The 144179-nt window shown below is 32.4% G+C and overlaps 8 protein-coding genes across 10 annotated transcripts; 2 read left to right on the forward strand and 6 right to left on the reverse strand.

Annotated features, from left to right (window-relative positions):
• Window positions 1–218: 218 nt before the first annotated feature.
• Window positions 219–29695, forward strand: LOC146535260 (photoreceptor-specific nuclear receptor-like). The gene is made up of 11 exons (XM_085191346.1): window positions 219–579; window positions 5884–6012; window positions 6613–6727; window positions 11181–11284; window positions 21271–21385; window positions 26165–26307; window positions 26527–26611; window positions 27107–27215; window positions 27659–27773; window positions 28188–28307; window positions 28587–29695. The coding sequence occupies exons 1-11, from the start codon at window positions 519–521 to the stop codon at window positions 28823–28825; spliced, it is 1335 nt and encodes a 444-aa protein (XP_085047472.1). The 5' UTR covers window positions 219–518; the 3' UTR covers window positions 28826–29695.
• Window positions 29696–32063: 2368 nt separating this feature from the next.
• LOC146535261 (serine protease inhibitor 77Ba-like) lies at window positions 32064–34005 on the reverse strand. The gene has a single exon (XM_085190585.1). It carries the CDS (start codon window positions 33822–33824, stop codon window positions 32589–32591), a length of 1236 nt encoding a protein of 411 aa, XP_085046711.1. The 5' UTR covers window positions 33825–34005; the 3' UTR covers window positions 32064–32588.
• A 1474-nt stretch (window positions 34006–35479) lies between these two features.
• LOC146535262 (ATP-dependent RNA helicase DHX30-like) lies at window positions 35480–57920 on the reverse strand. 3 transcript variants are annotated; one of them, XM_085190584.1, is made up of 23 exons: window positions 57842–57920; window positions 57478–57607; window positions 56900–57052; window positions 56038–56236; window positions 55479–55702; window positions 54761–54853; window positions 54210–54266; window positions 53787–53928; window positions 47933–48128; window positions 47200–47317; window positions 46586–46742; window positions 46260–46416; window positions 45583–45737; window positions 44807–44970; window positions 44138–44218; window positions 43761–43833; window positions 43085–43221; window positions 42508–42696; window positions 41266–41427; window positions 38111–38312; window positions 37269–37476; window positions 36115–36182; window positions 35480–35718 (listed from the first exon to the last, which is right to left on the reverse strand). In XM_085190584.1, the coding sequence occupies exons 2-23, from the start codon at window positions 57575–57577 to the stop codon at window positions 35511–35513; spliced, it is 3243 nt and encodes a 1080-aa protein (XP_085046710.1). In that variant the 5' UTR covers window positions 57578–57607; window positions 57842–57920; the 3' UTR covers window positions 35480–35510. The 3 variants fall into 3 exon arrangements, with proteins under 3 accessions (XP_085046710.1, XP_085046708.1, XP_085046709.1); XM_085190582.1 differs by having other exon boundaries at window positions 57713–57850; XM_085190583.1 differs by lacking the exon at window positions 57842–57920 and having other exon boundaries at window positions 57478–57703.
• Window positions 57921–59263: 1343 nt separating this feature from the next.
• LOC146535263 (serine protease inhibitor 77Ba-like) lies at window positions 59264–60669 on the reverse strand. The gene has a single exon (XM_085190587.1). It carries the CDS (start codon window positions 60558–60560, stop codon window positions 59397–59399), a length of 1164 nt encoding a protein of 387 aa, XP_085046713.1. The 5' UTR covers window positions 60561–60669; the 3' UTR covers window positions 59264–59396.
• An 873-nt stretch (window positions 60670–61542) lies between these two features.
• LOC146535264 (serine protease inhibitor 77Ba-like) lies at window positions 61543–62922 on the reverse strand. The gene has a single exon (XM_085190586.1). The coding sequence runs from the start codon at window positions 62868–62870 to the stop codon at window positions 61686–61688; it is 1185 nt and encodes a 394-aa protein (XP_085046712.1). The 5' UTR covers window positions 62871–62922; the 3' UTR covers window positions 61543–61685.
• A 3726-nt stretch (window positions 62923–66648) lies between these two features.
• LOC146535265 (serine protease inhibitor 77Ba-like) lies at window positions 66649–68194 on the reverse strand. The gene has a single exon (XM_085191465.1). It carries the CDS (start codon window positions 68144–68146, stop codon window positions 66962–66964), a length of 1185 nt encoding a protein of 394 aa, XP_085047591.1. The 5' UTR covers window positions 68147–68194; the 3' UTR covers window positions 66649–66961.
• Window positions 68195–83805: 15611 nt separating this feature from the next.
• On the reverse strand, window positions 83806–85169 carry LOC146535266 (serine protease inhibitor 77Ba-like). The gene has a single exon (XM_085191646.1). The coding sequence runs from the start codon at window positions 85034–85036 to the stop codon at window positions 83843–83845; it is 1194 nt and encodes a 397-aa protein (XP_085047772.1). The 5' UTR covers window positions 85037–85169; the 3' UTR covers window positions 83806–83842.
• Window positions 85170–110379: 25210 nt separating this feature from the next.
• Window positions 110380–119386, forward strand: LOC146535267 (juvenile hormone epoxide hydrolase-like). Its single transcript, XM_085191611.1, has 7 exons — window positions 110380–110610; window positions 111165–111338; window positions 112181–112429; window positions 114056–114202; window positions 118081–118426; window positions 118751–118982; window positions 119151–119386. Exons 1-7 carry the CDS (start codon window positions 110515–110517, stop codon window positions 119353–119355), a joined length of 1449 nt encoding a protein of 482 aa, XP_085047737.1. The 5' UTR covers window positions 110380–110514; the 3' UTR covers window positions 119356–119386.
• The last annotated feature ends 24793 nt before the right edge of the window (window positions 119387–144179 follow it).

The following is a 144179-nucleotide window of genomic DNA, read 5'->3' on the forward strand; positions in this document are numbered from 1 at the left end:
AAGGAACAGTATAACCATTTAATTTTGTGCGCAGCGTCATTATTCTAAATGGCTGGCTGACGCAGCGCCGTAATGCCACAAATTAAAGCTTAAAACGGACGCTTAACAGCTGACCCAAAATCGAAGTGTCCCCCTAAAGGGGGAAATCAAAAGCAATGGGGCGGGGTCTCGCCCCGCCTTCGATGCCACGCCGGGATCGAGTCAAAAGTGCTCCGGCCGCAGCCACACTAGCAACGCGCTCACTGCGAATCGAAAAAAATAAACGTCAAAAGTGACAGATAGAAATATTTTGCCGCGTTCCCGCCATTTTTGTGTGTTAGAGTTAAATTTAATATATCTTTTCTAATTAACTAACGTTGATATTGCGTTGGATACGTTGAATCATTTTAAAAATAAATACGTATAAGTATATGCAATATTTTTTCATAATGATTCTGTATTAATTAGTATGAAAAATAAAAAGTACTTTACAATTAAGTGATCCAGTGTTAAAGTTCATTTATAGACTGTAAAGCGAAATGGAAGTAGCGCAGACACCTTTGCAATTAACACAGGAACACCAAGAAGGAAGAATGACAGGTTAGTAGTGAAAAATGTCATACCTACCTATGTGTAATACCCACATATAGTTTCCGGAGTCTATTTAAATTTGGTCGTAACATTAATAGGTATTTACCTAATATTTTAATTTAAAACAAAAGCTGCAACTGCAGCACATCCACCTATAAGTATTTTGTATTTGAGATGAAAAGACAGGTGACATGGTGATCATTATTATACTTATCAGATATTATACCTACTTAGAAAAACCTAAAAAGAAAACTAAAATATTAGTTAAATCTGATTATTTAATAAATAAATAATTATTTCCGACCATTAGTTAAAGAGTCTCCCGGCGCTTAAGTCCAAAACTGTAGTTCCCATGTTTTACGGCCAGTGGCGGTCGAGGATGGGCACCGTGAATACCACATTCAGACGGACTACATAATATACCAGTTCCATATAGCCTATTCGATTAAGTACGTTTCAGATTTCTTTAATACAAGCTTATACCTGCGGATTTGCCCGGGTGGTTAAATGGAAATATTTAAGAGTTGGGTATGATATTTTGATTGCCCTAGTTTGGGGCTAACCAAAAGTACAATTAGTCACAATTTACCTTTAAACAGTTATCGTAATATAGTCTATAACTTCCCCAAGACAATTATAACAAAAAACTATTCGATTTTTTTTGAATTTGTAGAGCAGTTCCTCAGATAGGTACGGCGTTCGAGCAAACAAAAACTTTAAAAGTTTTATACGAATAATATTAGTAGGTATAGATCTCATTTCCTTACCACCTACACGGTTCTTTCTTTTATGCATCTTTTGAAATAGATAGCTATAAATGTATGTATTTTTGTAGAAAAATATCTAATTACTTTTTGTATTACGAAATTTCTTTTGAAGTTAATAAAAAAATCAACTTCCAACACCAACCCCGAGTTCTCACTCGGGAATCGAACTCCAATGCGCCACAACGGCCAGAAATAAACATTCTACCAACATACCTACTCGTAAATAAATTAAAATTCAAATTTGAACACAACCAAATAAAATTACTGATGATCAGACATTATAATACATTGTCAGCTATTATAATTCAGTACACGCGCGTCGGCATCTCGGGGTCTATTTGACTGATTTTCAGCCGCTCCATGATTTGCCACTTTACCCGGTCAGCGCGGGATTTGAATACAAAATAGGTGGGATTTCAATTTCATTTACAAATAATGGAAATTCGTTTTGTATAGCGTTACCTTGTATTGAGTTCTTGGGTGTGCTAGTCTGTTTTAGATATTTGTATTAGTATTAATTTATTATTTAGAGAAAAGCAAAGATTAGTATAAAAATAGAATAGGTATGGTAAATTAAATAAATACCTCTATAAATGTTCTTATGATATATTTATTATATTTTTTTATAATTACAGTGTTTACTTAGAATGAACAAAATTGTAAAATACTATTTATTTTATTATCTACAAACAATGCCTTCCACCTGTACTCGCAAGGAATTACTTATTTTAAGAAATATCTTTTTCGACTAGTTACCTATTTACCTACTATTTATTATATAAATGTCTAGATATTTACAGTTATACAAACACCTAAGGGATTAAAAATTTAAATTTATCATTTGATTTAAATTAAAAAAGAAGTAAGTATTTTAAATGTTGCCGCGAGGTTCTAAAAGAATTCTCCGAATGTTAGAGAAGGGAGGAAGCGAATTAATCAGGGCGGCTCAAGAGATTCGCGTCAAAAGAAAACCGAATAAAACGGCAAGCGACAAAGTTTCCGCCTTCGCTTTGGTAAAAATGTATCATGGAGTAGATTGTTACTATATTTTTTTATTGTTTGAAAGATTTTTTTTATATATAAAAATATATATTGTGGACACATTCTATATACCTATCTATTTATAGATTCGTATATAATACGAAAAGTTTAAAGAAATTCTCTACACATTATCTCAATATGTACAATAATAATAATTAGGTTATATTTTTTTCTATTCTCTCGATAATATTTATTTGTCTCCTATTTATTTACATTGCTTATTAATCATACCACTTATTTCCTCACAAAACTTATTGTCAATGAACTGACTGATAACGCACAGCCGGGAGTACGCGGCGTAGAACCCTGAAATTTGACGTGATTGTAAAGGAGCACTAAGGGAGAAATCTTGAAATTCCTACGAAAACAAAAAATTCCATATTACATCTTCAAATCATCGCAACCAAATTATTGACTAACGACTATTTAAACAACCATCTTTTAAAACATCATATAAAATAATATAAAATTTATCGAGAAACTCCACTCCACCCACCCCAGTTCAGTAAGTGCCATACTCTGAACAAACATTGATTTATCTTGATACCGGGGATTCACTTCGCCCGCGACTTCCAATTTCCCAAACTGCTCTTTTTATGTGTCTCATACAATTTTCTTTTATGTCCCCCCTCGTTTATATAGCCTTCTTTATGGATAGAGCCGTTCTGTCACAATTTTGTGATATATATGTGATGTAGGTACTATGTGTGTATTTTATTGATATGTGCGTCTCTAGTGGACACGAGCAGCTTCGCCCGCTTATTTGCACCCTTAGGGAGTGAATTCTAAAAAAACCACGAAACACATGATCAATGAAATATTTTTAAAGTCTGAATTTCAAATTTTAAAAAATCGGTGCCAATTTAAAAGAAAAATCCATACAAACTTTCAACCCCTATTTCACCCCTTTAGGGTTAAAATTTTTCAAAATGATTGATGAATGATTAGATGACACTTAAATATATTCTTAATTATTTATATCAATTAGTAGGTTCAGGTAGGTAGCGGGTTCAATTTATTTATAATCAAGTGGTAGGTTCTCCTTTCTTAGTTAGTCTTAAGTAATTGTTAAATTATTAGAAATGTTTTATTAATTTAAAATAATTCAGTATTTGCTTATAAACAATGATTTCTGATACAATCTCGTATCAGGGAGCATTCACCGCAACCTCGATACACCTGAGCTCGGCAAGCGGTTTGTAATTTGTATTGATTTATTGTGTACATTCATTTTATTAGTTACTCTTGTTTGTTTTATTATTGCAATCAAACTTTTGAAAAATTGCAGGATTTTGGATATAACTATAAGAAAAAAATAACTTTACTAAATAAATAAATCCGGCGTAGAATTCCGCCACTCAACGCGCAAAGCCTCCAATTATTATTTGGCGGAAAGGGGGGAACGGAAGTGTCTTAACGAGAACGAAGTGTCTTAACACTACGTTTCCAGGTTCCCTGCTATGTGCATGATAGGTACAGCAATAAGTAAATGAAATTACTAACTTTTAACCGCCGCCGCTTTTTCACGTTAACGTTTCTTAATTGAATTATATTCAGTCAGTCTTCATTGACAAATTTTCGTATTCAAACACTAACACTTTTTTCGACCTTAGTACCTTCCACTCGTTTTCCAGACTTTGCTTTCTAGCTGGCCGAGCTTTATCTTATCCTTTCAAATTTAGTTGTTAACTATATCGAGAAAATAAATATTTTTAAAATACCCACGTATAGTATACTGATTTCATAGTAGCCCTTTGATATTAAATCGAGTTATTCCGTCGGCAGTTAAGCATAATTGCCTTTCGTCAATCAGAGTGAGTTTATTGTGTTGGTTTATTTACCCATAAGGGGTGCGATAATAGAGTCACATTTTTGTAGACTTGCAAAGTACCTATATTAACTTTGACAAAAAAAAAGAATTATTATCTATGAAATAATATGAATATTATATTTCTTTAACATTGTTTAATAAATTTTTGACGCAAATTTTGAGTCAAATAAATGTACCAACACAAATAATGATACAGATAATTACCTATTAGGTTAAAATATTTGAATTAAATGCTAATTTTTCGACTCTTTTTTTTTTGTATTAATAAGTATCATTATGAAAGATATTTTTTTATATAATATATTAAATAGGTATAAAAAATGTTCTTAATTATTAGCAAACACATTAAATCAATATGTTAAATGAAAATCTCATAAAAATACGGAATAAGAGGTAGTAACTAAGTAAAAATAAAAAAAAAGATGGTACTTCTGTTACACATCAAGCCCACGATGGTATAATTCAATAAGTAGAGTAACATCAGCCTCACATTTGTATTAGGGACGTTATTGTTCCCCAATTATTATTAGATATACCTATTGATCGTATTCTATTTTGACATTTTATTGTAAGTACAACAAACATTTTAAAATATAGTGAGATTATGAATCCATTTTTAAACAAAAATAAAAATAAACTTATTTAAAAATCGTACCCGATCATTAGGTATGGGTTCAAATTCCATTCTGTTTGTTCTGTCCATATAGTGGAAACATCAAACATTGGGGAAACCCTTTCTGATAAGACAATCGTTATACTTATATAAGAAAATGTAAGAAAATTGGTGAAACTATGATAATTATAATTTTATACGAAATCTCTAGTTTCTAGCCCCATCTCATATAAATAATTCATTCAAAAATTCACTAAATCAAACATAAAGCCAGTGCAAATCGCCTTACACGTCCTATACGGTAGCAATCTCCTAATTGATTCTCATACCATCCTAACTTGACCCCTACTTGTACTTTAATACACTTGTAAAATTCTACAGTAATATGTCTATATATAGTGGTTATGGCCCCCTATTTTGGTAGTAAAAACGCTATTATAGCGAAAGGGTTCCGCAGTTATTCTATTACCATTATTGATATTAAATGTTTATTGATATTGCTCTAGGGACACTTGAGTGGTGCAAAAATATTTGTTTGATTTACTTAATTTTTTGTATCTGCATATTGGTTGATGGGAAGTTGGCAAATATCTAATGGACAGGTAGTTAGGAGTTGTAAGTCAAAATTGAAAACTTTTTAAAATAATAACAACAGTACAAGGAAATATCTACAGTTGTAGTTAAATTTCTTTGTTATCAATTAAAGAATGAAATTTCTACTGAAAAATATATACTTATATAAACAAATAGACATGTTTTTTTATATCTATTAACGTTAATTTTACACAATTGCTAGGTCGGCTACATTTTGTTTTTACTTAAATATTATTTTCTATATTGTATAAAAAAAATAAATATTATCTTCCTACGTCTTGGACGTTTTCCAAGAGACGCGGGTTCAAATCCCACATTCCCTTTTCCCGTTCAATTTTTTATATGTTTTCCAAAAAAAAGTTTATTCTATTAAGAATAAATTCTATTAAAAATAAGGTTCACATTAGTGAATTAACACTTAAATATTTTTAAAAATATCTTATAACTTTTTCCTTACATTTCTATAGGAGAAGACAACACATCCCCCCTACGTTGGTCGCCACCTACTTCAGCAGCGCTAGTTGCAGCTGCGCTCGCACCTCCTGCTTTACGACCATGGCTGCCTGATCCTCCCGTTAAGAAGACGAATCATCTGGGTAAGGGAGGTTGGATCTGTTAATCTTAAAGACGGTTTTATGTATAATAAATAAATTCTATTGTGGCCGTCGTGGTCCAGTGGCACAAGGATTTTACTGGACACGACGATTGTGTGTTCGATTCCCCTTTGAGCTAGTAAAATATTTAATATTTTATTAACGAGGCAAAGCGCAGAGTTCCACTGAAATCTAGGGTTAAGACACTCCTTTCGCCATTAAGATACTTCCGTTCCCCACTTGCCGAATTCTTGAGGCATTGCCTCTCCTTTTGCTTTGTCTGGTTACCAGAACGAAGAAAAAAATATTAAATATTTTATTCCCTCGAGTGGGAATCCAATACCGTTGCGTTTCTAATCACACGTTTGGGTCCCTACCACTTTAAGGCCTTGCTAGGTTCACATGTCTTAGGCGTAATGCAATTTCAAAACTAAATATAATTATTTTATATTTCATTCAATCATTTTAATATACCTATCTAAAGACTCTATTAAATAGAATGATAAGAAAAACTCTATAATATAGAGCATATACGTCTGCTTTATAATATAGAGGAATTTATGTAAATCATAAAATATTAATCAATAATATTACTCTCTCAAGGACTCGTCTGTGTCGTATGCGGGGACACCAGTTCGGGGAAGCACTATGGCATCCTCGCCTGTAACGGATGCAGTGGTTTCTTCAAACGATCCGTTAGAAGAAAACTTATATACAGGTATGTATTGAGGAAAATATATTATTTTGCAAAGAGCACAATGCGTCAAAAAAATTCAGGCCTAATTTCGATAGAGTCATTTTCACAATAATTCATTCAAACTCAGAAAACAAACTTTAATTGCCAAATAAGAGAAAGTCATCAATGATCTAGGTCACACTTGTGACATATTTGGCGGTCTACGACCAGCCTGTACATACATGCACATCATTATCAATACATATATAATAAAAACGTTGGAGTCACTGTCTGTACATTTTTAATGAAATAGAATCCAAAACAATGATTTTAAATTTTTTTGCTTGTGCGTTTGTGCACGCTAATCTCAAAACCTGCTTAACAGATTTAAATACAGTTTTCACTATTGTAACCTTCTATTAATATTTATTGTTTGTTTTACTTCAATCAGTCAAACTTACATCAATATAAAGTGTTTTATTCTACTAAATTGCTGAAAGTAACTGTTATATTGACCTGGCTGAAACTTATTCTTCAATGTAGAGCTATTGTCTTTATAATAATAATGTTAATATATTTGTACAGTTCAAGCAGGCGAAGCCGCAAGCGGATCGCTAGTTCGTACGTTGTAATACGAGATATAGGCACTATTGACACCTGTACTAACAACCAAAAAGTAATATTTGGCGATACGAGTATTATGATAATATAACATGGTTCTTGAAATTAGGCTACTGATTCATTGCCTTTTGTTTCAATGTGTGTCATGATTGCTCAATTTTTGTTCTTAGAAAAGTGTATATTCTGTGTGTGTGACATCTTATTAAAAAAATAGGTTATTTTCAGTATATCTAATGGTATGCTTTAGACTATTTTTAATTAAATTAAGATAAGGAATTAATAATAATTTATAGTCTTGCGAGAATCTAATATTATTTAAACCATATTAACCATTTTAAAGGGTGATATTTTTTAGAAAAGAAATAAATCATTAATTAAGCTTTTTTTTGCCGCGCCGGCAATTTCACTAGAAATTATTTTTGCTCACAAAAGCCGACGAGGACCTACTCTACTCTAGAAAATTAATCATAGGTAACTGTTATAATATTCTTACTAATATGCTCGCTTTGTTTACTTTCTATACAGAACATTAAAATAGTTTATTGTTTTTATATATATTTTCATTTTGGTTATTGAAAGTCAAGATTATTTAAACAAAATACAATCTTACAAAGATGTGAAAGGATGGAATTTAAAATAAAGTTACTTCTTTGTCAGTATTTCTCGCGTTTTGGTAGAAATATTTGCATAAGTAAGTAAGTACCTAGACAAAGAAACAAAATAACCAAACAAATAAAAAAGAACACAACAAAAAAAACAAAACAAATATCATCATATCACCCTAAAATTAATTTACAATCATAGAAAATCTCTTGATCCCCATCAAAAACCTGCCACCAAGTCACATCTGTAAGCTCGAGCTCGAGCTGTATGACAATGGGGGGCCGTGATGAGATGGAATCCACTTAATCCTTGCATATTTCAAATTTTTCTTGCATCTGGGTTTACTGTTTAAATTTAAGTATAGTACAATTGACGAGACGTTGCAGCTTAAGTTAGTAGTTTTGAAATTTAGCACATTGTGCACTCGGGAGGGAAATAAGCAAAATTATGAAAAATTCCTAAAGTCAAATCTGCGCAGACATCTATATCTAACTTTTGGGCGGCCAAGACTCGTCGACCATACTGTATCTTACCTAGAGTAGGTAAGTATACGCCGTCATCTGCCTAATCGTACCTATAAGGGTACCTATAAGGGTTGGTTTAAACACCAAGGGAAGGTAGACAATATTTGTTATTAAATGATAAAAATGTATATTTTATAAATTTTAAGTAACATTTTAAACATCATTACAGAAAGTAAATTTACTTAATTAATTTGCTTCAATATACAAATTATGTAAATGTTTTGTTTATCTTAATAAAGTTAATGCATTATGAATATATGTATATTGTAACTAGTGGACCCGAACGCGGCTACGCCCGCTTGAACTATACGAATATTTATTACTAATATATTGGTATATATCGAAAATATTAGAAATATGAGAAAAAAAAGTATCCTATGTTCATCCTGAGACCCTCAAGTGTCTCTATATGAATATTTTATCACAATTAAATTGGCGGTTTGACCCTGATTGCGTAAAAGATAGGTATGATTAAAAGATAGATAGGTATATATTATAGGTATGGATTACTTATATGTAAATTATGTTTATTTTCGTGCTCTGTCAAGTGGGGTGTCGTGTTCCATCACTTTACACGCAACGTCTCCTAAATTGGACTTAAAGTAGGGAATGGAGAGTCAGTCTTAAGTCTTAAATTGCATTTTTTACACTCAGAGTTAAGACACTACATATAATTTTTAAATTTAAGCGATAAAAGCAAAAATACAAAATGTCGTTAACGAGATACTTCTTATTCTAAGTCGAGAACATTTTAAATATTGTATACTAACGCAAGACCATTACGTACAGACTGACATCACTTACATATTAACATATTATAATATATTACTATGGAACATAGAGATAGATATTTCATACGAACAAATACCAACAAATTGAGGGTAGATGGGTAGATAATATTAAAAACAGTTTAACATTTGGCCCTCTCGGAGCCCCTTTCAATTAATGTAGCACCCGCTCTAATGTTATTAATATAGCGCCCTTATGGTCAAGTGTGACATGTGGTTCTTTATCTGAGTCAAATTGATTTTTGCAATCTTTTTTTTTATAGGAATAAATAGACACTTCATGTTTTAGATTTAGAAATCATCGGAGTTGTAATCTGTATCATTATAATTTAATCATTGTTCGCAACAATAAGTAAGGAATGGTAAAATAAATGAGAAAATGTCTATGAATGTGAATTTAATGTAATTTGATTATATTTTTTCTTTGCTCTCCTACATTTAATATGTCATCAAGCTAGAGTAAGGAGAATTAGACGATACGTTTTTTTACTTAAATACCTACTCAAAATTTTAGAAAGAAAATTTTGTTTAGTTGAACATGAACTACTGGTTCAAATACAGTTTTTTTATGCTGTATACTCAACTTTTCGATTTATGCAGATTATAGCTTAAATATATAATTTAAATTCAAACCCATAACGATCATTAACTTTACTTTATTATATTTATTTATTTACTAGTGGACCTGAACGCCGCTACGCCCGCTTGAACTATACAAATATTTATGAAATTATTTTCAGAATTCAATAGAGAGACGCGTTAAGCAAGCTCATTTTGGGTGACGTTTTCTAACATCAAACTTCGCAAATCGTTGCTTAGCAACGGTCGCATAGCGACGGTTGTTATTAACTTGGCGGAATAAATTGCATGTCAAATTAATAAGTATTTTAATATATCGGTATAAATCGAAAATCTTACAAACATGAGAAAAAAAGTATCCTATGTTCATCCCGAGACCCTCAAGTATCTCTATATGAGTATTTTATCACAATTAAATTAGCGGTTTGGCCCTGATTGCGTAAAAGACAGACAGACAGACAGACAGAGTTACTTTCGAATTTATAATAATAGCATCAGTTAGATACTTTAATAACATTAAGTAATTCTATTCTCAAATGTATCAAAATTTAAATACAGTTGTAGAAAAGTCGCCCTAACAACGAAACGATATTTCAATTGGTGTACCATAAGGCAGCTTTCCGGTCCACCGTTCTTCAATGTTCTTCATACGTTCCCCACAAAATACCAATTGCAACAAATGTCAACCAACCTAAGCCTATTATATGACGGATTACTTATAATGAAATACCTTTAATCTTTATTAGACTTGGTCCGCAAATTCATTTCATTTAGTAGTTTTTCCTCTTAAAGTCTTGGTTGCTTTGATTGCTTTTCTTAATACTTTCAGTGATTTCTTATATACTTAAATATGTATGTTTATATTGTTTAAATGTCTTGTAGAAATTAATGGATAGGTATTACTTTTCATGTTAGTCACCTGTGAAGTTATCCTACCTTTTTAAAGTTACTGTTATTTTCGAAGATCTAGTATTATATACCTAATATAAGGAGAAAGAGAAGTAGAAAGTTTGAAATTAAACATTATTTAACATTATTTTAGAGGAAGATAGTATGGAAACTTCAAATTTAATTTAATTTTAAATTTTATCTGCTCTTAAATATTGTTAATATTCTAGATATATAAAAGAATATCATGCAAACAAAGTACCTATGTGTATATTGAACAATTTTACTTTTTTTTTCAAATTGGTTAACAACCAATGGTACTCTAAAAACGCACAATATGCGGCGTTAAGTTTCGTCACTCTATACGGAATGTTTCAACTTCGTATAGATAGCGGGGAACGGAGTGAACGGTTTTTTTCTATATACCATGTTGTATAAAGCGTGAAAGTTTCCTTCTATACACAACAGATTAATAAAATTCTTTCCTTATAGATGTCAAGCTGGCACGGGAAGATGTGTCGTCGACAAAGCACACAGGAACCAATGTCAAGCGTGTCGCCTCAAAAAATGTCTCGGTATGGGAATGAACAAAGATGGTAAGTGTTTATTATTTATACTTATACCTAGAACACATAAGTAGGTACTTAATAGAAACTGACGTCAAGACTTAAGCTATAGTCGTTTGGATATAGAATGATAACATACAATGTTCCTGGCACGTCTAAAAGCCATAAAAATAAATAAACATTCAAAACAAATTAATAAACATACAAATAATTTATTTTGTGTAGATAATAACTAATAATTTGCTGTTATTTCATCTTGTCATATCTATCTATATATATAAAATCGAAAGGTCACTCACTCATCACGAAATCTCAGAAACTACATGTGCACTAGGAATCTCAAATTTTGCATAGGAGTTACATAATTATAGGACGTAGGTGCTCGCTAAGACGGGAATTTGCAATATTCGACTTCTAAGGGGTTGTTTTTGGGGTCGAAAGTTTGTATGAAACTTCGTTACTACAAATGTTAGGAGTCTCAAATTTTGCATAGACGTCACTAGCACGTAGTCATGGAGACAGAAATTAATAATAACATTTCACGCGGGTGAAACCGCGAGCGGGCCGCTAGTCACTTATATTATGAAGTTATAATTATTTTTAAATATTATTTTTTTGATTGAGGCCGTCGTGGCACAGCGGCACTAGGGAGGTGTTGTGTGTTCAATCCCCACTCGAGGAAGTTAAATGTTTATTTACGTTTATATTTCCATTTCTTCGCACTGGTGTCGAGGCAAAACGCGGCGTTGAGTTCTGCCATTCAACGCGCAATGCCTCCAGAATTCGATAGAAAGTGGGAAACGGAGGAACACAAGATCCATCTCAGCGTGAAGCTGATATTATTATTTTTTTAAATATTACCTAAGTTTATCTGTTTACCTTCTATAAATAAATAATAACCAGCTAAATTAACACTAAACTAATTAAAAATAAGACAACCATACATTTTCATACAATTCACACAATACAAAAGAAACATCATTCCCACGCTACCATCACGTCATAACCTATCAAAACACTTTAATGTACAAATCTGCGTTCAACACCCCATCTCACGCAAAATCAATTAGGCAAGAGATATTGCTATGGACAAGCGGACAACCCCTGGCGATGTTTGTGATATAATTGATTCAATATGAGAGACATTGTGTTTTTTGTATATTTTTTGGATATTTTTTAAATTCTAGCAGAAGTTCATCAGATTAGAATGTAAAAAATAAAAATTAAAAAAAAAACAGTTTGACCCTGTATATGCTGTGTGTGGGACACAGCAGATTAGGCAGAGGGAACCTAGTGTTAAGACACTCTGTATGCATATAATAAATTACTAAATGTGGAAGCTTATTAAAACAAGGCAGCATTACTTTGTGAATTTGTAGTATCTTCTTATATACGAAATAATACACAAAATTCAAAAATACAGGACCCCATCACTGAACGTCTAAAATAAAGATATAATGACTAAGATTTATCTACATAGGTATATTTCAAAGCACCGACGGCAAGCATATGAGGTTATTCTTTTGTTAGTGACGTGTAAAATATTTTTCTAAGAGCTTCCTCAAAAAAAAAACTTAAAAAAAAGGAACCTCTTTGCACCCTTCTTCCCAGTCACAACCTAACAACTTTATAAACATGCCCATTTAAATTATTACACCAAACCCATTCAGACGTACTAAACTAACAATCGTATGCGCGACTTAGCCCGATATTTAAAACATTTACTTCCCTAAGCCCTAATTTGTATACACGCGGTGGAGGCACGTGGCGACGCGTGCTCAAATATGTATTTTTTATGCTCGCACTGCTTTTTAAAATGAAATACCCCGATATTTGCTTAATTGTATTCTTCTTTTAACTTTAATGTTTGTTTTAATGTCATTTCAATAGTGGTCTCATTGAATCTGTGAATATCAAAAGTTTTTATTAGTTGTTGGAAAATATAGAACAAATAATGTACAGCAGTACATATATCTATCGTATTCTGGGTTTTCCGTCCTTAAAGATTGGCAGCTTCCAGCTCTCATTACTGAACTTCCTTAGTGGAAGCGTAGCGCTACATTTGTTTAACCAAGCCGAGGAAACCCAAAAGTCTCATCAATCCATCAATTTTTTCTTTCGATACTATTATTTGAAACTCATAAGTCATAATCGTGTTAAGTTGCGTATTAACTATGGCATGATGACTATACTTCATATCTCATAGCTAAGATGCCTGTTAACGCGATGATAGTGCGTTCGATCCCCATAATGTTTCAAATTTGGGCGGAAAGCAAAGAACGGAGTGTCTTGCCACTAGGTTATCTCTACTTATCGCGCTACTATCTACATACAGCATTACAAAACAACGAAAGTTTTATTATTTGGAATTCGAACGCTGACTTAGCTCGAACTTCATAGTATAATAGTTAGGCGGTAAATGCGTGACGACGACAACCAATATTAACATATTATTATTAATAATAATTAACAATTAAAACAATCATTAATATATAACAAATTATAAAACAAAATACATAATTATATTAATTAACATTAATTAATTGTACAGGAGGACCTAGATGCGGTTCAAAACCAACGAATATCCAAATGATTATAACAGGCGTGTGGTCAAACGTTCCCTCCACCAGGGGTCCAGGGGGTGCCCATTTGAATATAACGCTTGAGGCGTCACTTTGTAGTTTTTTCCTTAATTATCTATGCGAAATGCGAATTCTGCCATCATTATAAATATAGGCGTGACTTATTAAACATAGCTTACGGCGACTCAGTTCTGTTTCTTCAGTCTTAAATAAATCATGCGGTGATAATTGGATGTGGTATTTTTGAAGGGTTTGTGGTTAATGTATGGGAAATGCGTGAATAATATTGTGGTGCAGTGGTAATGTTTGCAATGTTGCAGGTTCAAATTCAAAAGCGTTTGGCGCGCCATTGTAGAGTTTATTAAATATCTACATATATAAAGACATTGAATATCATTAAATATATTATTTCTGAAAATTACATTAACGGCATGAATTTAATGATGAATTTTAACAAATATATAATTGTGTAATTAAAAACTTTTATAAACATAACATCTGCTAATATAACAATTTATTTGGAGATAATATTATAATCTTAATAAATTCTTAATTAAACAAAGTCTTTATTAAGCAAATGAAAACAAAATAATGGAAGTATCTATAAATTTTTTTTAAAAAAATCCATTCAAAATCAAGACACAAAATGACAATTAAACATAAAACCATGAAAATCAAAACGAAAGGTAAAAGTAAAAAACTTAGGTAACAGACCACCGTAGAGGTAAACCGTAAGGGTAACTTGGTAACTTGTTAGGTAAATTAAAACCAGTGTTAATGAATACGAGGCGTTTGACAAGCGCCGGGGCCCGCCTAATGAGATTGTCGCAGCATCTCAAAGTAACCGAATTACACTTTGCACAGACACTGTGAGGAGAGCAAAATAATGCAAAGCTTAAAGCAATAAAGTCCTCTCTGTTTAGAAACGTCAATAAAGTCCTCTCTCTTGTGTAGTGTTATGGAATGTTTAGATGCGGCTTTTATATTTTTGCTGTTAAATAAATTATATATTTAGGTACTATTTATTTTGAATAATGTAGGTAGGTACTTATGTATTTATATTATTATTCATAGATTTATTTTATTAAATTAAAATTAAAAATATACTTAAATACAATTTACCTTATTCTTAGTGTTTGATTTCATTTTAAATGTTGGGTATATATATGCAATTGTACATTTAAATTGAAATATTTTTTTCTTTTTAAATGATTAAACAAACGTACAGATGCACACATAAATGCATAAATAATTGTAATGTACGTAGGTGATTTATTCTGACACAAAATATCATGACTATTATATTTTAATTTGAACAAATAATAAAAAATGCTATATAAAGATATTTTCAAATTATTATAAGTACTTATCTAAATACATTATCAGGCTGGGTGGGTTTACCAGTCTATACTCAAACTTTAATTATTTTTTATCGGTATTTTCCTAATTATCGCTAGATTTTCGCATTTTCCTCAATTATTTCAGCCGGGTACCCAAATATTTTTTAAAAATACATAAAAATATATTTAAGCATTATTTTTAGCTTTCGCCACTTCTATACATTCTCACCCTCCAGGGTCGCTATGGGGTGTCCTCCAGTTTCATTATACTGAATCTTTTTGTCAGTTTCTTTCACGTTAAATTGGATCAATGTTGCATTGTTCGAGTTATGGTAATCGAATGGAGTTTGATTGGGAATGTTGGCTTACTCTGTACTGTACTGTATTGTTCTTTATTGTATTATGTGTTGTTATAAAGAAAATTCTTTGAAAATAAATTTAGGACTTGAGTATGAGATATTATGTTATTTTGTGGCTTACTAAATACGATTTAATTAAGTTAATTCATGTTTATATAGTTTACGTAGTAAAACGAAAAACACAATTTAAAGATTTTTCTTGTTAATGTCAATCCAATCAAATCCACAATTTTTTTTAATGAAATATGTGTAGTTGGAGTATGTGATGAATTAAGCATTCTAGATAAATAGGTACCTACTATACCTATACGAAAACTCTGATATTTAGCTGTAAATGACACCTCAAAGATTTACTTGTAACTTGTAAGACAGAACTTAACAACGCACCTACTCTCACGGAAATGAAAATAATTTCTTTCGTATGCGAATCGAACTGACAATCATTCGCAGGCCATTCCACTGTGCCACGATAGGCTCAGCGAAATTATTTTTACAAGGAAACCAATAGTAAGTATATATAATAGATATAAGTGAGGCAGTATAGTATAAGGTATATTAATTAAATATTGATTTAAAAGCTTACTCACTATTAATGTCTCTTAGACATTTTGTTTTTTCGACACTTGATACAAACATCAAAGAAACAGTTTATTTACGATTCCTCACTCGTTCAAACGAGACTTAACGTAAAATCACTTTAAGAAGTAAATATCTCAGAATTCATTTATAAAATGAAATGCTAATGGAATGACTTTATATTTTAATCCGGATCGTTTTGTAAATGTACCCACCGATTCCAAAGACGGGAACGTCGGGAACGTAAATGTTAGGAGCTGTTCTTAAATATGGAATAAATTGTATGAAGTTGTAAGAAAAAACTAGAAATTTACCTAGTATTAATTACTTTTTAATGTATTAATATACATTAGTCAATAATATAATAATTATATTGAGGTCATCGTTGCGTATCATCTGACTGTGGGTTCAATTCTTATTCGGGGCTATCAATTATTTTTGCTACCCCATCGTAATAGAAGAAAACACGGTGTTGAGTTATGCTACTTAATACACTGAGGTCCTTATTTATACATCGAATAGATAGATCTATGAATGAAAACATCTCAAGATCGCTTTTAAGATCTATCTCAGAGTTTAGAGCGATTTAAAATTAAATACTAAGAAGATAAGTATTCTTTGTAATAAATAATACAAGAACAACCTTTCATCAATCCTCCTTTGCAAATATCAGTATCACTACCTCCTAAGCTTTACGTATCTATATGTAATTTAAATTGAAATTTTATATTTGCCTGATAAAAAATAATAACCCCCCACTATCAAATGCCCAAAGTTTCGTTACAAATGACCACTAACAAATAGTTAAATACTATACAGGTAATAGATTATGTAGATAAGCGTACAGAATCCAACATCGTACCCTAACACTTAACTGTTTATACCAGAGTTAAAGCTATAGACACTGATTAATGCGATTTTAATCCAGGCTTAAACCCTCAATCCTACCATTAATCGCCTCCGTGCTGGCCGGTGACGTCACACCATTGTGAACTCTACCACATTAGGAATTAAGTGGCAACTCCCATTACTGTTATTAATGAAAGCATTTCTAACTTTTAAGCTGAACGAGTATGGATTCAAATTCAAAAGGCTTAGGGTCGTGTTTTCTACTGTCTACGTTATAAACGTTCATTCCAAATTTCAACTCTATTCACTTAAAATAAAGCTCGAAATCGTATGAAATATTGTCAAAGAATCAATAACCACTAAACTTGGATCAGATCAGAGAGGGATAAACTGGCTAGTTTTGTATGTGAATGAAAGAGATGGATATATGTACGTGGGGGTAGCTTTAAACGGATTTAGGGATGCGAAACAGATGAGACGCGCACCTGATCCAGTTGATTTTATTTTTCAATTATGACGCGAAAAGGGTAATTTTATTTTTGTATTGTCTGTGCTTATTTTATTAATAGATAGATATATATAGATCCACCTAGCATTTTCATCGCATGTAAGTTATTTTTGGGTTTTACGTAGGTCTTTTATTATAGACGGATACTATTTAAATAACTATCTTTTTTTACCCGATTGACTGTAAAAGATACTACGTCAAAGGGGTGTCGTTGGGTAGTTATCCAACAATTGTTTGTTCATTTTTAGTTACAAAGTTTAAGATAAATGTAATAATAACAATTATAATTATAGGATTAATATTTTTGAAAAATATGGTAAGATAAGTTCAAATTTTTGAAGTCATCGCGCAGCGTCTGTATATAAACGCGACGTTTGTGGGTTTACTTTCCTATTAAGGGGAAAGAAATATTTTTATTATTTCGTTCTGATAACAAAATATAATATATAAAAACGCCCTCAAAACATAACCATTTTTACAATCAACAATACCTAAAACATTCTGAAAGAAAATGAGCTTTTCAATAGATATTATAGCCCCATAACTCCCTTACTGTAAAAATTAGGGACAATAATTAAATATCATCTAGTGAGTATAAATGGTAAAAATTATATAATATTAGAATATCGCACAGTTTCCTTATGCTTATCTTGCTAGATAAACTCTTTAAATTAGTTTGAGAATAGAATCGTCCTGTAAAGTATTAAAATCACAACGCAAATAATCTTAGTCATAACAAAGAAATATACAAAAATTTATCTAATTTCAAATATCTTTTATGTCTATAGGTATCTTAAAACCATATATATAAAGCTTTATTTACACATATTTTTAAGCTTTTCGCTGTGTCCTGAATTTTCAAAGAAGCGTTTTGGGTGGCGGAGTTTATCTATGGATACGAGGAAATGAAAATGACTTTTCTCCAAGTAAGAATCAAATGCACAACTATTAAGTTTACAGTCAAACGCTGAACCACTACGCCATGATGGTCTCATAACCGTCTCATTTCCATTTTGAAATACCTATCAAAAGCTCTAACTTAAAATCACATAGAACTTTATTTAATCATCTATTAAAAGCTTATTAAATAATTTTAAGCTCCTATACAAAATATCACCTGTCTCTTTCCGGAAGCTCAAAGATGGCGGTCTAGCGGATATGGGAGGGGCGTTTGATTTATAGTGGGGATAGTGCATGTGTGTATGTTAAATAATTTTTATTTTTATTTTGTTTTCTCGAATTACATACAGTTGATTAATGTTTAAGATTTTTTTATGACGTGGTACAGGTTATTTAATATTCTATTAGTAGAGTATAGTTTTTATTAGGTAGTAGGTAAAATTAAATATTACATATTTTAAATGCTTTCTAAAGACTTTTTATTTCTTGAATGTATTAATTATGCAAACTGAGCATAATTCTTATGAGCAAATTTCATCCCTCCCCTCAGATTAAAATTTCTCTTCGAAAATCTAATTGGAATGTATTCATTAGAAATGAAAGTTTTTTTTTTAGTTTTATTTTTTTTACATTATGAACAAAAGCCAACTAAAAAAATATTCCTATAACGACTGCTTTAACAATATAAATAAGAAATTTTCATTTATTTCGTGAATTTACACAATTTACTCAATTTCTTTTACCGTTGTATCAGATTACAGTATAAACGTTTAAAATATTGTATAATAATAAATAATTTGAATTCCTTACTCTATACTCTATATAAAATGTGTAGGTACATAAATACCTAAATATATATTTGTAAAGCTATATGATCAATCGAAGTTCACCGGAGGCAGCCGTCTGGCACAGCAATAAAATCAAATAAAACCCACCCCTGGCGACCTCGGGGGTGGAATATATACAAGTATATCCATCCAATATTGCCTTGTAAAATAAAATGGACATTGCTTAAATGTTTTTAAATGTGCAAAATTCTTTACAAATTGGTACTACTTAGTTGTTATTTACAAATAAAACAAATTATAGTAGAATGATTTTTTGTATTTTTAGGCATATTGTATGGTAGGCAGAGAGAATCTTGTGATAAGTCTCTACGTTCTCCGTTTTTAACTTGAAACGCCACATTGGGCGTACCAGAGTGGGGAAAATTAAATTGAAATGAATGATTAATCCAAATTAGGTACCTATCTGTAGGTACTATATTCAAAATTAAATTATATTTTACTTAAATATTAACTTCTAGCATTGTATTATTAATCTTAAAAAACACTACAAACTTATATGTAGAGGTAAGTAGACTTTCTATCGAAGTTCACTGAAGGCGAGGTGAGGCAATAAAATCACGTGAAAGCCTCCCCAGTCCCTACAGGCGGGGCGGGGGCACTGTAACGGAAAACACTGTATTTGACATCACTGTTTTACGTTGGTTCCTTTGTATTTATTTTTTATTATTATATTATATACTATTGAATGTGTATGTATCTGGGCGATGGTCTTGGGTACGATTCTCTTTCGGGGGAAACAATTATTTTCATTTTCAGTCTGCTAGACCAAGCGCGGCGTTGAGCTCTGCCTCTCTAGAAGTAATGTATCTAAGCTTGCATGTATTTAAGTATTTTTCATTATTTATTATTGTATTAAAATATTTAACATTTTAATCTTATTCAGTGTAATTTTATATGAAAAAAAATGTTTTCTACATAAAAATGTAACTACAAATTTAAATAATTTTCCTTTACCTTTCAAAATCGAACCCCATTTGCGTACAAATCTTTTATCATGAACATGAACTCAAACGGCGTCTTCGGGTGAAAGAGTAGCTCCTACGTTATATCGCTACGTGACTGTAATACCGAGTTCCAATACGAACGACTGGTATATAATACAATAATGTTACTTGTATTGTAAGCACGAACAATGCTTTTTTGAAATATTACTTTTATTGTATTTGGTTATAATTAGATATATCTTACGCTTTTTCATATTTTTGTAGGATTGAAAGAGAATTTTGTCATGTTTTCGTTTCTAATATTTTTTTATGTTTAAAGACATTATTATGAGTGAGAGAGATTGTGTACCTAAAAAATCGTGGCGCAGTGGAACAGCGTCAGACTGGAACTTGACAGTAACGAGTTCGATCTCCACTCGTGGCAACGTTTTTTCATTTCTCCGCTCTGGTAATCAAAATGTTTCTCGAAAATCGGTAAGGTAGGGAACGGAATGCCTTAACACTACCTATAGGATAGATAAAGAATTTTATTTGAGAATTATATTTATAGTGGAGGAACTTGACTATATTATAAACTAGCGGCCTGCTCGCGGTTACACCCGCGTGAACTATGTTGTTATTAATTTCTGTCTCCATGACTACGTCCTAGTGACGTCTATGCAAAATTTAAGACTTCTAGCATTTGTAGTAACGAAGTTTCATACAAACTTTCGACCCCAAAAACAGCCCCTTAGAAGTCGAATATTGCAAATTCCCGTCTTAGCGAGCACCTACGTTCTATAAGTAACTCCTATGCAAAATTTCAGATTCCTAGCACATGTAGTTTCTGAGATTTCGTGATGAGTGAGTGACCTTTCGATTTTATATATATAGATATTGGTTTTGACGTATAGCGTAAAATTTTCTTAGTAGAGTTAAATATAAATCAATAACCACGTTCATTGAAGCAACTTCTACAATGACAACTGCCCAATGGTAAAGAATAAGTTATCCATATTTTTCTAAATTGAATATAACTAACTAATAACTATAATCAAAGCAGTGGTGCTATGAAGCACAAAATAAAACAGAAATTTTAATCAATTTTATCCTAATGCTCTTCCTCTACAGCGGTCCAAAACGAACGTCAGCCAAGAAACACAGCCACTATACGCCCTGAAGCCTTAAGAGACATGGATCAAGAACGAGCGTTGAGAGAGGCTGCAGTTGCCGTCGGTGTTTTCGGGTAAGTGTATTTTTCAATTTCAACATACAAATATAGTGCAGTCGACAGGTTGTGGCCACTGCGAAGTTGGATGCACAGAGTGTCTTTCCGATTGAACGCATGCGCAAAATTTTAGAAATCTGAACTTCAGTGCGGCCACCGCTCGTCGATCTTACTCTACACCTAAATAATTAGGAGAACCCCACCCTTTCAATATAAGATTTACAATCACGATCTAATCTGTTAATTTATGTAATTTAAAAAACTTAGCTTCACGCTGTATCCTGCAACAGCACAGTAGATTGAGGGAACCTAGTTTTAAGACACTCCGTTCCCCCAGCATTCAAAGAATAGAGCTATTGCGTTATAGTTATTTAATAATACATTTTCCCTATAAATAGGTATAGTACCATGACGTAGGTGGTATTTTATAGAAAAATCTAATAATATGTTAAGGTGTTGCTTACTCATAATAAATGACCTTTGAATATTACAACTACTCGATTAAGATTTATGTATATACTAGCGACCCTCTTGCGGCTTCGCCCGCTTTAACTACTGGATTATTCATGTAATGTATGTTTGCAAAGCACTTAAGATAATGTAAAAATTAATTAAACCCTAATGCAACCCGCATTTTCGTAGTTTCAATAAGGATTTTCCAATTGTTTTAGACAGCAAGAATTTTTTAGTAGGTACCGTAATTTTAAATCTGTGCTACTAATCTTTTCAAGTACTTATTAAAATATATTTAAATGACTATTTTTAGATAGTTAAATGACTATCTTTAAACGGAAGAAATTATAAACAAAAACCTACCTACTAATAACTACTACAAAAAATGTGAAACTAAATATATCGCGCTTAAATAATACATTCAACTCCAATTATCCAATACGTGCAAACGCATCTAACTAAATCTTCGTTGCTATAGAGGAAGCCGGTTTTTTTTTTTTCGAGCTTGTGGTTAATGCTGTCCCTGATGAAAAGCATGCACGACGTGGCTGCCTGTGAGGGAAATTAAATAGAATGCATGGGCCAGGAATCAAACCCGGGCCGCCCGCGTGGCAGGCGAGCATTCTACCACTGAACCACCGATGCGTGTGAGGCAGGCGACGCGGCGGACGCATGGCGAGTGGCGAGCCGTTTCGCAGCAAGGATTTTTTTGATATTGTAATAACTTCTAAAGTACTTATTAAAATGACAAACAGTAAAAGACAGTTTTGGTCTACATTAAATGGCCAACGTAACTAATGTACTTATTTATATGCTGAGAGTAAGGGATAAGTGAAACTTGAGTAACATACAGCTGATGTGTCAACGGCGGGATGTGTCAACAATTAAATGCGTTTTTCTGTAAAACTATTCGCAATTTCGAAATATTGTAAAAAGCAAATTTTATCTTCGTTTAACGTAGAAAATTAATAAAGTATTTTAAAGGATAAGGATTAATACCATTATGGAAAAATATCCCTCACAATAAAAAATATATTGAAATTATTATTTTCAGACAGAAAAATGATCACTACACGTTATTCTTAAAAGATATGAATATGCTCTCGCGGACTTTTTTGTAGATCTTATTAAGAGGAACAATACTCCAGTACATTTTTTTCATGTAGTACTAACCATTAGAGCAGCGCATGCGCGAAAGTGTCTCAACGGGTAGGACTTTATACATATTTATCGTATTTATGTTAATTTACATAAGAATGTAGAAATAATAAACTATATATAAACCTTCTACGAAAAACATTCGACTTAACGGTGAAGACCGTATCAAAATCCGTTGGGTGGTTTAGAAGAAGAAGAGTTAGAAACAACAGACAGACACGAAAAGCGACTTTGTTTTATAAGATATAGGATAAAATGAATAATTTCAATTGAATAAACTAACTTAGTCTCGACAGCCCGTTTTGGAACAGTTAGTAAAAGATTTTTTGTTACAAACGTTTTGAGCAAACTTTATGAATTTTTGATAAATATTTTTTAGTGGAAGGCATAGTTGTTAAATAAATAATACCTATAACTCTTCATTTCTATCTACCAGTTGAGTATGGTAAAAAAAACAGGTGTGGAGGTGATCACAAGTTTTTTTAGTTTAGTTTTTTAATTTAAAAATCAGTAAATGCCTATAATGAAGCACACAATAACTATTTCATTTATCTACAAAGATTTTCAAAGTTTTCAATCCCCAAATATACCTACTTGAAGCCACGAAACGATTTCACGATATTTGTCGTATATTTAGTTAATATTTATATTGAATTTGTATTTTCTTATAGTGAAAAACAGCTCTATATTTAATACAACGACTACACTTTAATATATACGATATTACAGTAATTTCTAACAGAAAAAAATATCCCAATATTCAATAAAATCTATTCAAATGACGTTTTTGTTGTTTATTCAACGTCATCTCTATTCTACCCCATAAAAACTCTATACAGGGCAAAGCTCTAAAATATTACATTACCATAACGAATTCTCATACAAATAATTTACTACTGAAGTATGCACTCCCCCCAATTGCTCAGATTTGACTGCCAAATGTTTATGATACATTATATTGATTTGAATATAAAGAGATGAAGAATACATTTTTAGAAGCACTTGTGCCACTTGTCTACACATGACAGTTACAGATTCGATTTTTTGCTAGGGACTAGCACATTATGTAAGTATATATATATATATTGAGTGGCGGAACATAACGTAGCGCTTTGCCTCTTTACCAGGCCGATTCTAAGATAATTTTTACCTCTTAACTAACGACAACGTAACACATATAGCTATGTACGTCAATATGACGTGACCACAGACATATTAGCATTGAATAACTACATCAAAGGGTCAGTATAGCTACCCATAGTTCAAAGGTAATATATACCAACCATCATAGCGTGAGCGCGTCCCTGCTTCAGATCACCCGTGGCGCGGTCATGCAGACCAACCTTTGATCAACTTGGACCTGATCTCGCTGTCTGACGTCACCTTCCCAGTTATTTATAGCTGGAATCCTTGTATTGTGCAGCTATTTTTGTAAATGTCTGTACTTTATTAAGAATTGTTATTTTAGTGTGTCATTTTTCTATATGGACATTTTATTTGTGCTATAGTTAATTGTTATGTTATTAATATAACAGATAATTACGTTAATAGCAGGGTAGGCAGAGGAAACCTAATATTAAATCCCTCCATTCCCCATTTTCCGCCGAATTTTCGAAGCATTGCGTGTTGAATGACTGAACTCAATGACGCGTTTTTATTTTCGTACTAGAGCGAATACATGAAAATATTAATAAATAATAATTCATTCCCTAGAATGAGAATCGAACCCACTACTAACTAGTTACAGTGACTTGCTTGTGAGCCTAGCTTTGTTTAATCTTACCAATATTGTTTATGCTAATTTTTTTTATGATCCTGTATCTTTCACATATTATACTGAAGTAGGCAGAGACAGTCCGTTGTCCATTTTCCGCATGGCTTTGAGACATTGCTTGCTTAGTGGTGGATCTTAACCCTACGCTTAGTCTTCGAGAACGGAAAAATGAAATTAATTCTAATATATAATCTTACAAACGGGGCTGAACTTAAAAAATTAGTTACCATATTAATATAACATTAATACTTATACTTTATATAGAAATGAAATAATTAAAAGTATAGTATATAAAAATGATATTTAGGTTATACATACAAATAAATATATGAATGTCATAACCATATGATTTTCGTATTGAAGAAGGCACAAAGAGAAATTTCCACGCCAGCAAGCATCGTGTTTCCGAGAGAGAAGTCAAAGAATAGCGATCCTTTGAAAGCACAGTTTTTTATACGAAAGCGTTTTAAAACGTCCCTATAGGTATAGTTTGTCATATGATAGCTCAATTTCTTTTACAGGACTATATTTACTTTTTATTTTTTTTTAATTATTGTCACGCGTTTTACCCTTCTTTTAAATTGGTGAAGTTTGTAACTAACTTTGTAAACTGAAATTATCTAGTGTCAAGACACTACGTTCTCCACTTTACTCCTGAATTCGAGATATTTCGAGTTGAGTAGCTTTTATAATCTTTGAACCTAATCTAATTTTTTTTTATGAAATATTTCAATTTACTATCTAATTATACGTACTTTGGGAAAAAAATTATACGTTGTTTTAAAGCGTAAGTGAGCATTAGAAGGGAATTTTGGAAAATCCACATCAAGAGTTTACAATAGGAATCGAAAGTTTTTCTAAAATGTCGTTATTTTTAAATATAAAAAAGTATAATTTATACTAAATAATAAATTAGTAATTTTTGAGATTGTAAGTTACTTTTTACTGAACAAAATCGAAATCCTAGTATTATAATTAAGAAAAGAAACTAGTATTATAATTATAACAACAGGTAGGTATAAGTATAATATATTCCTTGAGTTCACAACTAATTCTAATGTATACAAAATAGATAAGTATGATTTATCCTATTTAAAATAAAACAAAAAAAATCCCATTAAGGAAACTATAATTAACTTGATGCTGGGAAATACCTTTTACGTAATCTACTGGCACATGTTATAATAATATAGTGATAACTCGTTGATAAGCGATTGTGTGACTTATGCGGACACTTAAGTAAATTTTTTTTTTGCTTTACCCTGTATCCCGCATATAACAAGGTAATAGAAAATAGCATAAAATATAATAAGGGAAAATAGAAAATAACATTGTGAGTAAGAATATTTATATTTTCATAAATACAATTTAAATATTATATCTATATATAAATATTTGTATAACGATTCCAGTCCCCCAGTATCGCTCGCCATGGCGCTGTCCCCGGCGCGCTACCCGCTGCTGTCCCCGCACTACGCGCCGCTGCCGGCGCCGCAGCCGCAGCCGCAGCCCGACTCGTCGCACGACGTGAGCCATCCGCACTCTGATAGTGACGGTAAGTTTGTTACTAAAGTAAGGATGGCGAGTTGTGACCCATCTGAAGAAAACAGTCAGAAGTAAGAAAAATCGTAACATCTAATCTGCTACGACTATTGTTAGGGCCACTACTCGTTGAACGTACTGTATGACTTTTTCACAGTACTGTGTGCGTGTTTTATAATAATAATTCTAATTCAGATTCCGTTTTTACACAATATATCTGTATTAATTCCAGATGACAGTATTGATGTAACAAACGAAGAAGATTCAACGTCATATTCTCCTCCAGCTGGTTACCCTCAAAATTGTATACCTTATGGGTATGTGATATACCTATGTATTATTTTAATATACGAGTATTTACTTATTTATTAACATAATTCTAAGTATTTTCTAAAAGACTTGTACGTTTGGATTTAATTTGCTTATTTCCAGCTGCATGGAAAGAAATAAAACAACCGCTTAATTAAGGGAAGTTTATCAAAATATAACAGTGAAAAATGCATTTAAATCGATTAGTCACAGCACGGACCTACAGACAAATCCTTCGGGTTTATTGTTTTGAAAAATGTCATAATAAATGTTCACATATATACCTATCTTCTAGACAGCCATCAGTTACATGTAGAGTGGTGGAACTCACAGCTGCACTTCTTTTTATCAAAACAGGGAAATGATAATATCTCATCCCCGAATGGAAATCGAACCCACAATCGCGTTTACATTCATATGCTATCCCACTACCACACGGTGCCCCAATAATACAAACATTATAAATAGATAATAAAATAAATTATAAATATAATACAAAACAGGCCGCTAGGCGTGGAGAGTTCCGCGGAAACGGCGGCCCGGTTGCTCTTCATGGCTGTCAAATGGGCTAAAAATCTACCTTCATTCGCCAGTTTGGCTTTTAGAGATCAGGTAATACTTACATATTATATTTTTTATTACCTAAACCTATTTAAAATATACAGGTATCCGTGAATAGAAAGACAAACTGATACAGGTTATCGACATTTAAATGTAAATTTTTATTTCGTTTTTTACCCCATATAGCGTAGTACAAAATTATTGACTTTTCAAGATATTAGCAATTCAATAAAAAGTAATCTAAATATACCTACTTATAGAGTTATTCTTCAATCTTTACCTGGAACCCCGCATAATTAACATAGGTCGAGACTGTTAATCCTAATAAACTTTTGGCCTCGTTTTTTCTTTTTAGTTTAATGCAGTCGCGGTTTTTGTTTTTTTTTAATATTTTTTTATTCACCCATATCTACTCTCTTTTACAAAAATTCGCTAACAATATATTATATTATTCGCTAACAATGAAAAATACATATTTTCTTCTAAAACAACAGGTAATTCTCCTGGAGGAAGCGTGGTCAGAGTTATTTCTTCTGAACGCTATACAATGGTGTGCACCACTAGATGCAGCTTGTGCAGCGCTTTTTGGCACCGATCAGAGCGATCAAGGTCTGTTTATAACAATCACAATATATGTATGGGTCTGACTGTTTGTTCACTTCTTAAGGCTATTAAAAAAATTAACTTTGGAACAATCTTTTGGTACCGTTAGTAGAAACTATTTTACATTGCATGCTTAACAATATTTGCCTAAATTTCTGTTTCTATACCTAAAGATGACACATTAGGTACTTGCAAAGTGTCCGAAATGTTGCGTTTCTAAAAAACTATTAAATTAAATATTCTATTAATCTGATTAAAGAGTTCTATGTAAAAGGTGTAATCATTGCGGAAATCAAAGATATTTTAACATAGACACAGTTAGCTTAGGAAGATCTTCGAACTTTGATAAAGTTGACCAGTGAAAAGAATTTAACTTAGTACCTATATTTAAAAATAAGCACATTACATGATTATTTCCAGAGACAGGCACCAGCTCGAGCGTTCTGCGTCGCCTGCGTGAGGTGGTGTGCCGCTATCGCAGCGTGCTGGTGGACCCCGCCGAGTTCGCGTGCATGAAGGCCATCGTGCTGTTTAAACCTGGTTAGTTTTTATATATAGAAGCACAGATACATACATACATGTGTACATATCTATGTATTTGTATGTGCTATGGTTTTTTTAGCTTTACGCTGTATATAAAGGGTGGTAAGTAGAGAGAACCTGTTGCTAAGACACTCTGTTTGCGCTAAATACTCGAGACATTGCCTGTTGAGTGACGGAACTCAAAATCGTGCTTTGCCTGCCTGTACCACGACGACCTCATATTATACGTATTGTTTTTATTATGATATGACCTTATATTATAATATTTGTTTCCAGAAACAAGAGGTCTAAAAGACCCACTCCAAATAGAAAATCTTCAAGACCAAGCGCAAGTAATGCTAATGACCCACGCCAGAGCAGCACACGGCTCAGCACCGGCGAGGTTTGGTAGGCTATTGTTATTACTACCATTGTTACGTGTAGTTAGTCCACAACATTTGGAAAGGGAGTTTTTCGCTAAAACTATAGGTCAAACACCGATGGAGAAAGTTTTGGCTGATATGTATAAAAATTGAGAAAAAAAAGTATAAAGGAAAATTTATCCGGCTCGAAGGACCATGTTTTCATATTGATTTACTTTTTCAGTTTTATTATGTAGAAATTGAATACAATTATGAATTTATTTTAATATGTTTCTTCTCTTGTCTAATTGTTTCTTTTAAGTAAACGCAATAGTAAAATTCAGGTGAGGTTTAATAGAATATCATTATTACGTGTAATTATTCCACAACAGTTAGAAAGGGAGTTCTTTGCTGAAATAATAGGTCACACACTAATAGAAAAGATTTTGGCTGATATATCTAATGAAATTTATATGAAATTCTATCCGTGTGGTTTTCACAGTTAAAATATATTAAAAAAATGTTTAATTTAAAATGAAGAAGTAGTAAAACTCGGCAAAGTGCAATATATTATGTAAATATAATACAAACTACCATTTATCTATAATAATTACTAATATAATATAGATATATTTAAATTAAAGGTCAAAAGCTTTTTGCTTTATTCTTTTCTGCTATAAATTAGCTAATATATAAAATAATTACACAAAATAAAATTACATTTAAAATACAATTTTTTTTTCTAGTGTATTAGTTGATAGCGATAGTTGTGGGTTCGATCCCTAATTTACCTACTAAATTATTATCGCCACTATCTGGCAAGACAAACTCGGGCAAGAAAAACAATGTAATATAGTTACGTATTATTTTATGTATATTTAATTTATAAATGTAAAATATGGCCTATTAGGTATAACTTCTATTAACATTAAGATTATTATCAAAAATGTAACAGCACTGTAAAGTCTTAGTCCTATCTAAAACAAAAATATTTTTAATTATTGTAAATATCCTTATATGTAGGTATGATATAATATTTTTTTATTCTAGTCACCAACTTGTATATATTATTTTTTTCCTTATTATTTTTGATTCATACATAATAATTGTAAATGATTCATAATATTTTCTTTAAAAATGTGATTAAAATAGAATTATGTTCCAAAGTAACATTATTAAATTATAATTTCTTAAAAATAAAAAAATATAGGTATATTACATTTTAAAATGTATTAAGCGTTTTTTTTATTTATAACTTAAAAATAGTTTGTGATTATTATGTATTCATAATATACTTACCTACATCAAATTGATCATAATTTTTTTAAAAGACATTCAGTATACAAATAGATTCGAAAATCTAAATACCTATAGTATTTAAAACTATTTAAGCTGCTATGAGTAATTGTTAGTTGCTATAAGTATATCGATTCAAATTAATTTCTAATATAAATATTATATAGTTTTATGAACAATTTATATATAACATAAATTAAATTCTGTAAATATTTATAAATATATATAGACAAGTAATTTAGTAGTAGTGTAAGAAAATTAATGAATATATGCACTTACTTAGAAAACTAACACTTAATCACATAAGTACCTATGTATTATGTATGTATATTAAGCTTATTCCAGGACTGCCACATGTAAGCGAAATAGCTGAATATATTGAATAAATGTTATGATACACATACAGTGTTCTTATCTTTTATCCATATTTCTCACATTACAGGAAATTTCTAAAGCAGTGCTTCATGTTAATTTAAAGTCCTTTATCTAAAAGTTTTTCTTTAGTGATGAAAAATACATTAAAAGTGTAAAAAAAAACTTAAGTCAGACGTGGCGTTAAAATGGCTTCACGCCGTGTCCCGCACATAGCGAAGTAGGCAGAGAGGTCCTAGTGTTAAACACTCCGTTCGCTACGCACCGTCGAACTATCGAGACATTGTGTTGAGTGGCAGTGTCAGTGTGTTTTGAACTTCGGCACAATGCTTCGCTCTGTTGCAAGGAAATGAAAATATTAACAATTATTTTCCCCCGAGTGGGCATCGAACCCAAAACCACACACACGTGCCATTGAGCCACGATCAACATCAATCCTTTCCTGTCGTCCTTTCACCCAGGACTCCTAACAACATTGTATTTCTACAGAAATCACATCAAACCTACTCATAGATTCCGAACACAACGCTAATGTTGCGTGATGAGGAAGATAGAGAGTCACTTAGTACCAGCGCTCTCAAGCTTGAAAGAGAACCTGGGAACCTTGTGTTAAGAACACTCCGTTATCTATGAGAAATTCAGAACACCAAAACTTATTTAAAAGGATAAGTACTTCATTGACCAATATTTAATATTTTTTGTCGAATAAACGTCGAAAGGCAATCAAATGACCTTGACAACGTTTTAAGTAAATAATGTCAAGTCTAATACACATTCATACGTACAACTATAGACGTACAGTGCGGTCAACGAATCGTGGCCATCCTGAAGTTAGAATCGTTGACCGCCTTGCACCTACACAACTTGCTGTAAAAAAAATAAGATATATTGCGTCGCCATCGTGATGCTAGGTCCAGAATTTTTCGGAAAATCGGGCAACGGAAGTGTCTTAAGGGGAACAGGAAGTGTTTTAATATTAGGTCTAACCTACCCTGTTATTTGCGGTATATAGCGTGAAGCTAAAAAAAAACTCAAAAAATAAAAATCATCAAACTCCCGAACCCTAGACTAAAAAGCCATTCATTAACTATTAAACTTATAGGTTAATCAATATACTTATTATAATTTATTACACTACGAGTTACTCTAGCGCAAGTCCATTAAAATTAATTTATAAGATCTTAAGATACCTACATATCATTAGGATAAAAAGTATTTTTTTTTCCTGTTTGTCGTAGTATCGATATTTTCATATGCAGTTGTTGACCTCATGAGTATGACGATGACGATGTGGTTCATATTCAAAACTTGTGTAAGTAAATCCTTTTTTTATTTTTACGCATCTCCTGCATTTAAAATATTCTGTATGGCATGTAAACAGAACAAAAAATGCAATTGTTTTTAAAATAAATGATTTACTCTTATACACAAAATAAATAAGTTATTCTCGCTAGAAATGTCAGTAAAACATAATTGTCAATACCAACATCAATCTACAACCAACACACAAATGTTTTTCTATTCTTTCAATATGGTTTTAAAAATTAAGTATGTATTAATAAAGTTATTCATATATAACTTTGTTATATGACTCTGACCTTAAGACATTACACATTAAAAATGAATCATAGAGGACACATCACTAAATCATTCCAAGAAATTGACAACTAAAATACAATATTGAAAATCCAGTTTATTCGTATTAAAACAAAATAAAATCTTCATATAATAAAAGACCAAGGACAACTTCATATATTTTAATCTTGATATGTTATTTTGTAAAAAATGCATTTATAAAAATATTTTTTAGTGTTTTAAATTTTTAAACAAAATTTATTTACACAAAAAAAATACTTATATAGTAAATTACAAAATTATGAACTGTGGCTAAATTTGACTAATAAATATATAATATACTTAAATAGTTTATTCATATTAAATATATGAGAAACTGTATTGTATATAAATTAATATTATAAGAATAACATTATGTTTAAAAAATATATCACACTTTCATCACTTATAATGGACTTTTATTGTTTATATTTAAATTAATGCAAAATAAATCAGATCTATGAACATATTATAATAATAAAAATTCTTTTAAAAAATATAAAAAAGGGAAAAGAAATATTAAGAAAAAGAAAATATATTACAGATTGTACATAATTTCCCTATGTTCATCCATTTAATGCCTCGTTTTTAATTTAAAAAGACATTTTAATTTCATTTCAATCTCATTTTTATATAAGCAAATGAATAAAAAAATTTAAAACAATGAGGGTGTATGATAAAATCCACCAAATGCTATAGTATTGGTGACTTTTTCTATAATTAGATAACAGAATGGTCTGTTTGCTACAAATTTGAGTGCACTTATGCGGTTACCAAACTCCGCTGCAGTTACGGCAGATGCAGCAGTTCCTTCCTCAGTTACTTCTATTTCTGCTTTGTGAATTATCTTAGTAACATGTACTGGTAATTTAGTCATATATGGTAATCTTGCTTTTCTCATATCAAATAAGTCAAAAATACCCATTCGGTTTAAGGGTTTTGTTAAAGACAGAGTGGATTCAATTTTAAATCTTGGTATATAGCAGTCCACTTCATCTTCATTGTATTGCTCCGCCGCTACCTTTAGTTCATCAAAAACTGTGTCCAAAGTAACATTACCTAAATTGTAAAACATTTCATTTAGTGAAACTCCTGTATCTGGTAACATTATAAGCATGGATAAACGGTTGTGGTCTCCATAAGGTATTTCTATGACTCGAGCTCGTAGCTGGCCAATGTTAGCAAAGGGGTATGTATACCTGTTGTACATCATGTTTACATTGCCCAATTTCACTCCGTTACTATTGTAAAAAGGTTCTACTTTAGTGAATGTTTTGTTAAATGGAACTGTCCATTGACCTTTGAAGTACAATGCACTTAATAGTACTAAATTAGCATTATCCAAGTCTTCACTGGTCACTAATGTTGGTATGCGTCCACGGGTGACGGAGCTTATGAGAGTGTTCATTAAACTTGATGTTCTTTCTGATTCTGTGAAGTTAACACTAATCATCCTAGTCTCATATCCTTTTGCGTCCTCTTGAAAATCTCTGAGTGGTCCGTTCTTTTCATCAACAAAAAGTGCATTGAACTTTTGCAATTCAACAGTGCTTGTGTTCACTTGGAGCCATTTAGCGAGGTCTTGATATTCTTTCTTCACTCTGTCCTTAGTCTTAGGCAGCACACGTATCGCGGCACTTATTTGTTTAAGAGTGTCATCTGTCGCTCCCTCAGCGATCACCGCGAGCACCGTCCACACGGTTACCGGGGAAATTATAAGATTTTCGCCCCTAGACTGACTCTGCGTCGTGTGATAAAGTAGCTCAACGGAAAAATTACCTATTTTAGTTGTTAATCCTGAATGTAAGCTTTTATCTAATAATTGCATAGGAACTTGACTATTACATAGAGTTAGATATAAAGAGCACAAAACAAATATTATCACACGCATTTTGCTTTATTTACACTACACTGTTAAATTATCAATTCATTAAATTTTAACTTAGTTAAAATATATCGCGCAGCACATTTTAAAAAGACTTACAATGGCAGACTGAAGTTAAGCGAAATGCTCATGGTTGAGTGCGAGTATAGCGTCAGACGGGGAAAACCTATTTATAATATCAACCGGTTTCCGTAGTTCAATGTTTGTAAAGCGTAAGTAATTGTTTATTTAAGTTTTGTCTTTACTTACTTCAACATGCTGTGTTAGAGCGAGATTCAAGATTTAAGAGTAAAACGTCATTGTCAAAAAATCTATACAGTTTAAAAATAATATAACTTTATAAGTTTATACTTATAACTTTTTAAAATTCATATTAATATTTTTTACTTTACATCTCATTTCAGTTAAGTGCTTATCTATACTAATATAATAAAGCGGAAGAGTTTGTTTCTTTGTTTAAATTAAACGCTAAGATCTCTGGGTCTACTAGTCCTAGTAATATTTTTTGTTAGTCTTAAATAACGAAATGACAATAATTTGGAATGCCATTTTATCTCTAATGTGTTTAAAGCTGCTTAACTATTTAGTTAAATATATGTAAGTATTAAAAATTGCACGGTGATATTTCACCGTATTTTATTTGATAAAGATTTTGAAACTTACGAGCAAAAGTTATTCTATCGTCAAGGAAAATTTAAGACGATAAGCTTTGGTGTTTATAGCATGTAATTGGAACGTGTGGTTATGGAGAAATGTAAAATTAAAATAATTCAACGCTCTGTTTTCGGCCGCAGACCTAGGTTCAAATCGCGCACGGGGCCTCCATGCCGCCGATAAGAATTATAGGTATGCGGGCGAAGCCGCGAGTGAGCCACTAGTATGTAATAAATATTTAACGATTATACAAAATTATATAATTTTATTCACTATAATTACACTCCTACGTTGAAGAGGAAGATATAATTGAACTTGTAAGGTCACGATAATAATGTTGTTATTAAATGATAATCTGAATCATATAATGAACTAAATTACGATTAAAATTTATACTGAAAGAATAAAATTCAAAGAAGCTGATTTAATGCTGATTTTACTTTTATTACATATCTTTGGGTTCGATGCCCACTCGGGGACCTAAAATATTTCATATTTTCATCTCCTCGCTTTGGCAAAGAGGCAAAGCCCTGCGATGAGCTGTGCCACTCACAAAGATGCCGGAATTTAGTGGAAAGTGGGGAACAGAAGTGTCTTAATGAGAACGGAGTGTAATAACACAACACGTTTCTGGGTTGTCTCTGCCTACCATACTGTAAAAAAATACATGTAATGGTTGCGAGTTCCACTCCACTTGTAGGGTAACTTATAGAGTAGATATTAAAAAACTTAATAAGTATGGAGAAGTTTTTAGATTTTATTTTTTGATATTTAGAAAAAAAGAAACATATAAGTGGTTTTTGTTTTTTTTATATTTAGAAAAAAAAGCATATAGAAGTGGTTTTCATTTTGTGCTTAAGTAAACTTTTTCAAACCGCGGCATTTTTTTGTTCTGTTAATTAACTTCTCTATACTTAAAACCTTTCAATTAACCTATCTTTATTTTTTATTAAACGACCAATAAAAACAACCTTATATAAATTGCATAAATTTAAAAACAGTAGTTTAAAAAAGTCGACTTTTAATATAATATACACTTTATTTACTATTGTAGTCATTATTAACATTCTTTTGTATTTCTTCATCGGCTTCGACGAGTATCCTTCCTATCGCTTTAACAAGCCTCACTTTGAAATGTGATGTTTTAGAAAATTCATCAAAACTAATCGTTTTTAAATTCCTTTCAGTGTAATACTGTAGAGTGTTCCATAACATTTCCCGCGCTTTTAACATTACATCTGCTTGCCTGAAAATAAATGAAAAATATAATAACTTACACTGATTGTATAAAGTCAGCCAACGTAGCATAATAGGACATTTTTAATGTAATGTAATGTAATAAAATTTTTTAGAATAATTTAGATAATATATTAGAGGTGGTTGTAAAATGCCAAAAAAAAACATCACGCTATTAATGTATGGCGCTGTTTTTACGCGAATTTTCATTATGAAATGCATATAAAACGATGCATGAATCGTTTAAAGTCATCCTCGGATTCCATTTTTATCTTTTGAGATACAGAACCCTAAAAATATTATTTGTCAAGCAGTGTAATATTATTGTTCTCTTTTATCTAAATAAGTGCCGCATAAAAATGTGTAGGTAACTAGCACCACGATACCTTCATAATTATGTACTTACACAGTAGGCATTTGTATCTTCAACCTGTGTCTTGGCATGTATAACTCTGTTGATTCATTATTATTATCCTGTAAACATGAAAATATTTTTTTTATAATTACTATTTCTAATGACTGCCGTGACGCAGTGGGGCAGCGTGTGGCTGCGCGACGGTTGTTGGGTTTGATTCCCACTCAGGGGAATGAAATATATTCATTTTCCTTTTTTATCTTCGCTCACTTTTTGGAACAATGCGTGTTGAGTGGCGAAACTCAACGCTGCGCTTTGTCTTATTACCTAAGTGAAGAAATGAAAATATTTATAAATAATTATGAATTATTATATTACCTCTGAATGGAAATCGAATCCACAATCGTCTCGTTTACAGTCGCACGCTTGTGCTCCTGCGCCATGACGGCCTCATAAGATTTTTTATCCATACCTATATTATAAATATTCGAAAGTAACTCTGTCTGTCTGTCTGTCCTTTACGCAATCAGGGCCAAACAGCTAATTCTATTGTGATAAAATACACATATAGAGATACTTGAGGGTCTCGGGATGAACTTAGGATACTTTTTTTCTCATATTTGTAATATTTTCGATACATATCAATATATTAAAATACTTATTAATTTGACATGCAATTTATTCCGCCATGTTTATAACAACCGCCGTTGCTAAGCAACGATTTGCAAAGTTTGTTGTTTTAAGAAAACGTCATCCAAAATGAGTTTGCTTAATGCATACATTTACTTCTTTTGTTTGTTCATTTTGGTTACTCAAATATTTTTTCTAATAATAAATATCCACTACACACTTATTATTATTTTTAACTTATTTTAATTATTTAGGCTTATAGTTTCGCGGGCGTAGCCGCGTCCGGGCCCACTAGTTTATTATATTTAAAATGCAACTCCATGCTTTATCTCGCACATCGGCAGATGAAACGTAGTGTTAACACACTCCGTTACCCACGCACCGCACAATTGTAGCGACATTGCATATTGAATGGCGGAACTCAACACTAGGTACTCGTACATATGCTCCAGAGCAGATAAATAAAAAAATAATATTCTACAAGCCAGAATCAAATCTACAATCATCACATATATAACAGTATATAACACTAATATCTAAATTATCCATATCTACTAATACACAATAGTACATACATCATCTCCGTAATTTGTTACAACATGTCCCTTAGAGAACAACAACACGGAGTGTGGAGTCACTAACGACGTGCTGTGAGTGAGCAGTGCCAGTCTCTCTGTGGAGTGGTATCCGCCGGAGTGCGTGAGGAGAGTGGGAAGATTGTTGCGGCGTTTAGTTATGCCATAGTTCACACTCTCGCTGCCTATGTGGGCACTTTCGCCTTTGCTGTTGAGGAGAAGTTAACAATTTTCAAAAAGGAGAAGATTTTCAATTCGGTTGATATTTGATAAATATGTTTTTAAATGATTACAAAATTTTATATAATATATAAAAAATATATACAAAATATATTTTTTTACGTTTATATTAACTGTTAAATGTTTGAAAGATTTGATTGATCGATTTGATTTGATTTTTTACACAATATCAAATATGATGCATAAATTTTAAAATAGATTTTTTATAAAATGGAATTATTATAAAATAGATTTTTTTAGAAACCATAAAGTTGTCTACCTTTAACCTTTAACCAAATGTTTTCTAAAAAAATGAATGCTTTTTTTTGATATAACACTTTAAAAAAGTTAAATGTTTTTTGTTTAAAAATTAAAACTCCATAATTTTTTTAGGTTCACGCAATAATCCCGTTTCCCGCATATAAGGAAACTAGGCAGATAGAACCAAATGTTAACAAAACTCAGTTCCCGGCGCATAGTCCCATTATGCAAGCGTTGCATGTTGAGTGGCGGAACTCAACTACATATTAATAATAGAGCGCGAAAATGAAATAATTCCATTCCCCCGAGTGACAATTAAACTCACAACCGTTGCTGCCATATGATAAAGAAAAAATACTTACCTAGTACAAAAATTAATAACAGTTTTCAATTTCCCTTTAGTCTTAACATATTTTTTAGTAACCAATAATTTATTACATCCCGATAACAAAATGGCGGATGTTAAAACATCGATCCCGGAAAATCTATTTAGTTCTGTAGGCTCAGTGCTTGAATGTATAATGCCCGTTTTAAACAATTGCTCTAGTAGTAGATTCGATAATGCTGGAATGAAAAAATAAATATATTTAATACAATAAAGTACATAGAGGCCGTCGTGGTGCAATGGCACGGCGTGTGACTGTAAACGCGACGGTTGCGCGTTCGATTCCCATTCAATTATAATTCATGAATGATTATGATGATTATATATAATTATACTAGTGACCCGCCCGCGGCTTCGCCCGCTTGAATTATATGATTACTTATTGAATACAGTGAATTAATTATAGCTACAACTACAAATATAATATACTAGCGGCCCGCTCGCGGTTTCACCCGCGTGAACTATGTTATTATTAATTTCTGTCTCCATGGCTACGTCCTAGTGACGTCTATGCAAAATTTGAGACTCCTGGCATTTGTAGTAACGAAGTTCATACAAACTTTCAACCCCAAAAACAACCCCTTAGAAGTCGAATATTGCAAATTCCCGTCTTAGCGAGCACCTACGTCCTATAAATAACTCCTATGCAAAATTTGAGATTCCTAGCACTCATAGTTTCTGAGTTTTCGTGATGAGTGAGTGACCTTTCGATTTTATATATACAGGGTGGAATTGACGGCACCACTTTAAATGAAACCACAGTTTTAACTACTCTATAAAAGCCTAATATAATTCAGAAAAAAAATAATTCCCAAAAATGAAAAAGTTATTTTTTCAAACAAAATAAATAATAAAATAATCGTTTTAAAAAAAAACGCCATTTGTAAAGTGTAATATTATCACTCACACACTTACCTGTCGGCGCGGCAACGTCGCACACACTTCATTCAAGAAATCGAGTCGTAGCAACTAGCGTAGGTATGTAGGCAACGGCGGCGAGCTGATGTTAAATTAACGCAACACTTAGGAATACACTTTACACACACTTTTATTGAATTATTTCTATTAGGTTTTTAATTTTACTTTTGTTGCACTACAAACACATTTTTTATGTTCCCGTTTTAAACTAACACTCATTTTTAACATGTTTACAAAATTATTACAATAATAGCATTTTTTTTCACTTTTTTTAACAACAAATATTACATTTTCTGTCCACATTACATTCAGCTCGATAATGACCCATATTATTACACTTGAAACATTTAATATTTCTTTTAATTGTAGCATTTCTTTTTACAATAAATGCAGATGATGATGACACAATTTCCCCCCGTAGTAGTATTATGGTTTGGAACTTCCAAGCATTTCAATTTTTTACTCCTTCCAGTTTTATTACTGTGCTGTTTCCTTTCCATTGTGATTGTTTATTTTGCTTGTTTTTCTTTTTTATTCCTTCCCGGCAACTTAACCTCCAAATTTCAATACCAACGCCGAAGCGTCGCGTGAAGTAACGCTGTTTTAATCTCGCCAGTATTTCTAATTTTCTACGATTGATGCAATCTTCTTTATTATTGTTACGACGTGGTCTGGGCCCATAACCCGTTGTATTTATATGGTTTAGTAAATAGCATTCAGCTATAGTCCGACCCAACTACTATTGCGCAGAATGTACGCGCCGCACCGATTCTATGGGAATCCCCGGTAATCGGTGCGGCGTGAGCGGGGTGTCTTTGTACAGATAACAAAATTCATTTTTAATATTGATTGATTGTGCAATATAACACTATAATTCATAATAAATGTAGATTATACTTTTTACACATGATTTGATATTAAAATAATTAATAAAATTATCAATACTATTTACAAATAATTACTAAATATGAATTTATTTCGTATTGAGTTTTCGCAGGTCCTCGTGTAACATTATAAAACTCGTTTAATATTTAATTTTTATACGATTTTCTATCAAAATAATCATACAAATATAAATAATAATGAAAATCTTAATAAAAAATTTAATAGTATATTCGATAAGTATTTTAGTTAATGGCAACTATTACAATGTTTTTAATTATCTGTGTGAGAACAGAACTTAGCCGTGGAACGGCTAAGTTCTGTTGTATTTACATTATTTTGTTCGACTTTATACGTTGAATAATTATTAAGTGTTTTAAATTATTTGGATGTTATTTAATATTAATTTTATCATTAATCGGATTTCTAAAATCGTGATGAATGTTTCGTGATCGTGATGATGTGATTACTGAGTATTTTTCTCAAATGTGAAACTATTGTGTCAGTATTTGAGTGTACTATCAAAACATACATTTTTTTAAGACATTTCAAACAAATGTTGAGTTTTTAATATTACTTATGATGTAAATATTAGTGATAGTAAAAGGAGAATGCGACAACGACGATGTAAAACTAATGTTAAATGTAAGTACCTATCTATCGTAGTTCAATATCATTTTGTGTTAAAAATTTTGAATATAACTTGGGTGGTTCAATAACCATGCAGTATTTCTAAATAATTTCATAATAAAGGTGATATAATAAATTGACTTAAAGTAGGATTTTGTTAAACAATTTTAATAAGAGGTTTGAACGTTTTTTAGATTTATAATAAATAGGTAATTGCGTGAAAAAGAACGCGAGATATCGTTCTTTCTCGTTCGGTTTTGTTTTGACGAATGAAAAGTAGAAGTTTGGCAACGCTTAGTAGTATTTTTGTAGTAGTATGTGTATGTGTGCGTCACACGAAATACAGGTATGGAGAAAAATCGTGAAATGAAAAAAAAATCCTACGTCCAAACTGTTGAGGCATCTTGATTAATTTCTTTAGCTTCGAGTTTGAAATTTTTTACCCTATATGCAGTTTCAATTAAAGAAGCGCAGCCTCTTCCACCCTGTATAGATATAATCATCATAATCATCTCCGGTAACAAGACAAAACGCAATGTTGATTTTCCGCTACTCAACACGTATATCCGCCAATATCCCGAAAAATAGGCGGTGCGTGGGAAACGAAGTGTCTTAACACTAGGTTTTCTCTATCTACCCTCAAAGAAACAAGTTATTTTTCCCGTTCCCTCTAAAAATATAAAACGGAAACGAACTCGTTACCTCTAACATACTCGAGCCTATCCTTGATAATTCCATATTTTTCGCACCAACTATCCATTTCTCGGTAGCTTTGTTCCGTTTTCTCTTCGTACGTGCCTTGTATCCAGTGGAGAGCGGAGTGATCGGATGTTTTGCTAAATTGACGTTTTATTTCACGTATTTCTGTTAAAATAAGAATTAATTTTAATAAGTTTAATTATATAATTATATTCAATTGCATATTTTATAGCTATATTAAAGTACAATTGAAACAAGTAATTAATCGAATAACAAATAAAAGACTAAGATATACAAAAATTTAAATATTTTTTCTAAACTTTATTTCTGTTCAGAAAAGGAAATTATTATGTCTAATGTTATTATTATATATTTCCCGGTATCTCTATAAGGTATTCAAGCTTATTAATTTTTTCCCTTTTCTAGCTTCACGCTGTATCCCGCATATAGTGTTAAAACATTTTTTATGTTGTCAATGCCTCTTTTATCTTATTGCTAGAGCGAGTAAAATAAACATAATTCATTTCTCGAAGTGAGGATCTAATTCTTTACTCCGCTTACAGTTACACGCTGTACAGTTGCACTCGACGATTTTTAATATTTTTATTTACAATATATGTTATAGATATGTATTATGTACATATACAGGGTGGAATTGTCAGCACCACTTTAAATGAAACCACAGTTTTAACTACTCTATAAAAGCCTAATATCGGAAAAAAAATAATTCCCAAAAACGAAAAAGTTATTTTTTCAAACAAAATAAATAATAAAATTATCGTTTTAAAATAAAACGCCATTTGTAAAGTATAACATAGGCACGCACACACTTACCTGTCAAATCGGAAACGTCGCACACGTATGTGTGCGTCACAGGAAATACAGGTATGGATAAAAATCGTGAAATGAAAAAAAAATCCTACGTCCAAACTGTTGAGGTACCTTGTTTAATTTCTTAGGTGTGGGTTTGAAATATTTTACCCTATATGCAGTTTCAATAAAAGAAGCGCTGCCTCTTCCACCCTGTATATATTTGTTGATTGTAGGTTTAAAATATTTATTTCCATTTCTCCGCTCTTTTAAGACAAAGTGATTCCGGATTCCGTGACGTCTTATGCGGTTTGAAAAAGGTGAATGGATGTCTTGACACTACACGAGCTTGTCTCTGCTTAAACTGTATATATGCGCGGGATAGAAGCTAAAAAGAAAAGAAAAAATATAAAAAATCTATAAAAACACACATACCCTCTCTTCTCGCCGTCGAATTCCTAAACAAATCCACGTTATTAGCGCAATGTGTGGCCACAACCGCGGCGGCCGAGACGGAGCCGATAAACGCCCCGTTTAAAACGCAGCTTCCCAATCGCGGGTGTAGTGTTAACGAGGACAAGATAACGCCGAGACGCGTTAATTGTTGGGAGGTGGTTAGAGCACCTGAAAAAAAAATACGTTAAGTTATATAGTTATAAAGTATAGCTTCACGCTATATCCCACAGCAAGCACTCCAGCTTAACCTGAAGTTGAACCTGGGAACCCAAAGTTAAGACACTCCATTCCCATTAAAACATGCATTACGTGTTGAGTGGTCGAACTCAATTGCCTTGTTACCAGAGCGAGGAAATGAAAATGTTGCATGTTGTGTTTGTTTTTTTATTCAAAATGCGTTATTTTTCGTTGTTTTTCAATAATGTAAAAACCCAATAATAAATAATGTAAACTGCATAAAGTTATGTCCAAATTGGTCCAGCCGCTTAGGTATCAACGAATTCTCTATTCAACAATTAATTAATTAGCGCATAAAGAAACTAAACAAAAAACTTACCCAAATCAATTAAATCGTTTATAGCAAACTCTATCGCTTCTTTTGTAGGAGGTTCCGGCAATTGAAATAGAAATTCTTCGACACTTTCATTTTGTGCGTACGATTTTATATCTAATACTGTTTGTTCTAATGGTATTCTGGAATATAGAAAATAATAACTCAATACATAAATCACTATATACATAAATAAATATAATTAATCGTATAAAAGTACTGCGTTTGTAGAACATGTTGATTATGAGAACGGATATTTTTATTTTAGATAATAACGGAAATTTCGCATCGATTTAAATATCTACGTTCGCATTCGTATTCATTTTCCAATACGGATGCGCAGCATGTAGCAGATGTGCAGTGTTTGCGTAATATCACTTCAATAAAAATCAAGATTCGTTGACAAAAAGCGAAGTACTTTCCGATTAATTTTCCCACTTTCCGATTAATTTTCAAGACAGTCTGTGTTGAGTGGTAGAACTCATCAGTTGAGTGGCTAACTCAATAAGAGTGATGAAATTAAAATACTAAATAATTCATTTTCCGAGTGGGATTCCACAACTGTTAGCATAGCATTCCAACCAACCAATCCATTTAGATATCGATAAGTTTACTATAGTTCCTTTATATTGCTAACTTGAAAGGTATTTTCACATTTTTTTATATTAACATTAATACATACCTCAATATTTCAGGTAAGGTATGTGGATTGAATTCTGCTTCTTTTTCTTTTGTATATAATCTGTAGCAGTGACCTATTTTGTTAAAAAAAGTAAATAAGTACTGATACATAATATAATTTAAGTTATAATTGTGTTTTTGCAATATAGATGGAAAATAAAAAATGTTGTTTAATTAGAAAAAACAATAAAGCACATCGGGTTGTGTGGGAAAGTGAAAAACGAAAGAGTCTTAATAGTATCAGAGTGATTTAATGCTAGGTTCCCAGGTTCCCTCTGCTTAACCTGCTATGCGGTTAACACTAGGTTCTTTCTGCCTATATTAATTGCTATATGCGGAATACAGCGTGAAAACGAAAAGAAAATAAAAGACAAACACCTGGTTGAACTCTGCCAGCCCTCCCCGCCCTCTGTTTAGCGCCGGCCTGAGACACCCACACCGTTTGTAAAGATGCCGTACCTTTGACAATATTACAAATATATTAACTATAGTACGGTCGACGAGTCCGCCATGGAGATAGGTGAAGATGGCTTGCTCGACACGCGATGTCTCCAAAATTGGGCGGTGCTTGGAGAAAAGATGTGTCTTAAGCATAGGTTCCCTTTACCTATACTGTTTAAAGTAAAAAGCGGGAAGTCGTTTCATTTTTCAGCTTTGCCCTTATTCCCTGTAAAATAGTTCATACCTCTGTTAAGAAAACAAAAGACAAAGAAAAACAAAGAGACATCGAATTCAGACAGTAACGCATGGTCTCGAAAATTGGGAGAAGTCTTGCTGAGGAAAAAAAGTTTATTTTGGAAATTTCACATTTATTTCCGTTTTTCCCGTATACTAATGTACAGAAAGCGACAAACGTAGTGTCTACAACACAATATTCTGTAAGTAACCAAGATACATTTTCCAACTTACTATGTATATAAGTGTATATTTACTTATAATACTTATATATTTAATATAATAATTGGCAGCGGTTGGTAGTCCGGTTAATCATGAATCCTTATAACTGATAGCCAGATAATAGAGTTTCTACTGTACCAGTAAATTTACCTGTGCCTTCTTTAATGCGGTTTTCTTTTAACGCCCCAGTGTCTATTACATGCACTACATCGGGTATAGTGATCGAAGTCTCCGCTATGTTAGTGGCTAACACAATTTTTCTAACACCTCGCAAAGGCTTGGAAAACATTTTTGTTTGATCATCTGTTGATAATCTGTGAAAAAATAATTATAATAAATATATAAGTCTGTGGTCATTTTTCATATATACTCGATACAGAACGGTCGACGAGTCGTGACCGCCCTGAAGTTAGCTAAAGATGGCGGTGCAAATTTAATGTTTTTTCTTTTTTGGTTTGATTTTTTCTTGTTTTTCTTTATTTACTTCAAGAATAAATGCATAGCTTCGCTTAGTAAGAATACGCTAACAATATTATTTACAGCATTATTTCTAAATATCCATTTTATTCATAGTCACGTACAGTGACACTGTACTTAAGAGGATGTCATTTGATTTTATATCAGGATGTAGTGTTGTTTCATGTTGAATTCGCACGATAGTAGTCAAATGGAGTTTTAGGTATATTTATACATTATAAGATTTAAATTATAAATATAATCAAAGTGTGAGTAAAAAGAATGGATAGTATCATTGCAAAAAGTGGATTCTCTGTCTAATTTTTTGTTTCGCCCGTCAACAGCACTATTTTACTTTAAACTAAGACATGCTTTGGAACACTGAAGCACAGCCTTTAATTACGCTAACTAATTTGTAGTGATTTTAAAATCTGGTGATAAAAAAAACACAATTTATATTTGTTTCTTACCTAGAATGTACTGGCAACACCATATACAAGGGACAATTAGAGTACAAATTGTCTAGTAATAATTCAATTTGTTTAATTTCCGCCCAACCCGGTAAAAAAACTAAAATGGCGCCTTCAGGTTGTGTTTCATCAACAGCTTTTATCACTTCCACCACCTTTAATAAGAAAAAGAAAAGTTTATTTAAGCAATATCTACTAATTTCAACTAATATCTAATATATCAACTATTTTCAGAATCACGAACTATTACATGTAATTTTGGTCATTATTTAATTATCATTTATTTCAATATAGGGCGTCGTGGTGCAGCAGGAAGTCGAATCGCAATCATTATAGGTTCGATTTTCATTCGGAGGAGCGAAATATTTTCATTTCTACGCTTAGTTCTGCCACCCAATAACTCTGCCACACAATGTCTCAAAAAATGAATAATGCTTGGGGAACGGAATGTTTTTACATAAGGTTATTTTTGCCTATCCTACTATGTGCTGGGTAGAGCGTTTAGAAGCGAAACTGAATGCCGCGCTTCATCTTATTATCAGAGCGAGGTAATAAAATCAATTTATTCCCTCGAGTGATTATCGAACCCACAACCGTCGCGTTTACAGTCAGACGTTGTGCAGAATAGAGGATTGATTAATATATTATTTCTTAATAACTAATTTATTATCTCTTACCTCTTGACTATTTACATGGGGTTTACCATCAGTTTTACAATTTTCTTCGGTAGCGGTTAAATTTAAGTTAAATTTCTTTTGAATATCCTCTAAATTAGATATTTCAACTGGAAACGTCCTTCCCGGCACTTCTATAACCGGACAATCATTGAAATACCTTGAAATTTATAAAATTACGAGTAATTTCATGAAATACGTAGAAAAATGATATTTCAATTAATGTCATGTCACTCTTTTTTGCCCGAATCCTTTGCGGGATCCATCTAAGTCTTTTAGGTATGTGTTTATCAATCTTTGTATATATAAATGTATGTAAACATACTTACTTAGTAAACACAGCCGTATCTAAAGTAGCACTCATCACAACAATTTTCAATGCAGGATTTATATCTAATGCTTTCTTAAGTAATAATAAAGTGACGTCCGTATTTACATCTCTTTCGTGTGCCTCGTCCATGAACACGTGGGAACATCCTTCTAAGCCTACGAAAAGAAAGTAAATATTTTTATTTACAAAAAGTGGTAAATATTAAAAGTCAATGAATTTACTAGGATAGGCTTTATCACTTTCATTGTATTTCAAACAAACAAGTATTAGAATAGTCTAACTATTTATAAAATAGTGATCAGTTTTGCCAAAGAAAAAATAATAAAGAATGATACAAAACAAAACCGGGCAAGCGCGAGTCGGACTCGCCTACAAAGGTTTCAGTAAAGAAATTGGAGATCTAAAGAATAGGAGTAGCTTCTGTGAAATTCAAGCTTATCTACGCCCAGAGCCCTTTCATCGGATACCTCACTTGAACCAGCGGTTTTAATACCAAATTAGCAAAAACCCTTTTTAAAGCTATTATTTTTTAGGATTTAACCATAAATGTATAGTTTCAGATTTTTTCTTGAACTAGTACTATTATTTCAACCAATTAAACTAATATCTAACCTGGATTCAATTGTAAACGTCGTAACAACACTCCCGAAGTGCAATACAGTATAGCACCACCGGGTGGTCGAGGTGGCTTGGAATCTAGACGTACTTGATAACCTATGGTTTCGCCTACCTGGAAGGGTATATATAAATATTTAAAAATGTAACTTTATAAAAGAGCTTTTGGCTAATTAAAAGTATTTTTTGTATTTAGTAGAACTATTTCTTTAAAATACAAGTCTAAGGTTCGACTCTTTTCAAGAGCTAATATTCTATGTATAGATCTTTTGATGTAACTGACTATAGCATATAGTAGTCAGTTAGTATATAGTTTATTTTATCGCATGTGCAAGGAATTTTTACGTATATAGAGGAGCAGGAATAACTTTTCGACATACCACTCTATGTTCCAAGATCGACAATTTCAATAACATTTATCATTTTTATTTTTTTCCTGCAACTGTCGGCAAGCAAAAAAAACCATATCCCACCTTTTCCCCAATCTTCGAGACATTGCTTGTTAAGTCGCGGAACCTAACGCTGCGTTCTGTTCGAGTACCAGAGCTATATTTCAATATAAATGCGGTTGGCATTAAACTAAAATTAACTGAAGACTGAAAGAGGATGAAAACAATACCCACCAAAAACCTAAACCTGACTTGACAAACAAGCCCCAAATCTTTTTCCAAAGGGCAGAAAAAGGACTCATGAAGCACGTGATGTGTTTTACTACAAAAAAGAAACCAACCTGTTCTCCCAATTCATCAGCAACTCTTTGAGCTAGGCCTATGGCGGCAACACGCCTCGGCTCTGACACTATAGCTGCAGTATCCACCCCCGAATGTCTTAATATTGCCGCGGGTACTCTAGTAGATTTTCCACATCCGGCCGCCCCAACTATTACTAATACACGAGAATTTTCTAACGTTGATGTTATTTTATCTCTGTAATAGATAAGCATGTATATAAATATAGGGTTTTTTTATTATCAATATATACAGGGTGTCCCAGGAGTCAACGATAAAATGAAAACAGGTGATAGACCAAGTTGTGACAGTTATGAGAAAAATATAAAAAAAAATCTGTGTCATATATTTTTTATATTATATTGATTTAAAAAAATATCGGAAAAATCGACAACCTGTGATTTTTCAAGTCCTAAGACTACAAATATTAGTCTTTTTTCGATTTTTTTTCTGTAATGAGTAACCCTTCTGTGAATTACAGTTTAAGATTGAAACATACCTGCATCGGTTTTCAAAAAAATGCCGTGTTTTTGCCAAACACTAAATTCAGAATATTTTGTACACCCAACTTTAACCGACTGTACTATAAAAAAAATGTACTACACAGTTTTTGCAAGTAACTTTAAAAATTGGCGCATTTAATCTGGATTCCGAAATGGTACGATACTTGCTGGATTACTTCTTTGTTGAAGAGAGAAAAATCTAAATACACGATAATCGGGATGACGTTCAACGTTTTGGTATCTTTTCCGATACATTCTAGCTGCAGCATTGGTCTATCACCTGTTTTCGTTTTATCGTTGACTCCTGGGACAACATGTATATATTTTATCAATTTTACTTGCCGTATCCCGCACACAGCAGGGTAGTCAGAGGGAAGCTACTATTAAGACACTCCGTTCCCCAATTTTCGCCGAATTCTGGAGGCATTGCGTGTTGAGTAGCGGAACTCGACGACGCGCTATGCCTCGACACCAGAACGAAGAAATGAAAATATATATAAATATTTTATTTTCTCGTGTGGGGATCAAACCCAAAAAATTGGAAATGTATATGTATAATTCGACCATTAATTTAAAATACAAAATTATATTTTTAAAGGTAATAATTATATTTTTCAATTTAATGTATTATGTACTTATGTACTTTCGTCAAAGTTATTCTTTCCGATATTACCTATGTGTTTCTCTATGTACCGTCATTTTTTTATCCACGTTGTATCTCGTCAGACGGCCTCAATTACTATCAAAAGTAAAATCAAATTAGAAAATATTTTAAATATTTTTTTGTTTAAACTTTGAACTTACCACCAATAAACGAGCGAGCATGAAATGATAATAAAACACGCGGATACAACCTTCTCAGAATTAAATAATTCATCATAAGGAAATTTTGTAAAATTACTATATTCTTACAAATATATGGTTTTGCAAATACATAAATTCTCAAAATAACTATTAAAACTGAGGTGTGTAACTGTAAATAAGCATACCAACCATTTTCCTGCCGACAACAGGAAAAAAGCTTTAAAGGTAACCGCCTCTCAACTTGTATTGAAATAGTTGAATACATTAGCTCAATTCGCGCTAAGCCTTTTGAAAATATTTCTTTGAAATCAACCTTTGAAATAGGGAATAACCTGTGGCGAAAAACAAACATGAAGATGATGGGGAAAATATGGCGATTTGCCTTACATCATGTCAATAACTAATTTCATAAGAAAAAAAAGTAAAATTAAAAAAATAATAGTAAAATATACTTATGCAAGGTCTTTAATGGATTACAAAAGAGGCTATTATTTAAGACCTTAATGCCTTAAATACATAGTTTGACGTCCTTAATATTATGAAATAAAATATATTTTAGAAAACGCGAAAGTAAAGAAACGAATGAGGTCACTATATTCTTTTAACCTGTTCAGCAAAATGAAAGAGGTGTAAGTAAATCGTTTTTTTTTTAATTTAGTTTAAGCTAATCTAAAATTATTCGAACCTTAGAAAACTTATAAGGATTTGTAATACATGAAAGTAAAAGCAAGATAAATTTTAATAAAATATAAAAGATAATATTATAAGCAATTTTTACAAAATAACTATATACTTTTTTTATCTGTGGATTAAAATGACAATGACAGATGTTAACAACTGACAGTGAAGTGGCATTGACATCAGTGGGCTTTCTATGCGAGAGCGAAAGTGAAATCGGTGACGGGAATGACGTCTTTCGTTACGTCTGTATGGCCGAGTGGGTTTTACCAGTTACGTCATAGTTGAGTTATGCCGCCTCGAGGACACTATTAAAAATATATTAAAACTTATTAATTATTCATAATTAGTTTATCGTTAATAAAAATATAAGTTAATAGCTGTATGACTAATTATAATTTTCCTATCCTATTTTAGCACAGTTCCCAAGTTACTATTTCATAGTTGTGTTTAGAAATTTATAATTCTTATCTGTGCATAAATAATAATAAAAAATATAAATAAAACCTCATAAAATTGGTAAAAGTAAAAAATATTCTGACGTCATCGCATTTGAACGAACAGAATGACGATTTGTCACTTGTTAATACGTCACGCAACGAAAGTGAAACACTTTTGATTTCACTTTCGCTCTTACCGACGACGACGCGTTGCGTACTTAAAAATAATAATAACAACCGCACACGTATGAATTCAATTTCTATGAAATTAACTACAATTACAATCTATAATATAAATTTCGACGGAAATTCAATAATACAAAATCTGACTTCTTGCCAAATAAAAATTTTCATGTTTCAGAGTTTTCTTACCAAATTTCATAACTGTAGTTACACGGGAACAACTTATATGTCTTGATTAATTTCATATAAAATGAATAAATGTATAAATGCTCGTATCTTTTGATAGCGTTGACTTAGAAGCTAATTTTTTTTAAAAGCTCAAAACACCATAGTCCTGGATATATGATATTAATTGCAATTTGACCACGTGGTCTTCAGATAAATACAGAATAATAGAACACTTATTTATTTAAAGTCATCATATGCAATTGATAATAAAAAACACAGAAGATTTCTATTTAACTAGGTTACTGTGCCTCAGAATGTAGGATTAAGGCCGCGATGCCACTCTCTCGTACTAAAATCAACTTTCAACCGTTTTCACGACGCTTTTTGTAACACTTTCGATACAATTCGTTTGTTTTATAGGTTTTGTTATAAACTTATCTAATAACTGAGATAAAATGAAAAGGTAAACGTGACATTATTTAAAAAATCTAGGTTGGTTTTGAATGATAAATGACTAAAAGGTTAGGTTTATTAGGTGACTAAAACATGATTTATTTAATGCCAACCAGAGCTAATAGATATCTCTGAGACGGCTGTTAAGTGCCCAGTCTTTTTCGTTTCTCTTCTTGTTTCAATAGTTCGAATCTAACCTGCCATTAGGTATATTTTTTAAAAAAATCAATACAAGTATCTTTTTTTATATCAAAACATGATTGATTTTAATGAAAAAAAAATGACAAATAGTAACTTCTCACTAGGTTCTCTGTGCCCTCTCCATATCCTAAGAGCCATTGCGTGTAACTAACGCTCAAATAAGTAAAAACCAATAAGACAATGTTATAATTAATTTTTAATAATATTTGTATCGACTACCACCAAATAAAGAAAGTAACGAAATATTAACAACTGTGCCATAAGGTCATCTCATACTGTAATATGTAACAAAAATACAATAACACGGTCGGCCGAGTCACCTCATTCGGTATGAAGGTCGATCACAGGTCAGTTCAGACTGCACAAGGACGTTAGAGGTCACGTAACGAGGTCTCAATGATACGAGAAACAGTTTAAACTATGTTACGGATGCAATTTATGAAATAAATGCATTTACTATTGCATTTGCATTTGCAATGCATTTATTATTGCATGTGATTTTAGACTTTCATACATTTTTTGCGAATTACGGAGAGTCCTGAAAATGTATAATATATTCTATGATTCTAAGACACATTCAACTATTCGCATATTTAAAAAATTATGTTTATTAGAAACTAAATTGAGCAAAAACCTAATCCTAATGTCTAGACACTTCGTTTCCCGCTTTCCCATCGAAATATAGACCGAATTGAACTCAATGACGCATTTTCACTTACCAAATTTGAAAAATGGAAATTAACCATTCCCACCAAAGGGGATCGAACCCACAGCCATTGTAGTTATAGCCATAGGTATACTGTATTGTATTGGCCTTGTGGGATTTATGTGTATTAACAATATCGGAAATACCAAGCTCAATTAATTATATTGTAGTTTAAAACCACAATCATAAAACGTGTACTTATTAATCGTATAAATCAAGTCATGATTATAAAAAGTTTTTATATATACCGATTGAATAAAAAAAAGCACAAAAGCGCGGTAGTAGGGTTCGATTCCTATCGGGGTAACGATATTCAAATGATCGACGTAATGATTCGACTGGGCGGAAAATCGGGAACGGGGTAATATTTAATTATACAAATAAACAAAAAGGAGAACTTAATTTTTTACGGAAGGTTGGACTTAATTAGGGAATAAATGGAGGAACTTTATTCTACGACCACAATTTAAGTAATAAATAAATGAAAAAAATGCCTTAACATGGTTTTTAAATTTTTTTACCGCTCCCCATTTTAGCCGAATTCTGGAGGTATTGCGTGTTGAGTAGTAGAACTCAACACCGGTCTTGCTGCACCAGAACGAAGAAAAATAAATAAATATAATATATAATAAATAATAAAATAAATATTAAATATTTTATTTAAAAATGCCTTCCTCTATTTATTAATATTTTAGTTTACTTTTTTTAGTAACCTCTTAAAATACTTAAATAAAGACTTTCTTAGCCCTGTTATGAGTTATTGGGTCACTGCTGTGACGTGCCACCCTAGTTTCAATATTTAAAGGTCACGACGGGGTTGTTATATCGTTCAAGGTCGTTTAAGGTCAGAGAATGAGGGCATTTTGGTTAAAGAGGTCGCAAGATTACTTTGTACACTGTACAGAGGTACCTCTAGCTATTGATTTTATGTTGCGTTTGAAAGGAAATTGTTTGTAGGGAGATTGTCGTTAGTTAAAATTTTGTTAGGGGAAAACTTCCTTTTATATTTTTTTATAATACACGCAGTGGTTTAATATAAATGTGGTATAAAAGCATTTGTTTAAAAAAAATATATAAATTTTCTTTTATTTTAAAACACTCTTATCTCATATTAAGATATTGATAATAAGAAAAATATATCCTATAATATTATTTTAGTAAGGCCGTCGTGGAACAGTGGCATAGCGTCGGACTGTAAACGCGTTGTGGGTTTGATTCTCGGGGGAATAAATTTGATACTTTCATTTCCTGCCTTCGGTACAAAGCGCATTGCCGGGTTGGGCGGTGCATGAGGAACGGAGTGAGAAAATAAATAAAAATAAGAAATCTACCTTTTATTTTGCTCTGGTAACGAGACAAAGCACGGCTTTGTTTTCGGCTATTCAACACGCAATGCGTCCAAATTTTTGGACTTTTCCCACATTTCTGGGGAAAGTGGAGAACGGAAGCGTCTACATACAGAGTGATTAAAATAAACTACTTCAAATTTGATTTAAATTCTTTTTATTACATGACATTACTGAGATGAAACTTTTTAACCTTCAAAGTCTTTTCAATATTTAGAAGAACAATTACTTTTTTTTTAATTTGAAATCTTGAATTGAAATCACATTAAAAAATGTAGTTGTCGAATATAACCTTTCTGTAGTTCCTGAGATTCGCGCGTTCAACAAATAAATTCTTCAACTTTTTAATATTGGTATTTATATAAATTACTTACGTATATTTGTCAATAGGTAAAGGAGTTAAATTTTCATCATAATTTTGGAATGTCTGTCTCAGTGTTTGCTCTCGTCTTGTTAACGCTGATTTTATTAATTGTATAGGTTTTCCAAAAACTGGATGCATTGTCGTTTTGAGTTCTGTAAAATGGGGGCAAAATTTAGTATTAAAGCCGTTAGTTAGTTCAAGTGAGGTGTATCAGATGAAAGGGCTCTGGTTAAGCTATGCCTGAATTTCAGAAAAGCTAAAGACCCCTAATTTTAGTGCGAAACCCTCGTTGCGCGGGCCCGACTCGCGCTTGACTGTTTTTTTTATTTAGCTTCACACTTTAAAAACATTTCCTTTTACGTGAAATAAAAAAAAATTAAATAAAAATCACTAAACAATATAGTAAGATTACAGATACGATAATAAATTTTACCATTCATATCTTCATTTTTATCAAATCCGCCTTGCGATAATTCTTCATTTGAGAAATCTGAAAAAAAAAAGAACAGTTTAAGGTCTCATAATTTATCTCGCCCTAGTGGGGTAGTCAGAGACAACGGAGCGCCAAACGCCTCACCTTACATACTACTTTCTCCGCTTCCTTTAAATATCTGAATATAATACTCTACTCTAACTATACCATCCTTTTCATCCTACTATAATATTAAAAATGTGAAAGTTTCCCACAAAAACTACTGAACGGATTTAGATTAAACTTTACAATAATATAGCTTATACGTAAACATTTTGTATAAACTGGCAATATTAGAATTACTTTAAACGGGCGAAGCTACGTTTTGGTCCCTAATATACCAGAATTGTAATGAATCTTATTTTACTTAAATATAAAACAAAAACTTTTCTCACATAAAAAAAAAGGCAGCCGCAACCCAACAAACTATAAATCTTAAATAAGAAAAAAGTGGAAAACTCACTGGATCACACCAAATGAATATAAATAAAAATAATAGTTTTAAAACAAACCTTGATCATCTATAGTTGAATCGGTCTTCAAAATGGTTGATATATTGCATAGCTTCTGACTTGCTTCTTTGAATGTACTTTCGTAAATGCTTTCTGAAATAATAAATATATTAAAAAAGTCTTGGCGCAGGGGCACAAAGTGTGGCTGTAAAATCAACTGGTTGTGGCTTCGATCCCCGCACACCCAATGCTTTCAGAATTTCGCGGAAAGTGCGGAACGAAGTATATTAACACTAGGTTCCCTCTACCCTTGCTATTTGCAGGACACAGCGTAAAGCAAATTTTTTTTTAAATATATTCCGGCCAGTCGTGGCTATGGGGCACAAGCGTGTCTTAACACTAGGTTCCCAGGTTCCCTCTGCCTACCCTGCTTACTGGTGCTACTTAAGGAACTCGAATACACTGTCAAAAAAAAAAACAAATATATGCCTAAATAAATTAAAAAATGCAGTTACAAAATGTATTTTTATATCAACTTTTGCGGGATGGTGGACAGTAGGACAGTGCTTTATTGTAAACGCAATAGTTGTGTAAAATTTCAAATCTCTGGTAGATCTAACGCGGCGTTGAGTTCCGCCATTACACAATGCCTCAAAAATCGGTCGGCCGTTTAAATTATTAATTCTTTTATCTCGAAACTGCAATGCATATACCTTATTATATTTATTAAAAAAAACAAACATAAACATAGTTAAAAAAAAACATCAAAAGCACTTACTAATGTCACTGTCATAATCATTCCAAATTTTGTTCATCCGCTCTATCGAATTATCTCCGATAGTTATATAAATATTATTATTATTTAGCGATTTTTGTAGTTCATTCAAAACTTTTTTGTCATATATGGGATGACCGTTTTTATCGATTCTTTTATTTATATATAGCCACTGTATCGCTTGTAGTGCGGCTTGTTCAGCAGCTCGACGTTTTGATATTGCTGTACTGTAACAAAAATAATGTTTTTCTATAGATATCATAAAGATGTTATAGATAAAAAGTTTTATACCTGTTTATAAAAAATATAGGTGTACATAAGAATATACTTCTGATGCTCCCACGCTTTGTGGCTATGGCATAAGACTGTAAAACCAACAATTATGGGTTTGATTTTCACTCAGAATGACAATACAAATTATGGAGCTGAGTTACACCAGTCAACATGCATTGTTCCAAAAAATAATCCGATGGTGAGAATGGAGTGTCATAACACTGGATTACTTCAGTCTATTCTACCACATATATGAGTGGAATAGCAAAGCTAAATAAAATATAAATACCTTTCAAATTTAATTTTCTCCGGCCACACAAAAGAATAAGTGCATGTCCAATCATTTTGTAATGTCTTTCGCTTACCACCTTTCGGAGCTACGGTTGTTTGTTTATAATGTATATCGAAAGCTTTATTTTGCAGTTTTGCTGCATACTCATTTAATGTGGCACGAGGTTGTGTGAAAAGTTCATTTATTTTGGTTATATCTGGAACATTTTGAAATAAATGTTATTTTCGTTCATTAAATAGTGTGGCGATGAATATTATTTAAACTTAAGTAGCAAAAGAATTGTCTTTTCATTAGGAAAATAAAATTATTAACCTATATTTAATATAAAATTATTGTTCATAACTAGACTCCTAACACAAATTAGTGTTTGTTTTGTGTCCAGGTAGGTTTGCCTCGAACACAAAATCGTGAAGTTACTGATATTACCAAAGAAAGAAAAAGAAAAATTCAGATTCACACTGTATACCTCCTGCCTCCTGTGTGCTCGTACACAGCAGGGCAGGCAGAAGGAACATAGTATTAAGACACTCTATTCTTCACTTTCTCTTCACTTCACTTTCCATATTTAACTTTTGAAACTGCACCTGTTTTGAAACTGTCCAATTGCTATGACGAACTAAGCCATAAGTTTTCATCGAACTACATCGAAATTCTTATATACTTGTTACAACTTATATAATAAGTATGTTGCGTTGTAAACGCAATGGTTCAATTTCCAATATACTCAAGAGTATTATGACATATTGAATTATTTTTATCTGTTCATTCTGGTAATGTGATAAGCCATACTATAAAATATGGTAAAAAATTGGGTATTGCGTTCAAAATATTACAATGGGAAGCTAAAAAAAATTGATACCTTTTTCACTTTCTCTAATTTGTTTTTCATAAATATCATCAATTTTTATTCCTTTCACATAATGCCTTAATAAATGTTTATTTTGAAGTAGTAGGGTTTTATTTAAATCATTAAAACCACTGTAGGGAGTATTGTTTGTTTTAAAACTGGTATCTGGAAAATTCAAATTGAGAATATATATAAGTATTAAATAATGAGGTATTGTATATCATTTCTAAAAATATTGGTAAGATATCTTTGGAAATCATATACAATAAAAAAATTGCAATATATTTAATTTTATAAGAAATATATATTTTAACATAGATTTCACCCATTGAAATAACTGGCAATAAAGCAGCATGTGACTGCAAATGTTTGTGGGTTTGATTTCCTCTAGGTTGTGTAATGTAATATCTTTACTTTCTTGCTCTGGCAGCAAAGTGGAGGGTAGAATCCACCATACAACCCTGTTTAGAATTCAGCATGTCTTAAATTAAATTGTCTTAACACTAGGTCCTTGCCCTGTCCTGTCCTGTCTACCCTGCAGAATGTGGGATATAATGTGAACCTAATAATTATAAATAAACAATACATACCAATTAAAGTTCTCACATGTGTTCTACATCTGCAGCTACCTAATGAATGTAGCCGTTTGAGGAGATTCGGTTTGGCGATTAATTTATTTCTAATAAACATCTTTGGTATGAATTATTTAAACAATGTAACCTAAAAAATATATTTTTAGTCAAATGTTGTAAGACTTCAGAGTAGAAACTTCCAAATTCTTACTTATTAAATATATTTGACTAAAAAAATTCAATTAAAGCGTACGTTTCTGTTATGGCCTTAGTTTTTGTAATTTGAGCGAGCTAATTCAGCATTAATCACTTCGCCAAAGTCACGTTGTTTGGAGATCACACGAAGGAGGTAGAAAAAAAAGAGATAATAATTTAAGCGTACTGTATAATGTTATATTCTTAATTTGTAATAGTTTAATAGGTAACATTAAACACAAGCCGGTTCTTTTTTCTGTATTTTTTTATTTTTGACTTTGACATTAAGGTTTAATATTGACATTGACATTTGACATAGAACTTTTCATTTCACTATATAAATAAGTACGGTAAATTCAAATAATGAATAAAAAAATATAACAGTTGAAACTGGTTGAAAGTTATAAAAAATTAAACTAAATAATAAAATAAAATCATAATTAAATATAAATAATAAGTTTCCTTTTTTGTTTTTTAGAAAGAGTTATTTTATAATTTTTACACTTTAAATTATTTCCAACGATTCTTTTTTTTTAATTTAAAAAAATATTTGAACTATTCTTCTATATTATATATAATTTATATTTTTATAGCTTTATCTATAACTATTCTCTATTTTCTTTAGTGGACACCAAAGAAAAAAATGAAAATATTAAATATTTCATTTCCTCAAATGGGAAACGAACCCACAGTGTGTCGTTCACAACCACGCGCTTGTGCTCTTGCGCTTCGACTGGCCTTATTTTTAACTGTGGTAACTCTAAATACGTTTACTTTGATTGTCACTCTTTTAAACGGTTCTTAACCGACTTCTGTAAGAAAAGGAGGTTATCAATTCGTCTGTATGTTTTTTTTTTTATTATGACACTTCTGTGTGGCATATAAATGAGGTATAAGTAGTTATACCTACTACATTTATAATACAAATGTTAAATACTTCACTTCCGATCGATGACTGGTATTGGTGGAGATTCGAATCTCGCGTGGAATGAAAGTTATTTTTTTTAAAAAAAGGCCAAAATCATTCTATTGTTTATTTCGACACGAATGTTTCCAATTTTATTACTACACTGTATTTTAGTAATAAAAAATCGCTCTACTTCCTCTAAAAGTATTTTGTACCTTAATTATGTCACAATAAGTATACTATTACACTTGTTACCCAATTTCTATAATATGATTAGTGCATATTTGATATAGCTTAACCATAAAGTTACGATGAGAAAAACAAAATATTTTCCTCCTCCTTACATTGATTTCAAAATAAAATTATAAAAATTTATTCAAGCGTTAAACTTACCAATTTGTTAATGAACGTCCCTCTAAAATCAGTTATAAGATTAGGATGTATAGTCCGACAGATATCGCTCTCTACTTATTCAGCAAATTGTGCGAAACGTAAATATAAAACAACTTATTCTTTTGTTTTCATACTTTATAGTAAAGTTTCAAAATTTCTGACTTCATTTAGAACAACAATAATAACTTTATTTAACACATTTACAGTTTCTTAAATACAAGTTATCTTAAGGTAGGTTTATTATACAGTTAATGCAATTTTTGTGGATGCCACCTCTATATACAATAAGCATTATTGTATATAAAGATGGTGACCAGTATTTACACACACCACACGAATAATTAACTATAATTATATTAATATGGACAGAAAAATAGATCATAAACTTTTCTCTTCCAAATATGTGAAATACAGTCATCTAGCTGATTGATCCTGAGATAATTTATGGAAATATTCCACCTAAAATCACTGTAGCTGTTGTCTTTTCCAGAACAAACAAAATCAGGTTTGTTGGAACATTTTCATCTCGTAATTGGTTAAAAGCCGTTCCCCGTCCAGGAGTAGCAGAAAAAGCCACAATACCTGATTCAGTAACAGTTAGAACCGTATTATGCTCAATTGTTTCAATGTATATAGGCTCTCTTGCTATATGTGGAAATCTAGCATAAGTTGGGTCAAAAGCATTGTAAATACCCATATCGTTAAGCGGTTTGTTTAAATAATAATAAGTCGCTTTTTTTAATCTTGGCAGTTTAATATCAATCTCCTTCAGTCCGTTTTTTCTTACATCTTCCTGGAGTATATTCAATATATCTTGAAATGTGATCTTTTCGAAATTCTTGTATACATTTTTAACATTAATATTTGAATCTGGATATATCAGCAACATGCAATATTTTCCATCGCTACCATAAGATAATTCCATTACAGAAGCTTTCATGGAGTCCAAATGGCTGTAAGGCACTTTAGCTCGCTGGATCATCATTTCTACAAATAAACCATCCACGCGTTCGATCCTCGTATTACTGACATTAAAAGGTAAAGTCCAGAGTCCTTTAAAGAATATAACGTTGCCCATTAACATTGACGCTCCAGTAAAATCTTCAGGAACATACACGTTCGAGATGGGTGGAGACTGAAGACTAACACGCTTATTTGCTCTGGCAGCTGCCTGGCTGGGGGTTTCAAAGTCTAAATAAGTAATAATAACACGACTATTTTGAACTAAGTCATCATGGTAGTCTCTATTACTTACTTCATTAAAAAACCTATCTATGAAATAAAAGTTTGTACTGGAAACATTTACTTCATCATTATGGTTGTTGAATACAGTGTTTTCCAATATATTGTATTGGTCGTAAAATTTCTTCATGTCTGTAAGTAAAAGGCAGGATCTGAATATCTCACGGCGGGTGTCACTGGAAGCTCCGAAGGACACTCCAGCCAGCAAGCTCCAAACCCCAAAGGGCGCGAGTACAGTCGCTTTTTGAGTAGCATCGTGTGTGAAATATAAAAGAAGTATACTAACATTATTTGGTCTCGTACTGAATTCCACTTGGCGTTGGCCGGCTACGATAGGTAGCAATGCCACCAATATTTTAAACATTTTCCGTGTTTGCGCTTGTGTGCGACCTTATACTTACTGGTCTTGTTTAATGTTTATGCGAGAACCTGTTTATCATCTGGCGCTGTTGGTGTCTCTCTCTTGTATATTCAATGCTGCATCATAACCTAACTTATTTATATATTATATAAAGAAAAAATTGAAAAAAAATTCTAGCTTAAATACAAAAAAAAATATGCCTAATAAAAGGCGTCAATTGTGTATTGCACGTAATAAATCGCTTATAACAGCGGTTTTTAGGTAAAATTAGTTTGACCTTTTATGATCTTTCTTATCTCGGAGTCAAAACCCTATATATTATTGATATACACTGACTGGGTTTTTACAGTTTTATAAATATATGTCGTTTATCGTAAAATATATTATTTATTTGTTTGCGTGTATAATTTATCTTCTGTAAAATAAGTCACGCAAAAAAATAGGTTAATAGTTTATTTAAATTTCACTTCATTTCAATTTCCCACATCACCAACAAAACCTAGTAGTAACATTTTTCATTCTTCACTTACTACCTATTTAGAATTTATATGTTAGGGGAAGAACAACAAAAATATAGAAATTTGTATCAGATATTAAAGTTATAAATTACTTATGTTATCGTTAGACACAGAAATACTCTAGAATGTATCGTCTTTTGCCCCTGCGAAGATTTTGGATTTGATTCCCACTCGGGGCAAAGCGCAGCGTTGAATTCCGCCACGCAACACGCAATGCCTGTAGAATTCGGTGGAAAGTGGAGAACGGAAGTGCCTTAATGGGGATTGATGTTATTTAATGCAGAATTAATAAAAAAAATTAAAGTTACACACAATTATTAGTAACAAAGGAATAAACATGTTATTGTAACTGGAAATTTATAATATAAATAATTTATTATTTCATTTAACCTCATTTATATATTATGCTAGGAATTTCAAGGTTGCGGAAAGGGTTATGGAATTATATGGAACATAATAATCACATAATAAGTCACACATTGTATATTTGGTAACTTAAAGACAAAAATAAATACTGTCAACAGTCGGCATTCGAGTATTATTACATTTACATTCACTAGAGATTTGCTATTTAACTAAAACAACACAAATTGTCCTCTCAAACAATCATTTAAAACAAACTTGGCTCCGAATAAATTCCACTAAATAGTATTGTTTTTGTAGTTTTTTCCATTATAAGATATATGAATGGGCGATTAGCTATGAAACTAGATGGGAATATGCGATTGATGATGTATGCTGAGGTGTCAGCGGACGCATCTGTGCCAGCCTCTGTTACTTCTATATTGGCTTTATGTATTATTTTTGATATATGTATATTCTCTTTAGATATATTGTCGAAATTTGCTGCGCTCTGATTGAAAATGTCACAAACACCCATTCTGTTTAATGCACTGTTCAATAGTATATTGCTATTTATTTGGAATCTTGGCAATTTTAAATCAACTATCCCTAAATCGAACTCGTACATGTCACTTTCAAGTTTTTCAAATATAAACTGCAGCACTTCGACTGTAAGTCTTTTATAGATATCCATAACTTTTATTTTTGGATATGGCAATAAAACGAGCATAGAGAACTTGTCATCACTGCCGTAAGACAATTCCACTACGTGAGATTGTACGGCCTCAATGCTAGAGTAAGGCACTTCAGCCCTTCGATACATCATTTTCACTGTTCCTATATGTCTTCCACTTTCATCGTAAAACGCATCAGCCTCGGTATCAGTCTCGTTGAAAGGCGTAGTCCAAAATCCTTTGAAGGATATAATATTGGTCAAAATCATCCTGGACGTTGAGAAGTCGTCTGCGTCCATCACATCGGATGTCGTCCCGCCAGATTCTTTCATAATATCATTCGCTTTCTTCGCCGCTACCTTTGAGTCTTTGAAATCAAGCCTTACTATTTGCGTCCCAAAATCTGACGTAACAGTATTTTGATAACCAGGGAGTATATCGAAGCCATTATCCACAAAAATGTAATTATTGCTTTTAATTGTAACGTCTTCAATTTGTGAATCCAGTACTGTGTTTGTTAGATTCTTATAATCTGTTTTCAACTCGTTTAGATCCAAAGGCAATCGCAAAGTCCGTTCGAGTTCTGTTCTACTATTACCACTTGCACCGAGCGCGACACTTGTCAACAAAGTCCACACACTGAACGGCGAGAACACTATATTTTTAGCTGTTTCTGTGTTTTTATTATGCAACAATTCTAAACTAAAATTCGCCACTGCTCCGTTTAAATCGTTCGCGTAACACGCCGTGATAAATAAGCAAAAAACTAAGTGCTTCATAATGACGTACGTGCGCCGGCTACAGTGCTCTGGAGGATACTACCGACACCAGTTGTACTTATATTTATACACGTTGCAAATACTTTGTGGTAGTTTCATCTATTAATTATGATATTATGTGTAGTAGTAAAACACATTGATAAGTTTGTAGGTATATTTAATATTTTTTTAATAGAGGTTAATGTGATATTAATGAGTCTTATTGCTTGCTTGATATATATTTTAGGAGAATTTTTCTTTTTTTAAATTTTCGTTTTTCCACTTATTTTTTTAATGGGTGTGTTTTGGTTATATGAAATAAACTCTAAATCTCAAAAATAACAATAATTTTAAATGTTTGTTTATAAATAGGTAACATTTAAAGTTATAGGCAGAACTGTATAAGGTAAAACAATATAAATGCATCCTTTTCATTCTATAAAGAACAGCTTGAAATGGCATGTACAGTTAGAAGTGGTAATTAAAATATAATTAAATTCATCTAAACCTGCTTAATGTGAGAACATGAATGAATTTTTTAATAATTGATAATTTTTACTATGTATTTTAGCTTCACGCTGTATCCCGCACATAGCTGGGTAGGCATCTGGGAACCTAGTTTAAGACACTCCAAGCCCGTTAAACACTTCACCCACTTTCCGGCGAATTCTGCTTAAACAACCTGGTTCGCTTACAGTGCAATCATGTATTTTTAATTAATGAAGAACAGAATGATTCCTCTTTTTATGCTAACGTCAGTTGACAACAGGTCCTGCGCCTTGTAATAAATTGGTAATACGTTATTGAAATATCAAAATCTTAATAATTCTTGAATTTCTTAGTTACAGTATAGTATGAACATTTTATTTTCCTCACACTATTCTAATTATAGCAGGGTAGATATGACCCAGTCTGAATATAATAATAAATTGAATCAATTTTTTTGACTGGCCCCCTATGGACAGGGGTATTAGTCATAAATCACCCAAATTTCTTTTTTTCTGTCTATTTAGACACATACACACACGCACACACACGCGCGCCCCCCACACACACACACACACACATACATTTGTCACATTACTCACATTTACAGTTATCGGCGCTGCAGTATGATGATGCTATTATACAATACTTGATGCAACTAAGTTAAGATCAAAACTATCTATATTTGATAAGCTTTAAAATTAAATTTATAATAACTAAATAGAAGCCTCGTTTTTTTACCTACCTCCACGATAGGAGCATAATGTGTTTATCATTACCATTAAATAAAAATAAACTCAATAGCTCAAGTATAATATTAATAGTGGGGACCCATTCCCAGGAGCATTGTTAATTTTAAATGTGTCCCAATCGTTAATCCTAATATAATTATAGACTTGTTCTTTTTCTTTTAAGTATTATTAAAGTCAGGTTTACGTGTATTAATAATATTTTTTTCTATATTAGGTACTGTAAGCCCTGATTGACCAGAGCACACAACAGATCCACAAGGCACATTAATCACCCAAATTCCTTTCTTTTTCAAGGTCCTTGGTTTGGTTAATAGTGATGCTAAACCAAGTAATATTTCTTTTCGTCGTAAATATTTTTTATTTGGTAGCAGACTTTAGATTTATTAAGTAATGTATGATCGTTGTATATTTGAAATTCATATTTAAATTAGGGACATTACCCGTTTTTGGAGGTATTTCCTGTTTTTTGGGGGCATTTCGTGTTTTTGGGGCATTTCCTGTTTACGCATTGTGTCTAAATTAAGGACTTTACCAGGTTGTTTCTTTTTACCTGAATGTCGACCTTTACATGGCATTTTTCACAATTGCATGGTATACCATATGGTGGTATACCATGTAATATTTAAATGTTTTTGCTGTATATATGGGCTGTTTGTGGTCAGAAGAAAACCCCATCAGCAATTGTACAGGAAACAGCATTAAATTAAGGAAGGTTAATAACAGGTATTTACAATTATTTAAAAACTATGAAATATATTATAATTTTACGTCATCCATTTGAAAATGGATAAAAATAGCATCATTGATACTTAATAAACTTGGTTAAAATAGTTCGATTCTTAACTTCTTTTTTCAATTTTGGTAATCTTAAGTATGTGTAAATTTAAGGTATGAATAATTATGACCAGTTGTGGCGCAGGGGCAGAAGCGTGCGTTTGTTCACGCTAATCTCAGAAACGGCTTAACCTATTTTGTTGCAGTTTTCACTATTGTATTTAGGTAGGAACCCCTGCCAAAACCTAACATTTAGTGGAGATTTTATTTCAATCGATTTATAAATAAAAAAGTTATACATACCATTTGGAGGAATGTTGTTTAAATGAAAATCCTTCTGGTACGTGTTAAGTAGCGCAACTCTAAGCCGCGCTTTCCCTCGTACCAGAGCGAGGAAATGAAAATATTAAACAATTTCTAGATTGGGAATCGAACCAACAACCTGTTGTGCTTTATGTCCATAGGCCACAACTGGCCTCAATATATAAAATAAAGTATATATATAATTCCCCCAAATGGGAATAGAACGAGCAACCGTCGCGTTTACACGCTTGTATCCCTGCGCGAAGACGGCGTCAATCAAACTCAAAGTATGTATTAGTTAGTTCATTTTCCAAATTTCTATATGATATGTTACAAAAAAAAGTTTATATACATACATACATTCCTCCCTCCTACTGGAATCGAACTCACAAACGTCGCAGGTGCCAGTCATAAGAGTCATAGGTACACCTAAACGTGCCACTATGACGTCATCTAGGCATAACAAAGCGTGGTATTGTATTTGCAACGCGCATTATGCTTTATTGGGGTTTACCACACTAACAATGGGCTGGGCACTTATCACCTCAACGATCTCAATTAGTTATAGGTAAGGTTCATTGAGGCTTGTGGCGTATGGGCACAAAGTGTGACTATAAACGCGACTGGTTTTGGTTCGATTTCAATATTTATTTGATTTTTATTTTCATTTTTTCGCTCTGGTATCGAGGTCAACACGCAGTGCCTCCAGAATTCGGCGGAAAGTGCGAACGGAGTGTCTGAACACTAGGTTTCCTCTGCCTACCCTGCTGTGTGTGGGATACAGAGTGAAGCAAATTTTTTTTATTAAAACATTATCAATGCGATGGATGTGGGGTCGAATGCCACGCAAATAAAATTTAATAGGTGTTTATGTATTTTTTATCAGATTTCGTATTTTATTTAACCCTCCAACTGCAACCTTCGTAAATAATACAAGTACAGATTTAATATACTAAGCAACATTTGAAATAAATTAAATATATTTCTTAGGATATATTTATTTTATAGGTAATGCTAATAAATTATTTAATTCTGTAAAAGTATTTTTGTATTTAATACAATATGATTTCTATATTTTAAAAATATTAAAAGGATAAGTAGTACTAATGTATATAGTACTTGATTTATTTTTAAACATGTTTTCGTAACTCTGGGTTAACTGGGTAACGGGTTACAAAGGGATATTTTCTGTATATACATTGTATATAAAACACTCTGTTCCCCTGGCCCTGCCGAATTTACGAGATATCACGTGTTAGAGCGTTTAAATGTAAATAATTCACTCCTCAGGTGGGAATTGAAACTACAAATTTCGCGTTTGCAGTCAGACACACTGCGCCACTACGTCCCAAATAAATGATTAAACAATTTAAATAAACTGTGCAATAGGAATTGATTTTCCATAAAATAAAAAATATAAATAGTGTTATGTATATCAAAATGGTGTAACAAGTGTGTCAAATTTCAATAAAAAAACGTTTCAATTTAAATTAAAATTCTCTTTAAATCTACAAATAAAACTAAAATACTGATGTTACAAAATGAAAGTCAGGGCGTACATAATAGGAATATATCACATTACAATATTGTGTGACTTAAAAAATATCTATCACTGCACTTCTTTGACACTTTCACATAATTCCAAAGAAATTAATGATATATGAATTAATGATATATAAAAATGATATGGAAAATGATAAAAAATACTACAGTTGAGTATTTCATACAATTGACTTAGTCATCGAGGTCACATCTTTAAAGTGCAAAACAGTTACCAATTAATACTCGTTTCTTTGATTAAAAAACACTCGGTTTCGAATATATTCCACTAAATATCACAGTCGTTGTGGATTTTTCCAATACAAAGTACAAGAATGGTCGGTTCGCATTGAATTTAGGTGTGGTTATACGATCTGCAAAATATGCGGACGTTTCCGCCGACGCCACCGTACCAGCCTCTGTCACTTCTATGTCAGCTTTGTGAACTATAGCCGATATGAATATCTCTTCTCTGGTTATTTTCTCGAATTTTGCGTCTCGCGAACTAAATATATCGTGGACACCCATTTTGATTAAAGGCGAGTTTAGAACTACGTTGGTGCTTATTTTAAATCGCGGCAAGTTCACATCCACATCTTCCAAGCCGAATTCTTCTATGTCCTTTTCGAGTCGTTTGAATATATCTAACAGCGATACTTTTGATAATCGCATGTAGACGTCGTTGACCTTCACTCTCGGAAATGGTAATATTATTAACATAGAATACTTGTTGTCGTTACCGTAGGGCAGCTCGAGCGCGTGAGCTTGAAGGCTTTGCATATTTGAAAACGGGAATGGAGCCCTTTGGTACATCATTTTCACTGACCCTATTTCCATTTTATTTTCATTGTAAAATGGCTCAACTCGTGTGTCACTTGCGTTGAAGGGTAACGCCCAGAGACCCTTGAATGATATAACGTTTGTCAGAATCATTCTTGAAACGGCGAAGTCGTCTGACCGTAGTACATTGGAGACGGTGGCGCCAGAATTCTCTATTAAAGCATTTGCTACGTTAGCTGCCGTTGGATCTTTGAAATCTAAGGACATCACCTTTGAATCAAATTCAGTTGTCAACAATCTTTTGAATTCGGGAAATATATTGAAACCTTTATCGAGGAATACGAAATTTTTACTTTTCAACTTAACCCCCTCGGTCCGAGGATCCAGGACGGTCTTCGTCAAATTTGTGTATCCATTGATGATTGAGTCGTCACTACTTGGTAGAAGTAATGCCCGTGACAGTTGTTTCCGGCTGTTACCGCTAGCTCCCAGCGTGACGCCAGTCATCAGAGTCCATATGCCAAAAGGTGATATAACAACGTGGCCATCTGTCTCCAATTGTGTATGATATAGCAGTTCTATGCTAAAATTCCTCGCTCTCCCGCTAAAATCGATCTCCGCGTAACACGTCACGAAAAACAATAACAATATAGCGATCTTCATGTTGCCGTGCGCCTTGTGTGCTTCAGTACGAAATACTAAGTTTAAATATGTGAGTAATGCTATGAATACTAAAACAAGTTTTGACACACACATCGACAAGTCTGTCTCTTTTACACGTTGCTTACTATTGAAAAGTTATAAGCGAAGCTGTAAGAAAATCCGAATTACTACTTTATATCCATTATAATTAGGATTGAAAATACTTCGTATCCCAACTATAGTCAGTATACGTAACGAATTGGTTTTTTATATATACATAAAACGAATATTGTTTATTAAATATAGGATTTACGTATTACGTAGGGTAAAGCTTGGACGTGGGATATTACATGGGAGCTTACAACTGACGTTGCGCCTGCGCAGCCTGTAGCTCAGTGGATTTCTTCAGGTGGTCGTAAGTTCAAGTAATTTCACATTTATGTAGGTAGGCAGAGAGTACATACTATGAGTAATAATTTATAATATAATTTCGTTCTCCACCTTATCATTGTATAAATTATGGTTGTTTTTTGTTCGATCAATTCGGAAAAAATAATAACATTAACATAGACACTCCCCCGTGTGTTTTTATTTGAAACATGATTCACCCACCATTTTTGGTGATACCAATGTCATTACTGTACCTGGTATTGTTCATAATTGACAGCATGACGGCACAGTTGAGAGAGTTGAGGTATCTGGTAGCATGATACTTATGGGTTAAATTCCCAATCGGAAGTAAAGGGAAGTATATATTTATTTTTCTGCCTGTGAAATTAAGCGAAGCCTTGAGTTCCGCTATACTATGTTTCTAAGGAAAATGGAAATTGAAAAAGAGAGTATTAAAGACATTTTCTCATATGAAATTGGGTTTTCTTTTTTCTCGGCATAATATATAATTGATATCTTAGGATCTGTTTTTATCAAATACCGAACAAATGATTTACAACTTTGACGTTAACTACATTCAGCTGATAATTTAATTAAAATTACTACCGGATGAACAATTAGTATGTAATTTACGTTTTTAATTGTTATAATGTATGATGTTACGCAACGTTTCTTTACGTTTATTAATACATTTAATTAATTAAATATATATTATAAAAGAAACATTTTTTACTTCATGAATAAGCTTCGATGAGAGTTCTATAATTTAAAAAAAAATCTGTAGGCTATCTCTTATCTGAGGAACCGGAGCTGTTATGGAGCCGTGGATCGGAAACGTAGTGGTGTTGTTTTTAAAACAGGGCGACAGAGCTGTATTGAGACATATCGCACTCCTGAGGCACGTCTAAAAGCTGTTTTCGAGAGTTTCAACAAGGGGAAGAACGCTCTTCCTAATAAAAATACTTTACAAAATTCGGTTCGCAAAAAATCGATAGATAAATCGATAATCGACATACATAAAATAGTTGTCGAATCTTCACCTCCTCCTTTTTGGAAGTCGGCTGAAAATACATTTAATACGGTCAACAGATTATCATAAACGTAAATAAAATGTATATAAAGGTGGTCTCATTGCTTCTTGCAGTTATCTTATAGATAACCTTTGATAATAGACTAAATAAATATGGATATGGAAATAAGAAAAAAAAAGCGTAATGACGGTAATTTTAAATTTACACAAGATCAGATTTTAATAAAAAACTAAAAAATATTGAATATTAACACCATTGAAATAGGTTTATTATTATAAACGTACGATACGATAAATATGTGTAATAAAATCATTGATTCTTTCTCTAATAGATGAATTAATAATTGGGTAGAGGTAGGCTGAGTGACTAACTAATACATATTCTCCGTTTTTCTACTGCGATTTTTTTATGTCACAAGTTTTGCTAAACCAGTCCAAGGAACTGTAAATACCTAATTATATTTCCAATATATTTAATTATCATTAAATATTACAATATGGTTTTTGAATCTTTGATTTCTAATATGACGTTATAGTAGGTACCTATAGTGTAATGGCGAAAAACCAGTTTCATTTTAAATAAAATATTCCCCCGAATGGCATTTGAATCCGCAATCATCGTACAGTGAGATACGTGCTAACTATGCAGTTTTAGTTTATATTTCTTATAAAGTGGGTTTTTTTTAATATAGCTATTTCTTACCACATAACGAAGATAGGTCGTGCACTTGCAATCAAAACAATTATCTCGCGCGTTATTATTAATATTGAACTATACCCCGTATATAAGTCCGTGCGTAGATTGTAGAAGGTAAAATCCCATTTTTTCCAATTTTGAGGAATTCTCTCTTATTGTTCTCGTATTCTCTCTAACATGCTTACTTGCGAAATTTTAAGTTTCTAGGGTCCGTAGTTATAAACCGCTCTCAAGACTGGGATCGATCTTGAGATGTGGATTCCGTTAATAAATTACTCTCATGTTAGATGATTTATAAATACAGGCCTAAGATCAATAGTTTCGTCTATGCGTTCAGTGTCTATAAGTCATTCAGTAACGGAAAAGTTTGAATTAAGAATTACTTATAAGAATTACATAGATTTAAAAGTTTCGAGAAATCTTCTCTAAGTGCGTGCTTTACATAAAGATTGTGGAATTGCTAAAATTTATTTCATCAACTCTTACAGTAAGAGCTGGTGCTGGTATTTTGCAGAATATTTCGGATATTGTAAAATGCAAAAAAAAAATTTTTACAGGTTGCCTCTGCAAAAAATACGAGCATAATGGCCACCCGAAGAGGGAAACCTCATAAATTTTTTTCATGGGATTGATAGAGCCGTCATGGACTATTGTTATTTCGGCCCCAATTCTTCACTAGAGAGGATTATTATACATAATACAGATGTTTAATTTATATTCATTTTTCAGTTTTCTAGTGGACAATGCACGGTGTCGACTTCCGCCACTCAACACGCAATATCTCAAAAGTTCGAAAGAAAATGAGGAAGAGAGTGTATAAAATACCAGGTTCCCTCTGGCTACTATGCTATGCGGAAAAAGGCATGAAGCGATTTTTTTTATATACTTTTGGAAATTCCTACTACCCCTTCCACAACTTCATAGACTCGTGTAAGTTATAGTGAATATGCATTATATTGACTTCGTTGTTTTCTTTCAAGTTTTAAAAAAAAAATCTAGATATCTTTTGATTGCGTTGATTTAACGAAGAAGCTTGACAGAAACCAAAGTGATCTTATCAGGTTCCATTTTTTCCTTTTGAGATATTAAAGAAACCCTAAAACTAAACCAGATCTCTGAGCAAAGGATTAGAAAAATCGTGAAATGTTAAAAGATTAACTTGAGTTTGATGTGGTTCCATTTTATTTATCGCCGCGACATTTTAATTTTATTTTTAAGCGTTATGTATTTTTTGTCTCCATTGTTTTGCAATTTGAAATCATACAAAATGTTACATTGTTTTAAACTTTTAAATATTTATAAAAACGTCCATCTACATAAAGAAATATTTTAGATTGAGGTTATATTTTTAATAGTAGGCAGACCAAATGCAGCGTAAAACACTCCGTTCATCGGTTTATCTATTGCGGAACTTAATGAGCTGTTTTAGAGTGGGGAGAAAGGGAAAAAATGTCAAATATTGCACCAAGTGGGGATTGAACCCACAACTGTCGGGCTTACAGCCAGACTATTATACTATATAATAATTCATTCCCCCGAGTGGGAATCGTACCCACAACCACCACGTTACAGTAACACACTTGTGCTCCTACCCCTAACTAAGGCCTAGTCACCTTTAAAATGTAATTAAAAGTATGTAATATACAATATACTATTTATATTATGTTTATATATGACAAATTACTTATTTATTTCTGTCTATGAATCATAGCTACCTAATTTAATTAAATTTAAATTTTGTTAAGTTTTAATATTATTATTATGAGTAATATTTTATTCAGCCTTTATCAGAACATGGCTGACAATGATGCATCATTATTAGTTTATTGCAATAGTAATTATGTTTATGATGAAATTTAATTGTACTGTGTACAACGATAATAAATTTTAATAAATAATAAATAACCCAAGATTGTATCGAGATTTTATAATTTTATTTTTATTAGTAAGCTAATAAAATTTTGGCAATTAATTCGTATTGTATTTTTAAGATAAAAATGTACGTAGTGGCCTAATTTTCAAGTGTTACAATTCACGATGAACACGTGTTCAAGTTCTGTAAAGGGAAATTATTATATTCAATATGATTTTTTTATAGATTTTTCTGATCCGACTGACTGAAAAATGAAATTTTACCACCATAAAGTAAAATGATAACAAAACGATGCAAAGTTAAAAACTATTATTTTTTATTTTGCGGGGTAGGTAAAGAGTGTTTTGCACTATTCTTTCCTTTTATATATTATTCAAAACTAATACCATGCATTTCCTTACCACTTAACAAAATAATTGAAACGTGTACCATATTTTATATATCAAAACGCCTAATAAATTTGCTCTTACAATCATTATATACTGTTATAAATACCCCATTAAGAAGTAATAACATTATATTTATTGATATATAAACTAAATATTTATTACTAAATTAAACAATAAATATAAAAGGCTTTAAGACATACGAAATATCGATTTAGTTACGCACTTAATCGATTTGGAGCGCGACTCGTGGGGTACATTAACCTGACCTCACTAATGCGATATGGTTTTCCCACTAGAAAGTATCCAGTTGTCAGATAATATGAACTTTCCTTAACATGTCACTTTCTTTTTTTATTCATTAAAACTAAAGGAACTGGGCTTTAATGGACCTAAAGAGAAAAGGAGAAAGTCCTGTTTTGCATTCGCATGTTTAGGAGGCCGTCGCGAAGAAGAATTTTTATTTGCCCCATTTGGAAAGACTAAGTGTGGCGTTAAGTTCCGCTAAATACACAATACCTTGAATTAATTCCACTAAGGAGGAAAAAATTTTTTAGGTAACGAAAATTCGTAAAAATCTCCCTACAGAGAGGCTAACAACATAATTAAGTTAATTGTAACAATCGTATAAGAATTTCTACATGACTTGATGAAAACGTTTGAATTAGTGGTTAGAGTGCTTGGATGTTATACAAGAGGCGCGTGTTCAAATTTCGCTACGCTAAAATTTTAAAATATTAGCTTCTCGCTGTATCCCGTATAGAGCATATACAGAGACAGAAGTATACAGAGGGAACCCAGTGTTCAGACACTTCGTTCCCCATTTTCCACCGATTTTTTCGAAGTTTTGCGTGTTGAGTGGCGGAATTCAACGCTGGACTTTTTGCCTTGGTGACAGAGTGAAGAAATAAAACTATTAATCAATAATAATTCATTCCCACGAGTGGTGATCGAACCCACAACCGTCGCGGTATAGTTACACTCTTGTGCCCTGCACCACAACGGCCTCAATTTTTAACTAAGTAGAGAACGGAGTGTTTTGACACTATTATCTCTGTACACAAATACTTGTCTGTAAAAAGCGTGAAGCTAAAAAATACATGAATTGATAAAAAAATATTTATACATATATGTCTGTTGACATTCGTCTTTAATGAGGAAAATATAGTGATAAACAAATATCTGGTTAAACCTAAAATTGGAATTTTGCTTAAATTACAATTTCCGAAAGCATTATTTCGTGGTATTGTTAAAATTACCTGTACAGCATCACGTAGGCATAATATATGAAAATGATTTATTGGCGTTGTGTTCCGTCACTCATTTATCACGTCATATCTCGAATTCAAACAAAACTGAAAGCTAAAACTAAAAAAAAATATATATTATATAATTTTTAAAATATGGAAATATTAAAGAAAAATATGCAAGTGCAACGTCAAACGCGAATAAGTTTTGCCGATCTGGTAACGAGGCAAATCACGGCGTTAAGTCCCGCCACTCAACATGCAATTCCTTAAGAGTTCGATGGAAAAAGGAAAATGGAGTCTTAACACTAGATTTCCAGGTAGGCAACGCTTATCTTGCAATGTGCGGGACACAGCGTGAAACGCGTGAAAGCTACAAAAACTAATTTTAGTTTCTAACAAGACAGTATTCACCATCCGACGCCAACGTCAATCGAGGCGTTTTTGTAGGTTCAAAGTTCTTTTGGGGGGGAATATTTATCACATAATATGTGTATGTAAGTGTTTCCCCGGACTGATTAGATAAAAGGTAATTGGGTTCTTCCATTTGAGACATTTGCTGTATTTTTTTGCTTCACGTTGTATCCCGCATATAGCAGGGTAGGCAGAGTTTCCCCGCTTTCCACAGAATTCTTGAGGGATTACGTGTTGACTGGCGGAACTCGTCACCGCGTATTGTATTGTTAACACTGGAGCTAAGATAATAAAAATGTTAAATATTTTATTCTACCGAGTTAAGTCACGCCACGAAGGTGACATTTCAAAATAAGAGGAAAGAAAAGAACGCAGTGATGTATTACTTTATATTCTTTCATCACCCTCCGACTGCGGAATACACATACGAGTAAAATAAAATACGGTAAAACAATCCAAACATAACGGTAAAACAATCAAAAACCCAAACGTGGGTGTATCTATTTAGGTACATTTATAATCCCAAATATAAAAGGGTAAGCCGAGGGAACCTAGTTTTAAAAGTTTAGAAACTTCGTTTCCCATGCATTGCCAAATTTTCGTGACATTTCGTGTTGAGTGGCAGAACTCAACATCGCGCGCTTAAATCAGATTCATTCAGAGAGAATCATAAATCAGAGCGAGGAGATGAAAATAATTCATTCCACTTATTAGGAATAGAACACACAACTGTCGCTTTTTTAACCCGACTCTGCGCCACGGGGGTGTCAAATTAAATAATAACACACCTTACATAAAATAATAATTGTTTACATTGTTTCATTATTGTCACACGTTGCCTGTTTTTTAAATAACTGACTTCAAAAAAGGGGGTAATCTCCCTTTTTTGTGCATATTGACATGTACGAATGTGTGGAAAATATTATCCATATTTGATTTGATAATCTATTTATTATTAGTTTTAGTTTTATTTATTAGCATGTGCTCTTAATTACGTAAGTGTACGTTTGGTCCATAAATTTCTCGGAAACTGTCATATTGAGATGAACCTTTTTGATTTAAATATTCCAATTTAGAGAACAGTTGAAGTTTCATCAAAATCGTTCAGCAGTTTTAGAGATGTGGACACATTTTTTTGAAGGTATTTGAAATCGGTTGTTTTTTTTTTTAAATTACCATTTTTTTTTTAAATTACCTAATATTTATAAAAAAAATGTTAATAATCCTAATGGCGCATTTTACAAAATAAAAACCCTGCGAGGGGGATATTTATGTTGATAATAAAGGCGTTTCCCAAGTCTGATAAGATAGTGTATGACGTTGGGTTCTTCTATTTATAAAATAGTGTAAAATAGAAGGAAAATAGTGAATTATGTGACGTATTACTAGTATTTTGTTGACGTAGTGGTTGTAAGAACTGAGAAATACTTAAAAAACCGTTAAGTGCGTGTTGACTTCGTCCACGGAGGGTTCCGTATCAATTCCGTGATTATAGGTCAACGGGAATGTGATTTATTAAATTTGACAAACTTAAATTTGCGGCTATAATTATAAGTTTGTAACTTATTTTATTGTTTGGAATGATATTGACATTCTTTTTAATTATTAGGTCATCATGAAGGATACTGGAACTTTTAAAATAGGTATAAATTAAGTATTTCTTATCATTATTATTATTAACTTTAAGGTAAAAATTAGTTAAATCAATTCTGTGCTTAATCTAATTCTTCATTTTTGAACTAAGCATCCCAAAAACAATTTAAATTCTCTAATAGGGAATCGAACCCAGAGCGTTCATCCTCCATAAAAAATTTTTCCAACTTTGCTATGACTTTTTCATTCTGTGATCATAATTTTTTATAAATATAATAATTAAGTTTAAATATTCATATTAATATTGTTAATACTCCACTTTATCGTTTCGGGTTAAAATAACCAATTGAAAATAGTCCTATAATTAGGCAAGATCACGATTGCGATTAAATGAAATTATATTTTTTATTGATACTTATTTAATACTTACTAATATTATAAAGCTGAAGAGTTTGTTTGTTTGAACGCTCTATTCTAGGAAAGTACCTACTAGTTTGAGAATAGAAAAGAAATAAATAAACCTAAAATAAAAAAAAAATGTTTTGAATATTGCACATTTTTTTGCAGGACGGCTATACGCTATATCACATGAGGTTAATAGTTTCAATGTTAGAGTGTATCATGTTATCAATAGTCCCTATTCGTAGTCTCTCTTTTGAATTATATACTAGGAAGGCTAATTTTAATGAGGCTTTTTCAAAATAAAAAAATAACACAGTTTATGCGTTTTAAACATGTATGTAATAAAAATCTACTCTTATTCAAAACAGCAATAAAAGAAATTTGCAATTTTTCATATTCAATACTTTACCTAGGGACTATCCGTGGGCAAAGCCGCAGCTATCATTTAATAGTAATTTTAATTTTTCATCACAAAATAAAAAAAAAACATCAAAATCGGTTCACAAAGTCAAAAATTCTGAGGTAACAAACATAAAAAAACAGTGGAATTGATAACCTCCTTTTTTTCAGAAGTCGGTTAAAAATGCGTTGAGTTCGACCACTCAACATTACAGTTTATCTGCCTATAATATTGTAAATGGGATAAAGAATCTAATCGAGGTTAAGGTTAAGATGTACAAATTATTCTCAAGCAAACTTATAAACAACAACAACGAGAACTATATTATAATTATTCTTGTTATTTTCCTTTAAATATAACATTTGTGGTTTGATACAAAAATTTAAATTTAATGATAATGTCATTATAATACTAAAAACAATAAATAGTTTGTTGTTTATTTAAATAATATGTGCATTATACATAGCAATTACCTAATAAATATGATTTCATTATATATTCATATATTATAAATATAATTCTATCGTCTTAATAGATGATTAATTAATAATAATTATTTACGCTAATAATTATTGCGCGGGATACTTGGAGAAAATAACGGCGGTCGTGGTGGCGCAGCGGCACGAGCGTGTGGCTGTAAACGCGACGGTTGTGTGTTCAATTTCCGCTCGGGAGAATAAGATATTAAATATTTTTGTTTCTTGGCTCTGGTAAGGAGGCAAAGTGAGGAGTTGTGTTACATCACACAACACGCAATGCCTCAAGAAATCGATAAGATGTGGGGAACGGAAGTTTCTTAATATCTTAAACTAGGTTCCCAGGTTCATTCTTACTACCTGGTTTTATTTTTTTTTCTGCTTTAATGTTTTTCATTTTATTATTATATGATTGATGTATTAATATTAAATTAATATAACGGTTGGATTTTAGCTTTGAACGGATTTGATCACGTAAAGGAGTTTTTTTTAAATTTTTTTAGGCCTAATTTTTAGTTAATAAAATATCTGAGGTGGTTTTGGGGTGAAAATGGACCATCCGGCCACCGTATTCCTATGCCCACGGCAAAGATGCCAGCGACAAGCTAATTTCTTATATTTTTTTCTGTTATAATCGCTACTGTCATCTAGCGTGAATTTACCGAATTAGCTTGTAAGAATAAATAGTGTAAGGAATGTCTTATTTTCCTAGTTTTCCAAAAGATGGCGTATTTTATACAGGTTATTATTTACATTATTTGCCCCTGTTATGTAGCATTAGGTATAGCGCGCACTAGTGATTTTTGTCACCGTGACTGTTGCGTGACTGTCACCGGGTACATTACACTTAATGAAGGTGCGCGCATTTGGATACGTGACAATTGGGTGACTTTTTGTCCGCGGAGGCCGGCAACACGCCGGTGACGCAACTGTCACCGGGTCCATAGATTTGTATGCCCGTGCGCGCATTAGCAACTAAATGTCACCTCCCCCTTGCGGTTTCCATACTAGTCGTCTTCCGCATAAACATGAAACAGCAGCGTGTTGCATTGCAGCCCAGAATTTTTATGTCAATAATTGCGTCAAGTTCATCACCAAGGCAAAATGTGTGTTTTCATGAAGATGAAATAGACAATGACAATACTGATTGACGAAATTGAGTTGAGGCCATTGCTCTATGACAAATGAAAAGTTAAAAGCCAATATTTTCTACATTTGCCTTTTTTTCTATTTCTTAATATAAGTGCACAGACAACCATCTCTTCGAGATCCATTTTATCAAATGTAAAAAATTTCGTCACTGTCATCGCAAGTGCGCGCAGTGGCGAAAAGTATGGTGACATGTCAGTGACAAAAAGTTTATTGTCACCGTGACAAAAGTCACCAGTGCGCGCTAAGGGTTATTGCCATTTCACATACCTATCTTCACAGGTTGTCAGTTCAAATACGATAAAGTTCACCGTTATGCATATCTTATATTTTCTTTGTTTTCTTTTATTATCTTTTCGCATTTCTTGAATTTGGAAAGTATGGCAAAAGGAATTTATATATAATAAAATACCTTATTATTTAAAGGGAATATTCTTCGAATTTTCTATATACAATTATAATAAATATTTTAATGCTATATATAACGTGTAAAAACTTTAAGTTATTTAGGTATCTAAGTAGTTTTGTAACCTTCATAAATAATACATAGGTACAATCGTATAGAACTTTTATTTAAATGACAATGCAATTGTAGCCGTCATCGTGCAGGGGCACAGGCCAGGCGTGCGACTATAAACGCGACGACGAGACGCGGTTCAATTCCCACTCGAGACAATGAAATATTAAATATTTTTGTAGAGGTGTCGAAGCAAAGCGCGGCGTTGAGCTCCGCCATTCAACACTCAATGCCTCCAGAATTCGGCGTAAAATATGGAACGGAGTGCTTTAATACTAGGTTCACCCTGCTGTGCAAAAAAAAATATCCTCATCATCATCATCATGATCAGCCTGTCCTCATCCACTGCTGGATATAGGCATCTCCAATGGCACGCCACTGAGCTCGATCTTCAGCCGCATCCAGCCGTTGCCCCCTACTTTGCGAATATTGTCACCCCGATGACCGTTTGGTGAACCCGTTCTAGAGTGGAGACCACGTAATGTAGGACGTCCTCCAGCTAGATGCGGTGACGATGTTCGCCATAAAAATATAATAATATTTACTTATATTGTAATTGTAGACTTCGCTAATTAATTATATAGATAAATAAAATGCATCTATCAATATAATTATGTAGGTACTATATCATAATCTACCTGTATCTAACCTTGATATGGAATGGGTGTGTAAAATTACATTATTTTGAGGAAGCACGAAAACAACGTGAGAATCTTTGAAGATATTATAAAAAAATCTTTTGTATATTCTTGTAAACTCAATGTTACGGTCACGACCGTATACTTAACCCGAGTGTACATCGGGTGTCTAAATATTGCTATAGTTTAGTATTTAAAATGATGATATATTTTTTGTTCTGTTAATGTGTGAACTGTTAATGTGTATACAAATACATTCTAAATATATTTTTTTTTAATTTCAATTTTATGATTTGATTCCATTCTTCTTATGATAAAATTAATTAATTAGTTTGTTCTGTTAATCCAAAAAAATTGTCCTTGGGAAAAATAGAACATTGCGAACAAAACGGGATTTGAACTTAAAACTATTTTGTTCATCAAGGTACAATTCAGTTACATCATTATGGAGATAATTGTATTGAAAATAATGTTTATTTATATTTATAAAGTCATTATCTATAATTGCTCCCTTGGACTGAGCTAACTAATGGCGTCTAGTGAGACGTTATTAGACTGTCTACAACATAACAGTCGTTTTTAAATATAAAAATGTATATAATAAAAATATATAGAGTACAAAACAAAAAATCAGTACTTACATTCTCATTTCCAAATAATATTGAAAAAAAAAACATATTCAGAACGCAAGTGTGACCTCAGCATTAGAATGATCTCATAGCTTTCAAGATATATTTATAATCGAAAAAGGCAAAAAACGTAATTAACTTCGTACCCTACATGTATCGTTTATATTTTTATTTAACTTTTATAATACTACAACTAAAGTCACCCTCTTGAACTAGGTACACAATTTTTTATTTATTTATTTGAATTATTTTAGTGTTTTATTAACTATCTACATACATATATGAAAAAAAAAAATTGTACACTTCAATAAATGTTGACTTACATAAAGATATTTTAATTTTAAATATTAATTTTAAACATTTACAATATTGTAATTACACCATTAATATTTAAAAAAAAATACAATTTATATAATTATACTTAAATATTTCCCGTTATAACATCTACAGATGACAATGAATTTCATATAAAAAATCTGTTTACCGGCTTAAAGGAAGTAATATAATATACGTTATGTACAAGTATATATGAGAGCATGTGGAGGACAATAGACTTTGGTTTGTGGTATTTATAAGATTTTTCCTTTAAATACAAACTAAGTTCTAAAATTATTGTTGCTTAGACGCAGAGAACATAATGATTAGTCTTTTCGTTCTTTCTATGATGGAGCTTAACCTTGAATTACCAGACAAGTAGCAAGATAGGCGCGGAGAGCCTAGTGTCAAGACTCACCGTTCTATACTTTCCGTCTGTATTTGAAATGTTGAATTGTAGAACTCAACGACTACTTTGTTTTGGAACAGAAAATAAAATAACTCGATGAACCGTAAGGGAGTCGCGCCTATATAAAACAAACGTGATTATATGATTTGTTTCACGCTGTATCCCTAGCGGAGTAGCCAGGGAGAACGGAGCGCCAAGGGATACGGTCTCTACATACCTCCTTCGCCTTGTCCACTGTCATAATCGTCATCCAGTATCTTTGATACTCAGTTCGAAGATCAACCGAGGTCTCCTCCTATCGATCTTTTTTCTGTAATATTTTTTTTGCTATTTAAACCAGCTGAGCACGTTCTTCTTCATTCTCACCGTGACTTCCTCGCTAGTACGTGCCATTTTGTGCCATGCTCTTTATTGCGGATTGGATCAGCTAAGCTGACTCCGCATATCCTACAAAGAGATCGCATCACCACAGCATTCATCTTTCTTCCATTCTTAGGAACTCTCTCGCAGGATCCACTGGTTTGAATTGATAAAAAAAAATCTTCACGATAGATAATCTATCTATCGGAGAAAGCTATAACATATATCGTTTAGATGTACTCCACTGTACCTGCGATCATTTTTCCCCGGCCCTTATTAGCAAAGCTGGTGCAAGTTTACATTATCCAGGATAAAGTAAACGTCAATTCGATTCATTTCTTTATTTATTCCTGAATAAAAAGATAGATAAAGATGCTTAAAGTAAGAATATCTAAATGGCATTGATATATAGAATCTACTATGTATATATTTTTTTGCTACCCAATTATTATTAGTATTTAATGAATAGATATTTTTTGTCGAACACTTAATTGTGTCGCATGTCCACTAATGCTATTGCATGATGGTGTATTGTCAAGCTTGTTATTATCTATTTATAATTCTCGACATACATTCCAATTGTAGTATTGAGAACTATTACCCACCATTCAAATTTTAAGAAAGGAGCGTATATAGCGACGTTCCCTACGCATCTCCCAATTTTTTAAACATCGTGGATGGGGTGACGGTGTTAACTCAGCGCTTTGTTGCCAGAGCGAGGAAAGGAAAATAATTAATTCCCCCGAGTGGGAATCGAATCCATAGCGTATTACAGTCAGATCTCATACCACTGCGTCATAATGGCGTTTAAAATAAGGAGTAATTGCTTTGCTTCACACTTTCCCACGTATAGCCCAATTGTTTAAAAATCCCGACGGAAAATCCCTTTCAATAATATCTCTTTAAAATCCCGTTATAAAGGTTATTTTATCTGTAAACTTTTACAACAGTTGAATGTTTTAATAAGTACCTATATCAGAAATCGATATTATTTATTATATTATTATTCCATATTATAAGGAAATCGAAAACTGCGAAAGCCAATTTTCTTTTTATTTTTCTCACGTGTTACTACTCAGACTTTAATAAAGATTTTTTTTTCGGCTTCTCGCTGTATCCCGCACATAGCAGGGTATACAGAGGGCATGACGTGTTGAGTAACGGAACTTAACGCCGCGCTTCTGCTTTACCTCTGGTGCCAAATCAGAGCGAAAAAAATTAAATATTAATAAAAAATCTTGTAGGACTGAACGACTACTTTGTGTTTCAGGGTCCCTGCGGCACGTCGGCCTCGCTAATAGAGATGAAGCCTAAAATTAATGAACTAAGACTAACTTAGTATTTAGGTCGTAAACGCGATGATTATGGGTTCAGTTACCACTCAGGGAAATTAATTATTTTCAATTCTCTCCTTCTCCCTTTCCTTCGTTACAAAACTTAACACGCAATGTCTCGAAAATAAGGCGGAAAATGGAGAATTGGGTGTCTTGACGAGGTTCCCTCTGCATATCCTGATATATGCGGGATACAGCATGTAATTGATTAAAGAACATACTGGAAAACTAATATCTCAGTAAGTAAGCCAAATACATTTATATTTTTTTAGAATATTAGTTTTATTATTTTGTGATTATCTTTTGCGGGTTTATATGTAACTAGCGGACGCGCGCAGCTTCGCTTGCGTAATTAGGGGCGAATTCTAATAAACCACGAAACATGTGTTCAATGAAATATTTTTAAGAGTCTAAATTTCAAATTTTATAAAAATCGGTCCCGATTTAAAAGAATCGAAACAAACTTTCAACCCCTTATTTGCACCCTTAGCGGGAGAATTCTAGAAAACTATGAAACACGTATTCAATTAAATACTTTTAAAAATCTAAATTTCAAATTTTATAAAAATCGGTGCAGATTTAATTTTTTTTCCATACAAACTCTCTACCCCTAATTGACCCCTTTAGGGTTAAAATTTTTCAAAATCCCTTCTTAGTGGATGTCCAGATTACGAAAGTAAACATCTGTCCAAATTCCATGTTTCTACCATCAGCGGTTACGGCTGTGCATGCGTCTTACCTCAGTCAGTGAGGACAAGTCCTTTTATATATATAGATAATAGCTATGTTATTGTTTGCGTCAGATTCTCATATTATTACTTTGAATTCTGCAAAGTATTTTTAAAATACATTCAATTGTTATTTGATAACATTTTTTATTACTATTTTAAGGCTACTTACTGGAAGTAGCGTTTTATTGACAATTAAATTTGGAATGACGATAAAATTAACATGAAATCTAAGAAGTTAATGTAAAAATTAATTATTTATTTATTAGGTTTCATGCTCTATACCTTCGTATATAACTTAATATTTTAATTTCCTTTTCTACTTTCTGTCCAAATTTTACCAAAAATAGCATTTTTAATGCATTTTTAAGTATTTAGCATAGTTAGAACCCATAACTATGACTTGTAAGTAGGCAGCACTCAACCGTAACGACCTTATAACGTTTGTTGATTATTTATTATTAATAATTATCTAAAAACGTTACATGAGAAGTCATCGGTTGAAATATTGTTTTACTTAACCTATAGCACCGGTCTGCTATGGCACATTAAAATTCTTTGTGACTTTCTAAAATATTGTTAAACATTAATTTTACCTTATCTATATAAAGAATGAATTTGTAAATTCTATGGTGATTTTCTACAAAAGCTAAGCAATTTTTGCTAGAGTTTAAACGAAATTAAAAAGTAATAAACAAATTAACAATATAATATATTTCATTGAACACATTTAAACAACAGATGGTTCCGCATACACACCAGATAATATTATCAGTCCAGTTGTTCTTTCCTGAATAAGAAACACGAATTCTTTATTTGCTTCAAAACGCTGTCCTAAGATCCTATCTTCCAATCCTACGATCGTTGACGCGGCAGCCACTGTACCTTCTTCTGTCACTTCTAATTCCACATTTTGCACTGTTTTTGATACATACAACGGACTGTCAGAGACGCCGGGTAGCTGAGCCTTGTCTTTGTCAAATATCTGCTGTATCCCACCGTACTGCAGTGGTCGGATTAAATCAACCTGAGATGAAATCTTAAAACGAGGTATATAACAATCTATATCGGGTAAGTCGCCAGATATCTTAAAATCTGACATCCAGTCCAATGGTTGAGTGGCCAAATTGCTTAATAATGTTTGCAATGGCATACCATCGAATGGTAAAAGAATTAACATGGAGTATTGTTCACTTTTTCCGTAAGTCATTTCTAAAATTTGTGCTCCAATTAAATTGGAATCTCCAAAATTATGCGGTGCTTTGTGGTACATCATATTAACAGTTCCTATCGTTTTGCCCTGTGAATTGTAGAAAGCTTCTTCCTTAGTTTGAGTTGGGTCGAAAGGATTGGTCCAGCTCGCCTTGAAATAAAGTGCATCGACCAAAATTAGTCTTAAATTATCAAGTAGCTCCGGTCGAACTGCTGAACGGATTTTCCCCTCAGTCGCTACACATACATAATAATTAATATCACTGGCAAGTTTTGTCGTATTGTTTGTGTCAACAGAGTACACGTCAGTGTCGTAATATAGAGCAGATTCGCAGAATTCCTGATAAATTTTCAGCGTATTGTCGGAAAACATGGCTGATTTGCTGTTGATTGTGACATCATCGACCTTTATCCTCAACAAGGAAGTGATAGCCGAATGTAATAATTGTGTTTCCTTCAAATTCTCCGCCAGTCGAAGCTCCCTCACTAATTCCGTAAAAGTGTCGCCTGCTGAGCCTTCAGCTAACAACGAGAATATATTCCAGACTGATAACGGCGATAGAGCCAAGTTCTTATCACCGAAATTTTCTTGAAACGTATACGCATTTTGGAGTAACTTTAAGGAAAACTCGTTGATTGCATTAAAGTTTATGTTAACTAAGCTGTTCGGAGCGGCAGCGACTAGCCCGACGAATGCTATAATCTTCCACATTATATACGACTGGTTGGTTCAAAGTTTGCCGCAACACTGGTGTACTAGAAGGCGATACTATTAATTTCAATGGGATTTCTCACGTTTGCATTGAATACCATTAAGTGTTGTTAAGTAACGTTTATCGTTCGCGTGGCGAATATGCGTGTTGTACGTCCGATACTCGTATATATGGGATTTTAATGTATTCGTGATATATGAAATCGATTTATTCGATTATTGTTCATATCGATCTTATGATATATTTTTTTATTTATATATTTTTTTATATTCAGCTTTTTTAGTGGAATTTTGTATTTACATTTCTCCAAATTATCTCAATCATCCCAAAATAAGATTTTTCTCACTTAAAAAAAAATATGATTAATGTTTGTTTGACAATACTCAGAAACTTAAATTAATCTTTAACTAACATTAAAAAAAAAAAGATTAAATGAATCATTTTCAAAAGATTTAATCCTAGAGACTAATTGAAATTAAAGATAAGTTCAAAGTGTTCAAAGCTCTGATTAACGTTAGCACGTCTAAATTAAGTCTTAGGTTGATTCGTCATGGACATTAATCAACGATGCAAACAAATATAAAACTGATTTAGTATTGTAAAAGGTAACGAAGCGTTTAAAATAAGAAAATGTAGCTTCTTAGCTTAATAATATTAATGGTTATTGTTTCTACAATACATTTAATCTCCAGAAATTTTTCCATAAAAAAATTCCATAGCATTTGTAATTTTGGAAAATACTTACGAGACGGTTGTGGGTTCGATTCGTACGTACGTTCTGACAAGAAGACAAAACGTGGCGTTAAGTTACGCTACTCTACATGCAAGTTCTCGATAATTGCGCAGTACGTGGAGAACGGAGAGTCTTACCACCAAAAAGCCGACTTCAAAACTACATATATGCGCAAATTTAAACGTAAATTAACAGGTAGGAAATAATAATTTAAGCATTTCAAAGTAAAGATAATAATTAAAGAACAACTAATGAAAGTATTGATATCTATTAACTATTAAATTCCTTTATATTTGGAGTCGGTGTCAATGTTAGCGACAAAGTCAAAAAAACTAAATTTAATGACTAACTTAGCTTTTGAGATTTAGATTTTATTTTAAAAACCTATACACTGGAATTGATAGCCTTCTTCTTATTGAAGTCGATTACAAATAAAATTGAAATGCTCATATTAAATTCAATTTTCCATATTATAAAATGTAGAAATCAATTTGAATAATAAATAAATGTACTTATTACGAGAAAAATTATGATTTAATATAGTGGTAAAATGTTATTTATGATTAATACTTTGACGAAATTGTTATTTCTATTTTTTCACGCTAGTAAGGCAAAGTGTGGCGTTGAGTTACGCAAGGTTCCGCGAAGTATGGTGTCAACAATAGGTTGGTGGTTAACAATAGGTTCCCTCTGTCTATCATGGCATGGGATAAAGCGTGTATTTTTTCTTGCAACTCATATGGAGAGAGGGAACCTAGTGTTAGCTGTTAAGAAATTTGTTGCTCTTTCTGTACAACCGTCGAGTACCGTAACTGAACGTCGCTATGTCTGGTTACCAGAGCGACAGTCATTCCCTCGAGTGGGAATTGAACTCACGATCGCTGTAAACGAATATTATAATATAAATGGAAAATTAACGAAAAATATAAATTTAAATAAGTTAAATTTAGCTCTGTTCTCATCAAGTAACATCATATGTGAAACAAGTTAAGCTAACACAGCCTACTTTGAATGAACTCAAAGATTTAGATTATACAAAACAATGCCTACTAAGTAGACGGTACGTTTTCAATGGTAATTTCTACATAAGTTTCCACGTTTCTTAATGAACCTATAGACATAGTGGCTTAGTGGCTAACTAAACAGGCGGTGGTTATGGGTTCAGTTCTACGTGAGGAATTTATTATAATACTAATTATCTTCGTAAGACAAACAGCGTTGGGTCTCGTCATACGAATTTGGAACTTGGAAACAGATTGTCAACACTAGGTTCCCTCTGCCCTCATTGCTATATGCGGAAAATTAAATAATAATTCGTTAGCCTATGACTAATGGACTCATACTGTAATAGAATTTGAGTAATATTTAATTATTAATATAATAATAATTCAGGATTTGGTGTAAAGTAAAAATAATTGTGGTACGAATTACGGAGATAGTAGGAATTCGACGTCACTGTTACGCGGTTGGGAAATTTCTGACTGTGTACGATCCATGGGTTACTTTGGGATTATTAAAGATTTTTTTTAGCTTGACGTAGGCAGAGAGGAACTAGTGTTAAGAGTTAAGACACTCCGTTCTCTATTATTCCTTGCCTAAAGAAATAGAGGCGTTGGGTTCCACCACGCAACAGAAAAATGAACAACAGTAACAAATAAGTTTCGAGTTATGTTTGTTTGAAGCCGTCGTAGCGCAGGGGCAAAAGCGTGTGATTGTAACTCGACGGTAGAGGGATCGATTCATATTCGGGGGAATAAACAAACTGACAAATACAAATATGTACTGACCGATTAAAGGAAACCATGGACTGACAATATTATTAGTTGTTTACAAAGTTAATTTAATTACCCAGCTAACTATTGTTTAAAGGAAAAATACATACATCCTGGAAAAAGATAATATATGTTCATATATATATGGAAACTTTCTGCTAAGGTTACAAACAACTCTGGAGTATATGTTCCTTGGTTACAAATAATAGAAAAACATAAGTAACATAAATAACTTATATCTACTTTTTTATTATTTTTCATTGACGAGAATTAATTTAAAAATTTTAACAGTAATTGAGGCCACTCGTGGCACAAGGGAGCGACAGGTTGTGGGCTCAATTCCCATTCGAGGAAATGAAATATTTAACATTTCTATTTGCTCGCTCTGATAATGAGCTAAGCGCGGCGTTTAGTTCCGCCACACAGAAATCGGCTGAAAGTGGGGAACGTAAGAGTTTTAATGGGAACGGAACGTTTTGACACTAGGTTTCCTGCTATTCCTGCTCCATTTGGCAAGAGAGAATGCCACTTATTAAATATTTTTAACATTTTTTATGTGTTATTCCACTTAGGCGCGGGTTCAAATCCCGTTGTTTTAATTTTTTTCTATCTTTCATAATCTAGAATAATATTTTAAAAATATTACAAAATTTCTAGCTTTTTAAATAATCTTAGCAAGTCTCCTTCAGATATAATATAGTATGATATTTCGCAAGAGATGTGTTTCGCTTCAGTCCATTGTCTCGCTACGAGGCCGACATAACAATTCGGCTTTCCGCCCTTTGAAATGTTTCTATTCATGTACGGATACATCGACGACCTTTTTAGCACTTGACGTCGCTCCAAATTTTTTGTGGTATACCTTCTTTAACTTCTTCTAGTGTTATTATTTATAATTTGGGTATTTTTAGTCACTATGGTACAGTTGATTAGTGTCTTTGTAATTACGAAAGTTGTTAGTTCGTTTTCTATGAAGAAAATTGTTTATGCATATTTAAAATACAAAAAAAAATACGGCGTCAGAATCCGTAGATCAAATACTTGGGGCACGGAGCGTTTTAGTGAGAACGGAGTGTCTTAGCACTGGGTTCCCAGGTTTCCTCTGTTTACCTTGCAGGTATGCGGCTTGTGATGGATACAGCGTTGAAAAAAAACTTAATAACATTTCAAAACGGACCTCGTAGATAATAGAGATAGATAAGTATTAAAATTCTCATATCAATTAACTTATACATATATCTATCTGGTCACGGTTAAATTAGTAATGGTTATTAAAATTTTTGTTATTTAATACACATCCTATGTATGAAGATTGAGAGAAGATAAAGTAGTAGAAAAAGTAGAAGATAAGTCAGGTGTAAAAAAAAACCAGCTTCTCGTTGTATCCTGCACACAGCAGGGTAGGGAGAGGGAAAGATACTCCGTTCCCCACTTTTTGCCGAATTCTGGAGGCATTGCGTGTTGAGTGGCAGAACTCAAAACCGTGCTTTTGCGTCGACACCAGAGCGAAGAAATGGAAATATAAATTTAAGTAAATAAATATTTCATCTCCTCGAGTGGGGATCGAACACATAACCAGCCGTTTTTACAGTCACATTTTGTGCCCTTGCTCCACCAAGGCCTCAAGTTTAGCTGTTACTATATTTCAGCTGTTCCGGAGATTAAGCCAGGCAAACTTCTACTACTAATTCATTATTTAAAGCTAATTAATTCTTAGTTACACCGTAATTTTATATAGCCTATAGCACTTCTGAGGAATGTGGCCTACAACCAAAAAAAAACCGACGAGTAGTTCCAGAGATTTTAGCGTTTAAATAAATAAACAAACTCTTCCACTTTATTATATTAGTTTAGATATAAAACGAGTAATACAATATGGGTGTAGATTAATATGATATAACATGGAAAGTGATGTTTCGGACATTGTGTGTTCGGACATTGAGAAGCGGAACTTAACGCCGCGTGGAAATAAACACTAATCGTTGGATATAGCGTTATGCTAAAAAAATGAAAGTATATAAGCAAGTTATTCACCGGGTTTTTTTCTACAATTGTCTAATAGAATAGATGTTTTTAATTTTTTCGTAAGCACGATAGGAATTTCAATTTGCATGGAAGATTTGTGTATGCGGGCCTAAATAGTTACGTTATCTTTACGTAACTGTTGCTAGCTTAATTGATCAGTTCATTGGCCGACTGTGAAGGTTAAAATAACAATATAAATTATAGATTCTTGTTATAGCTATTGAGAATGTTAATACGAGGGTTGTGGCTTCGATTTCCTTGCTTGGGTATAACGGAATATGGGTATAACAAGCAGTTTCGCGAATATTGGACGGCGCGTTGGAAACGGAATGGAACACTAGGTACCCTCTGTTGTAACCTGCTATATGCGGGATACAGTGTGAAGCTAAGAAGAATTTGGATAGACACCTTCGATTTGTAGGAATAACTTTTCTGTACAAAATGATAGTAGATACAAATTCATTCTAAAAAAATAAGTAAAGGTAACATATATTCAACAGATACTTGTTTCAGGCTTCTTCAAAACACAAGTGCATTGCATTATAAAATATATCTTATTATTTAAAAAAAAGTGTGATTATAAAGTTTAATTTCATAATATTCTTCTAACTCCATACTTTATAAAGAACGACGAAATATTTGAACCTAGAACTACCGTAAAATCGATTATTACTACTAGAGATTATTCGTGTTTTCAAGTTGCGCTAAAAGAGGGGTACCCGGGTAGGTAGGTTATTTGTTAGATTTTTTTCAAATCTAAGACATCTATCGGTGTTTTCCAATACTACACGACGAAGTTAATTTATACTTGATTCATATAAACTTTGATAGATGACGCTTATTAAGAAAAATAACAACAAAAATATTGAGAAAGAGAAATTGTTTAGTTTTCCTGACTATAAACGCGACGGTCGTCGACGGTTCCTTCCGCCTATCCTGGTATGGATAGAAACCGAGGCAGGAGGCGGAATGTTTTAAAACTTGGCTCCCCATGTTTACCGTGCTAAATATATGCGAAAAGATCTGTGAAGCTGCTAACAAAAACAATATGATGATATAACAAAGCTGTTACTAAGAATATTGCAATAACAAGATGGATAAAGAGAACTTAGTGTTGAGATACTCTATATCTCTTTTTTCGACCACAATCGGCAAATTGCGTCTTGAGTGACGGAACTTAACGCCGAAATTTATCTAAACAATAGAATAATTAGGGAATTAAGCCATCAATCATCACTCACCTTCTAATTTTCTACTTTATATATACATATATGTCTTTAGGTACATAGAGGCCGGAGCTCGTATAATATAGGGCATTTACAAATTATACTAGTCTGGGCAGTGGTTAGGTGCGCAGCCATTTTGCGGTTGATTAACCGTCGACATGTTATGACATAATTATTTGTGCGTTATTCACGGGTTTGAAATTATTCGAGCTTTATTATTAGATGGTTTATTGTTGAATTATTTTTAATGTCACTAGCATCACCTGCGGCTTCGCCCGCTTTGAATTTTTTCGTGAAATTTCAAAAGAAAATAATTATGAGTTGTGCATCATACTTACGGCCTGGTAATAGACGTTTTTGTTAGTAAAATTTCAATTTCAAATTTCTGGAATGGACAATTCCTGGGATGGGCACGGACTACCCGGCCCTGGTTACACTCATTCGCCAAAATAAGTGGAAATTGGGAGTACGTAGTGCTTCAGTAGGTTCTCTAAAGTGCGAATCGCCCACCAATTTACTTATAGTTTTAAATGAACGCTCTCATATTGATTAAGCAACTATAATTTTGTCCGTCCGTATGTTCCTATTAGTGATACGTTCGTGTTACACAGTACAGTAGCTACAACGGCCACAAAATCTTGTTCATTAATAATACATGACTAATTTCATGTACTAGCTAATATTAGGTTTATTTATTTATATAATTAATATTTATAATATGTATGTTATACGAACCAACAATTCAAATAGTTTTTACAATGACTTTATTTATTCTCGTTGTACACGATTGTTTTATAGACCAGGTTCGATTCTTGGGTGTAACTGTGAACATCGGGAAGTAAAATAATTAATATTTTTAATTCTTCGCTCTGTCAAGGCAAAAGCGGCCCACGCGCGGCTTCGTCCGCCTTAGCTTGTAGTAATATAATAAAAAATATGTATATAAAAAAAACTTAAATAAATTATAGCCTATTGGTTGTTATGGTGTACTTGAAAATTTTTTGTAAACCCGTTCACTAGTTTTTACGGGAAAATGGAACAAACATCCTCACAAATTTTCACATTTATAAAACTTATTAGTAGGATACAATGATAGCCATTTTTTATTTTATTCTCACTTTTCAAGACATTATACTCAATTTTCAAGATATTTATGTCCTTCAAGTATTATTTTATTAACTAAAATTTCAATTGAATTTAAATCTCAACAGAAGATAGACAATAATAATAACCAATTAAGTGTACATAGGAAGTATCTAAATATTTTAAACTAAATAAATATATTTAATCTTAGTAGTTTGTATTTAATAATGAACACCCCATTTAATTTCCAATACTTTGCAACCCTTTGTTCCTAAATAATTGGTCCAGAGGCTTCTCCTAATTAAAACAAAATATATGGTAGCTTGGTAGCACAGCATCAGCGTAGGTACTTTAGTGCCAGGAAGACAATTTCGAACTATTTCGTTAGGGTTTAATGAGGCTCGCTATTATTGCGGAATAATTAATTGTTTTCAAACCGCTTCCTGTTCTGTTATTTCACGAGTTGCTTTGAATCGTAGTTAAGTTTATTTTGTGTTAATTTTACTGTCCATTTGATAAATTATTAGTTTTAATAACTTTAAATACTGTTCGGTACAAATTTGAATAATGTACATAGCTTAAGGAACTAAAATACAGGCTTTTTCATGCCGCGTGGTGGAATAATAGCGAGGAAATGGATACAATTTGTTCCCCTGAGTGAGAATCGTACCCGCAACCTTCGCGTTTACAGCCAGATGGCCTTGTTCTAAAATGTTTTAAGTATAAACATTATCAAAAGTTCAATTTGAACACGAACGCAAAGATTATAATTATAAAATTTATATAATTATTTCATCATAACGACATCAATATTAAGTTTTTAAGTTTCACGCTTTATCCCGTAAAAAAATCTCAACTTTTTCCAATCTACGTTTCATAGCAATGTATTAATGTATTGTAATAGAGCGAATCTAGTATTAAGACATTTCATTCTTCAACCATAGCAATATTTTCGAGACATTGGATTTTGAGTGGCGGAACTAAACACCGCGCCTTCACGCATTCCACCTAGAGCCAAACCTACAGCCACACTCCACGACGGCATCATTTCCAAATCACATTTATTATATTAATTAAAACTCCTCATTAAAATCATTCTTCCATTATTTCATTATAATTAACGCGTTCATTATTATTTGATATAGTAAAGTTATTTTAACGTGTATTATTACAAGCCTAAACCAAAATGCTAGCGGCCGTTTACGTAAAATCATGTTTCACAGTCAGGTACGTATTTTGATTTACTATAATAAGATAAATATTTTGTTTCAAAGTAGTTAACTATAACTAGATATCCTACGATTAGAATAATTGTGTAAGTTTGTAAGGATTGATGTCTGTTCCAGTTTAACTCAAAAACTAGTGAACGGATTTGGATGAAAGTTTACGGTAATATAGCTTACAAGGCTACAATTTATGTAAGATTGTATATATATATATATTTTCTAGATATGTATAGATACGTGGGGACAAAGGTACCTTCCCCATTATGAATGTTTTATTTATCATATATCTATAAGTTCTAGTTATTTAATTTGACCACGCGGGCGAAGCCACATTTAAAAGTTAGCCAGATATATTCCTACTAAGCCACAAAAGCTTCAACACATATTCCAAAGCTATTCAATGACACGGCCAATTTCATTCCGTACTTCACAAACTTTGTCGGGAAGTTTATAGCGAAAATCCCGAATGTCAAATTCCAGTCACGTAGACCGGGACTCGAACTGACGACCCTATATAGATTTATTTTACATTTCGTAGTGTCACATGATAGATTGAATATTCTATAGAATTGAATACGCTTTAGATTTTTATTCTGAATTCTGAAAGAGTTGTGCAATATTGGCAGTTTTGCTTAGTTTTCTCTTTCGTCCAATATATATATTTTTATTAATAGGTCAAAATATTATCAAAGTAAATGATGTCTTCGTGGGACAGCGGCACAGCGGCACAGCGTCTTGCTGTAAACGTGAGGGTTGTAAATTAGATTTTCACTTAGGGGTTGGATTGTTTTTATTTTCTCGAGAAAGGAATGTTTTAACATTAGGTTCCCAGGTACCCTCTACCTTCCCTGTTATGCGCGGGATACAGCGTGAAGCTAAAATAAATTTCACGTTAATGATTATTATGTAACATACTGCATTTGCAGCCAGCCTCAGCGTCATATATCATACATAAACAACTAATATTGTTTCCATTTGATTACGCGTGTGGAGTCGCAAGTAAAAGGTAGTTTTCTTTTATTTTTTTATATTTCGATCACCTTATATCCCGCACATAACAGGATAGAAGGGAAGCACCTGGGAAACTAGTGTTGAATCACTCCGTTGCCCATTCAGATACTTTCGTTCCCCACTTTCCTCCAATTTCTTGAGTGTTGAATGGCGGAACTCAACACCGCTAAGAGATAGCTTTTAACTATTCATATAAATATATTTAAAATATTTCATATTCCGCAGTAAATTATAACTTATATAATACCAACATATGCTAAAAGGCTAACGAAATGCATGCACATTGTTCGCACCGTATCGCACGTACCCCCCTACACTATACTACACTATAGTAGCAACTAGATAATTTCTCATGGGATGTAACTAGTCAGGGCTGAACACGTATGAATATTTAATGTTGATGTTTAATTATATTTTTGTTGCTAATTTAATTTTAAAATTGAATTTTTAATTTTTGGAAATGATAAAGTTAGGCCGTCGTAGCCGTAACGCAGTCAGTCTCTGTCTGGAAACACGACATACTGGTATGAAAAATGAGACGTTCCATTCTAGATTTCCTGTAGAATTATCGAGATGCTTCGTTCTTTTTCGAGCTTCGTCTACGAAAGCTGGGAAATGAAAATAATTTACATATAATCATTCCCCGGAGTAGAAATCGAACCCACAGGCGTCATTTACTTTATTATTAATCTTTATTTCTTTACTTATCTTAACTTAACACAAAGTTTGTTTTCTTTATTTATATTATAAAAACCTTTATAAACGTACTAGCGACCCCCTTGCGGCTTCGCCCGCTTTTACTACTGGATTATTCATATAATGTATGTTTGCAAAACACTTAAGATAGTGTGAAAATTAATTAAACCCTAATGCAACCCGCATTTTCGTAGTTTCAATAAGGATTTTCCAATTGTTTTACACAGCAAGGATTTTTAGTAGGTACCGTAATTTTAAATCTGTGCTACTAATCTTTTCAAGTACTTATTAAAATATATTTAAATGACTATTTTTAGATAGTTAAATGACTATTTTTAAACGGAAGAAATTATAAACAAAAGCCTACCTACTAATAACTACTACAAAAAATATGAAACCAAATATATCGCGCTGAAATAATACATTCAACTTCAATTATCCAATACGTACAAACGCATCTAAATCTTCGTTGCTATGCCTCTATAGCGGGCGGGTTTTTTTTTTCGAGCTTGTGGTTAATGCTGAAGAGGGTATTCTGTCCCTGATGAAAAGCAAGCACGTGGCTGCCTGTGAGGAAAATTAAATAGAATGCATTGGCCGGGAATTGAACCCGGGCTGCCCGCGTGGCAGACGAGCATTCTACCACTGAACCACCGATGACTGCTCATGACGCGCTTGTATAAGCAAAACGTAGCGGGGCGCGTTTCGCAGCAAGGATGTTTTGATATTGTAACAACTTCTAAAGTACTTATTAAAATGAAAAAACAGTAAAAGACAGTATTGATCTACATTAAATGGCCAACGTAACTAATATACTTATTTATATGCTGAGAGTAAGGGATAAGTGAAACTTGAGTAACATACAGCTGATGTGTCAACGGCGGGATGTGTCAACAATTAAATGCGTTTTTCTCTAAAACTATTCGCAATTTCGAAATAGTGTGAAAAGCAAATTTTATCTTCGTTTAACGTAGAAAATTAATAAAGTATTTTAAAGGATAAGGATTAATACCATTATGAAAAAATATCCCTCACAATAAAAAATATATTGAAATTACTATTTTTAGACAGAAATATGATCACTACACGTTATTCTTAAAAGATATGAATATGCCATCGCGGACTTTTTTGTAGATCTTATTAAGAGGAACAATACTCCAGTACATTTTTTTCATGTAGTACTTACCATTAGAGCAGCGCATGCGCGAAAGTGTCTCAACGGGTAGGACTTTAGACACATTTATCCTATTTATGTTAATTTACATAAGAATGTACAAATAATAAACTATATATAAACCTTCTACGAAAAACACTCGACATAATGGTGAAGACCGCATCAAAATCCGTTGGGTGGTTTAGAAGAAGAAGAGTTAGAAAGTTCAGACAGACACGAAAAGCGACTTTGTTTTATAAGATATAGGAAGCAGAATCTAGAGTGTGACTTCACTAGGTTCTATTCACTTATCATAGGAGATGATCACTTCGGATATGAAAAAAGAAATAATTATATTTTGTAGAAGAAAATATCTGAATAGTGATGTCCCCATCACACCCCTATTTAATCCCAGTAAGAGACATTCGGACTTCATAGTACTGGTTATACAAGTATCTCGATATCTGGGTCGCATCCCTAGGTAACATCTGTAATCGATATGAGAGCAATACAGACAATACAACATGATGGATTATATTTTTTTGAAAATAAGCTGTTATTTAAAAAATATATATTTTGCAAAATCATAATATATTAAAAAATGATTGTATTTAGATAAGTGAACGTATATGTACTTAAAACTTTCAATATTCTTAAGATTTTTAAACTTTCCGCACATAGCAAGGTAGGCAGAAAGAACCTGGGAACCTAAAGTAAAGACACTCCGTTCTTCATTCAGACATTTCCGTTCCTCACATTTCGCCGAATTCTTGAAGCATTGCCTGTTGATGGCGGGACTTAACGCCGTGCTTTGCCTGGCTACTCGAAACTACTAAACAATTGCTTGAAATAAGGAAAAAGGTTTTTATTTCACATTATATACTTATTTATTACTCATAAATTATAGTTCTATTTTTTAATTTTCTCTATACATAATCCTTTTTGTAACAAATACAAATAAATATCTGTTCATACAATTGTATGACAGTAAAAATAATCTACAGTTTATACGTTAAAATACAAAAGTTACTGAAAATATAAAGCAAAGACGATAAGTCTAAGCTCGGAGGCGTGAAGCGATCCAATTTCCTATACACTGTGGTGTGATTCGAAATATTGAATGTCGTAGCGAAGTTACTATTGTTACATTTGTTTTTTTGGTAAATATTATATTATTTTCTTTTAGTTCTACTCCTCTTGTGAGGATAGAATGGACAGAATGGACAATTATGTCCATTCTGTCCATTACTCTCTCCATTTTCTGTCTCCATTACATAAATAATATATGTATGTAATAAATGTAACAAAATAGCGGAACCCGTCCGAAAACCTATAGGCAATGTCTCGAATTTGGAAGTAAAATGGAAAACGGAGTGGCGTAACACTACGTTCCCTTTATCCTACATTCCGGGACAGGATTAAATTAAAAAGAAAAATAATTATAAGTATCCAATCAAATCCATGAATTTATTGATAAAATTTTTTATTGCTCCCAATTGAACTAAAACATTGAAATAAAAAGATAATAAAGATATTAATTTTATAGACTTATAAATACAAAATTCATGGCTTCAGGGTGAATTTGGAAATCCTTATTAGTATTGTTATAGGCCAATAAAGAGCTTTTGATGTAGCTAAAGCAAGTTCTGTTAACGATCGAAGTTCGACAAATTAATCGTTCATTCGTGCTGGAATGCATTTGATAGCCTGCCTTTGTGTGAATGAATGTCTATTTAGTGTTTACAAAATGAATGATTTATAAAACGGAGTGACCGTTTAGTGGTATAAAATGTTTGTATTACGTTCATTTTTAGATTTACTGCGAAAGGAATACATGTCCAGGTGGTTTCAGCAATGACAAGTAATTATATAATTTTTAACAAAAAAAAATACTAACTTCAACTAGAAAACTACTGTTACTGCGTCATGGACCCCATAATCAGAACCTAACTAAATTCTCATCAAACTATCATTGAAACCCTTGAACCCTTTTTAATATAAATAAAGAATCATCGAAAACGGTTAGCGTTATTGGTCCATTTGTCGCGCAAATACATAATAATGTGATTTTCACATGGATAACATTGTCAGAGCAAGAGTGAGTGGTAAGTGAGGCAGGAATCCTGGAGGAAGGTCATGTTAAAATACCAGGATCCCCCGGAGGGAATGTCCGTTCAATCCTCACTTTCAGTATATTTAAAAGATATGTCTATGTTACCAGATTAGGGGAATGGATATTGTTTTAAATAGAAACATTGTTGCAGTCATCGTGGCATTGGGACAGTGTAAAAAAGCACGGCGTTGAGTTACGTCACTCAACGTAACATTTCAAATTTGGTATATTTTAATAAGTTATTTTAATTAATCCAATTTATGTACTGTGAAACTTTGTATACAACCAACAAAGATTTTCATTTCAAAACATTGTTTTTATAAAACATAATAGAAATCTGATAACTTTGAAGTTTCAATAACAAAAGTAAAGTTTAGGAACGCGTTATAATTATAAGTCCACGTGCAAACTTATCCACAAGTATTGACATTCAACTAGCGTACTTGTTTGCTAATAAATTACCAAGTTTCTTAGTACCTAACTACGAGAAACTTCTCGAATATCATTAATTCTGATAAAGTTTCATTCGCGGCAATAATCTGCGTGGGCTTGAATATTCATTATTATGTTACATTTTCATATGCTTGTCGTCGAAGTCGTCAGTTTTCTGATATGACAAGGGTTAATCTAGCTCAATCTAGGTTTTCTTGTGAAAAGTTATGTTTCTTACATTTCTTCGCATTGGAGTTGTCGGGGCCGCCTACAACGTCTGAGTATAGTCGCGATGGGTTCGATTTCCGTTAACAAGACAAAGAGTAGAGTTTCGCTTTAAAATTAGGTGGTAAGACTATCTAACTCTACCCATTCTCTGTTCACCTGCGGGAAAAAGCGTGAAAAAAATGCAATGACTCTTATACAAATCAAGAACACCAACACACAATTTCAAAAAGTCCATATTCAATCATTTTCGTGAATTTTCAATAGATATTCCGATGCCATTCACAAGTTACTCTACTTTAATCAGCGATGGCACTACGTCATTTACAGTTGTATAACCATTTCAAAAAAAAAACCTGACTTTCCATCGCTTCCTGAAGCCAGGACTATTGAAATTCACTCTTTTGTACGTATCCTTTAAGTACTGTTTTACTTTTACGTGTAATGAAATATACCGTTGGATCCTTGTATGGAGGTTGGAAAAATGTGTGATTCTCATTATTGTTCACTAGTTTTTTTACCTGACTTTCGTTTATATTTGTAATTTTGTATTTGAAATATTATTTCCTTGGTTGCGGCAGAAAAAATATTAAATTTTTGGGTTTTAAAATATTTAGTTTTTTTACCAGATTGGAAAAATGGAAGTAGTTGTTTTCTAAATAAACGTTCACCAAACTGGGAATCTCAATCACAATCATTGTATGTAGTCTTGTTCTTTCAGTATTTAATTGTGTGATAATTGTGCTTAAGGCTAAAAACATATAGAAATATGAGGTACATTGACCTTACATACTCTGGAACCTCTGGATTACGAACAGAGCCACTTTACACTAGACCTCTCAATATTTCGTACATCAATTGCAACTGGTAAATTGGGCTGTATATAGCAGGATATGCATACATAGCTTTGTGTCAAAACACTCCAATCTCCGCTCTCCGCCCTAATTCGAGACATTGCTTGATAAGCAGCGTAACTCTAGCGTAACTCTCTCTAGCTGCATTTGACCTGACCGACTCTACCATAATGGCGTTATCTGTACCTTTGCCCAGTTGGTCAAATGGAAATAATTTGTAGGTCATCTCTCGGAAGCTCTTAAGCCTTCCCGATTTTTTTGTTTTTTATTGTTACTGCGCTCCCATTGGTTCCAACAAATAAATAATTTTTCAAATCGGGTCAATAGTTCCTTAGTTTAGCGTGTTCAACCATACAAACTCTGACTTTATATTATTAGTATAGATTAAATAATCAACGTACAAACAACACTATAAAATCATTTTATATATACGTATTAATCAATATACACTTGATATTTCAAAGGCATGAGACGTCATTAGTGGTTCGACTCTCCAATTAACGTTATCAATGATCCCGAACTCCTGTTTAATATTGTTTTTTATCTCATTCCGCATTTATTGTACCTATCTTCTTAATTATAAAAGTTTTAATGAAAAAACAAAAATAAAATAATAATTTAATTATAGCATATTAAATACTTATATTTTTTTGTTTTTTGCTTATCAAAAATACAATTCTATATCATCATATGGAAAATTGGAGTAATTTCGTTATATAGTTTATCTTCATTTATATCTCTATAGGAATGGTTTTATTTTATTTAGCTTTACCTCTAGCGGAGTAACCAGAGAGAACGGAGAGTCAAGCTTGCCTTGGTACGAGACACCAGTTAAACACGTTTTTAACCCTACTGCATCAGGGGATAAGAGATAATTAATCATAAATTATTATTAAAAGTCTTTTAAAACAAAATTTAAATATTGTTATAAAAATAAATATGAAACAGTTTCACTTGAAATTTCTTCATTTAACTTTTTCTAAATGTACAATTCAACGTTTACTTCATGAATATGATAATCGGCAACGCTTATACGTACAGAGTTCGGTCAGAGAAGTTGGTGCTAAATGTGGCTTAACTTCAACGGCAGTGATCCGAAGTTCAGTTATGCTCGGTTATCCCTTACGAAGTTTTCATTTCCTGACCATTCAATTTCAAGTTTATATATTATTTGATTAAAATTTTTAAGAGAAGATTATTAATTTAACGAACAAGATTTAAAAAAAAATGGTTTAGCACGATTGCTGCTTTGTCAGACTTCAGTCAGAATTTGATGGGAATATTGGGAGTAAAATTAGAAATTGTGTGTTCTCTAGAAAAATGGGAGTATCGTTTAAACAAACATACATGTAAGATGATAGAAAATTGAAATAAACGTAATCCCCAAAGCGAGAAGAATTTAAATACATCACCATTGTATGATAAAGTAATCACTGCAACGCAATATTCATCTCTGGTGACAGTAATCTTTAATTAATAAAAAATAAATAAATATGAGAATTTAATATAATATAATGAGACAATGGTTGAACTATTAAGTATCATTAAAATTTAAGAGGAACGTTGCTATACAACGATAAAAAATATCTCTTCTGCTTCACGCTGTATCCTGCATATAGCGGGGTAGGCAGAAGAAGCCTAGTGTTAAGACACTACGTTCCTCACTTTCCTAACTTTTCAGATATTGAGTGATGAATAGCGAAACTAACATCGTGCTCTGTATTGTTACAAGATCCAGGAAACAAAAACAATAGCTCATCACTCCCCGAGTGGGCATCGAACCTACATCAAAAACCACAGCAAAGTTATAGTCAGACATTGTGCCGCTATGCCGAGACAAATATAAATTCAAATATAATATAATATATGTAAAACATATACGAATGAAGATTCCAATTTGCTGAAATTTTATTCGCATAATGCCCTAAAATTAGTTCGCTGAGCGCCAACGCCCGTAATTTCGCAACTCAATAAAGGACAATTTGTGACGTCACGAGCAGACATTTTGTGTACGCCGTGTAACACAAGATGGAGGTGACAGCTATTTTGGAGGGAAAATAAATCTTATATTACGTGCAGATTTTTCTTTTATCACAATATGTTTACAGGTTTGATATTTTAATGGGAAATTTTATTTTTAAGATATTAAATTTTAAATTCAATATTTATTGCGACACTACTTATAGGCTTTCGTGGGTATGATGTTCTTGGTATCTTTCTTTACACTAGATAATATTCTTAAATATAATAATGTATTCTTTAAATACCACTAAAAAATTCTTAATAAGAAAAAATACTTAAATATTTATTTTTATTTTTTAGTATTTATAATGGCTGGCAGGCAGAGGGACGTAAAACTGGGGGAATGGAGTAACACACAGAATCTCTTCTAAAAAGATAAAAAATAACATATCCAACATTAGGGCTCCCCGATTTATTGTCTGGTTGGATTCCACACATAATTATTTCTGACCGCTGCAATATGCTCAATGAAAACTAATGTACACGATATTAGGTCATATAATCATATGTTTAAGCATCATTATAGGTCGGCTGTGTTTATAGCGTTTCAACCTTTAACTGCGGTGCCCGTAGACCCAGTTTTAATTTAAAATAGTAAAGGATTTTCTGGATTTAATTGTAGGAGTCATTTAGTATTAACTTTTTTATTATTTAGTTATTTATACTAATAAACACCCATATATAGATTTTATTAAGTTATAGAACATTTTTTTTATTTAGGTTCATGATTAGTTTAGGAATGGAGAACAAAATTTCGAAAATGATGATACTTTTTTAACTTCACGCTGTATCCCGTATATAGCAGGTTAGGCAGAGGGAACCTAGTTATAAATTTTATTGCGTTCTCATATTGCTTTTCCCATTTTGACATTACTTGTTTCGTGGAAGAACTTAACGTAACACTTTATTTTGTTAACAGAGCAGAAAGATGAAAGTAGCTCATTCCCCGAGTGAGAATCGAACTCACAACCATCTTACAGCCAAGCGTTGTGCCGTCGCGGCACGCATATACATATCAGATATATCAAAAAATCTATAAATTTAAATAAAAAACATTACCGAACTCCGAAAACGTATAGGTACTATTGTGGGAACAGCCAAATCTGATATGTGTCTATTTGATTTGGCACGGCTTCCACCGCCGCGCGTAGTGTTCGCGTCAAACCAAATATTTTATACTTTAGCCGTTTGTAAGCTTATATATAGTTTAAAGAGCTTTTAGTTTAGCATTATCTAATATAAATAGATAGATAAATACCTACTATGTAAAAGGAAACTGGTATTTTACAATTTTGAAAGTTATATTCCGTACTTAGGAAACGAATGTTTTTTGGAAATCTTATTAGATGAATAAATTATTTTCATTTCCTCGTATTGGTTACAAAGCGTGGCGTTGAGTTTTGCCACTGAATAAGCAATATCTTCAAAATTGGGCGGAAGGTGGGGAACGGAGTGTCTTTACACTATGTTTCCCACATACCACCCAGTTTCCGAATAAAGAAAAGGAAATAAATAATAATTATTTTTTACATAAAATCCACCAAAATCCATGACGAGGTTTCTGAACATGTCACGTCACAGGGAAACGGCGTGACCGCACAAAATTGGAATAATTAATGCATGCAATGCGAAATTTACTACGAAATGTATATGACATATTTAAATTAATTACCCATTCAGCCTTTTCAATCGGTTTATGTTTACAATTTATTAATTTCATAAATTATAGTTGGTATATACGAGTATGTTTTTAATTTGTAGACTTATTGATTATTATTATTGGGTCATACTGAAAAGGAAACGTTATTGAAAAGGCGAGATTTAAATACTTTTGTTGCATTTTTAATTACTTAACATTTATAATAACTTTTAAATCTCCATAAATATGATAACGAAATTGAAATGTAGGTTGATATAATTAGGCAGGGTAAAGGTATACCAAATTTCACGCTGTTCCCTGTATAACAAACTTAACAAAGAGAGCTTATTGTTAGGCACTAAGTTCTTCACTCCCCCGAGTGACGATCGAACCCATAACCAACGCGGTTCAGTCAAACGCGGTTCCACTGCGCCATGGGGATCAATTAAATTATTTTTTCATATTATTAAATGAAAACAAAATTTTAATTTCGAGTCGTAAATGTATTAAGTTAGTTAACATTTGATTAAAGTAGTCTGCTCTAGCAATGCGGTCGTATCAAGAGACGATGTGTCGCGGCAACCACTCAACTGAACTATGAAATTCCATAATTTCTACTTGCAAATTGCAAATATTAGAATTTACATAGATACTTACATAGAAATTAAATATTTATACTATAACCTGTATGAATAATTAGAGATTTATTATTAGTCATATACTGTTTATAAATCAAAGTAGGTAACTTTTTTTTTAAATACTTTTTGTGTGTACCTTAAGGTATAAGGCAAATGGAAAAGATATTTTTATTTGAGTGTGTGGAGGGACTGGAAGTGTCTTAATTAGTGTTAATACACTCTGTACACATTATTCGTCAAATATTAGAAAAAGTGCGAGTTGAGTGACAGAACTCAGCCTACTGACTACCACGGTGTAATTTAAATAATTTACCAATAATTATTTCCCGTGTGGGGTAAAGTAAAGCTAAAAGTAAATTTAATAATTTTTCTTTTAATTTAGAACTGTTTTTTACATAAAACTATTATATATTTTTAATATAAGCATATAATAACCGAATATTCCATACCAGGCAAGTAAATAATTAACTAAATTCAAGTTTCATTGTTTAAGCACAAGCGCACTCATTCCTTCATTTTCATAATTCAATGAGACGGCAGCGTAATGAGGCGGCGTAAGATTTGTGGTAGGGCTGTATGACCTTATAATGAACTGCCTGTAGTACAAATGTGTTAATTATTTTTTTATCAACTTCACGCTGTATCCCGCACACAGCGGGGTAGGCCTATGGAACCTAGTATTAAAACACTTCGTTCCCCATTGTTAATGTTAGTTTTATAAGGAAAAAATATTTTAAAGCTGTACAATTTGTTTGTTGGAGCACTCTAATCTCAGGAACTGATAGTACAAATTGAAACTTTATTTTTGTGTTTGATAGTCCATTTGTAGAATAAGTTATAGGCTATATATGTATATTACATAGCGTTAATCGTTTCTACGCATCACGTAACGGCAAATAAAACCCTACTATTACTTATTTTGAAACTTATTAATTTTTTTTCTTACCATTTTTCTTTCAATTTTTCTTTTCACACAATTTTTCTTTCAATTCGCGATGTCTCAAAAATTATGCAATGCCTGTAGCAAACAAGGTATGAAACTTTAAACGTCGACTTTCGTCGCAGTCGGGTAAAGAGGAAATTTACTTACGACTAGGAAACTCATTACATTTTATTTGGTAGATATATTATTACAGTTCAGAACATCTCGTAATCTAACATTTATTACGTGAGATTTATCACGCCACTGCCGGAGGCATATTTTCTTGCATGACGGGAGATCGTCAATTTTTTTTATCAAGACAGCAATATGATAGATTTTATATGAAAGTAAAAGTTAGCAATATGACAGATTTTTTTGTGTAAATAGTTGTTGAAAGTACTTACTTATCAACGTATTTTATTATTTTTAGCAAGCAAGGTAGGCAGGGAAAACCTGGTGTACACAATTTTCAAGACTGCAATGTGCATGTCAAGACTTCTGCAACATGTCGATAGCTGTGAATTGACAAAATACTCCATAAACTTTCTAAGCCGTCAAGTTTAGTATAAAATGTATGAAAAAAAAACCGAAACATTTGAACAAAAAGTATATATATGTTTTCATGAAATAATCCCGTAAATAGCAAAGTAGGCAGAGGCAACCTGGGAACCTAGAATTAAGGCACTCAGTTCCCCATTAAACCACTTTGGTTTCCCATTTTCTGCAGAATTTTTGAGCATGCACAATTTTTAAGACATTGATTGTTGATTAGCAGAACTCAATACCGCACATTGTCTCGTTTTTAGTCTCGCTAGGAAAATAAAAATAATTTAAAATCATTCCTCCGAATGAGGGTTGAATCCACAATCATCAAGTTTATAATCAGATGACATGATGCCGATGTCCCACTGCGGCCCACATAGCGTTCTTCGCCAAATAATTGCGTCAATAAATTATTCCATACATAACAAATATTATTCATTATATCTCTGACAAATACACAATAATGAATATGCGTCATATAAACGTATTCAAGAAGGAAAAATACATTTTCTGTAGATTCACAGAAATATCGGGGATCGTTCGATCTGAGAAGACAAGCAGACATCTAATCTACATAATGCCAACGTTGGATGAAGGATTTTTCGTATTTGAAGCTAAGCTCTAGATATAATATAAACATTTATATTTTTAATAACATCTGTGGTTTTCGATTTTTACAAAATTTAAATGGAATTTAAGGCCGTCGTGGTGCAGCGGCGTTCCTCATTCATATAAATGACAGAGGAATGCTATCAGTCTATCTATATTCTGTAAACAGATTAATCAAGACCAAAACATATGCAATTAACCTAGTTTAAGTTAATGAAACTATCATTCAAAACTTTATAATATGTGTTAAGCATTTAAAAATTCTATCTGGATATTTTATTTACCCGCTTCTATCAGTATATATATATATATATATATATATATATATATATATACTAGTGGGCCCGGACGCGGCTACGCCCGCGAAAATATAAGCCTAAATCATTAAAATAAGTTAAAAAATAATAATAAGTGGAGATTTATTATTAGAAAAAATATCTGAGTAACCGAAATGAACAAACCAAAGAAGTAAAAGTAACTAAAGGAAATTCTTAATATTAGAAAAAAAAACCTAAAGTTTGCTGTGCGCGCGTACTAAACATTTTTCTATATTAAATAATTATTAATTTTTGCGAACAATATTAAATAAAATCTCAAATGATTAAAATTACGATATTTTAAGTGTATAACATCGGTATAGATAACCGAACTGAGATAAATTAATTATAAGCAGCAAATAATTACATAAAAAATAATAGTAATTCGAAAATCTATAAAAATTTACAAAATCATCAAAGTCATCCGCCCGTTCGCGTCGGTCATACTCATATTATGCCGCCCGAAGGCTAGGTCATTTGGAATCAGTCACATCTTAGTTATTTATTAGAATGTTATACAGTAAACTATAATTTCCATCTAGATGAAATGCTAAAAGTGACTATTATATTTATTTTCATAAGGATGAATATCAAATTATAGAAATCATCTAATTTTTGTTAATGATTTGTATAAAGAGATTTGTATAAATCTATATCGGCGCGCACCATGTATGCATTAAGCAAACTCACTGTGGGTGACGTTTTCTTAAAACAGCAAACTTTGCAAGCTGTTGCTTAGCAACGCGTAGCGACGATTGTTATTAACATGGCGGAATAAATTCCTTGTCAAATTAATTATTTTAATATATTGGTATATAACGAAAATATTACAAATATGAGAAAAAAAAAGTATCCTATGTTCATCCCGGGACCCTCAAGTATCTCTATATGAGTATTTTATCACGATTAAATTAGCGGTTTGGCCCTGATTGCGGAAAAGACAGACAGACAGACAGACAGACAGAGTTACTTTCGAATTTATAATATAGGTATGGATATATATATATATATATATATATATATATATATATATATATATATATATATATAAATTTAAATTTTAATTCCAGCGAAGTTGTTAACAAGGCAAGAGAACAACATAGCTTTTACTGCACTACAGACATAATCTACATAAAGACTCCTTTCCCTAATCCCGATAATGGATGAAGATTCCGCGGATCTGAGAGACATTGTAAGCGATCTGTCCAATAATTGTATGGAGAATGCTTTTATTTAAATAACAAATGCTATCAGGTTCTTGCGGCGTAGAGGGAATGTTTGACTGGACGCGATGATTGTGAGTTCGATTATTTCTTTATAGCTTTATGCTCTATCTCGCATATTGCAGGGTAGGCAGAGGAACCTGGGAACCTAGAGGTAAGACATTTCGTTCTTCATTAAGACACTTCCGTTCTCTACTTTCCCCCGAATTCTCGAGGCGTTGTGTGTTGAATGGCGGAACTCAGCGCTGCGCTTTAACTCGTTACCAGAGCGAGAAAATGAATATATTAAATATTTCATTCCCAGTCTATAAATTAAAATTGATCGGAAATATTTTTGGATTCAATCTGTTCTTGTGATAAATTTGGTATATTTTCGTTTTTATATTCTGGTTAAACAAAGAGAAAACACAAAAGGACCAACCAACAAATATATATGAGCAAGAATATTTTCTAAATTTCTTTATACATACATATAATACATATATACTCGAACGATATTTACCCAATTTCTTATAAAACGTCGAACTCATCTACATCAACCTTGCCCTTAAATCTACATCACACTTTAATACGTCCTCATCTGGGAAACAGAACAGTTTTCTAGGTCATTCGTTTCAGCGTAGGCTTTCAAAAGCCTTCCCCTTGTGTACGCTACAGTGAGCCGCAGAAGTCTTATCAATATAGCATTGAATAATGTTTGGGTATGGTTTGAAAATAGTTGATGTTTAACAAAATTTGTGTATAAATTCTTAAATTTTTTGCCTTATCATACTTATCTATATATATAAAATCGAAAGGTCACTTACTCATCACGAAATCTCAGAAACTACATGTGCTAGGAATCTGAAATTTTGCATAGGAGTTATTTATAGGACGCAGGTGCTCGCTAAGACGGGAATTTGCAATATTCGACTTCTAAGGGGTTGAAAATTTGTATGAAACTTCGTTACTACAAATGCTAGGAGTCTCAAATTTTGCATGGACGTCACTTATAGGACGTAGGTACTCATGGAGACAGAAATTAATTATAATGTAGTTCACGCAGGCGAAGCCGCGGGCGGGCCGCTAGTTTAAATATAAATGTGAAAGTAATAATATATAGTAATAGTAATAATTATATCACCAAAAACATCCTGTAAAAAACTAAGCAAGTCTCGGTCTAAAACGATTCTAGAGCGATTCTCTAGGTCTACTAGGGTCCCTCTGCCTACCGCGGTATATGTATATATATGTAATATTTCTACTAAACTAGTCTGTCAACTTGTTCATAAACACTCATCAATTTCTCAAGCCGACAGTACAGTCAGGACAAAGTGCCGTACAAGACGCAATATCATTTTCATACGAAGAAAATTTTATCAAACCTCCTTTTATATTCAGTTGCGTTTGATAACAAATTTTGCATACAACCTTTACTCGTGTACAAGTAAAATGAATTTTCTGTAAAATAGTCAAATTAAAAAATATTTTATACTTTTTATTTGCTAACAAAATAGATAAATTTATCGAAAATATTATAATACTTTTTAACATTTCTTTTCACGTTTTAAATAGCAAAAAAATTGTGTTAAGACAATCGGAGTCGAACTCACAACTCTTATTAGTTTTTAATGTATTGATATTTGTTAGTAGCACACGAAAATAATATAGATAAGTAAATAAATAATTGTGTATTTCCAGCAGGCGAAGCCGCGAGCGGGTCGCTAGTATTTCATATTTTCATTTCTTCGCTCTGGTAACAAGACAAAGCCCGAAGTTGAGTTCTGTCAATCAACACGAAAAGTTTTAAAAATAGGAAAGAAAGTCGGGAACGGAATATCTTATGACTCCTTAAGGTTCCTTCGGTCTTGTCTATATACGACTTCAAGCTGTTTAATTTTTATTTTGTATTGAATTTATGGAATGAAATAGGAAGTGTTCATATAATACAATTTTAAAAATAGCATGTTCCACTTGAAAAGTAATAGAAAAATGTGGCTTCAGCTGACTCGCAGAAACTGACGTCTATACAAGTTCGAAATATATTTTTAGTTAAGATCGTTTTCGTGTTAGATTTTATAATAATACGCTATTATTTTATGTTCCTGCTATTTGCAGGGAATTATGTGGAAGTCAATGGATTTCCCCTCGGGGGTATAAATTATTTTCATTGATCCTCTCTGGTATTTATGCTGATTTGCGGCGTTAAGTTCCGCTCAATTCTACCAACTACCAACACGCAATATTTTGATATGTGGGGGGCACGTGGGGAACGGAGAGTCTAACACTAGGTTCCTTCTGCGTACCCCGCTACGCGGAATAATGGGTGAGGCCAATATATATATATTGAAATTTGTACAAAATAATGTAAACCACAGCAAGCTTTTGACACCATTTTAAATGTCACGTTGAGTACCGTTCGTTATCACACGAGTAGAGAGTCATCTAGTTGCATTAAATACACACTTCCCAAAACAAAATAGAAAATTAATTTATACCTTTTTATATTATTAATAGTTTTGATTTGATTATACGATCGATACGAATAATTATTTCATATTATTTAAGTGTATTTGGGGAAAAATTATTAATTATTTTAGAATCTATATTGTTATGCACATAGTAAATAGTAATTTCAATCTTTTGGGATTTTATTTGACTTTCTTTGTAAAAAAATGTCTGCCTGACTAATGCCTAACGCGGGTAAACAGAAAGATAGACAAAAAAAATCTCTTTCGTGAGTTCTCCATTCAACGTGACAGTGGCGAAGTGATTTTGTGCTCAACTGGCACACTCGGAACGCCATATTAGAAAGAACAGAACAGACAAAAAAATTGTTTGTTAATGTTTTGGAAAAGAGTTCTTAGTTAGCCTACATTCTTATTTAATTAGCTTATTAATTTCAGCCACGTAATTATTACAAAATAAGGATTATCCAATTTGATAAGATAATAATATGTTTACCGATAAATTTATGATAACAATTCAGTATTATCACAATCTTTATTTGGAATAGACGTTGATTGTGTAAACAAAATGGCTCCAAAAAAGAAAGAAAAGAAAAATGCAAGTAAAAATGAGAAGAAAGAAACAGAAGTTCATAAAGAAGTCAAAAAGAAGAGTAACTTTGTTGTAAGTATAATATGAATTGTTTTATATAGAATAGAACTGTATGTAGATATGTGATAACTGTGTGTAAATGTGTTTTGTATGAAAAAAGTCTACGAGTTAAGTCGAGGGTTCGATTCTGAAACAATGATGATAAAAATCATCTTTTAGTCTGCTTTTGTGCACGCTTATCTCAGAATCGACTTAGCTGATTTAAATGCAATTTTCATTATTGTATTCCGCAAGCTTCCTTTAACATTTAGTGTTTGTTTTATTAATCGCTTCGTAAATAATATATCAATTTAAAGTATTTACTTTAAGGATTTTTTTTATTAAATTAGTTGAAACTTTAGTTTTCAATGTAAAGACATTGTCTTTAAAGTGATAATGTCATTAGAACATGAAAACAATTGAGATTATTTAGTAAATTGTTTTTTTTAATTAATTTATTTAATAATAGTGGTTCAAGCGGGTGAAGCCGCGAGCGGGTCGCTAGTGTAATAGACTGATGATAGATGTTACACTTGTTATAGAATAACGTATTTTTTATTATATTCTAAACAATATATTATTCACAGGTGACTCAATTATTAATTTCTGCACTAGGAATAGTTCTATCTATATCATGCTATTACTTTTATACAAGCTTTTTATATACACCAAGTTTGCCAAATTTCGATATGGACGTTACTTGGGGAGCGAACAAGCAAGATACATCTGTGCGACCTTTTAGAATTACTTTTACTGATTCAGTAAGTATTTTTATTTATATTAAATTATTTTATTAAGACAAGGAGCTCATCGCCGCGGTTTTTCTTGGTGCTAGAGCGAAATAAGAAAATATTTCACTCTCCCAAGTGAGAATCGAATCTACAACCGTCGTATGTCTGTGTGACGTGTCAGGGTCACTACGGCGTCGATAAATAATTTTCTAGATAATTTATTTATTTACTCTTTGTATAGACTGAAAAAATATTTTGTTTTTTGCAACATGAAAATTATGATTTTTGTAACATCTATTGTTTTATGTAAGAGAACATTTTCTATTGTTATCGTTTTGATTTCGAATATTCTTTGTGTTCAGTAAGGCTAAACAGCGAAGTTAGTCCAATTACAAGTTTTCTGATAATTAGTTGAGAAGTTCCTACAAGATTTTGATAATATTTAGATATTTTACCAAGTTTCGTTACTCGCTTTCGTAGATGTGTGTATAACGTATATTATACCGTTTATGGTGATTGGCAAAGTTGGACATATTTAGTATTCCAGTCTGTGGCTTGCTAATAAAAATGTTTCTCTATATATCCATATACCAATCAATATGTTTGAACTCAAGTGGAGAACCATTAGGTTCTCCACGCCAACTCTGTTATATGCGGGATATAGCGTGAAAGAGAAAAAAAATATAATTAGTGTATATTAGATGGGAATACCCTGCATACATAATGCAATCGTATCGAAACTTCTTATTTTTATTATCCGGCTGTCATACTTTTAATTTAAAAACTTCTAATTAGTAATTGTGAAAACTAAAGAAATTATTTCTCAAAACTTTGAAAGTGAAATAATTTTATTTATTTTATTAATCTTTCAGATGCAAGAAAACTTACGGCGTAAGTTCGAAGCGTATCGTCGAGCAACGAGAATTAAAAGTTTAAACGAGTCCTCGGCTTACGGAATGTATGCTGATGTCACAGGCCAAATCTTCGGGGACTGGCAGTTCAAATACAAATATAGTCAAAGAGAAAGATTTTTAAATAAATATAATCATTATAAGACTAACATACAGGGGTTGGATATACATTATATGAGAGTAGTGCCAGAAAATGTGGATAACGTACAGGTATGTACAGCACGGCTTACTGAAATAAAGGTCAATTTTGTATTCGTTTTTACTTTCGAATGACGATGTCATTCCATTCTCTTGTGCCTAGTGGCACAAGCTAAAGACATAAAGACATTAGTAATGTCTTTTTCTGGCTAACCGGGAAAATTATTAGATGATTCGTAATATTGAGTAGATATTGATATACCTAAATTATAAATTAAGAGATTTATAGTATTATTTTTTGCTTCAGTTAGTTAGGCAAAAAGAAACTAGTGTTAAGACATTCCATTTGCCACTTATCCAACGTAATTAACACATTTTATGTTAAAACTAAAACACAGAAATTTTACATTCGGAAAATATATCCAAAAATAAAAAAAAGCTTCATTTCAAAGCTCTCTACGGTGCCTATCTGTTGCAAAAATATACATTTTTAATACAACGGCACGCCAGTTTTCATTAAGGCGTCAATTCTTAGTTAATTTATTAGATTCTGAGATCGATACCTCTACTTTAGATTCAAGCGATGACTACAGTACGTGGGGAATTTTCGAATCACTTATCAACGAATGTATCTTTTCTATACTATGATATTATAAAGCTGAGGAGGCTTTGGAATTAGAACGCGTTAAAACTAAACCAATAGTTCTTACGAATTATTGGTTTATATTAAAAGAACCAATTTCTGTTGGTTAGTCCCTTTATCGGGAAAACAGAGTAAGAATTAAAAATATTGCTAAAACAAGTTTAGATACTTTTAGTTATTTCGTTTTCGTCACGTGAGCTAAGCCGCAAGTAAATGCTAGTATAATATGTATAAAGGTGCGTAATTCATGTCTTTTATATATCTTAATTTTCAGCTGTCAGTACTGATGCGAATCTGGTATCTTAGTGTTAAGACACTCTGTTCCTATTAAGGCACTTCCAGTCCCCCTTTTCCATTGAATTCTGGAGGCATTGCGTGTTGAGTCGTGGAACTCAACGCCGCGCTTTGCCTCGATACTAGAGCGAAGAAATAAAAATATAAAATATTTTATTTCTTCGATTGGGAATTGAACCCACAATTTGTCACGTTTAGTCATACGTTTGTGCCTCTGCGCTACGACTGACTTTTTAATATTATTATTTTGGATTACTCATCATTTATTGTCTTTCAATTTACTCTAAAAATGGTTGTTTAAGTACAAGTAAAATAAAAGAAGACAGCTGGTTAAATAATAAACATCTCTTTCAACTAGTTTGTGTGTGTTACGGCTAATGTTGGAAATTTCTAAGTGGATTTTAGGATTTTCACCCCTGGGCGTACGGTTTGTTAACAAATGTAAACAATAATAGAACTTAGGTTGTGTGAAGATAGTCATGTAAAGCAGTTTTACTTTCGTAGTACTAGCGTAGTATTTGATGTTTTACTTGGCAGGAGAGTATCTCTCTTGTCCCTTATTCTTATTTTGTAAGGTGTAAGTTGGTTTGTTTGTACATAAATATGAGACATGTAATTAAAAAAGATTTAAATATATGTATTTTAAAGTAAAAACCTTGGCTTGGTTTCAAGGCTGCGATCGTCGCGTGGTTACAGTAATAGTTTATACACAAATTATTTGAAACAAATGATTAATTGAATGATTTGTTTTAATTTGGCAGGTATATCCGCTTCTCCTTTTACACGGATGGCCGTCGTCTGTACGAGATTTCTACGATATGATACCTATACTAACAAATGTAAGGGCCGGCCACAACTTTGTTTTTGAAGTCATCGCGCCTAGCGTACCTGGTTTTGCGTATTCACAAGTAAGTAATGTTAGATGGTAAGTATAAATAATAATAATATTTAAAAAAATACAGTCGAATTGACAACCTCCTTCTTTTTGAAGTCGGTTAAAAAAGAAATTCAATTCAAAACGACATTGTGGTACCTGCGCCTGCGCAATCAATCAAAACTGCATTTTACTCGTACCAGTTAATGGACGTCTTGTCACTAGGTTCTCCCTGTTTTTTTGACATCAGTGTTAAGCCACTCCTTTCTCCATCTTCAGCCCAATTTTCGGGACTCAATGGTCCGCTTTGTCTTGTTTCTAAAGCAGCAAGTGGCTGTTATGAGAATGTAAAAAAAAAATCTTGCCATTTTAAATAACAAATAGTGTCAAATACATACTATTATTTCAATAAACGTTCATAATATATTCATATATGCAATAATTATAATAAATCATATATACGATACAGTAAATTAACTACCAAATCAATCATGAAATTCTACAGTGAAATACAAAGCCAGTATATCAAATGATTGCAACCATTGCCACTGTAGTGAGTTACGTTGATTTACTATTGTCACTGTAGTTTACGTTCGCATCAGAGAATTATGATCGAGTTAAGCGATTTAAAGTGAGTAGATCTATGCGCTAATGATTTCATAGAGACGACTATTTATGGGATTATGTTCTGTTCGATGCCATTTGATTGTTAGATATAGGAATGTAGTGGATAAATTATCTTTCAAACGATACATGCTGACTCGAATATTTATCCGCTTCACGCTGTATCCCGTATATAGCAGGATAGGTAGAGGGAACATAGTGTTAAGACCCCATTTCCACCGAATTTTCGAGGCATTGCGAATTGAGTGCGGGAACTCAACGCTGGGTTTTTTCTTTGATGCCAGAGCGAAGAAATGCGAGGGCACAAGGGTGTGCCTGTAACGCGATGGTAGTGGGTTCAATCCCCACTCGAGGAAACGAAATATTTACTTAAATTTATATTTCCGTTTCTTCGCTCCGGTATCGAGGCAAAAGCGCGGCGTTGAGTACCGCCACTCAACATGCCGTGGGAAACGGAGTGTGATAATTCTATGTTCCGCCTGCCTACCCTGCTGTGTGCGGGATACAGCGTGAAGCTGCTTTTTTTATAAAAATATGGAGTTCCTCGTTTCATTAGAATAAGCTACTGCTACCTCATCCATTTTTTAAAACAATGTAAAAAAATAGTGGCGTTACACTACTTATAAATCTAAATAAAAAAATAAATAATTTTCCAAAATATATCACTTTACCTTAGTAGTGGTATATCCCTAAATCTGTATAAAGCCACATATAATATTGATTAATTAGAATTCCGTAATAACATTGTGGTAACTAATATACAATATGTTGACCTAGTTCTGTATAGGTAGTTACCTAGGCACATCGTCTGACTGTAAAAGTAACGATTATAGGTTCGATTCCCACTCAGGGAATCATTTGTTTTTATTTTCTCGCCCCGCTGAAGCTATGCCAGTACACATGTACTCTCTCTGTGTACATACACAGCAAGAGTGAGAAGAGAGGCAGGTACCCAGGGGGCCCTGAAGAAAGAAATTGATCATAATGGACGAAGCTACAGAGATATATAGAGATCGTAGCATTTTGCGCTCCGTTTTTTTTCCTCACCAGGAATGAAACAAAATTAGCATCGCTTTTTGGAATCGATTTTGAGTGGTGAATGTATGAAATAATCTACTCGATTTCATACTAATTAAAATAAATTTAAACGTAGGAGAATTTGAAGCTGAGCCTCTTGTATAACACGAACGACCAATTAAGCTATACGTTCCTCGTGCCAGTCCAAATATCTATATGGTTAATATACCATGTTAACATGTTGCTAATAGCATAGGATTATAAAGCCTTATACTCAGATATGTCCTTGAAGGATTTTACAAAAAGCAGGTTCATGCATTTTCACGTTATCATTATCACGTTAAGACTCTACGTTTCCCTTTGCCACTCAACTTTCGAGCCATTGCATGCGAAATTACGGCATATAAAGTGCGGCGTTAAGTTCCGCCACTCAACACGCTGTCTCTAAAATTGGGTTAGTGGTGACATTAGGTCCTCTCTGTCTACCATGCTATGTGGGAAAGAACGCGAATGTGTCACATAATTACAATTTCAAAATGAGTCAAAGACCGAGTATATGGAATGCGAGAGCCCTGACTCGAGCACTATCCTTATAAGTCCTGGGCCAACCCCTAAATCGGAAAAGGTTTGGACGGTATCCTGCGATCACAGACCACACCAGTGACCTCCCGCCACTTAGCCCAGGCAACGCTTATCCGACCATGGAGATCGTGATCGATGCCTCCAGACTCGTGCATGACGGATCTAAGATACCTGAACATTTTCGACTTAGGGGCTGGCCCACGACTTGTAAGGATAGTTCTCAAGTCCGGGCTCTCGCAGGCCATATACTCGGTCTTTGACACATTGCCAATATGCATTTCATTCATGGAGAGTGGTTATGTAATGCTAATGCTGCAGCTAGAATGTATCGGAAAAGATACAAAAACGTTGAACGTCATCCCGATTATCATCTATTTAGATTTTTCTCTCTTCAACAAAGAAGTAATCCAGCAAGTATAGTACCATTTCGGAATCCAGATTAAATGCGCCAACTTTTAAAGTTACTTGCAAAAACAGTTTAGTACATTTTTTTTATAGTACAGTCGGTTAAAGTTGGGTGTACTTAATATTTTGAATTTAATGTTTGGCAAAAACGCGGCATTTTCTTAAAAACCGATGCAGGTATGTTTCAATCTTAAATTGTAATTCACAGAAGGGTTACTCATGATTACATTACAGAAAAAAAAATGAAAAAAGAGTAATATTTGTATTCTTAGGACTTGAAAAATCATCACAGGGTGTCGGTTTTTCCGATATTTTTTTAAATCAATATAATATCAAAAATACATGACACAGATTTTTTTTTATATTTTTCTCATAACTGTCACGACTTGGTCTATCACCTGTTTTCGTTTTATCGTTGGCTCCTGGGACACCCTGTATACTTGTAGCACTAAGAAAATTAAGTTTCCTCGTTATTATAAGTAGATTAGAATAAAAAGTTTATTTAATGTTCGAGTTTATTGAGTTCTATGGTAATCTATTATACTTTTCGCTACAAGTTAATTAATATTTGTATTTGACAGTGATGAATGATAATGGTGCAAAGTATTATAACGCGTACAACGCCGTCCCCGGGGAACAAAATGATAAACGCCAAAACCATTATATTATTGTTAAAAGTTTTTTGAGTTCTATGCATCTAAATAAATATATACAAACTTATTTTTTTAGTATTTTTTCGACATTAATCTAAAAGTTATGAAATATTGAAATTATATTCATAGCAAATATTAAAATTACTGTACTGTATATCTTACTGTACTCCACATGGTTACGTTTACTATTTGGGGGATCTTACACGTAATTTTTAAATAAGTAATGGTAGCGTAAAAAAATTGGTTTCAGAAGAGCGCAGTAACTTTATTATAAGACTATTAACTTTCGAGTAAGAAAATTTTATAAGATAAAAAAGTTGAGATTTTGCGATTACCATTTTATTCTACGGGGATAGCGACAAGTTTTCGTTTTTCCACCAGTGTTATGGATAGTGGCTGGAATTATATTATATTTTTGTGTCAGTTACGAAATATAATCTAGGACTTATTGTACTTAAAATTGTGTCAATTATGTGTGTTGATTAATTTTGACATTTTTACTAGAAAAGTTACAAACAATTTGTATTAGTCCGAGAAGCAAGCATAGTGAATAACTGTCCGCAACCATGCCCTGAAATATATAATACAGGTTAAATATATTAATTTTAAATATAATATTCTTTCATTACAGGCACGGGTAAAACCAGGACTAACTACATATCAAATTGCAATCATCATGAGGAATTTAATGGAGAGGATTGGTCACCAACAATTTTACGTACACGGAGGTGATCTTGGCCATACAATTGGCTCACACATGGCCACCATATTTCCTAACCAAGTTCTAGGTTTTCATACAACTACACCAGTTAATTTATCAAAGTTGGCGCAATTGGCTTTAGTTCTTGGGAGCGTCTGCCCATCATTGGTTGCTAATGACCTGGCGGACAAAATATATCCTATTTCGGACAAACTTCAATATTATATTGAGGAGTTGGGGTACTTACATTTGCAAAGCACTAAGCCGGACACGTTGGGTAAATAGACGTTAGACATTTTTTTTGGAATTATTTAAATATAATATGTTTTTATCTCATTACTAGGGTCCCTCTGCCTACTCCGCTAGTAGTCTGGTCTGGTAAGACATTCCACTCCTCATCTTGTACCGAATTCTGAAAGGGGTTACGAGTTTAGGGATGGGACTCAACGCCGCTCTTTGCTTCGACACCAGAACGAAGATACGAAAATATTAAATATTTTATTTCCTCGTGTAGAAATCGAACTCAGAACCTTTCGCGCTTACAGTCACATGATTTTTTCTAACTTAGGCAAATGACACAGTACTTTATATTCTTTCTCAGGTATAGCCCTACAAGATTCACCTTTAGGTCTAGCAGTGTACATCATCGAAAAATATCTGTTATTTACAAATCCTGCTCACAAAGAAGCTTTTACTGGTAGCTTCACCCCATTCAATTCCACTGATCTCTTAGACAACGTTCTCTTGTATTGGAGTACTGGAAGTATAACAACATCGCTTAGACTGTACAAGGAGACCGTTTCAAATTATAATATGGAGGAAACTTTGGCTCGGTAAAGTTTGTTATGATAGATCGATTCTGTTGTGATCTTGTTGTTTATCTTGTGTTGATATATTTTATACATGTTTTAAGTATATATATGGTACATAATAGCTATTATTTAATTCTGCAAAAGTCATTTAATATTTTTTTAGCTTTACGCTTATTTTTTTATTTCAAGCATACCAACTAAAGTGCCAACATGGGGTATGAGAACTAAACACGACTTGATGCACCAGCCCGACTTCATACTGAGATGGAAGTACAGCAATCTATTGGGCATAACGAATCTCGACAGCGGTGGCCATTTCATAGCGTTTGAAAATCCAGAAGAAGTCGCTAAGGACTTGTATAGGGCTGTGAGGAGGTTTTTAAAGAGAAAATAACATATTTGTTGAATAAAATTATGGAAACTCATTGGTTTTTTTATTTTTATTGGGTGGATTTTTTTACCTACAAAAAATATTTTTTTATCTCTGTTATTTAATCAATTTGATATAAAAAGAAAGAATCTTAAGTAGATGTTATTTTGTAAAAAAGAAAAAAAAAGATAGTTTTGGTATAGAGTATTGTACAGTATAGTTGTTTGTATGCATGACATCTTCCGGGTGTCCGGATTAGAAATTAGGCGGTCCTCAATCTTGATGAATTGTATTTAACTCATGTACGAAACTATTGGGCGGAGAAACAGAAATTTCTCATGTAGGTTCCATACGGAAGTAACTATAAAGTCTCACATATTTTTCTCGTCTCATAAAATAAAAAAAAAAAGTTTCTCGCTTTTTCCACCATAAAGGGTAAAGCAGAGAGAACTTAGTGTTAAGACACTCCGTTCCCCACTTTCCGCCCAATTTTCGAGACATTCCTAAAATCAAATCAACTTTACATTAATCATAGCGCAATCCCCAATACTCTAAAGCGGAAATTTAAAACGGTATTACAAAAAATCTAAAAGGAATCGATTTAAAAAAGAAATGCACAAGTGCCGCTACGCAGACAGAATCGGCGCAACAAAATTGAGTTAGCTTCCGTTCTGACTTGTATTGGATTATTTTTTATCGTATTTAGTATTACATTTTATGAGATATTGTAATTTTGTTGTATGCCTGTCTGTGGAATCACTTATATATAAATAAATATAGAAAGATTACTTATCGGTACTTTATCAAAATAAAGCAAAACAAGCAAAGCTGAGGGAACCTAATATTAAAACATTATTTCAGTTCCCCATTTCCCACGTAATTCGCGAGATGTTGAGTGGCGAAACCCAACCAAAGCAAAAATGGGAAATGTAAAAAAAAGACATTGCCCCAAGTGAGAATTGAATCCACAGCCAAATAATATATGTCATATAAAATAATTTCAAGAAACGAAGAAAACTTCTATAACGTAGTCTCAACTTGGATTTTAAAATCGATTTCCAAATAAACAACAAACACGGTGGCTGTAATCGTTGTCAATCGCATCGCGGCGTAAATCCGTTGCCGACTGCCGTTCGTCTCGTTCACAACTAGATTTAGGAAATAGTTATTTAAATTTATTTACATATTTATTTTCTTTCTTTTAAAGAAGTTTTTTCTGGTCAGTAGCGTTACGCGTATTTTCTCTATCGTTTTACTAAACTTTTTTCTATGCGGAAATCAACAACAAATACAACATTTATATTTATTGAATATTAAATATATTTTTTAAGTTTAATGTCATATATAATATCTCAGTCATATATAATTGTAATTTATATTCAAACAAAATCAACTTTTTTAGAAACTGCATAAAAAATTATCATAGCGGCATTTTAACGCGCCTTGGAAACCGTTCCAATTTAGACTTATACGGTTTATAAAAAAATATTTTTCTTCCTATATGTGAAATAATGTTTTTAAAATATTTATAACAAAACTAGAATCTACCGCCATTTCTTACTTAAAACAACCAAAAGAAATCCACACTTAATCTAATATGCTAAAATTGGGAAGTTTTCCTTTGGGCGGTTACCTTTTCGCGATATTCTTTTGTCGCCTCATTACGAATCTCAGTCGTGATTAGTTCGGCATCACCTTCATTTACAATTCAAAGTGGATCTATTACCAAATACATCATTTTCGATTGACAACCTTATTTTTAGCAATATAAGGTGTATATTGGAGGGTATAAGTTCATAAATTTCAAGAACATGACAGGCTCATTTGGTTGCCAAAACAGTTTACCTGTTCCATGTTCTTGGGTAAGATTGAACTGTGTTTTCTTGATTACTGAGATTAGAAACGATATCTTGAGACCGAAAGATGAGTAAATGTCAGAAGCTCAAGTCTATCTTAGAAATAATTTAAATACAACTCCAAGGGACAGTTGATGGCTGTCATGGTACAGTGGAACACCATCTAAGTGTAAACGTAGATTTAAGGTAAATTATTTTAATTTTCTTGTTTTGGTACAAAGCGGGACGTTGAGTCGTGCCTCTCAACATGTAATAATTTGGAAATTGGTTGGAAAGTGGGTAACATAGGGTTTTAAGGCTAGGTTCCCTCTGCTTCTGTGCTATCTGTTAAGCTGCGAAAAGAAATATTTCATTAGTATCACAGCGTTGAGTTTTGCCATCTAAATATAACCCTCTTAAAAATGTTAATGTTTAAATAATGTTTAACAAATTTAAAATTGTTTGCTTATAAGCAAATTTTGATATGAGAAATCACTTTACAGTATGGCTTATTACTTTTTTTTTCTATAATAAAAAATCATATTAAAAAAGCTTTCTTTAATTATTAAAGATTTCACAATTTAAAGTTATCAAAATATATTTACTAATAAAATGAGTCAAGAAATAACCAAATCTTAAACTTACAAGCTTAAAAATGCAAATGAAATCCGCATAAAAATAATGTCGTAATCTGTCTTGGACAGGCGTTCCTGCTGCTTCATAATTCTAAGGGCACATACAAAAGAAAGACAGTTCAAAATGTTTAGATGTTTTTTATGGAAAAAGAAGTTTACTTTCGATTTTACTGTAAAAACAGAAATATATATCAGTAGTCATACAAAACTTCTTTTTATCTTCACGCTATAGCAAGGCAGGCAGAAGGAACATGCCTTACTTCGTTCTCAACTTTCTGCTGAATTCTTGAGGCAAAGGTGGGGCAGGGGAGGTTGTATAATCAACATCGTGCTTTGCCTTGTTACCTGAGCGATGATATTGAAATATTACATAACTTATACCCCCGAGTGGGCAGAAGTTTTTTATTATAAAATAATGTTAATTTTAATCCGTTAAAATTTGTCTCATATCTGATTTTGGCCTTAGGCCACAACTTTCAAAAAAGAAAGAATTAATTTAGAGCATTGAAATTCTTAAAGCAATCGCGTCCTTTTTTAGATATTAAAGATGAGACAGTCATTTTGAATATTTTTTTGGATTTACAATTATAATTGCCTGAGGTCTTATTTTTGTATAAAACAATATAAGCTCTTACTTACTGAGATATACCTAGTTAATAATCAAAATTAGTTCAAAGCCAGCGACAAGACGTGTGTCTGTAAACACGATGGTTATGAGTTCCACTCGGGGGATAAATTATGTATAATTATTAAATTATATAATATTTTCATGTCCTCACTCTAGTATTCCAAATCCTCATTATGTTCAAATGATCCAATAGTAAAACTCGGAGTGTCATAACACTACGTTCTCTCTACAATGTTCGAAAGTATTTTTTTAGATCTACGTTCAAGTTTTTATACGTTTTATATATTTTTCTTTCCCAAGTCTGAAAATATTAAAGTAATATTCATGTAATAAATAATAATTAAAAAACTTTTACATATATTTACAAGGCACTATATTAAAATTACGCAAAAACGATACATCGATTACTCTCTCGATACATGATGTAATGCGCCATTCATCCAAAGAGATACCTACTGCCCTACTTACTACTGAAATATTGCAGTTTTACACCAAAGTATGAAGAACTTTATTAATGATATTTGTTATTTCTTATATAATTCGCACAATTAAAATGAAATTGTTGGAATGAAAATGATATTAATAATATATGTATAGAAAAAAATATTAATATAAAAACTTCAATAATTCGATTTGTGTACTTGCTAGAAAAATGTCCTATAAAATTCTAGCTTATACTTTATCCAATATTGGAAACGTTAACAACTTACATATGTTTTTAGATCTACACTACACACACACACTACACTTTTTATCTCGTTTAGGAGAGCAGGCAGAGATAACATAGTGTCAAGACACTTGGTTTTCCGCTTGCCAATCAACACGTAAATGTCTCAAATCTGGATTCGAGACATTTGCATACTAATTGGCGGAGCTCATCACTGCGTTGTGTCTATCAGAGAGGAAATAAATATCTAAACCTAAATAAAGTCACTTTTCCGAGTTAAAATCATTTTAATTACATTGATCAATAGAATTAATAAAAGGCATTTTCATCCTTTCTTTTCACAGTGGCTCAAAGAAATAAAAATCGATTTATTAATCAGCTAAATTAGATTATACCACGGGCGTCGTTCGCAGGGTTACCTTAATATCGGTAAGCTTCATTTGCAAAGGTAGCATCTCATTACTTTATTATTAAGTTCTTTGGATGTTATAAGGAATTTGCATTTCTGTGGTAATTCATTTGGTGGAGGTAATTTCGATGTCAAATCAAGAAAAATATTTTTTTAAGTTTTTTTTATCAGCTCAGCATAGGCAGAAACAACTAGGGAACTAGTGTTAAGACACTCCGTTGCATATTAACACATTCTTTCCTCCACTTTGCCTCTAACAGGGCGAGGACGTGAAAATATTAAATATTTAATTTCCTCTTCTTTTATTTACCTGTAGACTACGATCGAAGTATGTAGGTATATATATAACATATATTTGATATTATATGAATTTTTTACATAAATTTTATAGTCAGAAAGTTTTTGTGAAATATTTTCTTATCTTTTTCATTTCCAGCCTCAGATGATTCTTATTTAACTGAATCAAAATATGTATTACTAAATGATAATTAAATTTATTTTTTGTTTTTTGTTTACTGTGTGAAATTGTTTTTTTGTTAAAATGCATATCTTTCTATTCTTTGTTTACCTATATCAGATAAAGTAATTATTAAAAGAAGTCGCGGCCGACGATTTGTTTTACTAACATAAATGAATATCTCCCTATATAATTGCTTTATATCAAATTACGTATATTATTAAAAGGGTCCTTCATGGAAGTATCTACTTATATTTATATTGAATGCGGATGCAGAGTAGGTTTACCGCAAATCTGGCTTCATGAATAATACGTTGTAATTCGCCTCGGTTAATGACGAGCGCTGTAATTTAGCGAAGTCGTTCCTGTATTCCTGTTAAAGATGGTAGTTTTAATATTAATAGGATATTTTGACCTAGATTTGTTTAATAAAATAGATAAAGGAAAAATAAATTTAATTTCAACGTTAATTTTACTTGTTTTGTTAAAAATTAATTTATTTTACAACTTTAAGTGATGACATTAAAAGGATGCTTTTTAAGTGAGTGGTGGTGGTGTTGGTAGTGATGGTGCTATGTAAAACTTCGCTTAATTAGGTATTATTTTTGTGGAAACTAACATTTTGGTATATTGACAAGAACATACATAAAAATATTAAGTATAAAAAATGCGAAATTCAGAGAACTTATGATACTGATATTCCTAGTTATAATATTTTATCATATAAATATGGTTAACAAATAATTGCATAATTACAGTAAAATTTACATATTAAAATAAATAATAAATATATTTCAGTATCCGATGCATAGTCCGTACCAAAAAGCGTTATATCATCCACATTACATATTCGATAGCGATTAACATTAACGCGAATACTCAAGTATGCAAATTGATTGATAAGCGGAAATTACGTTGTTTATTATAAATTCTGTATTTATTTACTTTGGTACAGCAAGTTTATAATTAATATGCGGTCAGTTGGTTTTTGACAAAAGATTTACTGTAAAGAACTGATTATAGGGAATTAATGAAAAAAAATAAAAAAAAATTAGGAAGTTTTTTTCTTTGCGTTTTGAGTGGCGGGTCTCAACGCCGCGTTTTGGCTGGACACCAGAGTGAAGAAATGAATAAATAAATATTTCATTTCCTTGAATGAGAATCGCACCTACAACCTGTCGCATTTACAGTGTGTCCAGAAATGCCTACATACAGATATCTAAAAATAAATTGCTTATTTAAAATTTTACTTTTTACTTTTTAGTACAGTACACAATAAAATCGTATAGTACACAATAAAATAGTACATACACATAATAGTATAGTACACAATAAAATCGTGTTAAACTGAAAATTGAAAAAGAAAAGCATCATATCTTTTTTATAATGAAAGTTGTGTAGACAGAGGAATACGAAATTTACAATACTTGAGGTTTATATGGAACAATTCATGAATAATACATTAGAAATAGGTATTATAAATCAAGAAAAGAAAGAAGCCGTCATGGCGCAGAGATACAAGAGTGTGTCAGTAAACGCGACGTTTATGGGTTTGATTACTACTCGGGAATGGAATATTTGATGACAAGGCAAAGTTGAGGGTTTGTTGAACACGCAATGCCTCCAGAATTTGGCGGTTAGTGAGGAACGAAATTGTCTTAATGGGAACAGAGTATCTTAACATTAGGTTCTTAAGCTGTCTCTACCTTGCTATGTGCGGGATAAAATGAAAAAAAAAATACTGATTTGTTGAATTATAATTTTTTTTTTCATCAGCCTATCGCCTTCCACCGATGAACGTAGGCCTTCCTCATCAAGCGCCAGCCAACCCGGTCTTGGGCTTCTCGCATCCATCCGGTGCCAGCCACCTTCCTTAACTCGTTTGTCCATCGTGCTGCAGGGCGTCCTACACTACGTTTGCCTAAGCGCGGTCTCCACTCTAGCACGTATTGGCTCCATCAACCGTCGGTATGTCTGGCGACATGGCCGGCCCAGTTCCACTTCAGCGTGCTGATTCCTCGTGCAATCATCATTATCATTATCATATTTTACTTACATAATATATTGTAATTTGCATATCATTTGAAATTTCATACATTTATTATGTATCTCATATATTATACTGTACACAATCAACAATATTTGCCTCAATCGTAATAATAATGTTCCATTATGTATGGGAGCTTACAGAGACGTTTGAGCTTAGACGAGTAATATTTGCTTTGATTATAAAACTTATTTATTTTATTTATATTACTTATTTTCTTTATAGTACTGTGATACTGAGTGAAAATAAAAAAGTTTTCATCTACCTAGAGGTATATTTTTATAGGTATTTAAAGTATAAGAAATATCTCGATCCACTATTATTCCCTTCCTCTGTAAAAGCGATAGTTGTGGTTTCAATTCCCACTCGGGAAATGAAATATTTAATATTTCTATTTCATTATTCTGGAAGCGCTTTAATCTAAGGAACAACTTGTTCGAATTGAAAAAATCTTTTAGTGTTAGATACTTCATTAATGGAGGAAGGCTTTAGGTAGGTATATTAAGATAATTATTTCGATGTTACCCTATCTACCCTGAACACATAGCTGTTTCGATTTGACCAAGCCTGTGACTTTTACAGGTAAAATTCGCGATTCCCATTCGGGAATGAAATATTTACTATTTTCATTTCCTCATTTTGGCAACGAGACAGAGGGCGGCATTGACTGCGGCCACTCTACAAGCAATATTTTAACACTACGTACCCTCTGCCTACCCTGCTATGCGCGGGATACAGCGTGAGCTAAACAAAAATCCTTTTCTCCTTCCATAGTAAATTTTACAGCATTCACTGAAAATAAACGCTGAAACGAAGTCATATAAAACTAGAAACGTAAAAAGGGCTGAGAAATAAAACGCACGGGACCAATTCAATCCAGATAAAAGGTTTCCAATGCAGATGTCTTTTAGGAACGCGGTAATGTATCGGAAATATCTTACAATTTATTCTATTTCAGTGAAAAATCTCATGAACCACTTTAAAATACAAGGTTGAGTTTGAGTGTTTATTTCGTTTCTTTTCTATGGGGCCTGGTGGTGTTTAAAAATTTAATGCTTCTTATCGATGATAACGTTCTCATTTTTTGTGATAACTAAACTAAAAAATATGTAATTTTATATTGCTTCTAAATTTTATATTGTTTGATTGATTGTAGGTATTATTATAAAATATTTTGAAAGTTACTGAAAAATCAAAACACCTTGTGGTAGAAGAATGTAGGAGATAAAAATAATTAAAATTGTAATCGTTTTAGAAAAAAGAAATGAGTTCGTTATGTACATATATTTATATTACGTTTTCTAAAAATATTAAGTTAACTTAAGTGTGGAACAAGATTTATATGGAATGCCTTAAAGGTTCCTTCTGCCTGCAATATGCGGGTTACGGCGTGAAGCTGAAAAATGAAATGGATTCCATAATAAAAGTAAAAGTTTAAAACTGAGTTAAATTCTAACATTACTTCTTTTTTACTATGACTATAAATAACATTTAAGTTGCACTAATTCTGTAACCAGTATCTTGACTTCTCAACGAACTGACTAATTAACGTGGTTCATTCACGAGGCTCGACGCGCGGTGCAATTAGAGTACCCACTCACGGAACAAGGTGTACAATGTGCCTTTTATATTTCGTATCTTCTACTATCATATATATTTAGTGAATTTTCTCTCCGTTATTTAATTATTGTCTGTATAAAGTGATATTGTGTTTGGTATGTTAGAATTCAATTTCTTTAACTAAATATCGAAGAATTTTTTTAAGTTTCACGCTATATTTCGCACAAAGTATAATAAATAGAGAGAGCTTAGAGTCAAAACCCTCCGTTGTGCAGTTTGCGTTCACGTTCACAATTTGAACAGATAATTAAATGTTAATATTCCCTCAAGTGGTAATCGAATCCACAACCATCAAATTCAAAGTCAGGCAGACATGGGAATCTCTATTTTTTTCGAAACATTTTTCTTATAAATAAAAAAATCATAATAAAATGTTTTTCCCCACTTCCTTACTATATAGTATATACCCATGATACAATCGGCGCTGTACCAATTTAAAATGACAGATTTAGTGTCAGATCAGATCAGATTAGTCTACTATTTATAGTAGACGTTGTTACAGTCACTTTCAAATGACAAGTTTTTCTTTTGATGTGGGCACATCTTCTAAAGCAACCCAGAAATACGTAAAAATATATTTTATTTATAATGTTTATATTTGCTTGTTTTTTGTGTGGTGTGGGGAACGGAGTGTCTCACCACTAAGTTCCCTTTCTCTACCCTGCTATATGCAGGATACAGCGTGAAGGTATTCCTAAAGGCATTATTCACATACATAAAAAAATGGAAGGTATTTACGACATCACACTAGAAATCTGTGCTCTGGCAATTAGTGAAACCGCATAAAATTCCGTTGTTTACTTTGAAATATTTAAACATTTGTGTAAAACGACTTCTTTCTATAGTATGTAAATATGAAGAAAGATTTTAATTGGTACCTTGGTTTTTTTAGACATAGAGAGGTATTTAGCTTTTATCATAAAGATAGTAGATAGGTATAGGAAAATTTACGCAAAATTTTTATATTAAAGTCGACTTTGATTAAGTTCTGCATAAAATATTAACTTAAAAAGCATGATAGCTACAATTTCGTGCCTAAACGCGCCCCATCCAATATATTTCACTATGAAGGAAAACCCGTGGCTTTATTACGGGGGTATACGATAATACCGACATGACGTCGAAATATTAAAAACGGGGATACTGATGAAATAAAACCATCCTTCAAATAGCTGTGGGTGTTAAATTAAATTAGGTTGAATTAATATTAACGATTAAATAACCCGCATAAATCACGCTGTATCCCGCACACAGGACGAGCCGTATCCAACACTTAGGAGGGTAGAAAGAGTGAACATAGTGTTAAGACATTCCGTTTCCCACTTGGGCCCCCACGCCACGACGGCCCCTATATACGAGTATTTACTTAAGCACGACGTTTCCAGGTTCCCTCTGTCTACCTCGCTATGTGCGGGCCGTATATTTTCTTTTAAACTATTAAGTATAATGAAAGAGGCTTAACAATTATTATATTAGAAACTAGCGGCCCGCTCGCGGTTTTTCGCGCGTGAACTATGTTATTATTAATTTCTGTCTCCATGACTACGTCCTAGTGACGTCTATGCAAAATTTGAGACTCCTAGCATTTGTAGTAACGAAGTTTCATACAAACTTTCGACCCCAAAAACAACCCCTTAGAAGTCGAATATTGCAAATTCTCGTCTTAGCGAGCACCTACGTCCTATAAGTAACTCCTATGCAAAATTTCAGATTCCTAGCACTTGTAGTTTCTGAAATTTCGTGATGAGTGAGTGACCTTTCGATTTTATATATATAGATTATAGAAGATTATGATAAATATTTTGAAAATTTCAATCTCCAAAAATATTACTCAGTCAACAGTTCTTTATATTAAATGAAATTGAACAAATATTTTGTTAGTAAACGTGGCCCGCAGCTAGGTAAACCTAGCTGCGGGCCACGTTACGTTACTTAAGAGATTATCTAGCGAGACGTCCTTTTATGAAACTGACGAGGTGAGGTGGACATTTTTTAAATATTTGATATTTAAATATTTTATTAAAACTAGCGAGCCACGTGCGGGTTTGCCTGTTTAAAACTTGTATTTTATTATAGCCAAATTATATTAAATCTTTTCATAAGATATATACTATAGCACGCATATAGCAGGGTAGTAACAGACAACTTAATGTTAAGACACTCCGTTCTCCATTTTTCGTCGAATATTGGAACTCGACATCAGAGCGAAGAAATGGAAATATAAATTTAAATAACCATTTCATTTCCTCAAGACGGGATCGAACCCACAACCCGTCGTGCTTATAGTCACACACTTCTATAACTTAGCCACGACTGGGTTCTGAAAACCACGAATGAAATACATAAGAGGATAGAATTTAATTTATAAAACATGAATATAAGACATAAGTGAAAAATAAAAGAACATTTCACTTATGAACAAATCTAGTATTACAGAAAGACGTGCCTTGAGTGACAATAAGGTTACAAATACTATAAGAAATATTGCAAGAAAATTCTGGCTTGTAATAAAATAGGCGCAAGTAAAACAAAAACGTTTCAGTATTTGTATTCAATGAGGAAATATATGAGATTTATATATATTTTTATTTTTTCATATATTTTTTCCCCAATGTTAAAAAAAAATGTGGCGTTAATTTACGTAAAACGTTTTTAGCTTAGCGAAACTAATAAGAAGCAAATAAGAAGGGTAGGCAGAGAAAATCTAGTTTTAAAATACTCCTTCCGTTCCCCCCACTTTTCAGAACATTGTATCGGTCTTAACATTTCACTTTAAGCGCGCAAATACGTCGTTATTGCACCAAATGAGCGCTTAAAGAGTATTTATTTGCCTTTGAATACAAAACTTTTGAAGAAAGTAAGAAAATTTACACTGAACGTGTCAAAATGAAATCATGATCAACTCACTTATGTACAGTCACGTGCAGATGGTATGGAGATGATATACTTAAACTAAAAAATACCTTATTACTGAAAAATAAAGTTCATTTTCTTTAAATAAATATGCAATTCGATTTGTAAGCTTATCTTAGCTTTTAAGACTCCAAATTTTATAGGCTTCAAACGAAAATCTATTAAAAAGCTGAATATTTGTGTCGTTTAAAATAAATATAACTAACTTTTACAATAGTGTTCTTAGACAACTATTTAATTTATATGAAAATTCTGTCTTGGTGTAGGGGTACAAGGGTGTAACTGGTTCCCCAGAAGCCTGGCTTATGCATACGCAAAGAATTAACTCTACCTCTAAATAAGTAATCAATTTCGAAAATCTCCGCTTTCTATATACAGTAATTGTCATCATGCTATCCTTCTCTATAACGTATATAAGAGAACGAGTGAAAGAGACAGATAATGTGCAATATGTTGCAAGTACACTTTAATTGTACTCGCAACTGAGCTGGATCCGTGAATGCACTCTGTGAATGCACCTCGTTAATTAGTAGGTTTGTTTAAGAATTGAAGAGACTGTTTTCAAAGTTCGCTGACTTTGGCGTATTATGGCATATATTTGTTAAAATATGGTTTTTACTCGACCGCGTGACGTAAAGGAGGGTATTGTGTTTATTAGCCTATGTATGTATATTTAATTTTATGTACCAAAAAATAGATGCTTGAGACAAAGATGCAATGTCTTTGTAAATAGTTTTTATTATATTCAATTAGGATTTTTAAAATTTAAATTTGAATTTAAAAAACATATTTACTGCTTCCTTCCGTCACTTAAAATACAAGTCTTATGAGAAAGCCAAAAAGAAATATATAAGGCAGAGTTTTAATATATTTCTCTATATATAAAAACTAATATAGCCTAAACAAGCAAAAAACTAATAATAACTCCGCTAAAAATACACTATTTAAGGAACCTTTAGAGAAGTTTCGCCTCCACTAAATATAGCTTAAACTGTTACCGAACTTAAAAGTGCACTTGCAACGGAAACTTTAAGCTATTCACTTACTTATATAGGAAGGAAACTTACTTTAAACTACATTTACAGTGAAGTATGAGTATTTTAAAATTACCATTTCTTTTAATAATTACCAATAGTGAAGAAAAATATATTACATTTTAAATTATTATTAAAAAGACACTTCCCGATGCCATTAATGTTATTTCGGCTTACATATATTTTCCAACGCTAACGATGCATCAATCTTAGTGTATTTCAAAATGCTTTTAAAACTTATATTTACTTGTAGTTCTGAAATTTATGACTTGAACTAAGAAGTAAAATGTACTAATATATTAAAAAATAAGATCCTAAACATAAAAGGGTGGATTACAATATTTGAGTCCACTGAGTTCCAGTTTCTAATATTTTATACGTTTGTATACTGTACGTTTAATATTTTTGACTGAAATGGATAGAGAGACACTTAAAGAGAATAATAGAAAGCTGTCTGTCTGTCTGTCTGTCTGTCTGTATGTATGTATGATCACGCTAATCTTCGAAAGTACTGAACCGATTTACTTCAAACTTTCACCAATTGCTTTGTTTTAACTCAACTTAACATCTAAAGTTATCAGCATTTGAAAACGAATATTAATAAAAAAATATTAATATTCGTTTTCAGTATTTGAATTGAATTTCAATTATTCGTTTTCACTATTTAAATAGAATAAATAGAAAAATGTCATTATACAATAGATTCAACAAACAAATTGAAAACCAAACTTTATTTTAAAGTTAAGCGTAAACCGACTTAACAAACTTTAGTTACAGACCAATCTAAAATCCAATCCTTTGAGTTCGCTGGAGCAATTTGGGATCACTACAATTGTTTTTCTTTAGTTTCTTAGTACATTCAGCTGTCTTAAGTTTTAACATTTTTTTTAATAATTTCTCAGAGAAATTTTCTGCAACACGCATAAGAATCATCCAAACGGGAATCGAACCTAGAATTACACTAGAACGTACATATTATATCATCTTGTCAAATAATTAAAAGAATCGTCTAGTAACTTAGATAAGGTATAAAAGTGCGTATAAAAGATATTTGAATCTTTTTAAATACAACAATTCCTTAGAACCTTTTAACATCTCATTAGTCTCGTTACAAAATTACAGGTTTTAAGCGGCATTCATTAAACTGCCAATGGAGCTTTAGAAAATTTATGTGCGAAGTAGAATTTGATTTATTTGCCTGTATTTCTTATAGTAAATACTGATACAAAAAAAACAATATGAAAATACAGGATTCAATTTTTTATGAAAGTTGTATTATATTATGTAAAAAATAAAATGAACGGATCAGCTAATCTTAGGCGCTCTAGGTTCGAATATAAAAATATTTATGTCGATCTCCTCTTAAGCTTCATTCGCCGACATAGTAAGGGAAAACTGGTTGATTGTTTTAGTTTGGTTATCACTAGTACTCATATTTTAAATCTTTACTCGATTTTGCTCGCAAGAAATGTAATAGATTTTTTTAAATTAATTTTATATCTATTAAGATAGACAGTTCGGTTTTTCATGTGTAAATTCCGATCCTTCATGTGCAGGATAAAATTTGGATTGATTATATTTTGCTTCATAATCCCCTTTAGCCCGGACAAACAGAAAGACAAAATTAAAACTGTCTCTGTCTGTGTTTATTAAGTACTTTTTGTCGCATTCATAATTTTTTCTTGGTGTTTCAAAAAATAATTTAACAATAACCCCGACTTCACTTGACTTTAGTGTTTAGTAAATATAAGAAAGTAACTAAAATCTTGTCACACGAGCTCCTCCAAGTTGACTAGGTACTTTGTTCTATTCTATGTTAGTAACTTACAATCAAGATCTAACGTCTACAGTTCTAGAACACAAAAGTTATACGGCTAAGTTGAAATCTTAGAAACATGTCTACCAAGGACTAAAAGAGTTTTCTTTTCATGTTTTGCAGCTTAAGCAGAGAAGCCCTGGTAAAGTAAGTAAATAATACATCGGTTTTCGCCTTTCAATAATTTGAAAAACAGAGAGAGAGAGAGAGTACGGTATGATCTATTATTACAATTTGTTCTCTTATCATAATAATTATAACGTCGCGTGAAAGTAGTTTAGATATAATCATTCTCGCGAGTGATTATCGAACCCCAAACCATCGTATTTACAGTCAAGAGCTTTCACTGTGCTACAATAGTCTCTAGCTTTTATTTATTTATTATATTGAAAACAGGATAATATAACAGATGACAAGAGTTAGCGATACAAAATTTCAAGTGTACTTAAAACAATATAATATTTTTAATGCATGCATAAAAGAATCTGTATAGGAAATGCTTTTTTTTGGTCTGGGCCCTTTAATGATGTAATTATTATTAATGATACTTGTCAGTATGGCATTTATTATTATTATATTATTTAAGCTTAAGTGGTGTGTATAATAAATTGAAATTGTTCTTTTTTTTGTCTTACGGTATATCTCGCACATAGTAGAGAAAGCAGAACCCAGTGTTAGAACTAGTGTAGTTTGATATTTTTTTATGAAACGTATTTTGATCTATGTTATTGTTTGATATGTTCTCCTGTTATTAGTTGTACATAATTATAGCCAAAGAATGTTTTTAAAATGTAATTGATATGTATAACTAAAAAAAAATAAAGACATTTCGACCCCCATACACCACCCAATTCTAGAGACATATGCGTATCAATTGAGTGTTATGCCGTTAGGTACTCAACGCCGATGTTTGTCTTCTCACTAGAAAGAAAAAATGAAAATTATTGATACCTCCGTATGGGAGTCGAACCCACAATGATAGTGTTTACAGTCAGAATATCTCTCTCATATCACAATACTCGTACAGCACGAGTATTGTGCTGTTCATACGAATATATCATAAAAAATCTATAGAAAAACTATCAAAAAACAAAATTGGGAATGTAAGTACTCAAATATCCTACATCAATTAAGAGAGTAACCCTACACTTACTTGTACAGTACGGTTAACCAGTTGTGGCCACCCTGAAATTAAGTGTAGATGGCTGCGCATATTTTATTTTAGTATTTATCCTTTCAATTTTTTCTTTCTCAGCGAACAATGCGTAAATATATAATAAGCCTAACTTCAGAGAGGCCACAACAGGTTGACCGTAGTGTATATTAGTATAAAACTTACGCCGCACTCGATGCGAATCACTGTACATTAGAGCAAAGCGACGTTACCGCCTCAACAATAGCTATTTGTTGCCCCGACTCTCTTCTATACTGACTGACTTGCTTGTTCCATAGACCGGTTAGAGGTAGAGAGAGTATTGATTTGTTTTTTTTCTTAAATATTAAGTGATAAATCACTTTGTTTTTTTTATAAAAACGGATATTTAGTTTTAGATTTGTGAAAAATGTTAAGAAAATTAAAATGTTAAGCGTTACAATTTGAAAGTTAACGTTATAAACTAAATCTTTTTTTTTATTTAAAAAAACAGCAGCTTGTTTACAGTATTAGTGTATTTAGCCAACTAGTATTTAATAGTAATCTTTTAAACGAAATATTAGGTTGTGGCAACGCTTCCTTTTAAGGGATTGAATTATTTTCATTTCCTCAACACGTAATTTCTCGACGAATGGGTATATTGTGTGAGGAACGGAGTGTTTTGACACTAAATTCCTTTAGCCTAGCAGGCTAACGAGGAAAAAAGAGTGAAGCTATTTTTTACCGACAGTATTATAAATTCGTTACATTATTAAAAATAACACGTTATTACTTTATGCTGTTTTTATATGGTTATAATAAAGTAATAAAATAAACTTTTCGTACAACATTACACTGTACTTTACTGCGTCATTCATTCGGCTCCCTTAGCGAATATAATTGCAGTACATTCACTAGATAAGTGTGCAACTTTATAATTTATATTTCTTTTTTTTACAAGACTTAAATTTTGTTATCTAAGATATATTCTAAATTAATATGAATATTCATTTACAATTGACGATTTGGGTTCTAATTCTATTTGGGGCAAATTAATTATCTTCATTTTCTTGCTTTCGTAATAAAACAGCGCAGCATTGAGTTCTGCCACGAAATATGCAGTGTCTTAAATTTGATTAATATGATGGAGAATGGGAAATGAAGTGTACTAGCACTAAATTTCTTCTATCTACTCTACCTACTATATGCGAGATACAGCGAAAATAATGAAAGGAAGATGTAACCAGACGAGCACGACAAAGTCCAAAAGTTCAATCATTTAACATGCAAAATCTCAAAAATGGAGAAAAAATGGAGAAAATAGTGTCTCAACTTTTGCCTAATCTATATATATAAAAGGACTTGTCCTCACTGACTGAGGTAAGACGCACGCACAGCCGTAACCGCTGATGGTAGAAACGTGAAATTTGGACAAAAGTTTACTTTCGTAATCTGGGCATCCACTAAGAAGGGATTTTGAAAAATTTTAACCCTAAAGGGGTGAAATAGGGGTTCAAAGTTTGTATGGAACAAAATTTAAATCGGCACCGATTCTTATAAAATTTGAAATTTAGATTTTTAAAAGTATTTAATTGAATACGTGTTTCATCGTTTTCTAGAATTCTCCCCCTAAGAGTGCAAATAAGGGGTTGAAAGTTTGTATGGAAAAAACTTTAAATGGCAACCGATTTTTATAAAATTTGAAACTTAGACTCTTAAAAGTATTTAATTAAATACATGTTTTATGGTTTTCTAGAATTCACCCCCTAAGGGTGCAAATAAGGGGTTGAAAGTTTGTATGGAAAAAACTTTAAATGGCAACCGATTTTTATAAAATTTGATATTTAGACTCTTAAAAATATTTAATTGAACATATGTTTCATGGTTTTCTAGAATTCACCCCCTAAGGGTGCAAATAAGGGGTTGAAAGTTTGTATGGAAAAATCTTTAAATCGCCACCGATTTTTATAAAATTTGAAATTTAGACTCTTAAAAATATTTCATTGAACACATGTTTCATGGTTTATTAGAATTCACCCTTAAATACGCAAGCGAAGCTGCGCGCGTCCGCTAGTCTACTATATAAAACAAAAAAAAATATCTAAATGTGAAAGCACCCTCTCATATCGTACAATTATCAAGGCGCGCCTCTATATCCAGAGAGATGAGACAATGGTGTATTGTTGGTCGCATTACGATTAAGAGTTATATTGGATCATTCATTTTAAAACTACGCCATTTCGATATTGCTGTACTATACCGCTGTATTGATGATCGAGCCGGGGTATCTTTTGTAATTCCCTTTTTTTATTCTTTTAAAAGATTTTTTTAATTATTATTCTTTTGTTATTAGAATGTGTTTGTTTTATGTTATAACGTGTAAAAGTCTTACGTTATTAGGTGATTTAGAGCTGATATTATGCGGCGTAGAACGTCGATATTTTCAGGTTTATTGAAGTGTAAGGTACTAGGAGATGATTTTCTGAAGTTTCTATGGAAGGTTTTAGGCGGCCACTAGTCTCTATCTACCTCTAAAGCAAAAAACATAATGCATATAAAACGACGACGATTTCGATTCCGCTATTCAACACACAATGCTTCCTAGAACTCGGCAAAAAGTGAGAAACGGGTATCTTAACACTAGGTTCCCAAGTTACCCTCTGGTTATCCTGCTATACAGCGTGAAATTTAAAAAAACACTAAAACATATAAAATAATTACAAATGAATCTATAATATTTAATGTTCCAAGTGATAAGCTCGATTCGATCGTTGCCGTCATTTAAAGCTTATCGGTTCACTTTGAACTGTCAAAAGTTGGTGGAAGCCTCCGCCGGGATTCTATTGAGTGAAGTTGACTGTTCCTACGAGTCCAGATCGGAGTTTTACTTGTAAAATTTGTATTATTATAGTTTTTGTATGGCAGAGATAAAAAATGTAATGTAAAAGTTATATTTTAATAGGAATAATATGTGTTAGTTGTAAATTCGATTCGTTTGAATGAATATTTATAATAAATAAATTATTTTATTTGCCTTGCTTCGATTTAAATAGAAAAGAGAGTAACGTAATGTCTCAACACTTGCTAGGATTTGAATCCACGATCAACGATAAAGCTTTGTTTGCTTTTATAAAGAATATATATGTATATTTATTTTTCCAGCTTCATGCTGTATCTCGTGCATACAGAGGGAAATTAGTGCTAATATTCCCGTTCCCCATTTTCCACCGAATTCTGGAGGCATTGCGTGTTGAGTGGCGGAACTCAACGCCGCGTTTTGCCTGAACACCAGAGTGAAGAAATGAAAATATAAATTTAAATAAATATTTAATTTCCTCGAGTGTGGATCGAACCCACAACCAGTCACGTATAGTATATAGATAAATTACATAATATTTTGTATATTGTAAAGTGTCATTACAAATGACAGTCATTACATTCTGACTGGCGCTGTGCCAGTTTTCATGGCATGTAATACTAATTATGAGGGTGGAACTATTAATATATTATTGTTTTAAATTTAACAGTAGAATAAATATCCCTATATAAATATAATATATCGGTATTTTCAAATAATTAATGATGTCAGAAAAACTTTCATTAATTATAGAAATATGACAGTCGCAGTGGCATAGCGTCTGACTGTATACGCATTGGTTGTCGGTTTGATTCTGGTCTAGTAAGAAAAAGAGACGTAACTCAACGCCGAGTTCCGCGATTCAGCAAGCAATGTTTCAAAAATCTGGTGGTGGAGGGAAAGGACTGTATTAACACTAGGCTCTCTCTGCCTACCCTATTGTAAATAGAATTGTAGAGCAAAAAATAATAGGCAATACAACTTTTATTACATATTTATAATAAAATATTTAAAAAATAAATATTTTTGCGATACCAATTGGACCCCACAACTATCTAGCACTCATACATTTAGTATCGTCTAAAGTCAATATGGATGTTAAGCATCCACCCCTATTAATATTAATAAATATCTATTTCTGTTAAAACTGAATTTAATGGTACGAATTTTCATTGTACTGTACACATTATGTAAATTTCATGTGAGATTTAATCGTACATATCGGTTATTATAATTTTGAATTAGGACTTGTGAAATGTATTATCATTTTGGGTTTGTGCTTTTGTTGTTATTATAATTATTCTTTGTTATTATAAATATTTCACTTAACAATGTAAAATACATTTGAGGCCATGGTGGCGTAACGTCTGTCAGTAAATTAGATGGTTGTGGGTTCGATACCGATGGGGAAGGAAGGTCCTCGAATGGCGACCACGTCTCGGCAATAGGAGTACAGGCCGCCTTCCAACCAGGTGGACCGACGACCTTAAGAACACAGCGGGAACCCGTTGGATTCAAAGAACGCAGGACCGGACGGAGTGGCAAGCATTGGGGGAGGCCTATGTCCAGCAGTGGATTTTAAAAGGCTGATGGCTGGATGGATGGATGGGTTCGATTTCAACCAGGAATAAAGAATGTTCTTATTCTTCTTTATATGAAAATAAAGAATGAACAAGTAATAAATGTGCTTAAATATAAGTGTGAGTATTAAAAAGAAGAATAAAAATCACAAATATTTACATGATTTTTAATAATAAAAAAAAAACAATTTAATATCTAAGATAAATTGTTCATAATACTGTGTTTCAAGAAACTGGCATCCAGCACTGAGATAATATTAATCACGTCGTTGATGCTCCAATTTCTCGCGATAACAACAGAGTACTTTATTGTTATACTTAAAATTGTCATTTACAAATTACTGAAAATTTCCAACGTTTGGTGAATGCTGTCCACATCGTATAGGATTTTCAAAGATTAAAAGTTTTAGTGTTAATATTTTTACTCATTAGAGGCCGTCTTGGCACAGCGGTACAACTGACTTCAAAGGTGAAAGTTGTGGGTTTGATTTCCCAATCAGAGGAATGACCTATTTTCATTGCCGCGCTCTGACATCTCGAAAAATTTGGCAAACAGCGTGAAATGAGTGTCTTAACACTATACAGGTCTCCCACTCTAGTACGTGAGAAAAAAAGAGAACCTTTTTTGTTTTCAATTACTATATGTGAATTTTATTCAGAAAATTAGATGACATTCATGAAAAAGTGTTAAAAAGTCGTCACATCTACACACGGATCGCTGATTTTTATTCAATAGATATAAAGAGAATATAGTGAGATTGAAAAAAAAGGAACACATCCCTTATAATTTATTGTATCTCTATGTGTAATATTATTTGTATAATTTTTACATAGGATATATTTATCAATTGAAATATCCGATGGACATCGATGAACGGAGAACGGAGTGTCTTAACAGATTGACTTACGTTCACTCTGCCTACCCTGCTATATGCGGGATACAAAGTGACGCTAAAAAAATCATATACAGAAACTAAGACTTCCTCCTTCCAAGGAAAAGGTTTCCTTGGAAGGAGAAAGAAACGAATGAAATCCAAACCATGAAACATAAAAGATAAGAATATAAGCTAGAAGAGAAATATTAGAATAAAATTACTAACATTAACACTCATACGCGATGTCGTGACTTTATATGGACACTCAGATATAACAACTTTATTTTAAACTGGAACTCGGTACATTAAAATGATAGAGCTATTGTATAATACTGTGAGAACACTTTTAACAGCTATTTCATTTTAAAAGTATCTGATTTAAATTTTATAGCTTTTTATATTTTTAGCTTTACGCTGTATCCCACATAATGCAGGATAGGCAGGAACCTGGGAACCTATTCTTCCTACCTCTATTCCCATCGGGAAACTACCGTTCCCCACCGAGTTCTGGAGCCGTTGCGTATTTAGTGGCGAAACTTAACGCCGCGCTTTGCCTCGTTTCCAGAGCAAGAGAAAATGAAAATATTAAAATTTTATTTCCTCAGATAATTCGAATCTACAACCTGTCGCCCTTACGGTCGGACGCTACTGCGCTACGACTGACTTCAATTTCAAGATTTCTTCCTAATTCTTTCTCTTCTTTCCAGAATTCTTTCTAATTTAACTTATTTAGATGTTCAGTTGACCTGAATTGTATCTAACAAAACACGCCAATAAACCAGAAGGCCGTATAAGATTTAACGCCATGTCAATCCCGTCCAAGCCGTCCCAATAAATTAGACTATACCAATACAAGTCATTGAAAGTCAGAGTGATAACTCCTTAGGGGTTAAGTGGTTTGACAGTTCTAGAACAACCCCCCAAGGGGTCGTTTGGAGCGTTCAAATTGATATATTTAAATTTAATTGTTGGTTACGAGTGAAAGGAGCTGGAAATTAATACATAATTTTGAGACAATAGGAGCAGTAACATATGTATTTATTTTAATATATATAAATAAACTAGTAGGCCCGGACGCGGCTACGCCCGCGAAAATATAAGCCTAAATAACTAAAATAAGTTAAAAAATAATAATAAGTGGAGATTTATTATTAGAAAAAATATCTGAGTAACCGAAATGAACAAACAAAAGAAGTAAAAGTACCTAAAGTTTGCCGTGCGCGCGTCCTAAACATTTTTCTATATTAAATAATTATTAATTTTTGCGAACAATATTAAATAAAATCCCAAATGATTTAAATTACGATATTTTAAGTGCATAACATCGGTATAGATAACCGAACTGAGATAAATTAATTATAAGCAACAAATAATTACATAAAAAATAATAGTAATTCGAAAATATATAAAAAAATATTTATTTTATTTCAAAGTCATCTGCCCGTTCGCGTCGGTCATACTATACCACTCGTAGGCTAGGTCATTTGGAATCAGTGACATCTTAATTATTTATTAGAATGTTATACAGTAAACTATAATTTCAATCTAGTTGAAATGCTAAAAGTGACTATTATATTTATTTTCATATGGATGAATATCAAATTATAGAAATCATCTAATTTTCGTTGATGTATACAAATCTATATCGGCGCGCGTCATGTATGGATTAAGCAAGCTCATTTTGGGTGACGTTTTCTTAAAACAACAAACTTTGCAAGCTGTTGCTTAGCAACGCGTAGCGACGATTGTTTCTAACATGGCGGAATAAATTGCTTGTCAAATTAATTATTTTAATATATTGATATATATCGAAAATATTACAAATATGAGAAAAAAAAAGTATCCTATGTTCACCCCGGGACCCTCAAGTATCTCTATATGAGTATTTTATCACAATTTAATTAGCGGTTTGGCCCTGATTGCGTAAAGGACAGACAGACAGACAGACAGACAGACAGACAGACAGACAGAGTTACTTTCGAATTTATAATATAGGTATGGATACATATAATATAAAGTTTGAGGCTAGCGCAGTAGTGCAGTATCTGACTGTAATCAATGTCGTGTAAAGACAAAGCGCGACGTTAAGCTGCGCCACTCAACGCGAAACCCTTGTATATCACGTTCCTTCTATAAAATATTCTACGATATTAATGTCGAAATTTATTTAAGTGATTTATTCTCATATTCACTGTTTAACGGAGTTCGAACATCACGTTTATAGTCCTAATTCTACATTGTACTTAGAGAGATTATTATAACGTAAGTTATAATTTAGTCGCTTATTTGTTTTGAGACATTTGGCGTTAAGTTCCGCCATACATTCAAGATTCACTATCAACAAAAAAAATCGAAAACGTGGAAAAACATATCAATCTATTGATAAGTAACGTAAGTAGTAACAGTTTGGGGGCCCTAACATAATAATAAAGATGTAAGTGTTATACCTTCATATTTAAATCCTAAGATAAATTGTGAGATAATTTGACTAAGAAATATCGGCTTGTACGACATTTGTAATACACACACACACATACATTATTATTTCAAATACACAATAACTTATATCTAAAAGTGGTTAAAAATGCAGTAAAAGGAACCACGGACAGAAACTTCTGTATGATAGTCAAACTTTTAAAACTCTTAAGCATCGCTTCAGAAATATATTTTTTATTCGCCAATTTATTTTTACTGCTCACTCCGTTTCTGAATGGACTTGTGGAGTTGATGCTATAAAATCTTCCACTTTAATAGACCTCGGCTTGAGTACTTGGGAAATTTTATTATTCGTATACCAAAACGAAACTTTTAGTCCCGATACCGTTTTATCTTTGAATTTAAATATGAAAATTTATTTTGAAATTTTATTTATAGATAAAGAATTTAAAAGGCGATTTCTTGTGGAAATTATTTATGGTTTTTCTATTTCATTTTATGCATATCTTACTTTTACATGTACTTAAGCAAATTATGATAAATAAAATTTTGCGTGCAATACTTATGCTTAAATGTTCAAGGTTTACGAAATATTCACACTTCACGTATTTTCCCACATATAGCAGAGACCTTAGTGTTATAACACTCTTTTCTTCATTTTCTGTCTAAATTTGAGATATTGTGTGTGGACGCTAGGCTTTTGTGTTCGGAATATAAAAATAATTTATGTCCCCGAATAGTGATCACGGCGGCACTATTAGTCAATTATTTTGATAAGGAAACCCTAATTTTTTTAAAAATTAAGAAGTTAATACTGTTAGCCCTACTGACCTTACAACGACACCGATTTCGTAGGCAAGAGGGTACTCTGGCTCTGAAAAATTACGTGGTTTCTCGCCGAGTAATTAAAACGTATAGAATACTTCCCATGGACCTAAAATTAAGAAATTTGGCACGAAGTGAAAACTTTTAAACTTGGCCATATAGCTTACCTACCTACTAACACAGCTTCAATTCTTTTGTTTATGTCTTTATAAAAAGTGTTCATTATTTTCCTCAAAAACTTGAAATTTTTATCTTAAGTTTTAATAGTATTACGTTGAAATTTCAAGAAATACCTTACCCGATTATTTTTTTAATTATTTTACATTCACCACTCGGTTATTGTGGCATGAAAATAAAAGTTCGAAACCAAGTTTATAATGACTGCTGCTGCCCGCTGTTTATAACTAAAAAGCAGCTTATTTAAGTTTTATTACTGTTTTTATTTTAATTTCATTTATTTATTATATTGTACCTATTTATATAGAAGGGAACCCAGTGTAAAGACATTTCATTCACCATGTTCCGCCGAATTCTGGAGGCATTGCGTGTTGAATGGTGGAACACAACGTTGTGCTGCTTCGACACCAGAGCGAAGAAATGAAAAAATTTAATCCTCGAGCGGGAATCAAACCCACAACCTGGTTGTGGCGACAAGTTGTGGCTTGTGCGCCACGAGTGGTTTATCCTATATCTTATAAAACAAAGTCGCTTTTCGTGTCTGTCTGTTGTTTCTAACTCTTCTTCTTCTAAACCACCCAACGGATTTTAATGCGGTCTTCACCATTAGGTCGAGTGTTTTTCGTAGAAGGTTTATATATAGTTTATTATTTGTACATTCTTATGTAAATTAACATAAATACGATAAATGTGTATAAAGTCCTACCCGTTGAGACACTTTCGCGCATGCGCTGCTCTAATGGTAAGTACTACATGAAAATAATGTACTGGAGTATTGTTCCTCTTAATAAGATCTACAAAAAAGTCCGCGATGGCATATTTTTATCTTTTAAGGATAACGTGTAGTGATCATTTTTCTGTCTAAAAATAATAATTTCAATATATTTTTTATTGTGAGGGATATT

Source organism: Heliconius melpomene, chromosome 10, assembly GCF_056956725.1.
Source record: "Heliconius melpomene rosina isolate 202511_hmr_F chromosome 10, ASM5695672v1, whole genome shotgun sequence".
Classification (NCBI taxonomy): Eukaryota; Metazoa; Arthropoda; class Insecta; order Lepidoptera; family Nymphalidae; genus Heliconius; species Heliconius melpomene.

What these genes read in the sequence shown, in the direction of transcription:
- LOC146535266 (XM_085191646.1), bottom strand. Translation starts at nt 85,036, where the DNA reads ATGTGGAAGATTATAGCATTCGTCGGGCTAGTCGCTGCCGCTCCGAAC.
- LOC146535263 (XM_085190587.1), bottom strand. Translation starts at nt 60,560, where the DNA reads ATGTTTAAAATATTGGTGGCATTGCTACCTATCGTAGCCGGCCAACGC.
- LOC146535261 (XM_085190585.1), bottom strand. Translation starts at nt 33,824, where the DNA reads ATGCGTGTGATAATATTTGTTTTGTGCTCTTTATATCTAACTCTATGT.
- LOC146535264 (XM_085190586.1), bottom strand. Translation starts at nt 62,870, where the DNA reads ATGAAGCACTTAGTTTTTTGCTTATTTATCACGGCGTGTTACGCGAAC.
- LOC146535267 (XM_085191611.1), top strand. Translation starts at nt 110,515, where the DNA reads ATGGCTCCAAAAAAGAAAGAAAAGAAAAATGCAAGTAAAAATGAGAAG. An exon ending in AAAAGAAGAGTAACTTTGTT is followed by an intron (nt 110,611 to 111,164) that starts GTAAGTATAATA and finishes TATTATTCACAG; the next exon opens with GTGACTCAATTATTAATTTC. An exon ending in GAATTACTTTTACTGATTCA is followed by an intron (nt 111,339 to 112,180) that starts GTAAGTATTTTT and finishes TTAATCTTTCAG; the next exon opens with ATGCAAGAAAACTTACGGCG.
- LOC146535260 (XM_085191346.1), top strand. Translation starts at nt 519, where the DNA reads ATGGAAGTAGCGCAGACACCTTTGCAATTAACACAGGAACACCAAGAA. An exon ending in CACCGATCAGAGCGATCAAG is followed by an intron (nt 27,774 to 28,187) that starts GTCTGTTTATAA and finishes GATTATTTCCAG; the next exon opens with AGACAGGCACCAGCTCGAGC. An exon ending in CATCGTGCTGTTTAAACCTG is followed by an intron (nt 28,308 to 28,586) that starts GTTAGTTTTTAT and finishes ATTTGTTTCCAG; the next exon opens with AAACAAGAGGTCTAAAAGAC.
- LOC146535265 (XM_085191465.1), bottom strand. Translation starts at nt 68,146, where the DNA reads ATGAAGATCGCTATATTGTTATTGTTTTTCGTGACGTGTTACGCGGAG.
- LOC146535262 (XM_085190584.1), bottom strand. Translation starts at nt 57,577, where the DNA reads ATGTTTATTAGAAATAAATTAATCGCCAAACCGAATCTCCTCAAACGG. An exon ending in TTACCTATTGACAAATATAC is followed by an intron (nt 48,129 to 53,786) that starts GTAAGTAATTTA and finishes TATCTATTACAG; the next exon opens with AGATAAAATAACATCAACGT. An exon ending in TAACAAATTACGGAGATGAT is followed by an intron (nt 36,183 to 37,268) that starts GTATGTACTATT and finishes TCATGTTTACAG; the next exon opens with GATAATAATAATGAATCAAC.